The sequence below is a fragment of the Chiloscyllium plagiosum genome, chromosome 2 (genome assembly GCF_004010195.1).
Source record: "Chiloscyllium plagiosum isolate BGI_BamShark_2017 chromosome 2, ASM401019v2, whole genome shotgun sequence".
Classification (NCBI taxonomy): Eukaryota; Metazoa; Chordata; class Chondrichthyes; order Orectolobiformes; family Hemiscylliidae; genus Chiloscyllium; species Chiloscyllium plagiosum.
This window is the reverse complement of record NC_057711.1, coordinates 105708651-105852829: the sequence shown is the minus strand read 5'-3', so window position 1 is coordinate 105852829 and position 144179 is coordinate 105708651.

Genomic DNA, 144179 nt, shown 5'->3' with positions numbered 1-144179 from the left:
AAATGGTTTCTTCCCATGCCTGTCTAAAGATGGTAAATTTGGTAGACCTAAGAGGAGAGATATCAGATCTACTTTGACTTCCATCCTCAATACGCTCCCTATCTCTCCCGTCATGGTGCTCCAATAAACACGGAGCTTGTGGCATGTCCAGAAGCAATGGGTAAGAGTACCTACACTTATTTTACGTTTGGGGCACACTGAAGATGCCCCTTTTTAAAACTTTGCCAGATAGTCTGGTGCCAGATAAACCCTGTACAGAACTTTTAACTATGTAGCGCATGTCCTATTAGAGATTGAGATCTTTCAAGCATTCTCCCATATGTTCTCCCATGTTTCAGAAGAGATCTCCACTCCTAGCTCTTGCTGCCAGACCTCCCATAACCGGTTAATATCCTGCCAGGCCCTGTCACCCAGCAGGCAAATTATTTTCTCTGAAGAACTTATTCTGAAGAAGATTCACAATGGACTCAAACATTAACTCTGCTTTACTTGTTTTAAATTTGCTTTTGCTAGATTTGAAGACTTCTCCTACAGATTTCTGGTGAAATGTTTTTCTGTCCATCTTAATATTTGAACCCATACACTATATGTTACAATGAGACTCCACAAGAGTTCTCCTATGTTATTACCATTCTAAACAGGATAACCCAAACTAGAGAAGGGATAAACCATATCCCCTACTTTATTGAACCACCTCTCAATTGAATTAAATGAGGTTAGTATAGAAAGAAACATTCCCTGCTGGGTACCTTTCCCCAGGCAAGATTAATTTATGTTTTAAAGGAAGCTAATTTAACTTGACTTCTTCACTCAACAGAGTGAGATTAGGAATTACTAAATGAAAAAAAATTACAATACACACACACACTTTGAAAATGGAATCTAAAAAGAATAAAAGATCAGTATTTCTGTATCTCTATGAAGAGTAGACAGTAGAATATTGATGGCTGAACACTTGATACAAAATTTTTGGGTTTGCAGTTGATTTTATCCAATTCCTATTGGGAGACATTGGCCGGTAACACTTAGTGTGAGAAAGTCCTTCTTTTGTCCCATTTCCTTCTGACTGTCCTGAGATGAGTTGACTTCTAGCATTTTGAATTAGAGTGTCCTTTTATCTGCATTACAGGGGTGGCTAGTTGGTATTTATTCACAGCATACTCATGCTCTAACTCTATCTAGTGCACTTTTATCAACTACCAGTCCAGGGTTAAAATCAATTTCTAATCAGTTTTTTAAAATATTTGTGGGAGTGCAAAGCACATGTCTGCACAAGATGACTTTCTGAGGAGAATGGGGAGACAGTCCCTCATTTTCTCTTCCTATTATGTCTCTCATTTGATTTGAAGTTTCCTGACACTTGCCTGGATCTCAGAGGGCAAACTGAGAGATGGTGTGACATTCTAAGTGTCCGACACAGGACTTTGTCAGACAACACTGAATTTACATCTTCAGTCTAATTCTTTAGATGTAGCGGGCCTCATTGAAAAAATACATTGTGGAATTAAAAATTCTAAAATGTCGAGAGTACTTCAGGATTCAGATCAGCTGTCATAACTTTTACCAAGGCTGCACCCAGGATGAACTGGAGCATTTCATCGACTTTGCCCACAACTTCCACCCTGCCCTCAAAATCACTTGGTCCATCTTGGACACCTCTGACCCCTTCCCTGACCTCACCATTTCCATCTCCAATGGCAGTCTTCTGATGGACTTTTACTGAAAGCCCACAGACTCCCATAACTACCTGGACTACACTTCCTCCCACCCAGTATCCTAAAAGAACTCCATCCCATTTTCACAATTCCTCCATCTCCGCCTCATCTGCTCGGATGAGGAGACATTCCACTTGTGAGCAGCCCAGATGTCCACCTATTTCAAACAATGTGCTTTTCCTCCCTTTTTCATCCAGACAGTACTCCGCCACACCACCTCCATTCCCTGTTCCACTGCACTAACCCCCTCAATGCAATAAAGACAGTCACCTTTGTCCTCACCTACCACCCCACCAGTCTCAGCATCCAACTCATCGTCCATAAACACTTCCACCAACTCCAACCTAGAGTCCACCACCAAGAACATCTTCCCCTCACCACCCTTCTCTGCCTTCCACAAGGCCTGTTCCCTTCGACAGTCCTTGGTTTGCGCCACACTTCCCGCTCTGATCGTAACAATCTTTCACATTGGACTCTAGGCCTCAAATCTCTTTTCTTTACATGTCTGATTACTACAATTAAGAAATCTAGATGTGGGATTTATAATGCATATAGTAGTGTAGTCACAGGGTAAATCCTGTGAGTAGATCCTATGAGTCAATTATCTGTTTTATTCTTTTCACAATAGAATTCAGATGCCTGGAAGTTTCGACAGAAAGGTTAATTTACAAAGAGGGGAAGTGTCTTGCGAACATTTCTAATACATAATTTCTTTAGTAGCTTGATGTTCAGTTTTCTGAATTTTAGCTTAAAACAAAAGTTATTTTTAATCCACAAGTTGGATAACTAAAGTGATTAGTTCAACCAGGCCAAAATTTGTTTTAAAAAACTGCAAGTAACTTTAAAAACATTAAATGCAATAATGTTGAAATTTATTGTGAAGACATTCAAAAAGTTGATTTTGCACAATTTTTGTTAATCAATATTTCAGAAAAGGTACTCTTAAATCGTATTTTTGAGCTAATCTAAAATTGTGACTAAAATTTAAGTCTGCCATAAATTCATTTCTCAAGAATAAGGTTGTGTAGTATCTCCTGGTCAGTGTACCTTTGACAGACATATTCATAATGTATTCACTGAATCGTAACATTTGGCCTGAGGGTATAAATATCTCATGCTCCATTTTACTTCAGGTCACTTGAAGCATGATACTCTACTAGATGCATGCTAATTTGTTTTAACCTATAACTTGGTTTTGGCCTTGATTTTTATGAGCCTGATTAATGTAATGTTTGTAAATGACAGTTAGCTGTAATAAATGCCTGGTGAATATCGTGATATCCATGCCCAGCTTCTTATGTCACAAGAGATACCACAAGTAAGCTGCCTCAAATAAATCACCCTTTTGGGGGTAAAATCATTAATATATTGTTGATGCCAATTGTTTCACTAAGCAGGACACACTCAGCATGGGTTTGTCCCACCAAACCCATTTGTTCCACCTTCCAAATTAATCTCTGAGATCCAGGCACATTATGTCATCATGGTAATTCATGGACCTCCCTGTTATTCCAGCATGGTACTAACTGTCAATGGCTATCTATCCCCTTTATTGCCCCTTATTACTCCTTGCCCTCCCATGCGAATGTTGAGTTGTCACCTTTACAATTGTCATCCCCTCTGTATGCGAGCATGTTGCCTCCAATCACTAACAAATTTCCAGCTGCCCTCCTGTGGCAGTGGTCTTTGATAAACCTCCCTTTCAGTTTTTAGTGGCAAGAGCCCCTGTATATATTGTGACCCCCCACCCCCACCCCCCTCCCGTACTGACTTCAACAGAGAGTCCCAACTAATGAAGGACAGGGCCCCTGGCTGATCCTTGAGCAGCTCTTCAATTGACTTTACTAGTAGCACTGGAGCCAGTGGTCTGACCATGGCCCATTCCTCAGACTGTAGAAGTATGGATCCCCTGACCCTGATCTCCCAAGTGGCTGACTGACCATGTCCAATCCCCAGACTGATTGTCCATGAGTTACTGTAGTGTGTCTCCATTGACTTCTAAACCCAAATGGAAATAAGCATAGTCTGTCAAAACTAACTAATTTCATTAGACAATCTCCTCATTCTCGAGATCAGTTTAGTAAAGTCCTGGGGTGTGGTGCCAAACAAAGACACCTAGAGTTGCAGGTACACAGTGGAGTTGCAGGTAGACAGGTAATGAAGAAAGTGTTTATTATGCTTGCCTTCATTGAACAGTGTATTGAGTCCAAGAGATGGGACATCGCGGTGTGGCAGTGCATGATACTGGTGAGACTATTTTCAAAATATTGCATTCAATTCTGGTCTCCCTGCTAAAAGAAAGATGTTGTTAAATTTGGAAGGATTCAGAAGATTTACAAGAATGTTGCTAGGAATGGAGGGTGTCAGCTACAGGGAGAAGCCAAATAGGTTTTTTTTTCCTGGAGCATCGGAAACTGATAGAGGGGTGACCTAATAGAGGCTTATAAAACCATGAGGGGTATGGATAGGGTGAAAAGGTAAGGCCTTTTTCTCAGGGTAGGGAAGTCCAAAACTAGAGGGTATAGGTTTAAAGTGAGAGGGGAAAGATTTAAAAGGGACCAGAGGGGCAACATTTTCATGCAAAGTGTGGTGCGTGTATGGAACGAACTGACAAAGGAAGTGATGGAGGCTGATATACTTGCAACATTTAAAGGATGGGTTCATGAATAGGAAGGGTTTAGAGGGATATAGGTCAAATGCTGGCAAATGGATAATTTAGGATATCTGGCCGGCATGGACAAGGTGTACTGAAAGGTCTGTTTCAGTGTTGTGTAACTCTATGGCTCCATGACTCTATCTTCAAGTTTTCCTTTACTCCTTTCAAATCAATTATTCAAGAAAATTAAATTGCAGTCCAAGAACAGACCACTAAAGGACTCCATTTCTCACAACTGCCAATCAGCCATTTATGCAGAATCTTAGTGTTCTGCTAGCCATCCAGTCTTCTTTACATTTTAATATGATACCCTTGAACCAAGAACTTTTATTTTCTACAAAAACTTTCAATATGCCACATTACCACATGATTTTTGACTCTTTTATTCCACTGAAATGTCACCTTAAATATCTGCCATTATGTCTTTATTGATCTACATATAATCTATATATATTATATACACAGTTGCCTTTATTTAAGCATGTACTATTAGTCTTAGATCCATTATTTTCCATTTAAACTGGATGTAAAATGCATTCTTATTTTTCTTGCTGCTACCAAGGGATGTCTGTACCCTGAAAACATTAATTAATTTTGTCATATTACAGAATGCCAAGTTTAATATAACTTCCTGTTGGGTCAATTCCAGAACATACAGCTGTAAGGAATTACCTTGAAATCATTCTACAAACTCCTTATTTGAAACAAATTTGATATGTAGATTAAAATTATCCATAATTATTTGTGATCTTTTATCACAAGTACCAATATTTATACTTGTGTTCTTGCATTGTGATTACTATGAGGGACTTGTAAGTCATTCCCAGTAACAATGACTTCCCCTCTACTATTCGTCATTTTTATCCAAACTGATTCTACATCCAGATGTCCTGAGCCAGTGCCATCCTTGATTAACAGCTCTACATCTCCACCATTATCTGATTCTTCATGAAGAATCTCCAGATACCCTTAAATATTCAGGATGCAATCCTTGTCTCCATAATGTCTGTCAGATCATAGTTCGATCATTTTATCCAATGTGCAGTATGGATTTTCTTTATTTGTTATAAATGCCACATATATTCAGATCCAGGCCATATAACTTACTCTTTTTATTATGTTTCTAATATTGAACCTTGATTGTTGTTGTATTCCTAGAGTTTTCTCTCTCCCTCTGTCCCTTCCTGCCATTCGCCTCCCCAGATTTCCATATTTATACTTTTGTTCTTTTACCTTGTATCTTCTCTTTGATATATCACATCTTTCTATATTTAATTCTTTGTCACCACTATTTAATTTTAAAACCACTTTGCTTCCCAAGTTATGAAGTTTGCAAGTACACTGCCCAGTATGGATCAGGTGTAAACTGTCCTAATGTTACAGCTCCCTCTATCCCGAGTTGCACTGTCAGTGACCCACAAATTAAAACCCACATTTCCAACACCAGTCTTTCTTCCATGCATTAGTACGTGTAATTTTATATAGCCTATCCCAATTTGCAAATGGCTCAAGTAATAATTCTGTGATAAAAAATTTTGGGGTTCTACTTTATAAATTAATGCCCAGCTTTTCTTACTATACCAGTTCTTCTTCTCTACACTGACTCTTCCAGGTCTTAGGTCTGTCAATGTTGGTGGTCCCTTCAAAGATCTCCATTCTAATAATCCAATCCCTCACCCCCCAACTGAACCCCCACCCCTCCTCCCGCAACCATATTTTTTTCACCAACGGTGAGCAGTCGAAGTTTGAATTTTTAGAATTTAGATTTGAAATTATTGCCACGTGTACCTAGGCACAGTGAAAAGCTTTGTCTTGCAAGCAATACAGGCAGAACACATGGTTAAGTAGCATAGATAAGCAAATGATAGGTAAACAGCGGCAAAAACGAAAACATGGTACAGGTGAATGCTAAGAGTTTGTGAGTCCATTCAGAATTCTAACAAAACCAGCTGATGCATGTTTTCAGGCTTCTGTACTTTCTCCCTGATGGAAGAGGTTATAGAAAAACATTGCCAGGGTGGGATGGAAGTTTGAGAATGCTGGCAGCCTTTCCTCAACAGCGCACCTGGCAGATGGATTCTACAGACAGGATGCTGGCCTTTGTGATTGTCTGGGCCAAGCTCACCAATCTCTGTAACTGTCGCCGATCTTGAATGGTACAGATGCCATACCAGGTAGTGATATATCCGGACAGAATGCTCTCAATGGTGCACCTATAAAAGTTGGCAAGGATATGCACCATCATGCCAAATTTCCTCAGCTGCCTGAGGAAGAAAAGACATTGTCGGGCTTTTGTAAACAGTGCATCCACATGAAGAGTCCAAGAAAGCTTGTCATGGATGACCACTCCAAGGAGCTTGACACTGTCCACACACTCCACCTCTGTGTTGTTAGTGTGTAGGGAAGCATGAGTAACATCCCCCCCGAAAGTCAATGAGTTCCTTAGTTTTCCCAGCATTGAGAGCTAAGCTGTTTTCAGTGCACCATTTTTCCAGGTCTTCCACTTTCCGTCTGTAGTCTATTCCGTCGCCATCTGAGATTCAACTGACAATGGTGGTGTCATCAGCAAACTTGTAAATGGCATTAGTCTGTTATTTGGCGATGCAGTCATGGGTATACAGTGAGTACAGTAGGGGTCTGAGCATGCACCCTTGGGGGCTCCAGTATTGAGTGTTAGTGAGGATGAAATATTGTCCCAACCTTCACTGATTGTGGCCTGTGGGTCAGGAAACTGAGGATCCCGTTGCAGAGAGTTGGACTTAGTCCGAGATCACTAAGGTTAGTAATCAGTCTCAAAGGCATAATAGCATTGAAGGCTGAACTGTAGTCAATGAGTAGGATTCTTACGTAGCTGTTCTTGGTGGTAGGATGTTCTAGGGAGGAGTGAAGGGCAAGTGATATGGCATCTGACATGGATCTGTTGGTTCGATAGGCAAATTGGAGTGTGTCAAAAGTAGTGGGGAGGCTGGAGTTGATTAATGCCATGACCAGCCTTTCAAAGCACTTCATGACCACTGAAGTTAGGGCCACTGGGTGGTAGTCATTGAGACATGTTGCATGAGCCTTCTTAGGCACAGGGATGATGTTGACCCTCTTGAAACAGGCAGGGACAGTGGCCTGCTGCAGGGAGAGGTTGAAGGTATCCGAGAAGACATCTGCCAGTTGTTCCAATTTGTGGGATTGAATAGGTGACATAGCTGTTTGGACTCGTGGTCTTTGCTGAAGACAATGGTGTCAATCTGCCTCACTACTCCAATATTATTCCTTACTAACTCAACATTTTTTGGCCGTCTCTCTGCATAAATCGCTTCCTGTACAACTGTGATATGGTCAATTTGCTGATGTACCCTGAAGCCCCTGGTCTCATCTGAACAAGCTGAAAGACATGTACAGTTTTTCTAGTTAACATTCATTACAGAGTAAATGAAATCTTAAACCCAAAATTTCAGAATAAAATTAACATTTTAAACTCCCCACTCACCAAACTCTATGGTTACATTCACTTTGCTTATCTGCACTTACTTAATTCAGTACTGTATGTAGGATGAGAGTTAAATTTGAAGAATGCATGCTAATATTGTTTTGAATGATTGAGATGAATGTATATTCTAGCTCTTGTCTCTTGCTTGTAGGTCCCGTGGCAAATACCAGAATGCAATCTGGCATGGTGGCAAGATGACATTTACTGGGTAAATCTGAAACTGATATCAATTCTCTGTTAATGATCATCTTTCTTGTGATGTTAATCCAAATCCTTCACGCAGTTAGTCTCATTACCACCTCACATGCTGTACTCTCTGTTAATGACTATGTTGCTTCTTATATTAATCCAGTCCTTCAAATTGTCAGGTTCGTTAACTCCTCCCTGAATGTGTCCTATGCAAATAATTGAATTTCTACTGATGCTGACCTATAGTTAAATTAGTTATTCAGTAGTAACAATTTTGTTTTACACAAGTAATTGCTATGCTTGCAACAAAATAAAGTAGATGCCTGCCATGATTAGATAGAGGTTATGCCTTGAAAAAACAAACATTTGTGCCGTTTAATGGAACACTGACATATTTTGAGTGACTAAAAAGAAATCCAGAAAAATGGTGCAATTATGTCGTCTCACCCTAACATTGAGAGATATTTCCATGAGCTGCACTGTTCACAATGGACTGGAAGCTGATAATTAAGCTGCAATGACAATGCCAAGCTGCCTGAGTTATAAAAAAGCCATTTATGTTTTCAAATTGCCCATAATAAGTGAATGGAATGTAAGCCATCACTGTTGTATAAATAACAACAAACTTTAAAATTAAATATAGACCTTGCGTGGTTAAAGAAGACTTCTCAATATAATAGCTTTAATAGAAATTGGATGAATGCATGTGGACTGTTTATGTTGCAGGATGCTTTACAATGCATTTTACTGCACCCTGGGGCTACAAGTCTAAATTGCTATCACTAAAATGCAGTCACGAGTCATTAAATATCTTTTAGTGCTGTCTCCATATATAAGCATAGTCCAAATGCTATGACCTTTATCTTCGAAGAAATTAAGGTGTGCTTTGCTTACAATGATTTTGCATTTGAATATTTTCTTTCAAGCTACTATTAGCAAATATGTTTTTTTATTTGAAAATATAATTTAACCATACTAATTATTGCCTATCAAGTAGTTTGTGATTCATCCATACAGAACAGGAGGTTACAAGGTTGAATTCTTGCCAGTGACTCTGCATTACAACTGTGAATTTGAGAACACTTCACTAAGCCGATTATCAATTTGAATTTAAATGTCTGTTTTTCTTTGTGTAACAACCTAGGTTTTGTTTGCCTTGCGTGTTCCTAGGCAAGGGAGAAATAATATAAAAGAAAATCAGTGTGAGTTCTTTTGTGATTGGAGTGACCCCTGTTGAAAGTTTATTTGTCATGGTGTAGGCAGAAGGGAGACCATGGCTATGCTGAGTTTCAATGTCTAAGCTCTGTCTCGAGGAATGGCTGGTGGACCAGTATTGCACAGAGCTGCTAGAACCTGCTAGAGCAGTGAAGGCTAAAGGAAGATATAATAGACAGTGTTAAAAATCACGAAAGGTTTTTTGATGGAATAAATGAAGATAAATTGCTTTTAATGGAAGAAAGCCCAGCCAAAAAGTTACAAACAAAGAATTGCAGATGCTGGAAGTTTGAAACAAACATATAACTTGAACATGATTGATAAAGCGACCAGTAGTGAGGTAAGGTGCACTTCATTTGGTATAGTGAGTTGTTGTGATCTGAAATGCACAGAAAAAGAAAATAAATAAGGAGTTTCAACAGTAACTTTCAAAAATGCATTAATGGGCAAAGAATGCAAAAGAGCAGGAAAATAGGACTAATTGGATTTTATTTTCGAAAGTCCAATACAGGTACAATGAAATAAGCTTTTTCTGTGCTATGTAATTTTGAAATTTGCATCTTTGCACTGAATCCTGCCCTCAGAAAAGAAGAATGGAATTTGGAGAAAACAAAGTTGAAGCAGCACAATTCCTGCAGGGATTTTTCAACTACCAAGTGTCAATCTTTTGCAGCACATTCAGGTGCTGATAATCCTGCCATGGGTGTTTAAAGAAATAAGGGAGGCTATCAAATTAAAAGAGAAGGTACACAAAGTGGCAAAGACCAGCGGGAAACTAGAAGATTGGGAAAACTGGAAAGGTCAACAGAAAGTCACAAAAAAAGCTATAAAGAAAAGTAAGATAGATTATGTGAGTAAACTAACTCAGAATATAAGGACAGATAGCAAACGTTTCTATACATACAGAGGAACCCGATTATCTGAACGAGATGGGCGGGCACTGTTTCTTTCGGATAATTGATTATTTGGATAATCAATTTTAGCTTAACTTGGGGAAGCCATATTGATCTAACCTTGTGCTCTCCTGGAGAATTTGTTTAAATCTATAACTTTAATGAGGCTGCCATTTAAACGAACTAATCTTTGCAGTCTGCAAATTACAGGTTAAAACAAGAATAGCTAAACCCTTACTGTGAAATCCCAGTATTAAACAGTATTGAACAGCTTCTATAATCGCAAGACCATTTACAGTATCAGTTTCTGGAAACTCAGTCTCGCAATAGAAAGACAGAAGCCCCGCCTTGCACATGCGTTTATGTTCTCATAAATGAACGGCCTGGTAAAGTGCCAGGAATATTGAAAAACACTTACTTTTGCAAAGGTCTGTGTAACTAACCCTTACCTAAAAAATATCCAGTCACTGATGCTTGAGCTGCTTGTGTTTCTTTGTTTTTTTCCAGCATTTCCACATGTTCTTCAGTACAGGTGAATCGAATACACTTGCCTCTTTCATGTAACATTTTTGCAGAACCTTGAAATCTTCTACAGATAATCTGATACTTGGATAATCAAGGTTTGGATAATTGAGGTTCCTCTGTGTATGAAACAAAAAAAGAGTGCTTAAGATAAACATTCGTCCTTTACGGGATGAGAAGGGGAATTTAGTAATGGGATATGAGGAAATGATCGAGGTATTGAGCAGGTATTTTGTGTTGGTCTTCATAGCAGAGAACACTAATAAATTGACATGAAGACTAAGGTAGATGAGGAACTGGAAACAATCATTATTACAGAAGAGGTACTGTTGGGCAAGATAATGGAGCTAAAGGTGGACGAGTCTCCTGGCCCTGATGGAATGCACCCCAGAGTGCAAAAAGAGCTGGCAGGAGAAATAGCAAATACATTTGTGAAAATTTTCCAAAATTCCCTGGAGTCTGGAGCAGTTCCAGCAGATTGAAAAACAGCAAATGTGATGTCACTGCTTACAAAAAAGAGGTAGACAAAAGATGGGGAATTATAGACCAGTTAGCTTCACTTCTGTTGTGGGGAAAATGGTTGAATCTATTATCAAGGAAGAAATAGCAAGGCACCTTGATAGAAATTGTTCCATTGGGCAGATGTAGCAAGAGCTCATGAAGGGCAGGTCATACTAAACTAATCTACTGGAATTCTATGAAGTCATTACAATAATGGGGACACAGTTGATGTGGTGTATCTAGACTTCCAAAAGCATTTGACAAAGTGCCGCACAAAAGGCTGCTGCATAAGATAAAGATGCAAGCCATTACAGGTAATATATTAGCATGGAAAAAGGATTGGTTAACTACTAGAAAGCGAAGAGTGGGGATAAATGATTGCTTTCCTGGTTGGCGATCAGTGACTAGTGATGCACCTTAGGGATCAGTGTGAGAACTGCAATCATTCTCAACCTACATAGATTATTTGAAATTGGGGATCATGTGTAGTATGTCAACATTTGTAGATGACACTAAGATGCATGGCAGAGCAAAGTGTGCAGAGGACTGTGAAACTTTGTGGAGGAACATAGATAGTTTAAGTGAGTGGGCAAAGTCTGGCAGTGGAGTACAATATTAATAAATGTGAAGTCATCCATTTTGTTAGGAATAACAGCACAAATGACTATTATTTTACTGGTAGTAAATTGCAGCATGCCGCTGTGCAAAAGGACGTGTGTGCCCTTCTGCATGAATCACAGAAGTTTGGTCTCCAGGTACAATAGGTAATTAAGAAGGCAAATGGAATTTTGTCCTTCATTGCTAAAAGGATTAAGTTTAAAAGCAGGGAAGTTATGTTCCAGCTGTACAGGGTGCTGATGAGGCCATATCGTGGGTATTGTATGCAGTTTTGGTCTCTTTACTTAAGAAAGGATGTACTAGTACTAGAGGAAAGGCAGAAAAGTTTCAATAAGTTGATTCCGGAGTTGAGGGGGTTGGCTTATGAGGAGAAACTGAGTAGACTGGGATTATATTCATTGGAATTTAGAAAAATGAGGTAGGATATTATAGAAAGATATAAGTGACATCCTCAGTGCTTGGGAGCCTCCTGTGAAGCGCTTCTGTGTTGTTTCCTCCGGCATTTATAGTGGTTTGTCTCTGCCGCTTCCGGTTGTCAGTTTCAGCTGTCCGCTGCAATGGCCGGTATATTGGGTCCAGGTCGATGTGTTTGTTGATAGAATCTGTGGATGAGTGCCATGCCTCTAGGAATTCCCTGGCTGTTCTCTGTTTGGCCTGACCTATAATAGTAGTGTTGTCCCAGTCAAACTCATGTTGCCTGTCATCTGCGTGTGTGGCTACTAAAGATAGCTGGTCATGTCATTTCATGGCTAATTGGTGTTCATGGATACGGATAATTAGCTGTCTTCCTGTTTGTCCTATGTAGGGTTTTGTGCAGTCCTTGCACGGGATTTTGTACACTACGTTGGTTTTGCTCATGCTGGGTATCGGGTCCTTTGTCCTCGTGAGTTGTTGTCTGAGTGTGGCTGTTGGTTTGTGTGCTGTTATGAATCCTAGTGGTCGTAGTCGTCTGGCTGTCAGTTCAGAAATGTTCTTGATGTATGGTAACGTGGCTAGTCCTTTGGGTTGTGGCATGTCCTCATTCCGTTGTCTTTCCCTTAGGCATCCGTTGATGAAATTGCGGGGGCTATACGTTGTATAGGTGTTCTTCTTCCTCTTTTTGCAGTTCTGGTGTGCTGCAGTGTGTTGTGGCCATTTTGAACAGTGTCTTGATGCAACTTCTTTCGTGTGTGTTCGGGTGGTTTCTTTCGTAATTCAGGACTTGGTCTGTGTGTGTGGCTTTCCTGTATCCTTTTGTGGTGAATTCTCCATCCGGTGTTCTCTGTACCATCACATCTAGGAATGGGAGTTGGTTGTCCTTTTCTTCCTCTCTAGTGAATCTGATTCCTGTGAGTGTGGCGTTGATGATCCGGTGTGTGTTTTCTATTTCTGTGTTTTTAATGATCCATATATCTAACCCAGAGTTTGGGTTGAATTTGCGATAAGACTGTTTGTGCTAATCTTTGCATTACAGCTTCTGCTATGAGTCCAGAGATGGGTGAGCCCATGGGTATGCCATTGATTTGTTCATATATTTGGTTGTTGAATGTGAAGTCTGTTATGAGGCACAAGTCCAGTAGTTTGAGTATGCAGTCTTTGTTGATAGGTTCCCCGTCTTGTTGTCTGTTCTGTATGTCCAGCAGGTTGGCTTTTGATTCTCTGGCTAGGGTTTTGTCGATAGAGGTGAACAGTGCCGTTACATCGAATGAGACCATAGTTTCTTCCTTGTCTATGTGTATATTTCTGATGATGACGAAGAAGAAAGAGGAAGAAAAGGACAACCAACTCCCATTCCTAGACGTGATGGTACAGAGAACACCGAACGGAGAATTCACCACAAAGGTACACAGGAAAGCCACACACACAGACCAAGTCCTGAATTACGAAAGAAACCATCCGAAAACACACAAAAGAAGTTGCATCAAGACACTGTTCAAAAGGGCCACAAATCTTCTCACAAATTTTGAGAAAGATATAAAATTATGAAGGGAATGGATGAGATAGAAGTAGAGAGGATGTATCCTCTAGCGGGTGAAACTAGGACAAGAGGGCATAGCCTCAAAATTAGGGGGAACAGATTTAGGACTGAATTGAGAAGGAACATCTTCACCCAGAGGGTTATGAATCTGTGGAATTCCCTGCCCAGTGAAGTAGTTGAGGTTCCCTCATTCTGTTTTTAAAGCCAGGAGAAATTTTTTTTGAATAGTAAAAGAATTAAGGGTTTTGTTGAGAGGGTGGGTAAGTAGAGCTGAGGCCACAAAAAGATTAGCCATAATCTTATTGAATGGCGGAAGGGAGCTCGAAGGGCCAGATGGCCTACTCCTGCTCCTAGTTCTTATGTTCTCTGATGTTACTGAGATGGAGTTGACTGTTAAATTTGATAAGAAAGCATCCTAGAGTTGAAGTCTACAGTAGGACATTCCATTTGGAAGCTAATGAAAGGGCTAATCATCACTGAAAATACCTGTTAGCATTGATTAAGCATCTTGCATGGTATTTTGAAGTCTAACACTTGTGCTATCATTCTATTTTAAGAAAGACCAAGCTTTTGAGAGGAGAGAAGTTCTTGATATGTATTTAGTGCTACTTAAAGGAATACCCATCATTTATGGTAATTTACTCCTGGAACTAGGATGTGCATCTCTGAAGCTCAACGGCAGACTTTTTGTTGCACTTTGACAAGATTTTTTGAACCATCAAGTAAAATTTGATTCTACAAAGTATAAAGACATAGGAACAGAAATTAGGCCATTAAGCTCAGCGAGACTGCTCTGCCATTCAATCATGGCTGATCCCACTCTCCAGCTTTCTCCCCTTAACCTATGATCCCCTTGATACTCAAGAACCTATCTCAGTCTTAAATATACTCAATGACCTCACCTCCACAGTCTTCTGTGGCAATGAATTTAGTGGACACCTTCAAATCATCAGGAGAAAGTGAGTCCTGATGAAGGGCTTATGCCCGAAACATCGATTCTCGTGCTCCTCGAATGCTGCCTGACCTGCTGTGTTTTTCCAACATCACTCTTTTTGACTGTCACCATCAAATCATCAAGCAGACAACATTGCCTCTTTCCACTTGCAGTTACAGGACATCCACCTTCCTCCACATTTTGTCCACCAGAGCATCTAATGCCTTGACAAAGTACCTGTGTGTGTCCCTGAGCCATCCTATATTTAGATGCTATGGGCCAGATAGCTCACACCACACTATCAATGCAGATGGATGCAAAGAGCTCAAAAGTAGCACTCCATGAATATTGTTTCTGTTTTAAACCTGCAAGTATCTAGTTTAGCTCCTTCAGAGATTCATATTACTGTAATCAACAATTATGACCAATGTTGTGTGCTAAACCCAGTTTCTCCAACATTTTATTTGTTCAGCATCCTATTAAATGCATGTGTTTACCCTTTTGACAAAATAGCAACCTAAACTTGTGGGAACTAAGAAAAAATAACCTGAAAATTGAATGAAATACATGACCTCTATATAACAGTAACTCAATCAGACTAATGTTATGCATTTAATTTTAGTAATGTTTGCCTGAAATTTGAATGCAATGCATAGAAGCAGTTGTAGCAATGAAAAGTTTACTAACTGAAATGTATGACCAAGAAGTTGGCTGTCTTGCCTCACAGTGCACTGCACACAAACCTGTAGGTAGACTGACTGCTTTTCCTTCACCCTTGTCTTCCCATCTGGCTTAGAGTATAATATCTGTGCCATTGGAGTGCTTGAAATGTGTTGCTTCAGATAAAGATTTGTACGATTAAATATTTTGAGCCTTTACTTTTCCACCATAGAAAGACAATTGTAAAGGAAATGATTCATTTGCAGACAATCTATATTACTCATAAAGCCAATATTTATTACTGTGAGGGGAGATGCTGGCCTAGTGGTATTATTACTGGACTATTAACCCCAAGACCCAGATAATGTTCTGGGACCTGGATTCAAATTCCAGCATGGCAGATGGTGGAATTTGAATTCGGTAAATAACTGGAATTAAGAGTCTAATGGTGACCATGAATCCATTGTCAGGTTTTAGAAAAAACACATTGAGTTCACTAATGTCCTTCAGGGAAGGAAACTGCTGTTCTTACCTGGTCTGGCCTATATGTGACTCGAGAGCCACAGCAATGTGGTTGACTCTTAACTGCACTCTGGACAATTAGGGATGGGCAATAAATGCTGCCTGGCCAGTGATGCCCTTATTCCATAAATAAATAAAACTCAAACCTCAATCTCCTTCAGAAATGGGGTGACCACCTCCAGGGCAAAGATTACTGACAACTGACCGGAATGAAGTTTGTGTGTGTGTGTGTGTGAGACGTACTGAGATTGCACATGAGTTGAATCTCAAAACTGTGGCACAAGCAGTAATCCAGTTAGATTCAGTTCAGAACACACCTTCAAGGGCTGGACTATTCTGGAAAATCTAGAATGTTTGGTCAGTACATACACAAGCCTTCTTGAATACAACTGAAGTACTTGCAAGGCCATTTCAGAGAGTGTAGAAGTCAACTGTGTTGCTGTGAATTTGGAATCTCAAATAGGCCAGACCAGGTAATGTTGACATACCTCTATCATATATTGAATGATTAGCAATCCACTATCGATACCACCTTTCATTTTCCAGATGATCTTTCACTGACAAGGTTACGTTTCTCAGCTCTTCAATTCAAATGGAACTTATGCTTCCGGATCTCTACTGTTAGGCTCTGAATTACAGTAATTTAATGATCCGGCCGCCCTTGCTTCACTAGATTAAACATAGATTATTCTGTAAAAATCTAGAAGTCACCAACTGGAAGTGTCATGGATTACAAACAACTCAGAAGCTATCAAGGACAAAGCAGCCACTTAATAAAAGCCCTTCCTATCACACTGAACATTCACTTTCTCCACTATCAATGCACAATTGCAGAAGCATGTGAACTCACTCGCCAACTAGTGTTCCCTATCATTTTTTTATTGCTGCATAGGTCTCCAGGGGCTATGCATGGCAGTGACTTCCAAACTGGACATCAACACCATGAACGGTGTGCTGATGCTGATTGCCATGAGCAGAACACCGAGAGTGGCTGAACTCAGCTTGGGGAGAAGGTTGTCACCAAGTTCCCTTCAATAACATTTTCCAAACTCCCATTCTCTGGCTCCAAGAAAAATACTCCTGACTTGGAACTAAAACATCATTCATTCAGTGTTGCTGGGTTAAAAAAGACTTCAAGAAACTCCTCCTTAGCAGCACTGCACGTGTACCTATACCACATGGATTGCAGCAATTCAACATGGTGACTCAACATGATGAAGGATTTTTGCCCGAGATGTCGATTTCCCTGCTCCTTAGATGCTGCCTGACCTGTTGTGCTCTTGCAGCACCACACTCTTGGCTCTAATCTCCAGCAATGTTTTGGGCATAAGCCCTTCATCAGGAATGAGGCTCCTCATTCCTGATGAAGGGTCAAGATTAGAGTGGTGCTGGAAAAGCACAGCAGGTCAGGCATCATCCGAGGAGCAGGAAAGTTAACATTTCGGGAAGAAGCCCTTCATCAGGAAAGAGGCACATTCCTGATGAAGGGCTCTTTTCTGAAACGTCGACATTCCTGCTCCTCAGATGCTGCCTGACCTGCTGTGCTTTTCCAGCACCACTCTAATCTTGACTCTAATCTCCAGCATCTGCAGTAATCACTTTTGCTTATGCCTGAGACGTTGATTCTCCTGCTCCTCCGATGCTGCCTGACCTGCTGTGTTTTTCCAGCACCGCACCCTTGATTCTTACATTTTCATGGCAACTTTCAGTTTCAGAATATCCGAGAAACCCCTTACAGCCAATATAATACTGGACATTTGACACATAGTCCCTTCTTGAGTCACCAGAAATGATGTCCCATAGGCAGATTTTTCTAGATTTTACATTCCTGCTCTTCTATTGTATTTAACGATGAAACTATGCCCCTTATCTACCGCTAGCAGGATGGAATGCAAATAATTACTGAACTAAATTCCTAGATCTCGCTACCTCATTGTGGGAATGGCTTCGCCAGGCCGATGGCAGCAATTTAGAATTAAATTCCATCACCGATTTCTTAACAGCCCACTAAGAATGGGCAATAAATTGTGTCCTTGGTAGCAATGCAGAGAATGAATTAAAAAAAATATTTTCTGCTGGCTGATGCTTCTCCCATTGCTGTGCACTCGACATCATCATCTATCAAAAGATGTGGAAGCAATTAAACTGGAGAAGACCAACTTGTGTTACTTTTTTCTGATAGCCTCCAAACATAATATGGCCTAAGAACTATTTAATGAGGTTCAGTGATTTTTTTCAGAATGATATATTTCAATAAGCTATTTTTACCTTGCAGCAACAAAGACAATCCATTCAGTGTACCTGCTGTTCACAATTAGGTTGTGCTGAGATCTAGCTCCAACATTGAAATTTCAGGGTGATTTAAAACAAAATGCTGAAAACCATACCTATTTCAGTTTCTGCATAATGTCTTTGTGCCTTTAATAATGATGTCCATGATATCATTGCTGGAATTTTATAAATTCACAGAGGTACCGAAGGCATTAATGACCAAATAATAATTAAATCAGCAGTGTATAATTCTCAAAATGCTGGAAGTTTCTGAATTTTAATGGAAACCATTCCGATGCCAGAAAGCTACCCTGCAGGCCCTAATCCCATTGAGACAGTTAAAAGGAGGAACTGGGTCAGAAAGGTTCCCTGGTGCATTTCTATATTCTTCCCATCTCCATCAAAGATAACTTACCAACAAAAACAAAATTTTCCTTAGCACCAGCGTAGCTTCCCAGTCTCTGGATGTGGATCCCACTTGCTCCCGAGAGGTGGCCTTACCTTGCCAGAGGCTTCATGCTCCAACTAAGGCCACCAAGTCAAAAGGCCTGTACCACAGCAAAAAGTGCATTAATAAAATGCATATTTCCAGATGGGCTACCCAAACACACACACATACACACACAATCTGTGTTGCGCTCTATCTGCCCGCCTATCCTGTTGGTTCAGAACTGCCTCAGAACAGTCTCAGTGTGGTGACCGAAAGGCTGCAAAATGATTTAATAGAGTTAGTCAAAATCATGAAGGGTCTGGATACAGTATATTTGGTCCTCATTATCTATGAGGAATAGAGGCATGGACTTCCCACTGACAAGAAACAAAAACAGCTACAGGCAGTTCTTCTGTAACATGATGGTTAGGTTCTTTTGCGACCCCGTATTAGAGGAATATCGCACTTTAGAAACAGCACTTACAGTGTTAGAGATGTAATTGTGTTACAGCCAACACCCATTTTAAAAGTTTGTGCTTTAGAAACAGCACCCCCCAATTTGACAATCACAGCAAATTCACGGTAACAAAACATACATTACAGCAGAACAAACTGTACCACTGTTATGTACTTCTCCTATATGCCACGAAACTGGGTGATGCTTACTAAAACAGACTGGATGAAACAATAGAAAAAAATTGGGGTCCTATTCATTAGTATGCAGATCTGCGGGTAGCAAATCAACAGATAATGAGGATTGAGTTTCTGTCGGAAAAACTCATTTTGAAAGGATCAAAATGAGAGGGCAAATACATAAAGCATTTCATTAAATAAATAACAGCGACATGAGGAAAAATGTTCACTCGCAGGAATGGTTACATTCTGATTCATTATCTAATGCCTGAATGCCTTTTTATGCTGAAAAATGGCATTACGCTAAACATGACCTATGGTTTCAATGCAGGCTTTTGGGAAATTATGTGGCAATTTTAACCTGTCAAAATCCTATGGATCAATATTTGAAAATGATGAAACTTACTTAAATATAACATAGGAAGATGGAGCTATATATATTCTTTATTCTATATTGAATTCTCTACAATGTTCATTGGAACAGTAGGTACCTTCCACAAAGCAGAGTGCTGAATGCTAGAGATGATTGAATTGTGAGGGCCCGAGTCTATTTGTAACTTTCCAGCAGAATTCCAGTCCAACTAATGCTAATCAGTGGAAGGATGTATTTGGTAAAGATTCCAAAGTCCTGTCGTTGCAATTTTATCTTTATTATTGACAGGAAAATGAAGCACTGGGTTTCATTGATATGATCATTCATCGATTTCATCCTAGAAGGCCTACAGAAAAAGAGGGTAAACTTTGCCTGGCATTTGAGGGGCATCATTTATTAACAAGTTAAGCAGTATTCAAGGGCAAAGGTAAATGCCACAACTGCCTTTAGCAATGTGGACAGCAAGTGAGAGAAAGGATCAGAGATGCCACTAGTGCATTGAAAATAGCTACTGTTGGGCCAATGCATACACATTACACAACATATCCTCTGTGTAATATTATCTGATAAACCATTGCATGTTCAATATGCCTTTTTGTTATGTGACACCATATATTTAGAGTCATAGAGTTGTACAGCACAGAAACAGACCTATTGGTCAAACTCGTCTATGCCAACAAGATATCCTAAATAAATCTAGTCCCATTTGCTAGCATTTGGCCCATAACCCTCTAACTCTCCTATTCATATACCCATCCAGATGCCTTTTGACTAGTTATTATACTAGCCTACACCACTTCCTCTGGCAGCTCATTCCATGCACACACCACTCTCTTCATGAAAAAGTTCCCTTTTAAATCTTTCTCCTCTCACCTTAAAACTATGTCCTCTAGTTTTGGACTCTCCCACCCAGGAATAAGACCATGTCTATTTACCCTAACCATGCACCTCATGATTTTATAAACCTCTATAAGGTCACCCCTCAGCCTCCGACTTTCCAGGGAAAATAGTCCCGGCCTATTCAGCCTCTCTCTATAGGTCAAACCCTCCAACCCTGGCAACATCCTTGTAAATCTTTTCTGAACCACTTCAAGTTTTATAACATCCTTCCTGTAGCAGGGAGATGAGAATTTCAATCAGTATTCCAAAAGTGTTCCCCAGGACCTTACCATTAAGTCCCTGATCCATCTGATCAAGATTCCATTGTAGTCTGAGGTGACCTTTTTGCTGTTCACTACACTTTCAACTTTGATGTCATCTGCAAACTTAGTAACCATACCTTCTATGTTCACATCCAAGCCATTTATATAAATGACTGAAAGCAGTGGACCCAGCATCGTTCCTGTGGCATACCAATGGTCATAGATCTCCAGTACGAAAAGCAACCCTCCACCACCACCCTCTCTCTTCTACCTTCAAGCCAGTTCTGTATCCAAATGGCTAGTTCTCCCTGTATTCCATGTGATTGAATGTTGCTTGCTATCAACTTCTAGATGCATCCCTACAGGACTTTGAATCATCATCTGACGGTTACTGGATTCACAAATACCTATCCATAAGAGCTACAGAATGGCTACTAGAGCTGTAATAATATACTCCTCTGTTGAATGACCAAAGAATTGCATGAGAGAGGAGTGTAGTAACAGGTTGGATATAATAAGTACACAAAGCCAAATCCTCAAGTACCGTTCAGGTTACAACCAGATAAATCATTCAGTCAGCGATCATAGAAAGAAAATAATGAAGGACGGACTGCAGTTGCTCACGAGGACAGCTCAAATAGATTTTCTCAAAGGCGATTAGCGATGGACAATAAAAGACAGCCTTCCAGTGACACAGGCATCCAATGATTGAAGAAGCAACAAGTAAGTGATTTCTCCCACACAGAGCAAATTTTCATTTTGTTCATTGAGACAATATGAACTTTATCTGTTTAATCAGCATTTATTGTCTATTCCTAGTTGCCATTGAGAAGTTGGTAAGCTATCTTCTTGAAATATTGAGTTCAATTTGGCATTAGTACAACACACAATGCTGTGAGGTGGGGCAGGTTTGGAGGGAGTTCCATGATGTTGACCAGTAATACTGAAACAAAAAGTGATAAATTTCCAACTCAGCTGAGAAAGTGGCTTGGACACAAATTTGCAAGAGGTGGTTTTCCCATATGTCTGCTGCCATTGTCCTTCTACATAGTAGTGGTCATAGGTTTGGAAGATGTTTTCGAATAGTATTTGGTGGATTGCTGAAGTGCCTCTTGTAGATGGTATAAACTGCTGTTACTGAGTGTCAGTGCTGGGGGAAGTGAAGGATTGTAGATCTAATGGTAATCAAATGGGCTGCTTTATGCTGGTAAGTGTCAAATTCCTTGAGTGTGGCTGAAACTGCATTATCAGGCAAGTAACGTGTATTCCATCATATCTCCTACTTATGCTTTGTAGATGATGGACAGGATTTGGGGAGCCAGGAAATAAGTTACTTGCTTCAGGATTCCTAGCATCTGACTTGCTCTTGTAGCCACAACATTTACAATGCTAATGTATTTTAGTTTAAGGTCAATGGTAAGCCCTGAGATGTTGCTAGTGGGGGATTCAATAGTGGTACAGCCATTGACAGCCTGTGGTGATCATTAGATTCATTCTTGCTGCATTTGATCATCACCTGGTCCTTCTGTTGTGTGAATGTTACTTGCCACTTATCAGCTTCACTCAGGATAACGTCCAGATATTTTTGCATTTGGGCATAAACAGCTTCAGTATCTGTGGAGTCATGAATGATATTAAATATTGTGCAATCATCAGTGAATATCCCCACTTGTGATGGTGGGTAGGTCATGAATGAAGTAGTTAAAGATGGGTGACCCTAGGACACTGCTCTGAGGAACCCCTGCAGAGATATCTTGAAGCTGAAATGACTGATCTCAACAACCATAACCATCTTCCTTCATTGCAAATATGACACCAACCTATTGAGAGATTTGCCATGATTTCCACTAACTGTAGTTTTACTGGGGCTCCTTGATACCATGGCTTGTCAAATATAGCCTTTGTGTCAAGGGCAGTCCCTGTCACCTCACTTCTGGGATTCCTCTCTTCGTCTATTTGATCCAAGGCTGCAATAAGGTCAGGAGCTGATTGTCCCTGGTGGAACTCAAATTATGCATCAGTGATCACTTTATTGATGACAAAATGCTGCTTGATATCACTTTCCTGATGGTTAAGAGCGGTCTGATCAAGTGGGGATTGGCTGGGTATATTCTGCTTTCTGCGCAGAAGACATACACAGATATTTTCCAAATTGTCAAGTAGATGCCAATGGTACAGTTGTACTGGAATAACTTGGCTAGTGACATGACAAGTTCTGGAACACAAGCTTCCAGTATTTCTTGACATCACTTGGAGTGAAGTGAATTGACTGAAGACTCTAATCTGAAATGCTGGGTATCTCTGGAAGAAGCTGAGATGAACCACACACTCAGCATTTCTGGCTGAAGGTTGTTACAAAAGCGTCATCCTTATCTTTTACACTGAGGTCCTGGGCTTTCCCATCTTTGAGGTCAGGGATATAGGGATCCTCCAGTGAGTATTTGGCCACCAGCATTCACAATTGGATGTGGCAGTACTGCAGAGTAGATTTGCACAATTCTATCAATTACTTTCTGCTTATGTTATTTGGCAGGGAAATAGTGTGTTGTAATCTCACTTTTAAGTATGACATATGTTGCTTCTGATTTATCCTTCTGCACCTTTCATAAAACAAAAATCATCCCCTGACTTGTGATAAAGATAGATGCCACAAATGCCAGACCAGGAAGTTGCAGATGAGCTTGAGTACAATTGCTGCCTTGATAGCCCTTTGTGACATTGTCAAGTGTGGCACTGGAAAAGCACAGCAGGCCAGACAACATCTGAGGAGCAGAGAGTCGATGTTTTGGGCATCAGGAATGTGGAGGGGGGAGCAGGCTGAGAGATAAAGATAGGTGTGGGGATGGGAGGACGGTAGGTGGGAAGATGACAGGTGGATGCAGGTGGGGGAATGGATTGGTGGGAAGGAAGATGGAAAGATAGGACAGGTGCCGAGTTGAAGAGTTCCATCTGGGATGAGGTAGGGGGTGGGAGATTTGGAAACTGGTGAAGTCGATGGTGATGCTGTATGGTTGAGGAAGACAAGTTATGATCTGTTGGATGTTTGAAATCTCTTCAGCACACTGTGAATGTTGCACAACACAATGAATGGTATCCTCAATGTGAAGACTGAACTTCGTTTACACAAGAACTGTGTGGTGTTCACTGTTAGTGATACTGTCTTGGACAGATGCATCTGTAACTGGCAGATTGGTGACGATGAGGACAAGTATGTTTTTCTTCTAGTTGGTTCCTTCATCATCTGCCACAGACAGAGCCTAGCAGTTATGACTCTTGGACTTGACTAATTTCATCATAAGTGGCACTTGGTGATGGAAATTGAAATCCCCATCAAGAATAACTTAATTGTTCTTGCCACACTCAGCACTTCCTCCAAGTGATTTTCAACATGACTCATCTGCTAAAGGAGGAAATGGGTACAATAATAACAAATGTCATTTCATGGCATTAGCATGTGATTTACTCATGCAAAGACCGCATCTTTTTATTGTTTTCATTTTAATTGTGTGTTAAAATGGGACAAGTACTTTTTTTTTCAAAAGAAGGTAAATATTGTGAAATGTATTGCTGCACTTTTTAAAAGCACATTACCTGACACTCATTGTAAGTGCTTTTTATACAACTGTTTGTTCAACTAGCAGGGTAAAGTCTAGCAGCAGACAAACAGGAGCCAAGAGGTAGTGTATGAATGAAGACTCAGCTGACAAAAGTACCTGATTGAGCTGGGGAATGGTGATTCATGCTGACAAAGACCTTCCGCTTGGCAACATTGATGTGATTGGCTCCGAGGGAGCCAAACAACATGTGGGTGTGAATATTTGGGTCAGAGCCATCGGACCTCCAGAAAGGAAGAAGTTTCCCTTTCAGTACAGTTCAAAAGAAATACTCCTCAAACTGATAGAAAGTTCCTCCTTAGTTCTGGTTAGTTATGGCTCTTAACACATAATTCAGAGACATTATTAGCCAATAAACACAGAAACAAATTTCCAAGCACCTGAGAAATTAACTAGAGAAGGAGGATTGAGCAATAGCAAGTCCAGACAAACAACGTTTTTATTCATTAATGAAATTATGGTTGTTGCTGGCTCGGCCCAGCTTGTTCATCCCCAGTTGCCCAAAGAACAATTAGGTGTCAACAGCATTGCTTACATATGACTCCAGACAAAAAACAATCAGGAAAAGACAACAGTTTCCTTCCGTAAAGGATATTAATGAACCAGAAGGGTTTTTCTTGACAATTACTTTATGATCATCAATTGACTCTTAATTCAAGATTTTTTTTTAAATCTCAAATTCCAGCATTTGCTATTGGCAAACATGGATTTGGACCAAAATCCCTGGAACATTTATCTGTGTCTCTGGATTAATAGTCTGGTGATAATACTGCAATGACATTTCTTTCCCTCATGGGTTTATCTCAGTGAACGCTGTGATCAGATGCCAATGCACTTCCTTTCCAGTCTTCCCCTCTGCTCACACCACCCATGTTTTCTTATATCTGCTTGAGGATGGCTATATGTGTGTCTGTAGGGGGAGATTTATAAAGGGGTTAGCATTTTAACTCATAGAATTATATGTTAATAGTTCATAACTAAAACATATTTGAAATAATGGGTAACTGTTATCTAGTATAGGCACTTGGTCTGTACTTTTTGGATGCTTTTTGTCAACCTGGTTCTAAAAGGCAGGTATGATTAGATAGATTACTTTTAGATTAGATTAATTACAGTGTGGGAAGCAGGCCCTTCGGCCCAACAAGTCCACACCAACCCGCCGAAGCGGAACCCACCCAGACCCATTCTCTTACATTTACCCCTGCCCCTAACACTACGGGCAATTTAACATAGCCAATTCACCTAACCTGCACATTTTTGGACTGTGGGAGGAAACCGGAGCACCCGGAGGAAACCCACGGCAGATACGGAGAGAATGTACAATCTTCACACAGTCAGTCGCCTGAGGCGGGAAATTGGAGAATTTTGTGTACTTTTACAAAATCTTTAATATTCGTGATGATTTCAGGAATAATTAAACTTGATTTCCAGTGTGTACCTTAAAGATACATAACATCAACTCATATTTGCCTTGATACTGTGAGACCCCATAAGATGTAAAGGTTTCCAAGGGCAACTGTCTTCCAATTGTATAGCACTATGCTGCCACCCCTGGGATTGTGATGATGGTGTCTGGCAAATTCTCTGTAAGTTTACAATTCAGAATATGACTGTGCTAGGCTATTACTTTACTAATCTATGAGACAGCTGTCACACTTTTAGCACTAGCTTACCCTAGATGGTTGTAATCAGGATTCTGGGGGGTGGACGGAGTTGAGTTTGCCATTGCCATTTCTGTACCACAGACTGATGCCAGGTGGTCCATCCACTTTACTCCTTTGAAGCTTTTTAACAGTTTGATATAATTGACTGCCCATTTCAGAAGGCCATAGAGAGAACAACTTTGGTAAGGATGGTGGCAGGCCATCACCCTGAAAAACATAGTGAATCAGTTAGATTTTGAAGCTTCATGGTCATTATTAGACTTTTAGCTAGAGATTTTTAAAATTCCAATGCCACCGTTTGCCATTGTGAGAATGAAACCATGGTCCCCAGAACATCAGCTGCATCTCTTCTGTATTAGTCCAGTCACAATAGCACTGCATCGTTGTGTTCAATCTCCCAGCTTTCTTCTTTTCCAGTACACTAACTTACTCAGGAGCTGCATCTTTGATATTACTGTATAGTATATCATTTACACAGGTAATGAGTAATTACAGATTAGACAATCTTGGAAAGATTCTAATTTCTATTCTGCTTTACTTACTCTTAGTAAGTTCAAAAAAGTTCTACTTTGCCCCAATCATCTTCAGCTGCTTCATCAAAGATATTCTCCCAATATAAGTCCAGAAGTGGGTATGTTTGTCGATGATTGCAGAATGTTCAGCACCATTCATGACTTCTTAGACACTGAAGCAGACTAGATGAAACTCTGAGACCCCCTACAGTATGAAAACAGGGCATTCAGCTCAGCAAGTCCACACTGACCCTCCGAACAGCAACCCACCCAGACTCATTCCTCTACCCTACATTTATCCCTGACTAATGCACCTAACACTATGAACAATTTAGCATCGCCAATTCACCTGGCCTGCACATCTTTGGATAGTAGGAGGAAACCGGAAACCGTGAAGGAAACCCATTCAGACATGGAGAGAATGTGCAAACTCCACATGGACAGTCGCCCAAGGTGGGAATCGAACCTGGCTCCCTGACACTGTGAGGCAGCAGTGCTGACCACTGAGCCACCGTGCTGCCAATTGAGCCACCGTGCCACCCACAGACTCCCACTAGAGTCATAGAGTTGTACAGCAAGGAAACAGACCCTTCAGTCCAGCTATATATCCTAGATTAATCTAGTCTCGTTTATCAGCATTTGGCCCATATCCCTTGAAACCCTTCTTATTCATATACCCATCCAGATACCTTTTCAATGTTGCACTTGTACCAACTTCCACCACTTCCTCTGGCTGCTTGTTCCAAATACGCACCATTGTCCGTGCCCAAATGGAACAACACCTGGACAATATTCATGCTTGTGCTGAGAAGTGGCAAATAACAATTGCATTACATAAATATCATGACATTAAATGGTGTTACCATCACAAAATTCCCCAATTTCAATATGCTAGGCGCTACCATTGACCAGAGATCAAACTGGACAGGTCATACAAATACTGTGGCTATTTGAGTAGGTCAGGGACCAGAAATACTGTCGCAGATAACTCACTTCCTGAGACTCCAATCCTTTCCACTATCTATAAGGCACAAGTAAGGAATATGGTGGAATACTGGTTGAGTTCAGCTTCAACAACACTTGAGAAATTTGACATTATCCAGGATGTAGCAGCCCACTTGATGGGCACAATAGACAATAGATAATAGATGCAGGAGTAGGCCATTCGACCCTTTGAGCCAGCACCACCATTCATTATGATCATGGCTGATCATCCACATTCAGTATCCTGTTCCTGTCTTATCCCCATAAACCTTGATTTCACTATCTTTAAGAGCTCTATCCATGCCTTTCTTGAAAGTATCCAGAGACTTGGCCTCCACTGCCTTCTGGGGCAGAGCATTCCATATATCCACTATTCTGGGTGAAGAAATTTCTCCTCAATTCTATTCTAAATGGCCAACCCCTTATTTTAAACTGTGTCCTCTAGTTCTGGACTCACCCATCAGTGGAAACATGCTTCCTGCCTCCAGAGTATCCAATTCTTTAATAATCTTATACTTCTCAATCAGATTCCCCTCTCATCCTTCTAAACTCAAGTGTATACAAGCCCAGTTGCTCCAATCTTTCAATATATGATAGTCCCGCCATTCTGGGAATTGACCTCGTGAACCTACCCTGCACTCCCTCAATAGCCAGAATGTCCTTCCTCAAAACTGCACACGATACTCCAGATACATTGTCACCAGGGCCCTGGACAGCTGCAGAAGGACCTCTTTGCTGCTATGCTCAATTCCTCTTGTTATGAAGGCCAGCATGCCATTAGCTTTCTTCACTGCCTGCTGTACTTGCATGCTTGATTTCATTGACTGATGTACAAGAACACCCAGATCTCAACACCTCATCAACAAACATTCAAACACTCCATCAGCAAGAAAAAAAAGCACCAGTGTAAACTTTCCACAAGATACACGTGCAGAAATTTCACCGAAGGTCCTTAGACAGCACCTTCCAAACCCACAACACTACTATCTAAAAAGACAAGGGCTCCAGGTACATGGGACTGGCACCATGTGCAATTTCCTTGCAAAACCACTTACCACCCTGAATTGGGAATATATTGCCACACCTTCATTGAGTCAAAATCTTGGAATTCCCATCCTGAAGTATCTACCTACAGCATGCAGACTGCAGCAGTTGAAGAAGGTGACTTACCTTCATCTTCTCAAGGGCAACTAGGGATGACAAATAACTGCTGACCCACCCAGTGACATCCACGCCCCGCGAGTGAATTTAAAAAAAAGTGTACCACTTTCTTCATCTGATAACTGCATCAATCTAGATAAACCCACCTAAGACTCTAGATAGTGAGTTAATAACCAGTATATCAGCAGGTGATTGTGTCATGAGCACTGAGCAGGTGCTGGTGATAATGGAGATGCAGGAACCAGTAGGTTTGCAGACAGCTCAAGCTCTTCCTGTCTGCTGGGGTCTGGGGTACTAACTTCTTAAAGTCAGAGAATCCTACTGCAGAAACCCAAGCACAGAAATGCAGACTGTCACCCCTAGGTCAGTATAGAGAGAGTGCTGTTGGAAATGTTGCATCTTTGGGTGAGACATGACTCAGATAGCTCCGCTCTCTCAGATGGGATGTAAAGATTCTGTGACACTGTATTAAAGATTAAGTTAATCCTTACATCCTGAGCAATATGTATCCCAAAATTAACTTCAATCAAGAGAAATAAAATCTGGTTATTAACTCATTATTGTTTTTGGAAGCTTGCTGTGCACAGTTGGCTGCTATATTTTCTACGCTGCAATAGTCATTACTCAACAATGATGCAAAACATATTATTGCCTTGATTTTCATGGAGTTAGGGGGATTCCATGAATGAGTGAAGGTGGTATATGGAATCTCATTCTAAGATTCCCAACCCGTTCCTGGATCATCTGACAAAACTCTCTCTCCGCTATGAAAAGTCACATATTGGTCAGTTCTGCACTTTGGAAGATGCAAAAGTGTGCAGTTTGGGTTTTTCTGAACCCACATGATAATCTAGCCCTCTTTCTTTCAGTGATATTAGTGGCAAGACACACACTGGCCCAGAAACTAGAAGGAAAATGTCTCTTCTTTCCTTGAAAATAATGCCAATGGAGAGGGCTGATGGAACATTGTGTTCATATCCTTTTTGAAAAACATCACTTGGATTGAGCCAGAGGTACTGTTTAGGTATTCAGTTTACAGGAAATGATACTGATTTATGAATAGATCACAAGTGAAATGACAGCAAAATAAGAGATAACAATAACTACTACATAAGCAGTATGGTGGCTCAGTGGTCAGCACTGCTGTCTCACAGTGCCAGGGATCAGCATTCAATTCCACCCTTGGGCGACTGTGTGGAGTTTGCACATCCTCCCTGTGTCTGCATGGGTTTCCTCCGGGTGCTGCAGTTTCCTCCCATAATCCAAAGATTATGGGAGGTTAGGTGGATTGGCCATGCTAAATTGCCCATAGTGTTCAGGGATATGCAGGCTAAGTGGGTTATGGGTTTGGGTGGGATGCTCCTCAGAAGGTCGTTGTGGACCAGTTGAGCCAAATGGCCTGCTTCCACACTGATGGGATTCTATGATTCTAAGTATGCACCAAAGTATCATTTTTAATCTACAGTTAGAGGCAGAATCACTGGATCCCCCTTAAGCATTAGCCTCACCCCTGGTTTATATGGGAGGTCACAATAATTTTTACTTTAGACAAATAAAACTAATATATTGCTGTTCCTGGATTCATGTGAAGTTGCTGCAAGTACATAGCTGCATTTGTCTCCGATTAGGATTCTTTCAATAAAACAGGAAATAATTGTTTGTTTCAATAAGGACTTCATTCACTCACTTTTTACTTTTCCTACATGACCACTTTTCAGGGTCACTGGTGTGTAATGGCTAGTCATGCAGAATTCAGGTGATTTTAGTCTGTTTCCCACCCTTCTTTCCTGCCTCCCATCAACTATTCTGCACCAATCCTAGCAGAACTATCAGTTTCAAGCAAGTTAAAGACAGCATGAACTGGATGATGTCTCCACTTATATAATGCATTGTACACTATTACATTTTGCTATCTTTTGTTTGTACTGTTTTCAAGAATTAAAAAGTTCATCCTCTCCCTTATACCAAAAAATAGCATTTTGTTGGCTCAGTTTTAATTAATTATTATATCACGCATAAGTTGTTCGTAATAAAGAAAATTCAGGGCATGAGTTATTTTAAGATTTTCAAGGAAATTTTAGTTTCAAAACTTTTAAACTATACAGTGATTATTTAACTTTCATAATAGGCTGTGGATATTTTCACTTCATATTCCATTAACTGAATTTGCTCAGATCTTGAAAAACACTGCATTTAGCGAAGGTTGTGCCCAACTGCATATTCACCATTCATCATTTCCTTAATCATTTGGTTAGCTTTCTGACCCTTCCAAACTCACAAACCCTATCACATGATAGAATAAGCGGAGTAAATACATGGGAACACCATGACTTGTAAGCCCCCCTGCAAGCCACTCATTACCCTGACTTGGGATTTTATCATCATTCCTACAGTGTTGTTGGATCAAAATCCTGGCGTTCCCTCGCTAACAGCGCTGTGGCGCACTTACACTATGTGGGCTGCAGCAATTCAAGAAGGCAGCTCATCACCAGTGTCTCAATGATAATTAGGGATGGGCAATAAATGCTGACCTACTGGTGACATGCACATATCTCGTGAAAAAAATAAACATTAAAATACGCTGCCTTGCCACTTGTACCCCATGCTCCTTAAGGATTGACAATGAAAAAGGAACTTGGCAGTTATCAGGTATATGTCTTTAAATAACTTATTATGAAAGAATTATCTTAAATGACAAAAAATATGTGCTGGTTCCAAGCATGAGGTTAAAGCTGAATGACACTATGAGTTGTTGCTAAATAAAAAATTCAATTACAGCAGATAAACCACTTAAGTTACTTTCATTGAGTCAGGACATTTTTAAAAATTGAAGAGTTGGTTGTGTTTTTCACCAACAGCTCCATTAGATTGCTAATATGTATCTTTGCAATAATTTACTTCAATGGACATTCATTGCAATTGCATAGTTCCTGAGAGCTACGTATAATGCATATTGGGTGAGTGGCTATGAGGACTATACAAGGAGCATGGATGTGGTAATGGGAATATGACTGGGCACATAGAGAGTATGAAGAATCTGGTGGAACATAGAAAGAAATGGGGTGGGGGTGAGGGGTGCTGTGTACCAAGGAGAATGAGAGTGGATGAATATGGGAAGCTGGACTGTTGTCCTGATGGGATGCTTCTACCCAATCTGTCTTGGCACCCATACACCGCAGACATTGCCTCAGGTGTTGGGAAACCCGAACCCTTCCCATCCACACCTCTTGGAGCTGTAAATGTGATGGATACAGCTAGAGATGGCTGGAATTTTTGAAGCTGCGACAGGGCTGGAGTCTTGCTTCTGAAAGTTGAGCAGAAAATCAGGCTTCAATATAGATATGTTTGTTTGCTATGTATGTAAGTTATAAATTCTACCAAAGGCGCTTAGCTATTAGCCAAGTATTTGGTTCAGAAATGCCAAATGTTCTTATTATGTGGCTCCCAATATTTTTTAATAGGTTCTTCAGATCAATAAGGTTGCTTGACCCATATCCAGAGTTAAAAGCATCTGACATTCCTCCTCCCGTCATCTTTCTCCATTTTCTGTGGAATCTGTAAGTAGGTGGAATGTTTTTCACCAAAAATTATAAAACAAGTTATTCACTGAGAGTAGAAACACAGTCAAATGCAGTGGCACATCAGAAATTCTCAGTTATGCAAGCTTCTTTCTTCCTAAATTAACATAATACATTGAAGTTAGCTGAAAAATTACATAGAAATTGGCAAAAAAAGCAACAATCTTTAAAGTAGGGATGTTGATACCATTGCTGAAATGTCAATTCTCCTGCACCTTGGATGCTGCCTGACCTGCTGTGCTTTTCCAGCAACACATTTTTCAGCTCTGATCTCCAGCAACTGCAGTCCTCACTTTCTCCATGTTGATACCATTGCTAACCCACAGGATTGTAATAATTTGTCCAAACATTGAGGACACTGGTCTCTGGAATATTGGTACAAAGAGCATCTAGGAGAAAAATCATAGCAGCAATTTTAAAAAAAAATTCTTTGAACAATTGATTAATTGTGGTAGATGTGGTAGATTGGCTGCTTGATTAACAGCGTAGGATCAATAGGTTATTTATTTTACAAGTATTATAGCAAGACGATATGTAAACTGACGTGTTATACTGATACTGCTACCTCTGCATTGAGGGATGAGTGTGGAATGTCTTGGCCTCTGGGCTTCTGTACTTATACCATCCTTGAAGTTGCTTTTTCCTTATCTCTAAGTAATGTGATCCAATTCCAGATGTGCTGCAGTATTTGTTTACACATGTACATGGTAGATTATCAAATACAATTTCAGTGTCATGTCTGAGAACTCTTTCTACACATGCTACAAGACCATAAGATATAGGAGCAGAATTAGGCTATTCAGCCCATTTGATCATGGCTGATAGGTTTCCCGAACCCATTCATCTGCCTTCTCCCTGTAACCGTTGATCCCCTTACTCAGCAAGAACATATATACCTCTGTCTTAAATACAATCACTGGCTCGGTCTCCACAGCCCTCTGAGGCAGAGTTCCACAAATTCACCACCCTCTTGCTGAAGAAATTTCTCCTTATCTCAGTTCTAAAGTGTTTTCCTTTCAGTCTGATGCTGTGCTCCCAGATCCTATTCTTTCCTACTGATAAAAACATCTTCTCTGTATCCACTGTATTTAGTCTTGTCAGTATCTCTAAGTTTTAATTCTCTCATCCCCTCATCCTTCTAAACTACTCTGAGGAGAGACTCAGAGTCTTAAACCGGTCCTCATATGACAAGTCACCCATCCCCAGCATCATTCTTGTTAACCTCCTCTGGATCCTCCCCAATATCTTGCTTTAGATACAAGATCCAAAAGTGCTCACAATGTTCCAAGACCAGATCCTATATAGCCTCAGCAGTACATCTTTGCTCTTGTTTTCTAGCCTTCTTAAAATGAATGTTAACATTGTATTTCCCTTCTCAACTGCCAACAAACCTACATGTTACGTTTCGGAGAATCCTGAACTAGGACTCTCAAATCCCTATGTAATTCAGATTTCTGAAGCCTTTCTCCTCATTCCCATTCCTTTCATTGCTCATTCTAGACTGGTGTCTTCTTTCTTACTGATGCCACAGTCGTATTAACAGGTACACCATGATGATTTACTTGAATCTTAATACACAATACATAGGCTACAGCAGAATATAGAAAGACTGGAAGTGTGGGCGGAGAAACGGCAAATGGAATTTGTAATCATAGAATCCCTACAGTATGCAAGCAGGCCCATTGAATCCACACTGACCCTCTGAGGTGCATCTCCTCCATTCCTGTAACCTGCATTTCCTATGGCTAATCCACCCAGCCTGTCCATCTGGCCAATTTAGCACTGCCAGTCCACCTAACCTCCAAATCTTTGGACTTTAGGAGGAAACCAGAGTGCCTCTTGGAAACGCATGCAGATGCAGGGAGAATATGCAAACTCCACAGAGACAGTCATTTGAGGGTGGAATCAAACCCAAATCTCTGTCACTGTGAGGCAGCAAAGCTAACCACTGAGTCACTGTGCCACATTTACTCCAGACTAGTGTGAGGTGATGCATTTTGGAAGGTCTAATGCAGAAGGGAAGTATAGAGTAAATGGCAGAACCCTTAGAAACAGCTAACTAGATGGCCCCTTGTGTTAAAGTTTCACTAAAAATATTAATTACATTATTCAGTGAACAACACTGATGGCACTCTAAATCACAGTACTCTATCACTCATCATCATTGATGATTCCTTGTAGATGAGGATGACTCTCTTCCACTCTCAGGGTGAGTCCATGGGTGGCTATACAGACCCAATGTGGCTTCCGCAGACTCTGCTCTACATGGCAAGGTGTGAGTGAGGTGTTAGTGTTGCATCTTGCTCCTTATGCTGTTTTCGCCTGGTTTCCACTTTTTCCTGACGGCAAGCCTTAAAGTGCTCAACACCTTCGCAGGTGCTCGGCACCACTTTGGACAGGTTTGGGTCAGTGAGTCCCAGGTGCCAGTGAAATCTTGAGGGTATCCCTGAAATATTTCTTCTGTCTACCAGAAGCTTGCCTGCTGTTTCAGAGCTAAGAGTATAGAAGTCTTGTGTCAGTCATACAGATGAACTGTCCAGCCCATTGCAACCAATCAAGGGTGGTCAGTGCCTTGATGCTGGGAGTGTTGTCCTGGTCGAGGATGCTGGTGTTGCTGCGTCTTTTTTCCCAGTGGATTTCCAGGGTCTTGCACAGACAGAATTTGTGAAACTACTCCAGTGCCTTGAGGTGTCTGCTGCAAACAGTTCATGTCTCAGAAGCATGTAGAAGCGCAGAAACCATCACAGTTCTGTAAACCACGACTTGGTATTGGACCTGATGTTATTATCCTCGAACACCCTTTTCCTCAGGCAACCAAAGGTTGTGCTAGGACACTGGAGGCAGTGCTGGATCTCTTCATTAATAATTGCTTTGGTCAATGGGACACCTTCAATGTATTGGAACTGATTAATGTTCTCTAAGGCCCCCCTGTGGACCTTGATGATCAGTTATTTGCTCTGCAATGACAGGCCAGGTTGGTGGAGGACCTTCATCTTGCAGAGGATCAGAGGGAGCCCCTTGCTCTCATGTGTCTCTGTAAAAGTACTGACAATGGTCTGGAGTTCATCTTCTGAGTTTGTACATACACAAGCATACTCTACTGCTAGCCTAAATTCCAATACTCCAAACCTTATGGACATTAAAAAGGTTAACAGAAATTGAAGGTAATAAAAAAATGTACTATCTGACCACTACTCACCAATCAGGAGTCCTCCTGTCCAAAATTTCACTTTTGAACTAGTGATGTCATGGCGTGCAGCTCCCCAGTACTCCTCATGCAATGGATCATGGTTATGCTGCTCCTCAAAATTAGGCCCAAAATACCTCACACTGAAGTTTTCATCTTTTCTAATTTCAAACATTTACTTTATTTGTAAAATAAAGTTTCTGTATATTGTCACAAATGCAGTTTAGTTCAGTATAGTAGCATATCAAGTGAACAATCACTTGAGTTTTGCTCTACCCCAGGCATCTCTTACACACACAAGACTATATTTACATAGGCACTAGGAGGGTCTGATAACTGAACAGAGCCCCAATTAACTTCAGTAGGAAAACCTCAGATAGTAATATTTCCCCAGTGCACCTTGGCAGCAGCCGCCCCAAGCTTTGGTTCTCCCTCAGCACATTGTCCTGAACATTAATATGTGCCAGTCTGCAACACTCAGTTAGAGGCAAATCTTTGTTTTGGAAGACCAACAAGCTTCAGGCAGACCAAAGATATCTTTCACTGAGTTGAAGGACTCACTCAAGTTTTTACCTGTTCCTCTCTCCCTTGTTCCATTTCCTGGCTAGTGATCAAGGTATGGCTGTTATTCGAAACAAAGAATCATGGTGACTGTGCTAACCTCTCCCAGAATCCTCCTCTGTCCCTTCTCACCAGCACCTTTGGTGGATGCTCTTCCCCCTGTTGAGCACCAGGTTCTCCATGAGCCCCTTCTCAGTCGCAGTGACTAAGCCGACTTTGTCCAGAATTCTCCTTGGCCTCTTCTCATGGGTGCCCTCTCCAATGAACGTTTGCATTTTTCCAGTACCAGAGAAGGAAATTGCTGAAAATACAGTATCAATTAATATATTAAAACAAATCAACCGTATTGAGACTGTAATGCTGGATTTTTTTTTTATTTGTTGCCTATTCACTATACATGAGGTGAAAATTGGGTCCATGCAAGATAACTGTCAGAGGGATTGCAGGAAGTTCAATTGCGAATTGATTCTAGTGCAGTAATATCAAAAATAAATGAGATATCAAAACATATAGCAGAAATTTCAGTGGATATACTGGAGATTTAACACATGCCAAATGCAAAGATCAAAGAGAGAAGCTGCTACATGTTTCAAATCTGAAATTTGAGTAAATGCAACCCAGAGGGGAAAGGAAATCTCTGCACATTTTACGACTTCCATCGGGCAAAATAGATTTTTGATTGGTTCATCACCAACTTAAACTGAAAGCAGCAGTATTTTATGAGCATTTTGAAAGGACCTTTGAGAAATGGTAGTATGATGCATATTAATAATATCAGACTGAAGAAAGACCCTCTGATCTGTTGACCATGACACACAAAATGGAGATAACCTGCATATCACAACGCCCCAATTTATTGTGAAGACGCCAGTTTGACGAAGCTTATTAGTGAACAAGTCTTGGCATTTGAAGCAAAGTGGAAACCGTTACAATATAGATGCATGGAGTCAGACCTAACATACAGACTTACTGTAAAGTATCAAGATGCATCTGCGGGATATAGAGATGAATAAAGCTGAGCAACAATACACAGGAAACAAATAAGCATGCATGCAGCGAGATGCAATGATTGTGAGTGGAAGCAATAGTTGTTTATTTTATAATGAAAAGTACACTCAGTCACTCAGACAGTATTTCAGTTTTATGACTTCCATATAAGAAAAAGAAAGTTCATCAGCCATTCCTCACTTGGGTTTTCAGTAATACTCTGACTTTCGCTTTACCCTGGTCACCAACAACATTTCAATGTAATTTGCTTATTTGTTTATCTAATAGTAGCTTGATACACTTGAGAAAAGGATAGAGGTCTCAAAGGCGTGCACCTTTGAAGCAATCTGTTGCCCTGTCCATTCAAATTCACCACAAGCTTCAGGATAGGTTGTGGGAAAGCATCTTCAAAGCTTTGCTATCACTTCATACCCGGGTCCTGTGCTTAAATAAATGAGACTATAGTAGGATGAGGCAGGAGTTGGCTAAAGTAGACTGGAAGGAAAGACTTTATGGTGGGACAGTTGACAAACAGTGGAGGACTTTGAAAGCCACTTTTGATCGTGCTCAGCAAAAGTACATACCAGTGAAAAGAAAGGACTGAAGGAAAAGGGGTAATTTGTCATGGGTATCTTAGGAAATAAGGGAGGCTATCAAATTAAAAGGGCAGGTGTACAAAGTGGCAAAGACCAGCTGGAAACCTGAAGAATGACAAAGCTTTAAAGGTCAACAGAATGGCACAATAAAAGATATAGAGAAAAGTAAGATAGATTATGAGAGTAAACTAGCTCAGAATGTAAAGACAGATAGCAAAAGTTTCCATAAATATATAAATATGTACATATAAAACAGGATGAAAAGGGGAATGTAACAATGGGATATGAAGAAATGGCAAAGGCATTGAACAAGTATTTTGTGTTGGTCTTCACAGGGGAGAACATGAATAACATGCCAGTAATTGATGAGGAGACTAAGATGGGTGAGGACCTGGAAACAATCTTCATTATGGAAGAGTTGGTGTTTGCCAAGCTAATGGAGCTAAAGATAGACAAGTCTCCTGTCCCTGATGGAATGCGTGCCAGGGTGCTAAAAGAGATGGCAGGAGAAATAGCAAATACACTTGTGGTAATTTCTCCAAGATTTGTTGGACTCTGGGGCAGTTCCAGCAGATTGGAAAACAGCAATGTTATGCCACTGTTTACAAAAAGGAGGTGGACAGAAGGTGGGGAATTACAGACCAGTTAGCATAACTTCTGTTGCGAGGAAAATGTTGAATCTATCATCAAGGAATAAATCTAGATAGAAATTGTCCCAATGTGCAGATACAGCATGAGTTCACGAAGGGCAGGTCATGCTTAACTAATTTATTAGAAATCTATGAAGACATTATGAGCACGGTAGACAAGGGGACCCAGTAGATGTGGTGTATCTAGATTTCCAAAAGGCGTTCAACAATGTACTGCTCAAAAGGCTGCTGCATAAGATAAAGATGCATGACGTTACAGGTAATGTTTTAGCATTGATAGAGGATTGATTAACTTTCAGGAAGTAAAGAGTGGAGAAAATTAGTGATTTACTGATTGGCAGTCACAAGTGGTGTGCCTCAGGGACTAGTGATGGGACCGCAATTATTCACAATTTACATAGATGATTTGGAGGTGGGACAGCATGTAGTGTGCCAAAGTTTGTGGATGACACTAAGATAAATGGTAGAGCAAAGTGTGCAGAGGATAGTGAAACTTTGCAGATAGTTTAAGTGAGTGGGCAATGATCTGGCAGATGGAGTACAATGTTAATAATTATGATGTCATCAATTTTGGAGTAATAACAGTAAAAAGGACTATTATTTGAATGGTAAAAAAATACAGCATTCTGCTGTGTAAAGGGACCTGGATGTCCATGTGCCTGGATCACAGGAGTTTAGTCTGCAGGTCCAACAGGTAATTAAGAAGGCAATTGGAATGTTGTCTGCCATTGCTAAAGGGATTGAGTTTAAAAACAAGGTGGTTATTTTGCAGCTGTATAGTGTGCTGGTGAGACCACATCTGGAGTACTGCGTGCAGTTTTGGTCTCCTTACTTGAGAAAAGATTTACTGGCATTAGAGGGAATGCAGAGGAAGTTCACTAGGTTGATTCTGGAGTTGAGGTTGGCTTATGAGGAGACACTGAATAGACTAAGATTATATTAATTGGAATTTAGAAGAATTGGGGGGTCTTATAGGAACACATAAAATAATGAATGGAATAGATAATATAGAAGTAGAGAGGATTTGTTCACTGTTGGGTGAAACGAGGACAAGAGGGCGTAGACTCGAAGTTGGGGGAGCAGACGTAGGACCAAATTGAGAATGAACGTCCTCACCCAGTGAATCTATGGAATTCCCTGCCCAGTGAAGTAGTTGAGGCTTCCTCAGTAGATGCTTTTAAAGCTAAGATCCATAATTTTTTGAACATTAAAGGAATTAAGATATTATGGCGAGAGGGCAGGTAAGTGGAGTTAAGTCCATGAAAAGATCAGCCATGATCTTATTGAATGGCAGTGTGGGCTCGAAATGACAGATGCCTACTCCTGCTCCTCGTTCTTATGTTCATGATTCAAATTTGTGCCAAGTTTCCTGTAAGATAAAGTTTCTAGATGTTGTCTGCGAACTACAATATTATGCTGATTCTAATGTATTACGTGGACTGCAAGACACATTCATTTAATGCAGATTAGTAAATTAATCTCCCATTTACGTGTCACTCACGATGCCATAGATAGTACACTTGGCTCTGTGCCAGTGGATTTTGGGTTAAAATTCCACTTTGGAGGCCTGAGCACAAAAATCTAGACTAATATCCAACAATGGGACTGAGGGCATACTGCACTATTGGAAGTGCATCTTTCAAATTAACGTTTTTTCTCAAGACCACTCACCCCCTCCTCCCTCCCACCCCCACCCCCGTTTAATTTATAATGATTCCATAGCGTTATTTTAAAGAAGAGCAAAGGAACACGGAATGTAGTAGGTCATTCAGCCCATTGAGCCTGCCCCATCATTCAAAGGCTCATTGGCACTTCAATGCCTTTTACAGACTACCACCCAATAACTCTCTGCGTACTGGAATAAGACATATACAAATCTTTATTTTAAACATACTCAAAGACTGCTCTTTCAGTCCTCTCTGATAGAGAATTACAAAGATTCACTCATCTTAAAACCAGCTGTAGTTGCTGTTTGAAGTCCAGTTAGGCTTCAACTAGTAGGCAATTTTGCTTGGTTACATCATTGATCCCACTTACTAAATAGCCTCTCAGCATCTCATTAAGGCTAAAACTAAAGTCACAAGCCTCTGCCAATATTCTTAACCTAGTCAAAAATCCCGATTCAGATTCTCCTAGTTTTTGAATTGCTGAGTAAAACTGATAGCATCACAAAGTTAAGAGAGGCTTGGGGTTGTAATATTCCTGACCTAAACCCGTCATCTCTTGAAAGGTTTAGGATCTGGTGCCACGGGGAAAATTAGGCTTTTAATAACCGAAAAAGCTGCAGATCCACAAGCTGTCAGGAGAATTACTCATTGCTTTTCATCTGCCTCAATATCATTTGCCCAGAGAAAATAATGTATTCTTTCCACATGCTGGGCCCAGTCTTTAACAACAGGATCTAATGGGTCAAGGTTCCCAAATAACAGCATGATGTCAGAAATGCTTACCCCAACTCAAGATAACTTTGGTGAATGAATTTTTTCATGAGTGTGCTTTTCTGTCGTCGACACTGAAACAACTACACAGAGGCCAGTATCCAGCCACCATGTCACCCTTTATTTACATTGACAATGATCCAGCTCCCACGCAGTCAACTCTCAGAGTGAACAGGATGTCTGACACTCCTGCTCTTATATGTCAATTACTGATAACACCAGATAAAAACTCTCAGTCAGGGAACTGACCTGGCTGACTTAGTTATAATCACTGCAAGCATCCTGTGTTTTTTTAAAGCTTTCTGAAAATCTAACTATACCACGTCCATCGAATCTTCATTATCAATGTTGCTGGTAACATCTTCAATAAATTCCAATAAGTTCATCAAAGGTGATTGACCATTCATTAACCCCTGCTGACTATGCCCAACCAGATCATTCTCATTCAATTTCAGTTATCCCATCTTTTATAATAGATTTTAATATTTTTCCTGATGTAAGGCTAACAGTAAAGGAGTCCTCCCCAGTGCCCTGTGCAATATATATCCTTTATTTAACATCACTAAATTAAATCAAAATTCAATTTTTAAAAAATCAGGAATTAAGAATCTAATGATTAGCATGAGGCCATTTCCAATTGTCAGAAAAATAACATCTGGTTCACTGATGTCTTTTAGGGAAGGAAATTGCCGTCCTTACCTGGTATGTCCTATGTGTGACTCTAGATCAATAGAGATGTGATTGACTCTTAACCGCCCTCTTGGAATGAGCAATAAATGCTGGCCTAGCCAGTGATGCCCACATTCCATAAATAAATCTAAAAATAAAAGCAGATTATTTGTTTAGTATCATAAAATGGATTTTAGGAGCTTGTTGCGGGGAAATTAACTTCTCTGTTTCCTACATTACAGCATTGAATGCAGTTCAAGAATACTTCATTAGCAGCAAGACACTTTGTTATCGTCTGCACTTGTGATGGATGCTATAAATTAAAACCATAAAGATCTGTAATTGGCTTAAAGCTTGTTGATTGAATCATCCGACGTCATTAACCAAGGAAGTGAAAGGTGATGATACTTACTCACAACAGATTCCTCATTATAATATTGCAGACATTAATGCTGTCTAATTATCTTAATATAAATCAATGTGTTTCTGATTTCATGTTTGCAATCACTGATTAGATTGTGCCTTGTAAACCTGAGTCCTTACTTGGTTGAATCAGATCTGGTAGTTCCGATACTGATTACCAGTTTTCACAAAAGATCCTGAATGTAATTGTATGATCGACTAAAGCTTTAACTCCATTATGTGACATTTTACCAATCCATTTCTTGAGCTAAGTGCTTTCTTGTATGCACAAATGTGTTTGGTGGATGAGTGTTTAATAAAACAAACAGCAATTTCCTCTTTGTTAAGTATGTTGAGAGTGTTGTACTCCAATCTCATGGCTGACTTGGTTGACTCTCTCAGACTTTGTCACTCCTTTTTAATGGAGTATTTAAGGCAGTTTTGTCCATCAACACATTTTAATGTTTTAGGTGTTAAATGTTTCCATGAAATGCCAACAAATCAGAATGTGAAGTGCTTCCTAATTTTATGCAAAGTGCCAGGAACAATGCTGTTTGTTGCAGATTAATCAATATAGTGTCTCTTTAGAGGCACAGCCTCAATGTTAATTGATGGCTGTTTTCTAACATGCCACAAAAAAAAGGTTTCGCTGAATTACAATTGTTTCATTTAACACAAGCTGCAATTACACAGGAACCAATAAACAATTTTCTTTTGCTTTCTGCCCACAGGCTTATCTCGCTGAAGTGTAAAAACTACTCATGACAAATGGATCTGACATGGAAAGAACCGAACAACCTTGCAAGCAGTTCCATACAGCACAATCATTATTTGTTACCATGCCACACGAGTGACCTTATTTCTACCATTGACCAAATAGACAACAATTCCTTTGCTTGAAAACAGGAGCCAAGATTCTCTTGACATTAGCCATGGGTCTCATTAACATTGGATCACTGAGCTATGGAAACCTAAGACAGCTCATTGGAGAAGAAGGCTTTTGCCACGATTCACATCAATGACAAGTTCTTAAAAGGAATTGGGGAAAAGCAACAGGGAAGGATGTGACTGGGAAAGGAGAAAAAATTGATCAAGAATGAGCATCGTGGTGATCAGTATGGCTGGATATCAGTTGTTGATCACCAGTGGGGTAGGGTCCAAGAAATAGGGTGTAGCAATTTGGTGATATGAGGGATTTGCAGGAGCTCAAGTGTATCGGTACAGTGATTGACAATGACTGTGTGTTGAATGTGGAGCATGCAAGATAGAGGAAACATGCTCAAACCTAATGTTGAACATCATTCTTTACATTTTACATCCTCATTTCTGGAGAAAGTGAGGTCTGCAGATGCTGGAGATCAGAGCTGGAAATGTGCTGCTGGAAAAGCGCAGCAGGTCAGGCAGCATCCAGGGAACAGGAGAATCGACGTTTCGGGCATAAGCCCTTCTTCAGGCATATGACAATAAGCCTGAAGAAGGGCTTATGCCCGAAACATCGATTCTCTTGTTCCCTGGATGCTGCCTGACCTTCCATCCTCATTTCTACCTACATCTCTCCATTAGTGTTGCTGAAACTATTATCCAAATGTTTTAAAATCTTCTCTCGACTTTATTTTTCCAATGTTTTTCTTATCAGTTTGTAAAAGCTATGTCAACTTTTCCAGAATCATATCTTCCCTGAATGAATTCTTTGTCACTCTTTACCAACCACAAAACCTATCTTTCATTCAATCCATTGATTCTTAAATGCATGTGCACTTCAAAAAAATCTATTTCCATGACCATACTTCTTCAACTTGCTCAAACGTATCTCCTATCCTCTGAATCTGGCCTTTTGTGTACTCCCAACAACAGTTCATCACTAATTTGTGACAATAGGAGGTATATTTTGTCTGTTTTTTATGAAGAAAGGTTGAGACAGAGGTACACAGCTCTCTGCTAAAAGTCAATAAAGCAAATGGTTTGTGAGGCCTTGTTTTTTTTTCAAAGTTGGAACAATAAAACCAGAGTGAATGGATGGAGTCAAACTCCCACAGAACCAGGATTTTTAGTTTCAGTTTTCAACAGTTGCTGGAGTTTTGAAACTGGATATAGATGCTCTTATACCTCTCTCTGTTGCAGCTAAAAGCTGGGGTTTCTTCCAGCTACTAGAATTGCATGTAAGACAATCTATTTCACTGAATTTGCCTTTGCCAAAGATCTGTTTATAGGATGTTACTATATTGGAACAGTTAATTAATGGTAGTTTATATATGTATATACTTTTATGTCCGTGTGTGTGTGCATATATTATATATATAATTTTGTTAAACATTTCAATTGGTACAGTTAAGCTATTTTTAAACTGTTATCTCTGCATTAATAGTAGTATAAAAATAAAGTGCGCTTTGCTTAAGGTTGAGTGGTTTGACCAATCAAATTGCATCAGGAATGCAATGCTTTAGGATTGCCTTTGAAATAAGAAAAATGTAGGGTCTTGTCCACCTTCTCAATGTATGTTGAGAAGGTGTGATCTGGTCCATAGCAAACTCTCCCAGTATTGTTGGAGTATTCAATAACCACTGTCTGTAATCCAGAACTGCCTGTATAGCGCCTTCTTAAAATTATCCTTAAACAACATCAGTTTGCATTCATATAGCACTATTGATGTCATAAAACACCTCAAGGAACTTCATGGAAATGATATTTGACATTGAACCACAAAGGCCCTGTTAGGGCTGAACATAGAGGCTTGGCAAAAGACATTGGTTTTACAGAGGATCCTAAAGATGAACAGAGGAGTAGAATTCCAAAATTTAGGGCATTAGTTGTTCAGGACATGTTCACAAATGTGGAGTCATTAAAAACAGAGATACAGGGAGTTCGCTTGAAAAACAGCTACTTGTTCTTTCTAAAAATATGAATATTTTAGAATAATATAGATATATTTTAATGTGACTGGACGTCTGGGAGGGCAGGACTTTTATCCTCAAGGTGGGTAGTGGCATTTTGTATAAGCTCCAACTTAATTCTCCCACCTTGGGAGATATTGGGCCAGAAGGCATGATTTTCACTACTGACCCAGAAATATTTTCAAATACAGCCACAGCGGCTGCTCACCAGAGGAGGTTCATCTTAGTACTGTGGGACTTCATCCTAACTGCAATTAAAATAAAAAGAAATTTGTCTCATGTCATCATGAATTCAGTTTTTATCAATGCACTTTGTAAGGTTGCCCGGTAAAGCAAGATGCAGTTTAGCAGCTCACCTTCCAAATGATACACACACAGAATAATTTGTAATGTTATTGTCACTGTGCAATTTGTAGTGTGTGTGGTAAGTAATGCTTCTGACCAACAAATCCATGAATGACCATTCATTAAATTCATTGCTAATAGCTTTTGGAACATAGCAAGTGCCCTGTATGAGATTGCAGGGATATTATTAACTTTGACAACGATGTGAAGTAATTGAACCATTTGAGTTTTAATTGATAAACTCACTTCCATAGCGTGTTGGTCCAAGTTACTTATATCTTGTGAAGAATGAGAAGACCCTTAGACATAGGAGCATAAATTAGGTCATTCAGCACATCCAGTCTGATCCGCCATTTAATCATGGCTTTCAACCCCGTTTTCGCACTTTCTCCCTGTAACCTTTGACCCACTTGATAAGACCATAAGAAATTGGAGCAAAAGTTAGGCCATTCATCTCATTGATGTCAACATAAAGTCTTGGGCAGACAATCAGCTCAATCATGATGAATAATAAATAAGTTTGTTACATATTACTTAATAGTACAGTTTGTTAGATTACATCCAAGATAGATGAATTGCCTCTTGAGATATCAGGCTACACTTAAGAGTATGCATACCTTCTAGCAATTAGAACAATTTGAGACAATATCGATAACAAATACAGGACTTAAATAAATCTCTCAAAACTTTTGTTTGGCCCTGCCTGAATTAATCCTTTATATGCTGATGGGGGATGTTATTTCATGATTTCAGTTAACCCTTTCAGGTGCTAAATGTCTGATACAACACTACCAAGACAAGCTTTCATTCCAGGTTTTATTAATTGAATTTAACTTCCACCAGCTGTGTCTCCAGAGCATTTGTCTGAACCCCTGGATTACTTATCCAGTGACATTAGTACTGCATCATCTTCCCCCTCTCCATATTGCCCATTTAAGAGGCTCATGTGGCACTGGGATAGGAAGGTTATCCACAGGCCTTGATCAGAGTAGAGAAGGGAAGGCAGTGAGGTCCCCAAACATCATCTGCTCACCTGATTAAATGCCAATTTGCCACCAAATTTACGGAAGATGAAGCCTAAATTCTACCAAATGCAATATCACATTTGGTAGGGTGTGTCTTGAATTTTTTTACGATTTCTTTAAAAAAAAAAGACATTTATTTTTGATCAAACAACTAATGTATTTTCCTGTCATCAAGCATGGGTTGGCTTGCAACACTCATGCCATTTAATCAGTAGGTTATTGTTTCAAAGCCATTTGGCTACAGAATTGGCTTGAAGGTAAAAGATAGAGGATGGTGGTGGTGGGTTGCTTTTCAGACTGGAGGCCTGTGACCAGTGGAGTGCCACAAGAGTCAGTGCTTGGTCCACTATTTTTCATTTATATAAATGATTTGGATGTGAACAGAGGAGGGATAGTTAGTAAGTTTGCAAATGACACCAAAATTGGAGATGTAGTGGACAATGAGGAAGGTTACCTCAGAGTCCAGTTGGATTTTGATCAGATTGGCCAATGGACAAAGAAGTGGCAGATGGAGTTTAATTTAGATACATGTGGGGTACTGCATTTAGAAAGGCAAATCAGTGCAGGACTTATAGACTTAATGGCAAGGTCCTGTGGAGTGTTGCTGAACAAAAAGACCTTGAAGTACAGATTCATAGTTCCTTGAAAGTGGAGTCGCAGGTAGATAGGATAGCGAAAAGAGGGTTTGTTATGCCTTTCTTATTGGTCAGTGCATTGAGTATAGGAGTTGGGAGATCATGGTGTGGCTGTACAGGACACTGATGAGCCACTTTTGGAATATTGCATTAAACTCTGGTCTGCCTGCTAAATAAAAGATGTTGTGAAACTTGAAAGGGCTCAGAAAAGATTTACAAAGATGTTGCCAGGGTTGGAGGATTTGAGCTATAGGGAGAGGCTGAATAATCTAGGCTTATTTTCCATAGAATGTTGGAAGCTGAGTGGTGACCTTATAGACGTTTATAAAACCATGATGCGCATGGATAGGATAAATAGACAACGTATTTTCCATGGAGGAAAATGTAGGAGTCCTGAACTAGAGGGCATAGGTTTAAGGTGGGAGGGCAAAGATTTAAAAGGGATTTCAGGGGAGCCAACAGAGGAAGTGGTGGAGGCTTGTACAAATGCAACATTTGAAAGGCATCTAGATGGGTATATGAATAGGAAGGATTTAGAGAGATATGGGCAAATACTGGCAAATGGGACTAGATTAATTTAGGGTATCTGGATTTAGGCATGGATGAGTTGGACCAAAGAGTCTGTTCCCATGCTACACATCTCTATGACTATAACTCTCAGTCCCACCCTAAAATCTGAAATACAAAGCCTGGGAAATATAAAACCATGGAAGAGCTATATTGTGATGTGTGTCATCTTTCAGATGAAATTTTCAGCCAGGGCCTACTCCATTCACACAGGTAGATGTATAAGGTCCCAGTGTACTCCATTAAAGAACAGAAGGGGAATTTTCTTGGTCATATTTATCCCTTGACCAACATTTCTGACAATGGTGATTATTACGTTATTGTTTTTGCGTAACATTGTCTTCAGCCTTTCCTACAAGACAACAGTGAGTAGACTTCAAAACACTTTGGGATGTCCTCAGACCATAAAAGGGGCTCTAAGAAATGCAAATATTTCTTTTTCATGACTGCTTTAATTGCTGAGCAGGTGTGTTTGTCTTTGAAGATGATTGAACTGTATAAATAAACTGTATAAATAAAGGACCAAAACCAGGCATTTTTGGAAATGCTCAGCAGCTCTGGCAGGATCTGTGGAGAGAAATCAGAATGAATGTTTTTGACCAGTGATTTTCTTCTGAACTTGACTCAAAACATTAACTCTGATTTCGCTCCACAGATCCTACCAGACCTGCTGAGTTTTTCCAGCAGTTTCTGTTCTTGTTTCTGATTTCCAGCGTCCACAGTTATTTTGGCTTTTATCTGATATGAATAAGGGTCAAAGTACATTACTTGTTAACAACAATTTATCATTTGTGTTTTTGACAGTTCATAGAATAGAGAGGCATGGGAGAGGAATCACTATATCCTTCAGCGAAACATATTTGCTTGGTAATGATCACAACAGCAATATGCTCTCTGGACACTGATATAACCTCATGATGAAAAGGCAACATCTCTCTGTTAAGGCAGATGGTGGGGATACTGAGCCATGTTTGCAAGAGATTGGGTCCCTTAGCATATATAGATTTCACAGAACAGTTCAATAGATATTTTTAAAATCTGTCTTTTTCATTGCCAGAAAAAAAACTTCTTAATAGACTTGTTTAATTTTGACAATAAGCCTTAATTGTGTCCAAGAAGAGTAATGCTCATTAGTTGGATATGAATAATTAAACAATGTTTAATTGAGACATTCAAATAATGTGGCTGTCTAATGAATTTGTTGTGTTACCGTTTGAGATTTTCACTTTAGTATTGATAGCTTTAATCATGCTGCATCCTCTGAGGAAAATGTGCAGTTTGGAACGACTGGTTTTAAATTTCCTTTTAATCATTAAGATCCAGAACAAGAATACCTCAGTGAGAATGTATCACATGGTGTAGTGATAATATTTGAAAAAAAGGTTCCAGATAATTACATTAAGTAAGCAGCACAGAGACAGGCCATTCCTGTTCACCTGGTCCATGCCAGATTCCAAACATGTCTTGTGGCATTTATTTATAAAGTGTCCTTTATATCAGCAAGATTTTAAAGCATTGAAAATCGGGTGCCATGTGATTATTAGGCATACTACACATGCATAATATGTGAACGTATATTTAAAAAAAAGATTTGCAATGAAGCTTGAATGATTGGCTGAGGAGGCAATCCCAGTATAGTTCAGAGCTCAGTATCTTCACCTTTTATAATCCACAAATTTTATAAACACTATGAACTGCGTTTCCATCCACTTCTATCATGTTCCCTTTGTCTTGTAGGGGAAACTGTCCAAGCGATATGACTGATGTCTCCACAGAACCTTGACTGACTTGCCAGTAATGCGCTGATTGTTTGCACTTAATCAGCAGGATTGCCTCTTGCCCAGTCCCCAGATTACAAGGACATGGATCTCAGGATTCTGACAGAGCACAGCCAACCCCTTGGAATGGAATCAGATGAGTACTTTTATTGACTGTGACATTGCCTCCCTAACTGCTTGTAGCTTCCTTTTACCAGACTAAGTTCTGCACAGAGAGCTGGCAGATGCTGACATTGAAATAGCACAGTGCTGCACAATGTCCACTGCTCCCTCCTTGACTTTTCAGAACCTGTCTATCTCTCATTCGAAAGCACAAGAGCAAAGAAAGCTAAGAAAGCAATGCAAATCACAGAGACTGGCAGCTTTAACTGAGCACTAAAGCCTCTGTGCACCAAGAAAGCAATGAAAATCATACAAGAGCTGGAAGCCCATAGGCCAGTGCTGAAGTCAGTGAGACTACACTAAGAAAGTCATGCGAAGTAAACAGAGGTTGGAAACTTTCAAGTAAAGACAAAATAAGTGAGCACTAATAAAAGAAAATTCTAAGGAATGGAAAAAGTCACCTGAAAGTTAAATCAAAAAGTCAAAGATGGTATTTTTAGAAAATTACTTAATAATTACTTAATTAGTCAATAAAGAGATCACAAACAAATCGAATAGATATTTTAGATTGGTACTGACTAGAGAGAATACAAACAACATTCTGGGAATAACTATAATTAAGGATTTAAAAGAGAGGGAGGAACTCAAGAAAATTAAGTTGTTGGAACTGTGAAATTTCCAGTTAAACAGTTGGTTCATTACTTATAATTTTCCAAATCTTATTAGATTCCTTTAAATTGGAAAATAGCTGGCTTAACTCCTTTTAGGGAGGCAGAAAGCAGGAATCAGTGGCTCAGTTAGCTTAACATCTGTCATAGAAAGAATGTTCAATGCTATGTTTAACAATTATAACAGGACACTTGGATAAGTTCAAGGTAATCAAGCAGAGACAATATAGTTTTGTCAAAGGGAAATCATGTTTAACTAAATTATTAGAGTTTAGTTTTGAACTTGTAATTTGTACTGTGGATAAAAGGGAACCAATGGATTTATTGTACTGAGATTTCCAGATGACATTTGATAATGATGCCACAGCAAAGGTTATGGTAGAAAGTTCACTGTGTTGGAGTAAGATATTGGCATGGATAGAAGATTTTTCTTTTCACAGGAAGCAGAGAATAGGTATGAATGGGTCTTTGTCAGTTTGTCAGGAGAGATGTGCCACAGGGTCAGGCCTCAACCCTTTACAATTTGTAATATGGTCTATTGGACAAAGAACTGCCTTCCTCTCCACAACCACATACACTGGGTCTATGTGCATGAAGCAGGGAGTGAGTTTCCTTACATTTGGCCATGTGCTTGGTGATTAAGGTATGAAGGGAATGCAGTATCTGAAGTGGTATGCAGCTGAACTTTATAACACCAACTGCGTGAAGACTGGATGGACCTGCCTGTGGAAAACTGTTCTGCTTTTCTGGCTGTGCAATTCCCTGAAAAATTAGGGGGGATTGGACAAGAATGGTGGGTGGCACAGTGGCACAGTGGTTAGCACTGCTGCCTCACAGCGCCAGAGACCTGGGTTCAATTCCCGCCTCAGGCGACTGACTGTGTGGAGTTTGCACATTCTCCCCGTGTCTGTGTGGGTTTCCTCCGGGTGCTCCGGTTTCCTCCCACAGTCCAAAAATGTGCAGGTTAGGTGAATTGACCATGCTAAATTGCCCGTAGTGTTAGGGGCAGGGGGGAATGGGTCTGGGTGGGTTGCGCTTCGGCGGGTCGGTGTGGACTTGTTGGGCCGAAGGGCCTGTTTCCACACTGTAAGTAATCTAATCTAGACTTGAAAACCCAGTTGCATGTTCACAAAGGTGAAGAGAAGATAGTTGTGTGAGAAAAATCACTCCAACTCTTGCCAGCTTGGATGCCATGAATCTCACTTTAGCTGACATTGGGAAAATTCTACCCATTGATAGTTTCATACAGGAATATATATTTACGATTCTGCTAAGTGAAATGTTAATTCTTTAACTTTTGTTATTGTTAACCTTTGATATTTTTAGTATCATGCATGCCAATAAGTCATATGCCCAGAGGTTTTCTGTAGCACACCAGTCTGCTTTCCTCACCTATGAACACATGATTCATTCGAAGGAGGCATCTTTTATTTTTCCACTTACTATTTCATCCTGAAGCTGACCTTTACTGCAGCATTAGCCACTGAGTATCCACTGCCACCTCAGCCAAAAAGCATCTTGCATTTGTATAGCATTTTTCATGACCACTAAGTAGATCATAGCAATTTACAATGAAGTGCTTTACAAGCATAGTCACTATGGTAATGTAGAAAATGTGGCAGCTAATATTCATGCAGCAAGACCTCTCAAACTGCATTATGATGACCAGGGAATCTGTTTTAATTATGTTGATTGAGGGATAGCTTTCACGAAAACTGTACCATGGGTTCTTTTACAGCCAATTAGGCAGATAGGGACTCGGTTTAACTTATCAAATGAGAGATATCATCTGTGGCAGTGCAGCATTCTCTCAGTACTGCATGAGGTTGTCAGCCTGGAATTTTCTGTTCAGGTCCCAAGTGGGACATAAAGTCTGTGATTCAGAGGAGAGTTTTACAAAGTGCACTACGAATGACACTTATTAATCTGGTTCTTTAAATTGACACAATTCCCTACTTAACAAGCAATAGCATTATCATGTGAAGAAAAATCAGATGCAGAATGTCTTCAGAAAGTGGCTTCAAAGAATTGAAAAATGATGTTGTTACAACTGTACCACACAACCTTCCTGGAGTGATGCTGAATATAAGTGCATAAATAGGAGATTGTGTAAAAGGACTGCTGGGAGTTTCTCAAATTCTGTCCTGCTTTGATTTGAATATGCTTCAGTTTTTCAGGTATTAAGAGCAGGGCACTTCTGGACAACATTCATCCTTCAAACAGCAGATTTCTTGGTTATTATTATCTCATTGCGTTCCTTGGGAGTTTGCTGTGCACAAACTGGTTGTTGTGTTTCATATATTACAACAAGGACGACATTTCACTTTTTTGAGTGTAAAGTGCTTTGGGGTATCCCCAACTCATGAAAGTGTCCATCAAAATTCATGTCATGCTTTTATTTCTCTCTATCTATGCGATAATGATGCTTTCTTTGTGGGTACAGAAGAAGCATTAGTGTGCCCTGGCTACTAATGTTTTCTGTCCCATTGCGCATATCATCTTATTATGTTTTCTGGATCCTATAAACTAAAAATCATCACAGATAAATCTGGAATTAAGAGTCTAATGCTGACCATGAATCCATTATCAATTTTCAGGAAAAATCCATCTGGGTCACAAATGTTCTTTAGGGGAGAAAACTGCCATCCTTACCTGGCCTGGCCTACATGTGACTCCAGACCCACAGCAATGTGGTTGACTCTTAAGAAATATGGGAAATTAGGGATGAGTATTAAATGCTAGCCCAGCTAATGATGCCCACATTCCATGAATGAATGAAAAAAAACTTTCAATTCAAAATTGAGTGCAGTACTACTGCTTTCTATGCATCCGGTGGAGTGATAGACGGGTATTGACATGACTCGAGTGCATGAATAAAACATAACACTTTGATATGCATTCTCATAACAAAAAGTTCCAATTTTCATATGAATATTATGACACTATGACTTTCTAAACAAAAAGTCATGATTTTCCTGGAGGCGGTGAGTGAAGGGGAAAGGTTCAAGAACAGCTTCTTCCCTGTTGTTATTAGACTGCTGAATGGACGTCTCAAGTTTCAAATCTAATGTTGATCTTGCTTTTTGTACATCTTCGGTGCAGCTGTAACTTTGTATTCCTCACTCTGTTCAATCGCCCCATGATTTGTACATCCTTGTATTTTATGATCTGCCTGTATAGCACGCAAAACAAAACTTTTCTCTGTACTTAGATACATGTGACAATAATAAATCAAATTAAATAATTGGGATTTTTGCCCTGGCGAGAACTTGGCCTCTTCTGTCCACTTCTGCAGTTAAGATGGAGACATTGTGAAATTGTTGAATTGTTTTGGATTTAGCCCCTTAAGAAATGAATCAATGACTAATTAAGGGCCTCAACTCACAACCTCCCTGATCACCAACCTTGCTGGCAGGAGAGAGAATGGCTAGTTTCCTGACTGGAAAACAGGGAGATCTGCCTACCAATTCGAGGGAATGAGACTCCAATTGCCCTAATACAGTAGGGATTTGAGGGATAGATAGCAGATAAGGGGGTGACATCTGTAAGCTACCCCACTGACCTTGATTCTGATCCACCCAATGTTCCTCTGCTTATGGCCACTGCCACCTCATCAAAAAGAAAAAAAAAATGACTTACCTTCTCATCACTGAATCTCCCAAGGAATAGACCTTGACCAGCAACTTCTGTCTCCCAGGTTACCAATGTCAAGACTTGCAATAGAGTGAAAAACATATCTGCCCTTGCCTCTCAGCTCTTAAATGTGGATAATCCAATGAGTTACCTAGTCGGTGGGGGTGGCATTTTAGTCTTGATCGAACATATTCACACTACAGTTTAGAAACTAATCATAAAATCTCTCCCAATGTCTCTGTATCAATATAACCATTCCAACAGTAATATATATCATACCCAACCAAAACGGATTAACTTTTATAATTAAATTGAGCATTTTATTTACATTTTGCTTTGTATTCTTAACACAATGTTCATGATAATAATTAGCTAATAGCCTGTTGTGCCTCTGTCTTGTAGATTAACATTCTTTACTTTCAGTCATTGTGCAATGAACTGTCTCCTCATACACTACGTCTTCGAGTTTGTTGAAACTCCTCAAATCAATTTTGAATAACCAGTACTCAAGATCTTCTTACACCAGTTCTCATGGGTTTGCTGTGGTATTCTGACATATGTAGCATAGAAGAATTTATGCACTCGATAAAACAAACAAATACTTCAACTCTGTCTTGCCTTTGGAACTTGCCTCTCAAAGGTGCAAGTCAGGACTCAGTTTGATTCTATTTGATGTGTGCACCGTTCCAAAGAGCTGACGTTCTGTAACCTGCACAACACAATTACCAGCAGTTAGCTTGATCCCACCTTTCTGGTTCTCTTCATGGCTTCATGTAGATGATGGTCATGATACTTTAACTTACCTTACAGATTTGTAAATCATCAACTATACTAACTGCTTCTTTACACCCTCATTTTGTCTTACCTCCTTTCTGCCAGAACATGCCCTGCATCACTTTAAGGCTAAAACGTTGACACAAGAGTTTGTACTCGCTAAATTGTGCGCCGAATGTTGTCAACAATGTAATTTAAGCCTTAATGTCTGGTAGTAAATTCTGGCAAAAAACTCGCTGAAACCTTTTGCACTTGCAAGTACTGGTCTGATCTTTTCCAATGTTATAATAGAGTAATGGTTCTTCTTTGTTAGTGTTTTCATCTGTCTCCAGCTTATGGTTGTGACACTGTCTTTTCATATCCAATTAATTTAAGGTTTGTAGAGACCCAAAATAGCTGATCTAACAGCCTGTCATCTATAGTCTTGAATTTGAATTTTTTGTGAATTTTGTAATTATGATATGAAATTATCAACAGGCTGACCAGATTCCTGCCTTAAAATGTATATCAGTAGATTCATTGATTTTTGTTTGGCTGGAGATGTATCCTAAACCTTTTCCAAAAAAAATTCTCACATCTTCACTCAGCTCCCAACTATTAAACAAATGTAGCCCTTCTCCTTTTGCCCATGAAACTATACCACAGACCACATTGTCTATAGTAGTACCTTTTCGAAAACTATTAAAGGTCAGCTGTTTAACTTCACCTATACCTCTACAAGATCAGAAACCTCTCAATTCATTATACTCTGGAGCGAGACATTCATTGCTACACCAAACATCTTGTTTATTTTACATTTTTCTGACACTAATTTGTGTTGATTTGTGATCTATTACTGTATATTAATTAAATTTATAGTTTTTGGGCTTCTTACTCAAAGGAAATTGTTGTCACCATGTTATGTTTTCTGGTTCCCAGAAGGTGGTAATACTCATAATTCAGACTCAAATCCTGAAGCATATATCTCAGTGCTCTCCATTTCTCAGTGCTCTCCATTTCTCTGATGGACTGGAATGCTGACATATTGTTGCTTGACATTTGATTTCAATCAAGCCACAAAGTTTGTCACTCCAGATGTACATTATCATAAATGTTAATTCCTATTTCTTTACAAGAAGAAAAGCAATACAACCATGGTCTCCGATAACAAATTATTGCACAATTGGCTTGGTGGAGAAACACTTTAGGTTTTCAACAGCCTACATCCTTCCCCTAAGCATCCCCCCCCCCCCCCCACCCCACCACCCCCCTTCTCAGCTTGTGATCTAATCATATACACAACAGCTCACTGAAAATATTATACCAAGGCCTAGCTGCAAACTGATTCAGCTTTTCTGCAAATGTCACCAGTCAGATGGTAAGCTCACTCGAAAGTCAATGTCTATTTCAGACTGACTGTTTTAAAAGGCCAATGTCTTGGTGAGTGAACCAATGGATTCTTTTCTCTAGTATTGTAGAAAAAGAAATGCCAGTAATGTCTGGTCCAATTTTCAGACTCAACACGTAACTCTCACAAGGGTATTTCAAGTGAAGCTGTTGCAACTCCATCTAATGACCATAAACTTGCTCTACTATTCATGAAAACTCTGTTGTGTTATTTGTTGACCTCAAGCACTGTTTCAGATTGATTCTATTTACTGTAATTTAATGTGTCAGCATATCAATAACTGTCTAATAACTAATTTACTCTTTTTCATTTTCAGTCACTGTTCAACCTATCATTCGATTCACAAGGTCTCAGTAATGCTTTCATGGGTAATTGAATTTGTTTCAATTTGACCACAGTTTAGTTATTCATCTTTTCACTTACAGTACAATACCTGTCAGAGATAATTGTGGTATTGATGATTCATTTCACTTATCATTAAATACAATGATTATTTTATTGTTCACAATGCTCTGCAAAAGAATTATTTATTCTTGTTTTATGTTGTTTACTAATGACATAATTTTAACAGTTGGGTTTGTTCAACTGTTATTGTCCTTCACTTTTATTCAATACAATTAATCTGAATTTCTAATCAAAATTAGCATCTTCTGATTTTCATTATTTTGTTGAAACCAGCGTCATAGTCTCAAAGAATTATATGTGATTCACAAGGCCTCAGTAGGGACCATTCTGTGCACTGTGTTAATATTTGCTTTTAGAAGGTATAATCCCTCCTGCTTTTTTATCAGATGCTGTACATTTTTTGCCCGTTTAGTTACGATCCAGCTTTCTATGGATTGGAACCATTAAATCTGCTTCCATTACGATCTCAGCAATGCATTTCAGATCACTGTAAGTCTCATTGTGAAATAATTCTCCTGTTTTCCTCTTTGGCATTTTGCGCCAATTATGTTTGTAGTAGGTAAAATTACTCGAGAATCAAATTTAGTAGCAAGTCAAATCACAGTTTATTATGCAAAGGTTTTTGGGAGATGTGAGGTCACCCTAAGAGTTGAATTACAACAAGGCAATCTCCCTGATTGCAGAGATCAACAGCCCTTTATACCCTTAACGGCAGCAAAGCACACAGTTTCTGATAAAATTACGTAAACATTTCTCCAGACAAAATGTTATCTTCCTACAGGTGTCAGTCTGCTGATACTGTAGCCACTGGCTATTTCGAGCTTGTAGTTTGCTTGGTAATGGTCATACTTCAGCTTTTTCCTGCTCCTGCAACCTTTAGCAATCATTGGCATAAAAGCACAACCTGCACAAAATCTTTAGCATCCATTGGCACAAAACGTTAGTCAACTATCCCAGCATTCTTAAAATGTAGTCAACAATCTCAGCATTCTCTACTTCAGTACCTCTGGCTAATTCCGCTTTTTCTCGTGGAAATTGTTTCTTCCCATTTACTCCATCAGAATGAGCTTAAAACTTGATTTTTTTTTGAACAACGTCCCACAACGTCTTAAGACAGCCTGTGTGGTTATCTACTTCTGCCGTTCTGCAGACTTATATACCACAAATTTGAACAGTATGCTTTAAGAATTTGCTTCCATACATTTTAGTCAATTGTGTTTTACAAGTAATTTGGTCCAAAATTTTGCATCAGCAAAATACAAAAAAGGCACTCACTGTTGCTCTAAAAGAAAGCTGCCCAGAAAGATCTATCCACCCCTTTCCCACAGACTTACCTTTTGCCCAATGTCAGAATCAACCCAAAACCAAGTCAATGAGATCTTCAACTGCTCAGTATCAGTAATATCAAGCAAGGTTAGCAGACAATGACAATGCAGTATCCTCACAGACAGCATTGCAGGAAGCAAAACACACCAAATCCCTTCATTTTTAATTGTTAAAAGCTACAGATCACAAAATAAATGTTTGAGTCATACATATACCATTTAAGTAGAAAGCAAAAATAGCATTAACAAATTCAGTTTTCAGAAATATATGCCATTTCTCACCACAATAAAGAAAATTTGATTTTTCAATGTGTTAAGTTCCTCCTTGTGCATCAGTGAGGCTACTTAACTGCAATTGTAAACTTAGCTACATCTCATTAACTAAGGCGCAGCATTTTCAAGAATTTTTATAGAAAGACTCAATATATAAAGTGGAAATCTATGTCAATTCAATGATTTATAATTGATTGTAGTTTGGGATTCCTCAAGAGACTACCCTCTCTGTCTTACCCTTTCCCATTGGCTAAAATCTGAGATGTCTGAGTATGTACTAGTCTAGGATGTGAAGAAGAAAGTAATTTATTGCATATTATTTCATGTTTAGTTACCGTACATCTGAGAAATAATCATCTCTTGTAATACAGTCACAGCAAGTCAACCTGAGAGCAAATACATGTTACCATTTTAGCTACATGTTGTGAATAATATGAACAATCATATTATTCTGAAGCACTATGCACAGTTTGGTGAATATATGGAGAAAAATCCCTTAGCACCTCTCAGGAACAGTTCTTTGTTTACTGATGATTGGAGTTCTGCTGTGATTTTTTTAAAAAGGTAAAATCACCATAATCCCAGAGGACTGTAGGTCTGTACTCTCACTAGAGAAACATGACTGATGATGAGTTTAACTTGAGGCTCACTATGCCTCAGGTAAGACATGTAGTTGAGAAGTTGGGACCTTCACGATATCCTTTGTCAGTGCAAAAATGAATGTAAACAGTTGGTAACTGCATCACAAACAAACTGTCCAGCCAACTGAGCTAAATGACTCCCAAATATCTGATGTCTGGTTACCTTTTCAGGCCTCAACTTCTTATACAACACACCAGAGAAGCAAAAGATCACTGAAAACAATTTATGAATTTCCATATTTCACTGCACGTGTGGAGTTTAAAACTTGCTTCAGTCTTGGAGGTTTAATGACACCATAGTCCATCCTTGCATTTTTCTTGTATGTCAATTTTAATGGTAAAATATCTTCCACAATGATAATCAGTGCTTATGAATCCACATCTATGGAGTCAATTGGATAGATTTGTTTGTTAAAAAGTTTGCACTAATTGCCAAGTTAATTGCTAATTCAATTGGCAGCATGCTGGGGAGGCCACCACAAGCTTTATGACATGGACTTCTTGGGGTTACAGCAAGGGTGTGACAGACCTGCCTGATTAAGTGTCCCAGCACTAAAATCGTCATGGTGGGAGGGCACAAGATTCCACCCAACATTTCAATTGAATAGCTTTTCATCAGAATTCCATAAATTTAGATCTTTGTGCATTTCAGATTTGCAATATAATTCTGCATACTTCGTTTATTATAATGCATTCTGGGGTAAGTGGACTTCCAAAAGCTAGTAGACAAATTTCAAACACTTGAGTCAGACAAAGTTTATATTTCCTGAGCTTTTTAAAATAGGATTGTAAAGAGAAGAGCTAATTTTGACTTTGAATCTCAAGCATAAAATAGGCTGTTCATTTTATAACTAGTCTCATTTTCTTTTTATTCACTCCAAATGGAATATAAGGCGATCATTAGAAAAAATAAGTTATATGGCTATGTGTCTGTGTGAAAGAGAGTAAGAATACTTAGAAGATTACTGTTTGCATAAGTATTGTATCTCTTGTTTTGCATCCTATAAAATGCACATTAAACTGAGATAAAGTAAATCACCAATTGATTTGCTATCATTAGGGTTAGATTAACTGAATGTCGCAACAAATAAAAACCAATCAGAACTGGCTAACATGGCATCACTAAGTAGAAAGCTCTATCAAATCAAACTATAGTGTTGTAGGAAAGGAATGCTATCCATATGGTCTTGAAGAGGGCATTCAAGGAGACTCCAAAAAAAAGAGTATCAGCAAAAATGAGAAGGTGAAATTGGTGGCAGCACTGTCACTTGGAATGGAATGTAATCAGGTGGCAGGGGACTGGGGATGTTGGTGTAAGCGGTAAAAATTGGCAGGAAGTGATAAACTGGGATGGTACAACAAATTGATTTGGAGGTCCAAGTATAGAAATCATGAAAGATAGTGGAAATCACAAAAAATCTTATGGAATTTTGTTCCTTACCTTGATGGGACTTGAATGCAAAGGAGAAGATTTCTCTCTTGTGGTCAAATCCTGTCCAGAATACCCATTCTATTTTCAGTATCACCACCTCCAAGAAAAATTGTTCTTGATGCAAAGAAGATTCACCAAACTTAATGTATGATAATAGTTTTCATAAACATGACTTTTATTTCTTTGTGTATAGAAGATTGAGTGTTAATCTAATTAAATTGCTTAAAAGACTTCAAGTCAATAATAATTTTCTTTCATTTACTTATAGGATGTAGTTGCTGCTAGCTTAGGCTAACATTTATTGCCCATCTCTGATTGTCCTGGAGAAGATGGTGATGAGCTGCCTTTTTGAACCATTGCAGTCCTTGAGAGTAGGTACACCTGGAGTGATATTATCAAGAGAGTTCCAGGACTTCGACCTGACAACAATAAAGGAATAGTAATGAAGTTCAAAGTAAGGATTGAAAGGCAACTTACTTATATCAGTGACCCCATGTCCTTGTCCTTCTAGATGGTAGAGATCACGTGTACTGTGGAAGGAGCCTTGGTAAATTACTGTAATTAATTTTCAGTTGATACATCTGCTGCCACTGTGTCTTGCTCGTGAAGGGAGTGACTGTTAAATATGGAGAAGCTATTTCGTCTAGTTTGTGAACCTTGAATAAGGGGATATAAGTAAAATTGGGAAACATTTTTATGTCAAAGATGGTATGAATGTGGACTATATCCCTCTATCCCACAGATACTAGGTCAATTGAAATTTTTTACAATGAGATTGAGAAACTGTCTTTGGTAAGGGTATCATAAGAAAATAAACAAAGGCAGGAACGTGGAGTTTGGGTTTTGATCTGCTGTGAAGTCATAGACATTTACATGACAGAAAGGTTGTCATGCCAACAATAGTCAATAAAAATCTGACTGCATGCATCCCATTTTCCAGCTTTTAGCCCATTGCCATGGAGGCTATGGCATTGGAAATTATACTTTAAATATTTTGGAATGTTAGAAGAATTTTTGACACAACCCATTCTTCCAGTTATGAGTTCCAGGCTCCCACTACCCTCTCAGAGGACAAAATTCTCCTCAACTCTTCTCTTAGTCTTCTACCTTTTCCCTCAAGTCTATTTCTCCTGGTTATAAACACTTCTACTAATGGGAAAAGTGCCTTCTTGTTTAATCTTTGTATGTCCCTCATAATGTTATGCACTTCTATCAAGACCCCTCTCAAGCCTTTTTGCTCCAGGGAAAACAACCCTACTGAATCCAATCTTTCCTCATAGTTCAGACCTGCAGTCCAGGCAACATCTTGATAAATTTCCTCTGCATCCCTTTGAGTGCAATCACTTAGTTCTGACAAAATGGGGATCAGAACTGCATGCAACTGATTGAACTACTGAATGATGGCTTATATCTAATTGGAAATATGGACCACTGCTTCTATGGTTCTGACACAAACAACTGATGGAGGATCACTGGATCCAAAATGTTAACTCTGATTTCTCTCCACAGATGCTGCCAAACCTGCTGAGATTTTCCAGCAATTTCTATTTTTGCTTCAAATGCCCAACATCCACAGTTCTTTCATTTGTTTTCCCTTTCAATGGGTGACTATATGACCCAATTTCTACACTTCAAAAAAATTCCACCATACAGTTCAAAATCACATTAAAAAGAATCACTTCAGTAAGGAGTATAATGTAACAAATAGAAAATGCATCCTTTTCTATCTCAGCAGCCTCATTACTTTTCTCATTAACAATCTCCACTTTAGCAAAACAAGTCTTCCAACTGTAATGCTACAAGTTAAACTGCTCCAAACGCAAACTCTCAATGCATATAGAGGTGACTAATTATTTTCTGTAGGAAAAGTCAGCCTCATCAATACCACCTTGAGGTTAATTTAGTTTTTCTCCCATCTAAATGTTACTTCCTCTAAATTTAATTCTGTAATCCGTTGTAAGTGTAAATCCTCATGAAGGAAATCAGCTTAGGAGAAAGTGAATGTTGCTGCTTGAGAGCAAATGACATGGAAGCATCAGAACAGAAAATGTACTAAGTTTTGATTGGAGATGGTTGTCTTCCATTTGTGAGTGTAACTCAAACCATTACATTGCTGCTTTAATTGTCAATTTATTCAAATCTATCAAGGAAGTTCTCAGTCATCACATGTAGTTGGCACAAGCTATTGTGTGAAGCTCACTAAGGCTGTCTCTGCAAAGGTCATTTTATATATTAACTCATTGTCTTAAACGAATTGTATGCAAACTATTGTTTCTGCTTAGAATTTCTTTTAATTTAATGGCCAAAATCTCACAGCATTCTGAGTGATATGGACGTGCAGCGGAAACAGGCAAGTGGGGGCGGCACGGTGGCACAGTGGTTAGCACTGCTGCCTCACAGCGCCAGAGACTTGGGTTCAATTCCCGACTCAGGCGAGTGACTGTGTGGAGTTTGCACATTCTCCCCGTGTCTGCGTGGGTTTCCTCCAGGTGCTCCGGTTTCCTCCCATAGTCCAAAGATGTGCACGTCAGGTGAATTGGCCATGCTAAATTGCCCGTAGTGTTAGGTAAAGGTACGGGAATGGATGGGTTACGCTTCGGCGGGTCGGTGTGGACTTGTTGGGCCGAAAGGCCTGTTTCCACACTGTACGTAATCTAATCTAAAGTTCAATGAGCTCCAACTCAACGTCAAAATCATCTCATTCCATTATTCATGCTGTTCCTAAGTGGTATGGCAAGTTTCTCACTAAGCAGTGTGAGATGCCAATTGACAATTCGTATTGACTCTTAAACACCTTGTTACTGCCACAGCTCACTTCATTAATATTCAGATTGCCACCTTACTAAAAAAGTTTAAAATCAGGAAAATATGACAAGGAAACCAGAGTGGATATTTGGTGGATTCAGCGCACTACTTTCTCCAAACAACTTCTATATTCAACACCAGCCAACAATATCCCAGGGCATCATGCATGCACACCAACTGAATGCATTCTTCCTCCATGGACATTAGCATCTGGCACTATCCTGAGGCACTGTTGGAACCACTGACTAGCATTGAAGTGAACAACTAGTATTGAAAGCTTGAAGTGGGGTTGCTTTGCAAGCAGAGGCAGATGGCCAGCTCACCACCAGGTTACATGTCAGGGCTGCTCGTTTGCTGTCCTATGGCTTTCTCACTTAGCATCTACCTCATGCTCATAACCTTGCCATTCTTTGCCTTGCTTTGCCATGCCAGTTCTTGAAGCCCCTGGGGTTTATGGGATGGGAAGAGGAGAAGAGAATATGGATGTTTGATGGCTCACTTACATGTTCAGGCCGAGGCTAGAAGACACTAGCAGTGGAGTGCTCCCTGCCACCTTCCTTCATGCTGGATATTGAATGGGAAGAAAATAGCTGTGACTGCACTTGAAGTGAACAGGGTGAGTAACTTGACCTGTCAGAAGGGACTATGGCAGATGGGCCTCTTAAAGAAGATCAACAGCTACATCCTTGTACACAGCAGGAGCCAAACATTAGAGATGTTGAAAGAGGAGCAGCAGAGGTTTTATCCCAATCTCATGTGCAAACATTGATCCCCCTACCTGTAGCTGGTTCAGTAGAAGTTCAGTGCTGACCTCCATCTGTTGAGCATTATGGACTGTTGCTGGGTGTTGTGAAAATGCATTTAGTGACTACACACATAAAAGTTAACATCAGGACCATTTTTGGAGAAACTGTAAGTTACAAAAAACACCTTCTTGACCCATGCCCACTAAGCTGCCCTCCAAACATGCCTTCTCCTCTTCCTTCCCACTCCTCAGTGTACTCCCATGGTTCCACAGTTGGATTGGCTGAATCATGGAGTCTTTTTATCCCAGAGATTTGATAGGAGACCCCAAGGGCTCTTGTATCTGGATGGATCAGATGTTCCAAGGGTCTGCTTGCCAGAGGTAAGTCAAGACTCCTGGACTTGAACTTCCAAGGGTTGGAGGAACCAAGCAGAGTGGAGATGGAGAACGCATCATCTTCACAGGGTCTTGAGTGGAAGGTGCTGAGGTGCCAGGGTGTGATTCCACCTTCGGGTGGTCCCTACTGGAACACCTCTATCACTTTGCAAGGAGGGACCACTTGTACTGGTGTCAAGGGTCTCCCCCCTCTCCCATTGCCATGTCTCCTGGTTCTGAAGACCAAAGACTGGGATGATAGCATGCAAGATACTGAACATCTCTGTAGCAGTGGGATTTGAAGCCATGCACCTGGGCCAGACGTTGGAACATTACCACTACGCCACAACCAGTCAACAGATTACAAGTGCTGCCAGTCAGATGCTATGGTGACATATTAACCCATTTCTCTATGTCTTCAGACAGTTAATGTTGGTCTCTGGATTACCAGTCCAGCAAAATTATCTAATACATCAGATCATCAACTATAAAAGTGGATATTATCCATAAGTTATAGTTACTTTAATCAACCTTTGCTTAAGATGTTATCTATTCAGCCTGTTCAGATGTAGTATTACACAGCTCTGGAGCAGATGAGACTTAAGCTCTGGCCCATTGGTTCAAAGTTTCAAGACAATACCACTGCACCTCAAGAGCTCTAAGACTAGGAAGCATTTTAAATACATTTTAATTTATGCCAATTTGGCAATGCACTCAGTTTTCATATCTCCAATATTTTCTCTTCAAGTAATTGTCACCCTGTATCAAATTAGAACTCATTTCTCAGAAGGCTTGTCAATTTAAGATTTTAGTCTATAATATCATGATCCTTTTGATTGATTTGGAACTTAAACTAGGTCTTTATGACCCTTGCAGTTCAACTGATGTTGCTAATATTAAAGTGGCCATATTACACATCTTATTACCTACAATTTAATTCATTTCTATTTGTCGGCAAATTGATTCACTGATTTTACTGTGTAATGTTGATATAATTTGTTTATGAAGTTATGGCTTTATTGCTTCAAATTGATGGTATTAGATTTTCTTGTTTTACAGTTCAATAGGTGTGGTAAATTTCAATTTGATTTAATGAACTTGGAGTAGTTTAGTGCTACACTTAGCAGCACTGAGGCTAATTCAGCATCAGGTCCATTAACCATTTCATGCACTTTCTGACTATAACTACTCTGTGAATACGATCGCTTAGACCTGTAAGATATCACTCATAATTGCTTTGTTAACAGTAGTTGATTGTTTTGATTCATAGATCCTCGTGCTTAGAATCAATAAGGTATTGTTAGACACACTCGAAGAATCAGGCCACCAATTTTTCAAATAGTTATTTGTAGATGAGCCATTTCACAGAAATATCTGAAAGGATAGCTAACATCAAACTTGCATTGTAAACTGTTGAGTAGTGCTCTTAGTGTGACATTGTTACACTGTTCTAGTCAGACGAGGAAGAGCATAAGGAGGCTAATAAGGATTGTGAGCACCAGCATGGACCAGTTGAGCTGAATAGTCTGCTTTAATATTGTAAATTCCATGTAATATTAAACAAAAACAGAACATGTTAGGAACAGTTCACAGGTTAAAAACATCCTCAGAGAGAATAGATAACTTAGTATTCGAGATGTGAACCACTGTTTTTAATTAAAATTTAATGGAATTTTGGGGAAGCACAAAGCCAGAAAGCTTGTCATAGGTGCCACTAGTCCTCAGTCAATCAAAGGAGATAGCATTCGGTCAGTGCAGTAAGTCACATCTAGTCTCCAATATCAGTCCAAGGGCTTAGTCATGGTCATTCAGCCATTCAGTGTGGTCAGAGTCAGGATCCACTCCTTATAAGTGGTGAAGAGCTAAATATTGGGCAACCCACCACCAGTTGTGACTCTTCCTACCCTATTGTGGACTGCTTTTCTCTGTGAATGAGAGGAAAACATTTGAAAGTAAGAAGCATAGCTGTTATTTTAGAACAGCTGGAGAGGTGTGCTGAGGAAGTGAGTAGTCAGTGTCAGGTGGCAGGTGTTAAGCGGTTAAAAGCAAATGGGGAAGACATTGCAAGCAAATGTGAGGATGGTAAAGCATGGGTCTTGGTGGGAACAGTAATGAAGATACAGTGTGTGCAAACCATGACAGAAAACATGCATGTATGCTGGGGAACTGGAGAAGTTCATTGATCTTATTACTACACTCCTGGACATTTTCTCCGGACAGCTGACACTGCACTGACCTAGGTGGCAACCTTAGGCCAGGCTGGCATGGCCTGTTATCATGACGTCCTCTGCTGGTCCTTGGGAAATAGTAACTCCTATCCACAGTGAATCCAGTAAAACATGGCATCAATTTCCCTTGTGTGCCCAAGCAAATTTAGCAGGAATTATGCAAAACAGCTCCAGCCCAGGTACACAATGGCCTTTTAAAGATAACCCCAGCATCAGGAATATTGATCAATTCCAGGATTCATCAATAGTGGTGAGATTTTCTTGGAATGGCAAGTGGCAAAATAGTGCAGTAATTGTGAGAGTGGGGCAGGAGTTAAATGAGACAAATTTGGTAAGATTTGGCAAGAAAATTTGCTGGAACTCATGGAGAGAAACACTCCTTGAAACTTAACAAAACTGACACTTAGCCAAACAAAAACAAAAGATTCACCCCTTTGTTCCTCCTATAAATAAATAATGCATTCTATCCTAAGATAATTTTACTGGCTTGTAACCTTCATTATAGGACCTAGTCTGCAGCTGGTAAAACTGATTAAGTTCCTTCAGTGATCTAAAATTCTATATTAGTAAGTTTTATTGCTAAAAATGAGTCTGACTGGTTGGATGTGCATTCTTGGGGAGTAAAGATGGTAGACACATTAACATCCCCCCAAAGCTCTCATCTTGGTAAAGAATCTACGTTGAAAATGTGAAGTCTGTTTCTTTTTTCAAAATCCTGACATACCAGCTGAGTACTTTCAACATTTTCTATCTTTATCCTTAATATGATTCAGCAGCCCATCCAACAGGTGAAATGTGACAAGTATGAAATGAGGAGAGTTTAATTGGTTTAATGAAGTGTATATGATTGTACATTTGAAAATTCAATGCAGTCAGATTTTAAACATTGAAGGCAATCTTTCTACTTTAGGAAATTATTCCCAAAATGTGTTTGAGATTGCCTCAGTTAGGTTACACTTCAGGATTCTGCTGAAATTTATTTGCATAATCACATGCATAACTTTTTTTGCGAATAAATGCAACTGGACAGCTGGATAGAATAGTTATTTATTTCTTCTTCTCTGCCATCAACTGAATATTCCTTACCACATTTAACAATGGACTCTTGGTAATGTTCTATTAATGCAGCTGAAAATGGATTTATCTGCCTGGGTTAGCAATTTCAGTAAGGGTGAGAATAATAAAAGTGGACCATCATTTTTATTGTTCCATCATCTAGTTTTAATAATCGGGACCTTGCATAGACTAAAATGCTTTTCAGAGAGGGAAAGCACTAATTTATAATGGCAAAAGTGATCATTTGACCATGCTGAATATTCACAAATCCACCAATGAACAAACATCAGTCTGAATTGTCGCAGTGTAAAAGATTACACCTGACAACAGAACCTGCATTCAGGCTCAGGAGAGAACATTGATAAAATTTATTACTTTGCAAAAGGTTGACAAGCCCAGGGAATGCTGAAAATACTGTGTCATTTTATGTTTGCATTTTTGAAAATTGTGGACTGAGCTGGAGAAGAACTGTTTTACAATGAGTGTTTTAAAGAATTGCTGGATGCTTTAAAAAGCAAATAACTCAACACTTATGGCAAGCAGTACATAAATGGCTGTTTAAACAAACAATTGAAGTGGTTGCAGATGAATCGAACTCAATGGCTTCTGTCTACAAATGGAGCTGAGTGGCAACAATAAGTTGATTGGTCTATGCACTGCTGACCAGTTATCAAAAGCTTTTTGTCGGGCAACAACCATGCAATTAGTTCTTAGGTAAATGAACAGCTTTGGAATGGGAACAGGTTAGGGAGATGTTAGATCAGCACAGAAGTCGTCTCTCTATGTTCTCTGCCATCAAAGCCCATTTTAAACATGAAGAAAACTAGTTCATATCTCCTTTCACTGATTTAAGCTGTGACTTTTAATTGATTAGTCAGAGTTTTATTATAAGTAAACCAACAACTTTGTATCCCTTGCAAACCAGTAGAAGCACCAGAGAAAAACAACTGAGGAGCAACATTCTATCCAGCCAAAACTCTCATGGATCAACTCAGTCATTCATTCATAAGGACCACTGAACTGCCTTCCAGCTTTCCTCTGCCCAGAACTTATTGTCTGTGTGTGTGTGTGTGTAAGCTTCATTTGTAATGTAATATGCCAATGATACATAACTGTTTACTTCTATCTAGACTTTAATTATTTGTTAAAAAAAAGTAATTCATGTAAAGAAATCAGGCAGTGCTTCCTATTAACATCAGTCTGAAATCAGGTACATTTTCTGCATTTTGTTTACCTATTCTATCATCTTTAACTTTTGTGACAATTCCAGGAATACCAGGGCTTGATTTCCAGCACCGTACTCTAGTGAGTTGTGACAAAATATTACGCAGAGAAGGCAAACTGAAGATGTATCAAATGATTCATTGGTGATGGAAATAATCGAGTGACATGTGAGAGAGACAACTTTTTTTGACACCCTGAGACTTCCCATTTAGTAGCAATTGAGTTCATCGTATAGAACTTTATGTTGCTGTGCTATATAATCAGTGACTCTTAGATGTCCAAATGCTATATTGCACCTAAAGTGCACATATACAACAATGTTCATATGTCAATGTGAGTCAAATCAAACTCAGAAAACTCTGAACAAAGTCAATTGCAGAAAATACATTGAAGCACCTCAGTGAGTTACATGCACTGTTTGTCTTGTCTTTGCAGGTAAGTGCCAAGTTCCATACTCTCTGCAATATAGAAGCAAGTGTTTTAGCTCATCAAGTCTATTCCAGTTGTCTGCACAAACAACTTACCTAGTCCCACTCCTCCAAAACTTTGCCCAGTAGGTCTACAAATCTTATCTTTTTGGCTAACCAGCCAATTTCCTTTTGAAAACCATAATTGAATATGCCTCCACTGTACTTACAGGGAGTACATCCCAGAACCTGACCGCCTTCTTCACAAAAAATGTTTTCCCTCATTTTGCCACTTATTTATATCATCTTAGAGAACCAGTTTAAATAACTGCCCTTTGATTCTTGTTCCTACTGCTATTCAGAACAGTTTCTCCTTATCTGTTGTATCAAGAGTCTTTACGATTTTGAACACCTCAATCATATCTCTTCTCAACTTCCTCTTCTCGAAGTCCATCCTTCACCAACATATTCTTGTAATTGAAGACTTTCATCCCCAGATCCATGAGATTCAAAAATGATATGTTGTAATTCAGTTGATCAGCTAAATATCCTTTCTGATTTTTGACTTGGATCTCTGCGATCAAAATCGGAAACTTGCAACCTAGCAGGATCGTGTCCAGTAGTGTTACTCATTATCAGGACGAGCAATCCAAAGCAGTGAGGCCAAAAATGACAAAACCCACCATTCATGTTCTCAGTATCAAACCAAGTAATCTGCAGGGGTAACATTTTAACATGACCGCAGAGGTAAAAGGATGACGAGCTCGTAGGTAGAAACTTTAAAGACTGGCATTCTATTCTGATGATTATAGATTGTTTAAAATCAACCAGTTCAGAGATGTTATTACACACTTCTGGAGTAGGTGGGAATTTGAACCCAGACCTCCAGTTCCAGAGGTAAGGACACCATCACTATGACACAAGAGCACCTATTCTGATGATAATAGATGATTAATGATGATTGAATTCAAATGTGTAAGGTGCTGATAGGGTAGATATACAGGGCTGAATTTTACTGAAACTTAGCCAAATTTCAATTTTTTTTAAGTTTTAAGGAGGGTTTCACTCTGCGAGGTCCCAGTGAGCTTCCTCATGCTATTCTCCCAAGCTCATCTCATTACCTTGACATCCTACTCATTGTATCTCCCCTTTGCCTCAAGCAAAAGCACTCATTACTGCTGGGACCTCTTGAGATTCATGGCATGAGTGTTACTTTTAAGATCTAGCCATACATCACATCAGGTCTGTCACTCCAAAGCTGATCTAAATCCTACAGAGTGTTGCTGAACAAAGAGACCTTGGAGTGCAGGTTCACAGCTCCTTGAAAGTGGAGTCGCAAGTAGATAGGATAGTGAAGAAGGCGTTTGGTATGCTTTTCTTTATTAGTCAGTGTATTGAGTACAGGAGTTGGGAGATCATGTTGCGGTTGTACAGGACATTGGTTAGGCCACTGTTGGAATATTGCATGCAATTCTGGTTCTCCTTTCTATCAGAAAGGTGTTGTGAAACTTGTAAGGGTTCAGAAAAGATTTACAAGGATGTTGCCTGTGTTGGAGGATTTGAGCTATAAGGAGACGCTGAACAAGCTGGGCTGTTTTCTCTGGAGCATCGGAGGCTGAGGGGTGACCTTATACAATCATGAGGAGCATGGATAGGATAAATAGACAAATGTTTTTTCTCTGGGGTGGGCTAGTCCAGAACTAGAGGGCATAGGTTTAGAGAGAGAGGGGAAAGATATCAATGAGACCTAAGAGGCAACTTTTTCACACAGAGTGCAGCACGTGTATGGAATGAGCTGCCAGAGGATGTGGTGGAGGCTGGTACAAATGCAACATTTAAAAGGGTTCTGGTTGGGTATATGAATAGCAAGGGTTTGGTGGGATGTGGGCCAAGTGCTGGCAGGTGGGACTAGATTGGTTTGGGATATCTGGTCGGCATGGACAAGTTGGACCAAAGGATCTGTTTCCATGCTGTACATCTCTATGACTCTATGACTCTAAATCGCACTAGATATGTTAGACAGACAGAAATTGGACTCTGATTTGCTGGCAGGACAGAGTGATGGATGGACTGGTATAGAGGGGAATGGATCCTCTTCCCTCAAGACCAGTAAAGATGATCACAGCAGCATACCCTGGCAGCCTGATCTGAAGTTGCTGGGTCAGTGCTGTTTTTACAGTTTGGTAGAATACTCAGCAGTACTGCAAGAAGGTCAAAGAACTTCCCAGCTCTGCTAGGGCAAGCTACCACATATTTAGTCTATCTCTGCTACTGTGCCTACCTCCCACCAAGGCTCATTGCTCTATCACTGTCACTGTTACATGCAATAGCTTCCCTCACTCACTCTCACCCAACTAACCCACCCCGCCCACCCCAGATTTGCTAATTCTGTATGGCCTCTGCACTGCTTACTCACTTACTCAGGCCACATTAATACCTCTATCCCACTTGCATGAGCACTGACAGCTGTACCAGACATTTTTATCTCACTCAATCCCTCCTGCTGTTTCATTTCATGAAAAGAGGGCCTAAAATAGGGAAGAAAAAGCAAGGACCAATGGTAGGAGCTCAACATTCAACTTCTTATCCCCTCTGCAGGGACAAAGCTAACTATGATCATTCTAAGTAACCCTGAGACATTGGTGACTGCGGCCCATGATGGAGTTCCAGTGGAGCAAGTGGTGAGCTGGAGTTACTAGGTACCTGCTCTGACTCTCATGTGAGGAATTATCACTGTCCAGTTTCTATCAGTGAGTGGGGCAATGGGAAACAGTATTACAATGAGATAAGATTGACTAATATTGAGTAAGAATCTCCGTAAGACCATAAGACCATAAAACATAGGAGTGGAAGAAAGGCTATTCGGCCCAACGAGTCCACTCCGCCATTTGATCATGGCTGATGGGCATTTCAACTCCACTTTTCCGCACTCTCTTCATAGCCCTTAATTCCTTGCAAGGTCAAAATGTTGTCGATCTCTGCCTTGAAGATATTTGACGTCCTAGCCTCCACTGCGCTCCATGGCAATGAATTCCACAGGCCCACCACTCTCTGGCTGAAGAAATATCTTCTCACTTCCATTCTAAATTGACCCCCTCTACTTCTAAGGCTGTGCCCACGGGTCCTAGTGTCCCCGCCTAACAGAAACAACTTCCCAGCATCCACCCTTTCCACGCCATGTGTTATCTTGCAAGTTTTAATTAGATTTCCCCTCAACCTTCGAAACTCTTTGAATACAATCCCAGGATCCTCAGCTATTTATCGTATGTTAGGCCTACCATTCCGGGGATCATCCGTGTGGATCTCTGCTGGACACGGTCCAGTGCCAGTATGTCCTTCTTGAGGCGTGGTACCCAAAATTGGACACAATATTCTAAATGAGGCCTAACTAGAGCTTTATAAAGACTCAGAAGCACATCACTGCTTTCATATTCCAACTCTCTTGAGATAAATGACAACATTACATTCGCTTTCTTAATCACAGACTCAACCTTCAAGTTAACCTTTAGAGAATTCTGGACTAGCACTTCCAGATCCCTTTGTACTTGGGCTTTATGAATTTTCTCACTGTTTAGAAAACAGTCCATGCCTGTATTCTTTTTTCCGAAGAGGCATTTGCTCATGTTGAATTTCATCAGCCATTTCCTGGGCTACCCTCCTAAACTGTCTAAATCTTTCTGTAGCATCCCCACCTCCTCAGTACTACCCGCCGGTCAACCTAACTTCATATCATCTTACTCAGCAGCCTCCCGTAAGGCACCTTATCAAAGTCCTTTTGGAAGTATAGATAGATAACATCCACTGGGTTTCCTTGGTCTAACCTACTTGTTACTTCTTCAAAGAATTCTAACAGGTTTGTCAGGCATGACCTCCCCTTAATAATCCATGCTGACTTGTTCTAATCTGGCCCTGCACTTCCAAGAATTTAGAAATTTCATCCTTAACGATGGATTCTGGAATTTGACCAACAACCAAGGTTAGGCTAATCGGCCAATAATTTTCCCCCTGACTCCAGTGACTTTCGAAAGATCACAACCAATGCCTCTGCTATTTCCTCAGCCACCTCCCTCAGGACTCTGGGATGTATCCCATCAAGGCAGGAGATTTATCAATTTTTAGCCCTTTAGCTTTTCTAGCACTTTCTCTTTTGTAATGGATACCATACTCAACCCTGCCCCCTGACTCTCCTTAATTGTTAGGATATTACTCATGTCTTCCACTATGAAACTGATGCAAAGTACTTATTACGTTCTTCAGCTATTTCCTTATCTCCCAGCAAGAGCCTCCCTGCGTCACTTTGGAGTGGTCCAATGTCTACTTTTGCCTCTCATTTGTTCCTAATAACATTACTGGCTAACCTACCTTCATTTTGATCCTCTCCTTCCTTATTTCTCTCTTTTTTTATCCTCTGTTTGTTTTTGTAGCCTTTCCAATCTTCTGATTTCCCAGTGTTCTTGGCCACTTTATAGGCTTTCTCTTTTCCTTTGATACATTTCCTGACTTCCTTTGTCAGCCATGGCTGCTTAACTACCCCACCTTCCCCCACCCCCACCCTCCACCCCATTAACAATCTTTCTTTTCTTTGGGATGAATGTCTGTACTGTGTCCTCAATTGCAACCAGAAACTCCTACCATTGTTGCTGTATTCTCTTCATGGCTAGGCTCTGCTTCCAGTCGATTTTCGTCAGCTCCTCTCTCATGCCCCTGTAATTACTGTTATTTAACTGACACAATTACATCCGATTTTGCTTTCTCTCTTTCAAACTGCAGACTGATCAGGAGTTCTTCCAGCAACCAACGGTTCTCGTGGTCTTCCTTCCCAGCAGCCTTCACTTCTGACTTGGTTGGAAAGTGAGACGTTTTGCTCTTGACATCAGGAATCTCCTTACTGCTGATGGCATCTACTTTTTCCAACTTTCACGCCAAAGTCCACATCATTTAGTGGCTGGGAACAATTCACCCAGAGAAACTATTTCCTCTAGTTGGAGAATTCAGAACATGGGTTAACAATTTTAAAATTAGAGCTAGGCTCCTCAATGTTTTGAGTGGTCTGACCGAGTTCATAACAGACTGAGGGCTCTTTGCGGGATTTTAAACAGTGAGTGGTAGGTGCTAGTGTCTTTATTTCGGGTGTTGTTTGGTTGGGTGGACAAAGCTTGAGATAGTAATGGCCTTTTCAGTCACCAAAAGTTTTCTGGAAGTAGATGCAGTGACTTTGGAAGTTTTGCAAAAGGTGAATAAGACCAAGCTGCAGAAATTAGTAGACAAGCAGTGGTTGGAACTGCTTCCTTCTGTGAGAAAAAGAGAGATAATTACAGTAGCTCAACATTTAAACTTGGCAGAGAAACCATCAGAATCTATTGAGATGGCAAGAATTCAATTGCAAATGAAGCAGCTTGAGTTAGAGGCAAGAGATAAGGAAAGGGCAGCAGAAATGAAACAGTTTAAGTCACGATTAATAGCAGAAGAGAGGGAAAAAGAGAAAGCAGCAGAATAGACAGAAAAAGAGAGAGCAGCACAAGAGAAAGAAAAAGAGAAAGCTTTTAAACTTCAAAAACTGACAGTTAAAAAGGAGAATCAGCTTAAATAGCTGGAGATAAAGGCTGAAGATAACCTTAGTGAGGAAGTGGTGCAAACTCTTGTAGAAGAGCAGAGAGTTAAAACAGCAAGTTTGACAGCTGAAGTGGCTGATGATTATGAGCTGGTCCATAAAACATGGTTTGGCTTCCAGAATCAATTTCAGCCTATGAGGGATAGAAACTGGGACAAAGAGAAATCCTCATGTGGAAAGGGAAAGGTAGATCTCAATGAAGATCATAAGGATAACTTACCACAGGGTAAAAAAGAAACCCTTGAGGGGGACAACGAAGTTAAAAAGCTCCAGCATTTTTATTGTAAAAAAGCGGGCCACACAAAATCACAGTATTGGTGGGCTAGGAGAAAGCCAGATGTAGGAAAATCGGACAAGCCTGGGGGTTTTGTTGGACTAGCAACAAAAAGCACAAGGGAAGTTAGACAACTGCCTCAGAGTGTCCAAGATGATCAGAAGTTGGTTAAGCAGGAAGTGCCAGATCTACTTAAAAAATATACATGCAAGGATAAAGTTTATTCACATAGGCCAGGAGTAGCAGGTAAAGATGTTACAATATTAAGGGACAGAGGATCCTCTCAGCCTGTGATGCTGAAGGATGAGGAGATATGCACTCCTGAGGAGTAGGAAAATCGACGTTTCAGGTAAAAGCCCTTCCCAAAATGTTGATTTTTCTGCTCCTCGAATGCTATCTGACCTGCTGTGCTTTGCCAGCACCACTCTAATCTTGACTTTAATCTCCAGCATCTGTAGTACCCACCTCTGCCTATGCACTCCTGAGAGTCTATTGTTAGAAAAGGTACTGGTAACAGGAATTCATGATGAGATACAAATCACTCAATTATGTTAAGTGAGGCTAGAGAGTCCAGAGAAGAGTAGAGAAATTGTGGTAGAAGTACTGGACAAACTCTCAGCTCCAGGAATACAATTTGTCCTTGCAAATGATATAGCTGATTCCCACATAAGCATGCTGCCTACTCTAGTTGAAAAGCCAAAGGAGACACAGGCAATTGAAGAAATGAAGGATCTTTATTCAGGAATTTTCCCTGATTGTATGATTACAAGATCAGAGAGGCACAAGCTGAAACAGCAGAGATCAAAAAGCACAGATAAGGAAGCTGACCAAGCTTTATCCAAGACTCTTTAAAAATCAGATAAGTGGGACAGTGCAGGAGCAACTTGGTAAATATGCAAATATCTTTAGCTCTGCTATGCTTATTGAGTTACAGCAAAAAGATGAGAATTTAAAACATTTGTATCAAAAGGCATTTACAGATGAGGAGAATGAATGCCTCCCTGTGTGTTATTACTTAACAAATGATGTCTTAATGAGGAAATGCAGACCATCACATATTCAAACAGATGAGAAATGGACAGAGATTCACCACATTGTTTTAACAGTAGGGCACAGAAATGAGGTGCTGTGGGTGGCGCATGAGCTACCATTTAGACATCATTTTGGGATGTGGAAAACACAGGCTAAGATACAAAGACATTTTTATTGACCTGGACTACACAAGGATGTAGTTGAATCTTGCCAGATGTGTCACACACACCAACTAATCAGAAAACCACAGGCAGTAATAAAACCTGCACCTTTAATACCTTTTCCAGCATTTGATGAAACTTTCACAAGAGTTTTGATTGATTGCGTAGGTCCCCTACCGCAAACAAAAAGTGTGAATAAATATTTATTAACAATAATGGATGTGTCGACTAGATTTCCAGAGGCTATTCCATTACACAACATCACAGCTAAAAGGGTTGTCAAAGAATTACTTAAATTTTTCACCAGATATGGACTACCAATAGAGATCCAGCCAGATCAAGGATCAAGCTTCACATCCAAACTATTCAAGAAGGTTATGGATAGGTTGGGAATAAAGCAATTCAAATCTATTCTAAACCACCCAGAATCGCGGGGAGATCTAGAGAGATGGCATCAATCACTGAAGACCATGTTGAGGACTTTTGGTCAGGATTATCCAGATAATTGAGATAAGGGCGTTCCATTTGTACTTTTTGCAATCAGAGATGCACCAAATGAATCAACAAATTCAGTCCATTTGAAATTATTTTTGGGCATGAAATAAGAAGACTGTTAAATTGATTAAGGAGAAATTAATAAGTCAGAATTCAGAGACCATGCATTTGGACTGTGTGTCAAATTTTAGTGAACAATTGAATAGAGCTAGAGAGTTGGCTAGACAGCATTTGCAAGTATCACAGCATACAATGAAACAGGAAGTGGATAAGAAATCCCAAATTTGCCATTTTGCAATTGGGGATAAGGTATTGGTGTTACTTCCAGTAGTAGGCACGCCTTTAAAAGCAATATTTAGTGGACCTTATCAAATCGAGAGAAAGGTTTGAGGTGAGTGAGGTGAACTACTTGATAAGGACTCCACACAGAAAGAAATCTCACAGAGTGTGTCATGTGAATCTGTTCAAAAGGTAATTTGAGAGGGAAGGAAAGCAAGAGGAGAAGGTGTTATTAATTACAGCACAGAAAGAAGAACCAAGTTCAGAGGATTCCTCAAATCGAATTGGACAATGAGGAAGTTGTCAAAAGTTGGGAAAAATTATTGAGTTACCTTCCACAAGAAAACCTAAATGACCTGAAAGAGTTATTTCTATCACAAGGGGAGATATGCAGAAATAAACTTGGAAGTACTAACCTAATTGTGCATGATGTAGATATAGGAGATGTTGTTCCGAGTTGAGCAACATCCTTATAGGTATAACCCTCTAAAGATGGCACTGGTTCAGAAGGGGGTAGAGCACATGCTCCAAGATGGCATAACCAAAGTGAGTTACAGTGACTGGAGCTCACCCATAGTCATGGTGCCAAAGCCAGATGGTACCCAGATGGTTATATGTGGAATATTGCAAAGTCAATGTCATTACAAAGACTGATGCATTTCCAATTCCATGGTTGGAGGATTGTGTCAATAAAGTAGGACAAGCAACTTACATTTCTAAGTTGGACTTGCTCAGAGGCTACTGCCAAGCACCTCTGTCAGAGAGAGCAAAGGCAATTTCGGCTTTCGTAATGCCAAATAGACAATATCAGTTCAAAGTCATACCATTTGGTATGAAAAACCCTTCAGCTACATTTCAGAGACCACTAATACAGTCACTGCTGGGTTACCCAATTGTATTGTTTGCATTGATGACATGGTGATTTTTAGTCACTTATGGAAGGAACATTTACAGCACTTATCAGACTTGTTCGATCACCTTTGGAAGGCAGGCTTGGTGGTAAACCTTGCTAAAAGTTAATTTGCTAAAGCTCAAGTCACCTTCCTGGGCCATACTTTTGGACATGGACAAATGGCAAAATGGGATGCGAAAACAAAAGTAATTGGGATATTTCCCACACCATCAGTGAAAAAAACAGCACTATGGTTCCTGAGGTTGAATGGATTTTACCGGAGGTTTATGCCAAACGTTAGCAGTGTGTCTGCTCCACTTACCAAAGTGTTAAAAAAGGGCAAGAGGTTTCAGTGTACAGAGGACTGTTAAAAGGCATTTGACAGCTTAAAAACTGTGTTAACCACTGCCCCGGTATTAGCCACATTGGATTAAAGGGCATTGAGAGGCCTTTTTATATATATGCAAACAGATGAGACTTCAGGCCAAAGTGGTCATGTTTTAGAAGTGACGTGCATAATGAAAGGGGAGTGGTCAGCTCCCTAGCTAAGCAGTTCAGTCTAGAACTAATTAGGAGTTTAGCTGTGTGAAACAGGCTCTCTCTCTCTCTCTGCCCTTCTAACTTCAATCTGTAAGCTTCTGTTCCATTTTTTAACTGTGTTTTAAGGGGGTTTGCTTATTGGGACTGTTGTGTACATGCAGAACAGCAAAATCAAGTCTAGTCTGGGTGATAGACTGAGTTCCGTAGGGGTTCTTTATTCAGTTCTTTGTTTTTCATTGTGTAATTTTGTGAATAAATTTTTGTCTGTTTTAAAACCTGGTCATCAACCTAGCTAACTTACTCCGGGTAATTCTCACTGTACACTTACCGAAACACATTGCAAAGTTATGGTCTGGGTTGCCTGCTCAAGAATGTTTTGAGTGGTCTGGCCTATAACACTATGAAATTCTATGAAACAATGCCGCAGTGAAGAATGTTAACGTGTAACATCAATAGGCTCTCAACGGCTTCTTTTTATATCTTCAAGTATGTTTATTAGCATTAGCAGTATTTCACATTTCTAGTCACTATGCTATTTAGAAAACTTTGTGAACTCACATTCCAGTTCAAATCAGTCTTTGCTGCTCAATTCTTCAATTTTTGATGACATTATCTTGATGGAATAAAGCATTCCATATAATGAGCTTCGTTACATTATGTAATCATTTTTAACAAGATCATAACATAGAGATGTCGAGCTATCAGTTCAGATTACAACATTATTTTTAATTGCAAGCTTTTTTTTATTAATATTGCTTATGTCGTGGGAGACGGTAGCGCATGTCACTGGAATAGTAATTTAAGGACACAGGCTAATCCAATCAAGATAGGCCCGGGAATTTAATTCGAATTCATTAAAACTGGAATTGAAAGCTAGTCTCAATGGTAGTAACTATGAAACTATCCTCAATTTATGTAAAAAACCATGTGGGTTCATTAATGCCCTTTAGGGAATACATCTGCTGCCCTTACCCTTAACATGAGCCTTACTGGCTATACCAGCCTTTGCTGCCCTCATAGGAAAATTGAGTATGAGCAACAAATGATGGTCTAGCCAATAAAATTTCCTCTAAGGCACTCAGAGGGTCTATGCTCACTCACTGGCATGCAGACACTGATTGCGATTCCAGAAGCCATTGTGCAGACCTTGGAGAATATCTGGAAAGGTCAGAGGGAATGTAGCTTCTTAGTAACACCCAAAATCCATGAAGGAATATTAAAAGAAAGCTTCTTTCATTCACCACTATTCAAGTGCCTCGAGAGGAAAAAGTGGACAAATGTTTTCCACTGGATAACAATAAGCAATGAAATAATTGACAAAATAAAATGCGAGGAGAGAAATAAGGATAATTTACTTTAATACAGTGAGTTGTTATTGTACTGCCCAAAAAGAATGTGGAAGCATTCTCAACAGCAACTTGCAAAATGAATTTTTTTACAGAAAAGAGATTTACTTGGATAGCTTTCCCAAATAGGTCCTATTTTAACTGTTGAATAGTTTCCTTCTTTGCTGTGGACTTATTGGATTTATGCCTTAGAGAATTCTGAAGTATCAGATCAGACTCAAAATATTTCTCTCCCTACAGATGCTGCCAAACCTGCAGAGTCTCTCCAGCCCTTTTCTGATTTTATTTCCGATTCCTTACATGTGCAATAGTTTGCTTTCATTTTTCTTTCCTTAACAAGGCATTATCATCTCAAAATTAGCTTCCTAATATTCTGCATCAACATCTTTCTGTTAGTCTGTTGCAGTGAATTGTGTGATATATTTCCAGTTTTACAAACATGTTATCCAAGTCATTCATAAGAAGGGAGTATCAAGGACAATTCTGTTCTTTTTCTTATCAACAGCATTTTTCCATAACTTTTGTGGTAGTTGAGAACAAAAATTAGATGAAATTTGTCACACTTCATAACTCAGAAATACTGAGCTCCATTATGGGACCCTCATCAGTGTCATTTAAACATGAAAACATACAAATTAGGAGCAGGACAAGACCATTCAACTCCTAGAACTTATTTGTCCAGTCAACTCCACGTTCCCATCCTAGCCCTGACAAATTGTAAGTTTGTAGACTTCAGACTAGAACTGATGTCTGCAAACTTTTTCAAGACAAAGATTTGAACATCATCTAAATGACTCAGTATTGTATTTGGCACTGCTTTTATTCATTAATCCGTATCATATTAGCCTGTTTTAAAAATCCATTACATTTTCCTCTTTTTCACTTTAAAATCTGTTGAAGTAAGGGGGAAACCAAGATGGCAGTGATCTAGGAGGATCATGTTACACAGCCCCACACCGCAGCACAAGCAGGACGAACTTCTAACCTGCCCAACCCGGACCATCGCAATATCCTGGGACTCTGAAAAAGTCGTGGAGTCCCAGGAAATCGTTGAAAATTAACCTCCCTGGTTTTCACTGCCCATGGATGTCAAAGAAGGAGGGAAGAGCGTCCAAAGCCGGGCCCGCAGCCCAGCCTGCAGGATCCTCAGACTGGATGATGTACCAGGCCTGGTGAAGGAGCTTGCAAAATCTGGTGAGATGTTTGGCAAGCAGATAGAGGAGAAGTTGGCCCCAATCTCTATCATGCTGCAGAAGCATGAACAGCAGCTGGGATACCTGGGAAAAAGGACAGATGAGGTTGAACACAGAGTCACAGTGGTGGAAAATGATACCGGTTCCTCCAAGGATAGGATCCAAGCACTAGAGATGCAAGTCTATAATTTGCGAGACCAAGTGGATGATCTCGAGAACTGAGGCAAGAGAAAAAATATTCGGATCGTTGGTCTGCTGGAGGGTAAGGTAGGTGAGCTGAAGGAATTTATTGAGGACTGGTTGCCAAAATTCCTTAACTTGGAGGCTGGAATGAGAGGCTTGAAGATCGAGAGGGCTCACTGGGTTACAGCAGGGAGGTCAGGTCTGGGTCAACGTCCTTGTCTTCATCATTATAGTGCTAAGGAGAGAATCGTGGAAGCTTCCAGAATCCAGGGGAAGGATCTGAAGGCCCTAATTTACGAGAGCTTTACGATAATGTTCTTCCAGGACGTTTCAGCGGCAGTGAGCAAAAAAGAAAATCCTACGACGGTGTCAAGAGAAGACTGAGGGAGCCTGGGATCCAGTACTCTCTGAGGTATCCGGTGGTGCTTCAGATCACCCTAAATGGATCCGTACAACTCTTTGATACGTCGGAGAAGGCAAGAGACTTTGTGGACAAATTAACTTAATCTGAACAATTTAGTATATACAAATGGTAGTGTTGTTTGAGTAGGTCTTTGTTTTTTTTTCTTTAAAAAACAGAGGAAGTCTGGTTTAATCTGATTTAAACTATATTTGGCAGCAGTTGAGATGTGTACTTTCAATTTCTAAGTTATACCAAAAGATGGGTGGGGTATTTATTCCTTTTTAAAAAAAATGTCTTTATTCATATTGCTATTTCATGGTGTATTTTTTTCTCTGCTTGTGTTTGTGGTGCAGCTCTAGCTAGGAGGAGGGACAATGGTTGGGTTGGCTAGATACCTACTTACGGGCAGTTTATACCCAGCTCAAGTATTTACATGCCCAGGCTTCAGTCTTGGCAGCGGGATGGGAAATTGGGTTTTGGGATGGGTAGTTGTTCCTCTGTTCAGCGCTGTTGGCACTTTATATGTCGATTTGGTTTTTTTTTGGGTTTTGTTGCTTTTAATCTTTGATAGTTTTGTAGGTTTGTTAACTGTAGTGGTTTTAGTTTATGTAGATTTTATGTTCAATAGATCTTGTGACAATAAGGCTCTGCAATTTGTGGTTTGAGTTCCTCCTCTCTGGAATTTAAATGTTACAGCAGAAGATTATGACTAATGCCTTGATTAAATGGTGTACATGGAACATTGAGAGGAGTCATTTACCAAGCAAGAGAAAGAAGATACTTTTGAGTCTTAGAAAGGAGAAGGTGGATATTGTTTTGATACAGGAGACACACTTGGATGATAGGGAGCATTTGAAACTATAGCAGAATGGTTTTAATCGGGTTTACTTTTCATCTTTTAATACCAGAAGTAGGGGAGTGGCTATATTGGTTTGGAGGAAACTCCCATTTATGTTACTAGAGTCAGTTAAAGATACACATGGGAGGTTTGAAATTCTCAAAGTCCTGACAAACAGGGGAGAATATGATGTTTTAAATGTTTGTTGCCCTCCAGCTCATCCCCTCAATTTTTTCGTAGATGCATTCCCTAAACTGATCAGTCTTGAATCCTGGTGCATCATTATAGGGGGAAATTTAACTGTCTCATAGATACTACAGTAGACAGGTTGCCCAAAAGCTACCTGACACCCTTTGTGGTTCTATTAGGGAGTCAGGGTTGGTGGACGTCTGGAGGCATTTCCACCCTACAGGCAGGGATTTTATGTTTTTTTCCAATCCGCACAGATGTCCCACCAGGATTGATTGTTTTCTGACCCCCGTGGCAACCCTGGACTTGGTAGCATCTTGTACGATTGGTAATATTACCATGTCTGATCACGCTCCAGCGTACCTGTTGGTTAAGATTAAGGACGTTATAGTGGGTCCGAGGCACTGGTGAATGGATCCTTTTCTGAGGATCCCTTTCAAACTAATAAGTTTGTGGAGTACTTCTCTCAGGAATTTCAACCATTCCTAGACATTAACTCAGGTTCGGTTAGTAGCTTATCCGTCCTTTGGGAAACTGCCAAAGCCTATGCCAGGGGGTTAGTTATTTCCTATTCTGCCAGTAGGAAGTGGCAGGAGGGTGAGCAGCAATGTCTCCTCGAAGCACTGTTGAAGGCAGCCAAGAAGACTTACTTTGACACATTGGTCAAGCTACAGAAGATGCTGCGGTCTACATTGAATTCCGTGCTCATGCAGACAGCAAAGAACGAGCTTACTTTTACAAAGCAGAGGTTGTATGAGCATGGTGACAGTTCAGGCAAATACTTAGCATATCTTGTCAGGAAAAGGAGTCCCCCACAAGCCATTATGGCGATTAGGGAAGGGTCTGGGAACCAAAATGTGACTCCAAAAAGATTAATGTGGCATTCCAAAGATTTTACTCTAAGTTGTACCATTCTGAGGTTTGTGAGGAGGGGTGGGCCAAAACTGAGTCCTTTTTCAAGAATCTGAAGCTCCCAGGCTTGACCCCCAAACAAGTCTTTTCTCAATGTTTCCGTATCAGAGCAAGAGGTGCAAGAGGCTGTGAAGCAGCTTCAGAGTGGAAAGGTGCCCAGTCCTGATGGACTTCCCAATGAATTTTATAAGGAATTTATAAACATATTGTCAGGCCCGATGCTAAACATGTTCAATGACTCATACAGGCATGATTGTCTCTCACCATCTCTGAGAGAGGCCAATATTTTGCTTATTCTTAAAAAAGGAAAGATCCTGGAGGACTGTACTTCATACATGCCTATTTCACTCCTAAATGTGGACTTTAAAATCCCCTCTAAGACTCGCACTAGAGACTGTGTTACCTTCTATTGCTAAAGAGGACTAGATAGGCTTCATAAAGGGTCGTAGATCCTCCAATAATGTTAGGAGGTTGCTTAACGTAATTCAAGCATGTCAACAACAGTCAATATAGGGATTGGTGATTTCTCTAGATGCAGAGAAGGCATTTGACCGAGTTGAGTGGCCGTACCGTTTTTATACTCTGGAGCAGTTTGACTTGGGTGAAGTCTTTACAAGATGGGTAAAGGTTCTCTACAGTGACCCTCTTGCTGCGGTCATCACCAATGGGCTACGATCAAGTACTTTTTAAATTGTTGCAGCAGCCAGCAGGGCTGTCCTCTTTCGCCACTGCTTTTTACGTTGGTGATTGAAACATTGGTAGAGGCCATTTGTATGGATCTTAATATAATCTTAAGACCTTCAAAGATGGGAGGCACTTCTGGTCTCATGATTGGGTCGGATAGCGCTGATGAAGCTGAATATTCTCCCCCGTTTGTTGTACCCTATACGGATGCTTCCCCTGATTTTCAATAAGCAAATATTCAGGAGATTGAACGCTGGTTCAGCCATTTTATTTGGCATCATAAGCAACCCCTCATGAGATTAGCTAAACTGCAACTGCCTCACACATTGGGGGGATTGGACCTTCCAGACATTGAAAACTACCCACTAAGCTCGCTTTTATCTTACGTGAGTGATTGGGCTTGTGGGGACCTTCTTTCAATATGGTTAGGTACCGAAAACTCTCAGGCAAGGTGCCCCCTTATTAGCTTGCTGTTTTTGGACAAAATGAGGACAGTTAAGGAATATTACCATAACCCAATAGTTATCAATGCTATTAAAGCATGGAGGGCAATTCGGCAGAGGGAAGGCAATATTGGCAAAACATGTTCTCTTACACCTAGAGTAGGTATGCTGGATTTTCAACTGGGGATGCTAGATTCAGGATTCAACCATAACCCAATAGTTATCAATGCTGTTAAAGCATGGAGGGCAATTTGGCAGAGGGAAGGCAATATTGGCAAAACATGTTCTCTTACACCTAGAGTAGGTATGCTGGATTTTCAACTGGGGATGCTAGATTCAGGATTCAATTGGTGGGGAGTGTGGGGGTGGGGGAGGGGCGGATTCAGTGTTAACAGTACACTTTCTGATAACATTTTATAGAATCAATTGGGAGGTGACCCCTCAGATGAGTTCAGTTGACTCTACAGGATGTAGGAGAGAGAGCTAGGCGTTGAGGTCTCAGAGGCATGGGAAGGTATTTGGGAAAATGCAGGAAAGATATCAATTTGCAATAGGGCCCATGCTTCACTGTTGAAGATTCTCCACAGGGTCCACTTGTCAAAATTTAAACCAGGGGTATCTTCAACATGTCCCAAATGCAAGGTTGGTATATACATTCTTACCCATTGTCTCTGGTTCTGTGGTAGGCTTCAAACATACTGGAGCGCTGTGGCGGGTGCAATGGAAGGGATTTTGGGTGTAGGGTTGGAGACGAACCCGATCTCTCTTTTTCTTGGCCTGCCCAGTGTGTTCCCTGTAGATGCGCATAAGAAAAAACTTTTCGACATCCTCACTTCCTTCGCAAGAAAGAATATCTTGCTAAGTTGGGTATCTGAGGATCTCCTGGGCTTGTCAGGTTGGCGGAAGATTGTTGTAGAGCATTTCCCCTTGGATTTTCTCACAAGTATGGTACACCACGTAACTGAGAATTTCTTTAAGACATGGCAGCCGTTTTTGGAATACCTGGACACATATTTATCTGCCACACTAACAAGGGCTTTTATATAGTTGTAACGATTGTGTTTTACGAGTCCAATATCCAGGGAGGAACAACTGCAAAATTATGATTGTTTTGTTTGGTTGAGTTGAGTTATAACTATGTATTAGTTTGTTGTTGGTTATTATTTATTTAGTCAAATAGTTAGTTAGGGTTTTTTTAATATATATTTTTCTATATACATTTATACTTTCGTACGTAAGGGCAGGTTTTGTTTTTTTATCAACTTTTTTGTGTTCTTTCTTTGTATTGTATTGAATTGCATTGTTTTGTATTTGTTGTAATATTTAAAAAGATCTATTTTTCAATAAAAATATATTTTTAAAAGAAATCTGTTGAAGTACAATATCAGGAATGATAATCTCGTGTTCTTCACCCAATTGTTCCTTCTTTAGATGTTTTCTAACCAATCTGTTCAGAGGCATTATTACACAGCACGGGAGCAGGAGGCTTTGAGCCTCAGCCTCCTGGGTCAAAGGTTGGACCCTACCACTGTACCATAAAAGTCCTTACTTACTTATTCTTCACTTTTTTTTTTCTCTTTACTTTATATCTGGAACTGCTCTTGAGGACAAGTGAATGCTTTTATTCTGTCTCTAAAATTGCCTGTGATATTTTTTCACCTATTATCCATCACATTGACCGACAAAGGCTCCCAAACTCATGATTTCTCAAATTTCAATATATGTTTTTGTATTGAGATCACTTAATGGTCTTGCTCTTCCTAGTCTGTGGAATGCTACCAAATTGCTGACATATGTACATTACATTTGTTCCTTCAGTTACACTTTCCATTCTCGGGAATTCTTTCCCTATCCCAGTCCAAACTCTGTCTAATTCTCTTTCTTTAAGAGAATTCTTTAAAATCCCTCTTACTAATACTATTTATGGCTCTGTGTCCAGTATGTAAAGTATTTCTTGGGATATTTCCTTTGTCAGAATATGATATAAATAACTTGCGATTATTTATTATTATCTCTTACAACCACCCTCCAATTTTCAACAAACTGAAATACTTCAATACTTTATTTGATCAAACAACCCAAAGTCATGAAATCCCTACAGTGTAGAAGCAGGCCATTTGACCCATCAAGTCTACACTGACCTCTGAGGAGCATCCAATCCAGACTGACCCCTCTACCTTATGCTGTAACCTTGCAGATCCCACAGCCAATCTATCTCGCCTGCACATCCATGGACACTATAGCATGGTCAATCCTCATAATCTGCACATCTTTGGACTATGGGAAGAAACCCACACAGAGAGAATGCGCAAATTCCACACAAACAGTTGTCTGAGGGTGGGCTTGAACCCATGTCCCTGGCACTGTGAGGCAACAGTACTAACCACTGAGCCACCATGCCACCCTCAATTAAGTCCTATCTTTCCTTAGCTGAAATTATAATTCATAGTCGCTCCAGAATTTTCCATCAGCAATGGTTTGGTTATTACTATATTGAGAGTGTATTGCTTGGAAAGCACAACAGGTAAGGCAGAATCTGAGGAGCAGAAGAATCGACGATTTGAGCATAAGCCCCTCATCAGGAATGAGGTTTGTGTGCTGGAGCAGAGAGATAAATGGGAGGGGGCTGAGGGTGGGGGAAGAAAGCTGAGAAAGTGATAGGTAGATGAAAGTGAGGGAGAAGTTAACAGGTCAGGGGGGAGTGATGGACAGGTCAGAAGGGCGGTGCCGAGTTGGAGACTTGGGATTGGGATAATGTGGGAGGAGGAGAAATGAGGAGGCTGTTGAAATCCACATTTTTCCCATGTGGTTGCAGGGTCTCAAGGCGGAATATGACGTGTTCTTCCTACAGGCATAGGGTGTTAACGGTTTGGCGGTGGAGGAGGCCCAGGGCCTGCATGTGTTTGACAGAATGGGAGGGGGAATTGAAGTGTTCAGCCACAGGGTGGTGGAGTTGGTGGGTGCGGGTGTCCCAGAGATGTTCTCTGAAATGATCCGCAAGAAAGCGTCCTGTCTCCCCGATGTAGAGGAGACCACACCGGGTACAACGGTCCCCTTCCAATGTACCCACCTCCTTGGCACCGGGACTTTATGATTGCTGTTTTCAGATCAGCAGCTTCTTCTAGATAATTTAACAAATTAGAGCATATCTACCAATCCTTTCTTATTCAATATTAGAATCTTGTGAACTCTTACTGTCTTTGAGAAAGTTTGGTTATCCTTCTTTGATCCTGCAGTACTCTCTCTCTCTCTCTCTCTCTTTCTCTCTCTCTCTCTCTGTGTCTGCCTGTCTTTACTCACTGCTGAAATATTATGTGAGCAGCCATACGGCATGTTCTATGCTTCATTCACAACTCCTGTCTGCCCTTCTAACACATGTAGTTCAATCAGACCAATTTTTCTTGTCAAATGTTAAAAAAAATCTTTTCAAACTTCTACCTATTTTTGCACAATGCTTACATAAATTGCTAAGGATAATAGGTAAAACTCCTATCCTCCTGTCATTTGTACTGCAAAATGTTACTCTCATATAATTTACATAAATCTCTCTGATCATTTTAATTCAAAATGCACAGTTGACAACTAAAGATGCAGATAGCTATTTTGCTCAGCTTCTGTTCTGTCTGAAATTCTAAAAAATCAGATAAATTCCATTTTTCCATTTTGCTCAACCATTAGCACTTACAACCAATGTTGTTTAAATCTTATCTGTCAGATTTTCCATGATTGCTTTGGTGGTAACTTTGTTATCATCCTCAATCTGTGATCCTCCAAGTTTATTTCTATCCAACATGATCTCACTACTGTTGGAAGGGTGCTTGTGTTCACCATTTCTTTGAGAAAGTTAATTCCTCCAATTCTTCTGGCATGCCTGATGTTCTACTGATGTATCCATTCAAGGGCCCTACTTGGCTACAGAAGAGGCTATTTAAACTTATAAAGTATTTCACTGTTTTCTGGCCAACCTACGTCCAATGAGACAATATCATAAAATACATTATTTATTGCCTTGGGGTTTGCGAGATTTTACTCTGTACAAATTGAGGTTGCTACAGTGCAGTGAATATCCCATGGGCACTTTGCAAATGTTGAAGTGATGCATTTGGAGATTTAAAATAGATTTCAGGAAACAAGAGGTGGTACAGTGCAGTGGTACATAGTTAGTATTGACAGATAGAAGGATGTTGCCAAAAATGCTCATTTCCTCAGTTGTGCCCATTTTATTTACAGAGGTAAAGGATTAACCTTTAGTCAATCTTAACAAGAAGAGGATCTTGTCTGAAGAAGATATAATTGATAACAAGTTATATTAACTAGCTAGACATTGTTACTAATACTATGAGGAGATCTGTACATATAGAGCTTCCTTCCTTCCAAGCTGGTATTACATTATCAGATTGGATGGAGCTTAATGCAATGTCATCATTAGCACTTTAAAAGGCACTTCCTTCTGCAAATTACCTAATTGAATATAAAATGCTATGCAATATCCTGGACATGTAAGAGATGCAAAATAAATACAAGAGGATATAAAATACAGATTCACAGTACACATGGGAGTTCCCCAGCTGAACAAATCACAGTTAGCAGAATTTGTGCTCATATAGAAATTTGGACTACACAGATCCATTCATCATATTCATTGTTCACTCATCAACAACGCCAATACAACAATGAGATAGACGTAGCACTAGTGTTATTTAAAGGCCAGACATCCATCTTACAGGAACACAGACATGATGTACATTAAACTCTGCAACTGCAAGGCCTTCAGCTCTCGTCGGTTGGTTGGTTGATCAATCGGTCGGTCTGCCCACCCGTCCATCTCTCTCCTGCTTCTTCCTTATGGTTAAACATCTGTTCAAAATATCACCTCTTGTTTCCTGAAATCTATTTTAAATCTCCAAATGCATCACTTCAACATCTGCAAAGTGCCCATGGGATATTCACTGCACTTAGGGGGCCTCAAAAATGCAGATTTTTCACTTTGATTAGTTGCATTTCAGTCTACCTTATTCTCTTGATTCCTCTCTTCTTGATCACAATGCTATTATGCTCTCACACTGATAGTTTTACATGGTTGAGAAGATGGGACCTTTAAAATAACCTCAGCTGGTGTAGCAACTGAACCCACACTGTTTGTTAGTTTCACTGTATTACAAGCTAGCTAACCCACCAACTGCACTGACTGGCCCCCTTTACCCTTATGTCCTCAGGTTGACAGGCCTGAAGTTGATTTTGTTACCAATGCTCACTAATTGCTATCAGCTCATTTTCTATTGACTCAAACAATGCCCGTATTTTATTCATGTGAAACAAACATTTTAGATTGCTCTTCCAAAACATCTACAATAAATTTCCATGTCTGTTAATTCATATCCTTTGACATGAAAACCTCCTGTAAATGTTGTTGTAATTGTTGCAACTTCCATGAAGTTCCAGACCAATGCTTTCAATGCTTTCGGAAATGGTAGGCTGCCAAACCTATTGTATATTTTTTTAGAAAATTGCTCAACTGGTTTATTTCAGATTTAACACTTCCCTTCAGTAGCACTTTACTTTGGGCTATATAGCTAACAATGATACCGTGTGTGTAGCATTGGATGTCTGCCTCAGAGTAATTACAAGCAGAAAATCTAATCATGGCTTTCATATAATGTCGGAAGCAACTGCTGAGATTAGATTACAAGCATTAAAATTTCAGCCCGGAACCTGTTCTGATTTATTACAAATTCCCAATGCAGTTTTATTCAGGAAGCTTAATTTCATTACTTGTTGGCAAATGTTTATGCTGGGAACAGCTGGATGTGGGCTCCCTATTTTTGGTCTATGGTGGCATTTATGTAAGAGGATTAATGACACTGACATATTACTGCAATTGTATGGAAAAATAATTTGCAACGTTTTCCCACTTCAGTGTATATATAATAAAGTAATAAGAAATACATTAATAAGAATATATTACCAATGTAGAATAGTTTATTGCTGTTACATATCAAGATATTACTATCAAATGTAAATGGATATGTGGTAGTACTTATAAAATGTGGAAGTATGATATTACCGTTTTCATCAGATAAGTACAATCAATAAGAGTGAAGAAAGATTCAGCTTCGATATTTATTTTAAGCAATTGAAATTTTTTAACCAAGTCTTCAGCTTCAAAGTTCACATGAAGCTGGGGAGAAGACAAGTTTTAGAAGTGTGGGATTGAAATTTCATGAACAGACCTGATTAACATTTCTGAAGTATATTTCTCAGTCACAGCCAATCTAGCCTGTGACATTAGATGTGGCCTGAGAGCAATGTACTGATAAGGAGGGATTGTGTGTGTATTTTCCAGAAGTAACTATTTTTGTTTACTTGGAGATATCAGGGTGTTATTTGTGTCTTGAACTTGAGCAAAATCCTGACTTGCAGGTTGCAATACTCAGTCCAATGTATCTTTTTGCAGACCATTAGTGTGTCCAGTTTATTTGTGACTGTTGAGATATAAGACCGATGTGCTCTTAAGGACGGGTATCTTAAAGTGCTGCAAATCATCACCACCATGACAGAATGTGATGCATCTTTCTCATGACATTTACACACAGTCTACAAGCAGTAGCAGAGATTAGGTGTACTATATTTCATTTCCCAGTTAATTCTATGCATGTATATGCTTGTCTTAAAATAAAGCATGCACAGTATTGATTCACCAATCCTTATCACGTGATTGGTGCACTTACATTGAAGAGAAGAACATAATGTAGTGCGTGTAGCATGATGTGGAAGATTTGGCCAAGAAATATAAAAGCCTCAAGGCTTTAGTGCTGCAGAGAAAAATAACGGAAAATAATGTGAAGGAGAAACAGATTTTAGAGGTCAGCTTCGAGCTCTGTCAGAACTATACACTCTGAGCTTTCCTTCTGGGGTCATACCTCAGTCTGACCAGCTGCGAGCAGGTTCCAGAGATCTTCATCAATATGCATCCACGTGCTGCAATGTTTAAGCAGGAATAGAAATTAAGCAGCTGGCACTGGAAAGTCTAATTCTAAGCAGAATTTACAGACAGGAGAGAATCTATTACAACTGCTGTATTCAATCCCTACAGGAGGTCTGAGGATGTTAAAACATTGAACGCTAGGCTGGGGAAAAGAATTCATCTAACAGCAGATCTTAACAGCCAGTGGAAGCCTATTAAAAAAATAAATCTTCACTGCTTAATTAATGGTTTGAAGCCTGCAATTTATTTCCTCAACTCAATTTTCAAATTTGTGGACAGAGCTTAAACTTAACCTGAAAACAAAACTCAGAAAGATCTCAAAAGCACTATCAATGCAATCAAGCAGTACCCGAAGGCAGCTAAGGCAATGGCCAGTAACTGCTTTAACTCAGAGCTAAATTAACGTTAGAAGAGCTGTCAAAACAACCTGAATAGCTGTTTTTAGTTCCAGAAAAAATATACCATCCTTTAAAAAGCTAAAAGATGACCACAAAATTTCCAACACTCAGCTAGAAGGCAACACACCCATTTGTGTTTCTTTCAATCTCTCAATGTGTCAAGCTTCATTTTCCACACATCAATATTTCCAAAACACATAAATAAGTCATACAAATTAGAATTGTTATGGACAATGAAGGCTTTCACACACGGAACACATCAAGTCTGTTTGATGACCATCTTAAAAATCCAGAAAGACACAGTTAACAGTCAAAGATTGATTTCAAGTGAAACTCAACTTCCCAATACACTGTCTGAAATTCATGTCCTTTAGGCAACAATTGATAGAGACTACTGAAGACAAGAGGTGTTATTGCGACTTCATGACAACACAGCTAGCAACAGAATACTTCTGATAGCATTAACCTAAATTGAAGCATTACAAAAAGAGCTCTTACACCAATCCAAATATTACACCAGGGAAGTGCTGCTATAAAGTGACAGCAAATACAAAGCTGTACTAATGGGAGACAGAGTCTACAGGCTATGTGTAATTCAAGCTCCATTGGCATGATAACCTGTACAGTTAGTGATCAAGCGTGCCTTCTACATATACCCAGAAAATGCCCAAATTTTAACACTGCATGCAAAGGACAAAGCACCACTAGACATTGCGTGTACAAGTTCAGAAAGCAAAGGCTGGAATAAATGATCCAATATCACAAGAAGCCACACCCAAACATCAGACAGTCACAGCATACCAAACAAACAGGAATGTGAAACAAACAGAATCAAAACAAGACCAATGAAATATCTAGCCAAATTCTATAGTCAGTGATAAGATTGACCAGACCAATACACAAATTGAGCTGGCATTCAACACAGTGAATATCAAAGAATCTATTGGCACTGTGATACAAACAGAAGCCATTGCTGCTCTCCAGATTATAAACCCACACATATGGGGTGAATATAATGCACATGCAAAACTGGATGCCAGTGTAAATGCAAATATTTTTCCACTTCACACTTTGAAACATATGCAACCTAGAAGTGGCAAGAGATTATTCAACCAATTTCTTTCAAATTGAATACATGCAACAGCTCAGAGAGACTGTACTTAGGATTCTTAACATTCAAGTTTCATTGCAACAACTTGTGTTGGTTAGCCCTGATATATTAAGACACATAGGTCCACTATGTGCACATTCTTACTTGTGCACAAGATCACATCTATTGTCACCATCCATGTTATGATCAAGACCATCTATGACAAGGACTCTAGGTAATGAGAAGTACCACTTCCAAGATGGAGAAGGAGGAGAAGGAGGCAACATTTGGACTCCTCAGCCCAAGGCTTGGTCCATCATGATATAAAAAACTTAGTTTGGAGCAGCATGAAGTGGGCTGGAGGCCTGGAGAGGCTGAGAGCTAGAGTGAAGTGGGCTGGAGGCCTGGAGTGGCTGAAAGCCAGAGTGAAGTGCGCTGGAGGCCTGGAGTGGCTGAGAGTCGGAGTGAAGTGGACTGGAGGCCTGGAGCAGCTGAAAGTCGGAGTGAAGTGGGCTGGAGCAGCTGAAAGTCGGAGTGAAGTGGGCTGGAGGCCTGGAACAGCTGAGAATCAGAGTGAAGTGGGCTGGAGGCATTGGGACAGCTGAGAGCTGGAGTGAAGTGGGCTGGAAGCCTGGAGCAGTTGAGGGCCGGAGTGAAGTGGGCTGGAGGCATTGGGGCAGCTGAGAGCCAGAGTGAAGTGGGCTGAAGGTATTGGGGCAGCTGAGAGCCAGAGTGAAGTGGGCTGGAAGCCTGGAGCAGTTGAGGGCCGGAGTGAAGTGGGTTTGAGGCATTGGAGCAGAGCAGGGCCAGTTGTTGGACTGGTGTTCCGGCACCAGTCAGGCTTTTGTCTTTCATTCCTGATGAAGGGCTTTTGCCCGAAACATCGATTTTCCTGCTCCTCGGATGCTGCTTGACCTGCTGTGCTTTTCCAGCACCACTCTAATCTTGACTCATCTTTGCTCAGAACCACATCAAGCCAATCACAAACATTAAGTGCATGATTATGTGGCAAATCAGTGCCAAATAAGAACAATGTTACAACCAGAAACACTGAGCATTCCCATTGCAGATAAAACATAATATAAGATGCAACACAAATAAAGCAACCTCAGCCAGCATTCTGAAAATATACTGTGACCTGCAGTAAAGATCACCACTATGAATTAGGAGCATGTGAATTAGAAGCAGGAATAAACTTCACAGTCTCTCGAGGTGTTCCACCATTCAATAAGATGGCAGCTGATCTAATGACTTCATATTCCGGCCCACCCCTGAAAACCTCCCACCTGAATGCTTATTAAAAATCTATCTCTACCTTAAAAATTACTCAAAGATTCTGTCTCTACCACCTTTTGGAGAAAGGCAATCTCAATGACACTCAACCCTCAAAAAAAATCTCTGCTTTAAAATGAATGACTTTCCTTTAAACAATGACTCCTAGTTCTAGATTCTCCCACTAGAATAGGCATATTGCCACACTCACCCTGTTAAGTATCCTGCCAACTTGCTTGTCTTGATAGATAACTAAATTTCTGATTAATTTCAGAGGCATGAGTATAAAACTCAACGTTCATTTTCCAGCAGATTTCTTGCCATTGTTTTATGGTGGGGAGTCGAAATAAAGCATTTCCTCAATTCACAGCAATTTGGGAGCTCATCTTCATTCTTTTTTCACTCTCACTAATGACTCATTAATAACTTTAGCAGCATGCAACTTTGCACAAAGCTGACAAAAGCAATTATTTTAGACTTACATTTTAGCCACAGTGAAATATTCATTTCAGTGTTGTGGCACGGAAGATTTGTGACTCCCAATACTTACTGCTACTTATTGTAGCTATAACTCATATTGTGATTTTTATAATGTTATATATAGTAGCAAACTGGCCTATACTGGTCACATTACAAATTTATTTGGCGTCACGCTCAGTTCTTTCATAGCATTAAATATTTAATGGATTATGGCATAAACTTCTATTCCATTACTATTACTTTTAAACAATGCTGATGCACTTGGGAGGGATGCATGGTTACATGTACATGTATCTATGTTGTATGCTGGTAATGCTAGATATGCACACACACAAGGTAGGGATATAGAATATAGGAACAAGTTGGTCAGAGAATCAGGGGAACAGAATCTGGGCTCCCTAGCCACATCCTACAGCTGGGCATTCAGTCAGGTCACTGACAGCTACAACAGCAGTTCAGTCAAAGTTGGAAATGGGCTGATTGATCTAAGAGGGCTTGGAGTGTCCAGGGTAATGGTGAAATCAAGGCAGCAATGGGGGCTAGGACCTGGAGTGGGACTGGAGTTCGAGGTGGGATGGGAGCCCTTCATCAGTCCTTCCTGATGAAGAGCTCTGGCCTGAAACATTGATTTTCCTGCTCCTTGGATTCTGTCTGGCCTGCTGTGCTTTTCCAGCAATGCACACTCAACTGATTTATCTAAGAGATGATGTGGAATGGTCAATCAAATTAGGGATCTTCCTTGATGGGGTTGCAGATGCAGATTTATGAGGAATCTTCAAAAAGGAACAGGATAAGTTGTTGAAGGAGAAAAACTCAAAGGATATTACAGAAGGGTGGAACACGGACCTAATTAAATTGCTGGATTACTATTCAATAAACCTGACATAACCTTGGTGGATCAAATGTCCTTCAGTACACATAAAGATACAAAGGCAAATTTATACTCAAATATATGCATGCAGAAAGCTCCTCATACATATGGATATATACAAGTGTACTCACCAATGCACATATATTCAAATATATAGACCACTACACATGTATGCATACTTATACCCACATCTACACATGAAAACATTCTCATGTACATACACAGAACACACACACATATACACAGAGACATATGCACACATCTATTCATATGCTTGTACAGATATATACACATAAATGCACACAAATACACACAGCAATTCATACTTACAGATACCCATATATACATATAAAGACAAACATACACAGATACACCATTACATACACACTCACTCAAATGTAAGCCTTCAAATACAAACACACACACACCAATGAAAACAAAAATTCACGCACACGCACAAACACACACACACACACATATTTTTCTACCATAAGATCATTTCCAAATATGCCCCCCACAGTATTATTTTAAATATTCAAAGCCTAATTGGGCCAGGGATGAACTCAGAGTCCAATGTCTGATACTGGGCACAATGCCTGGAGACACAAACTGGCTCTGGAGTGCAATGCTCAAAGACAGATTGCAGCCCAGACCTCATTCAAAGCTACCTTCTAGATTAGCACAATCATCAAAACAGATAACTTTATGGTGGATAGAGGTGGCCAAACACTTACTCATCATGTACTAGACCAGCTCTACTCTCGTGATGGTAAACACCCATTTGTCTCTAAACGCTAATTAAGGAAAATCATAAATGGGTCCTTGCAGAGCACTTGATGGATGGACAGTAATGTGCTCCATGTTGTTCACTGCTTTGAAAGTTTCCTGTTGGCCCTCTCCAGTTTGTTTACAAGTTCTACAATGAACCTAATGGACATTAAATTATATGGAAGTGGGTGTTCTACCTCCGACCTCTGGTTTCAAAATTTTAACATATTCAGAAACAGTGAAGACCAACACACAATCTCTAAGCTGTTCCATGCAGATGTTTACACATCCTACACATGAAGCACAACTATAGATATTTTTAATCAATCTGCTCAGACATATTATTTCACACTTCTGGATCAGGTGGGAATTAAACATGGGACTTCGCATAAGAGCCCTTCTGCACAATTTACCTTTGGGATTATTGGTCATTCCATAAGGTAACAGCAACTAACTTCAGCAGTCAGCCATTTAGCCAATCAAATTCATTCTCTCCGATCTGATTGTGGCCTGAACAGCACTTTCCTGCCTGTCCCCCTTGATACATTCCTGATGAAGAGCTTATGCCCGAATCGTAAATTCTCTTGCTTCTCGGATGCTTACTGACCTGCTGTGCTTTTCGAGCACCATACTCTTGACTCTGATCTCCAACATCTGCAGTCCTCACTTTCTCCCCTTGATACCTTATCAATCAAATATTTGTGAAACTGTCTTGAACATATTTAATGATTCAGCCTCTGCTGCTTTCTATGGGAGTATATTCCAAAGACTAATGACTCTTTAAGACAAGAAATTCCTCTTCATCTCCGCCATAAAGGGGAGTAGGCTGCTCTTTGAATCACTCTACCTAATTCTGGATTGCATCATGACCGGAGCATTTTCTCAGTAGCTACCCTCTCACATCCCCTCAGAATATTTCACGATTCTAAGATTTTCATTCTTCTAAACTTTAAAATGTCCCCAGAAGACAACTGCTTAATTTCTGAAATTGGCCTACTCAACCTTCTCTTAACTTGTCCAACATAAGCATATTCTTCCTCAAGTAAGAATGTAAAGTAGGTGACGTCTCATCCATTCCTTGTTTAGTGTAGCGAGACTTCCTTGTTATATATTCCATCCTCTTTATAAAAGAGGATAACATGCACAAGGACACCCACATCTAACCATCAACACATTGGAAGGAAATTGTCAAAATTTTCTTTGGGAGATTTGGTACAAATGGTTCATATGCAGCTATCGATTCTAAAATCACAAACCACCATATAGTGCTGGATTCAGTAAGTAGACCCCAGTCAATGAATTGTTATTTGCTGTGATCAACATTGTGCCAACTTCCATTATGGGGCTAGAAAAATCAACTTAAACAGATCTGACTCTTCCATTTCCAGACACTAATGGTCATTAATTTAATGCCTTGAGCTTTCAGACTTTTTCACAACCAAGAATAACATTTCAGCAAACATTTTGTCTGAACCCCAGCAGAAGGCCTTGTGGATATTGATGTGCATGTCTGGTAACCTGCAAAGAATATTTGTGCTCTAGCAGGAAATGTGGCCTCAACATTAACCCATGCCCTTCCAATCACCATAATGATGGGTGGGTTGAGTTTATGGCAGAGGAATGGGGAGGGGTGGGTCCTACTCTCTGTATCCCAAGCATGACTGTAAGCTACCACCACTTTCATGCAAGAGAGTATTGTAGCATACAAGCCTGTTTTGTTTGAGAGATAGGGCACTTTGCTGACATTCTTAAATCAGGCTCCCCTGAGTATAACTAGGAACTGGATTTAAAATGTAACTGCTACCATTCAGGTTTCCCTGGGTTCAGAACAGGAGCAAAGCAATCTAGATGATGATATTTTTTTCCAATAGGAACAGGTTGCACACCCACCACTCAGCCTCTCAAAGAAATCCCTGCTGTTCCTCTTAACAATCACAGCCTCTATCCCTCAACCTTGGCTCTAATCACTGACCCTCACCTGCCCCCACACCCAGGATATTCACCCCTCATCAGCACTCATCACTAACTGTGATTCGAATCTTCCTATCTAATTTGTATTCCCTAAAGCAGCCCTGATTTGCAACCTATCTACCTCCCAATCACCAGGAACACTCCTGGTCTGTAATCTCGTCCTGCTCACACAGTTATCCAATAATCTTCAAGCCTGCTAATTTGAATTCCTTCCTACTGTTCCTGAGAAATTTTGAAATAGTCAAACTTTTGCCTAATAATTGAGTGCATCCAGTTATACTCCAAAACTGCTATTATGAACATACAAACATAAAGGTTAGGAGCCAGATTAGGCCACTGGCACAAGAGCCTGGTCCACTATCATTCACTATGATCAGACTGACATTGACATCACATTGACATTCTGACTTGCATTGTGGCTTCACATTTGACTGGATACTCTTGGTATGGGGTCAATAATCACCCTGTTTAAATTGCCCTCCATTTCAATGTTGCCTGTTCTAATGTGTCCTTTCATGCAATTCTTTCTTATTAACCCCTGTCTTCTGTTCACTACGCTCAACATTTTAGGATCAGTAGAAACATGGAGAGCTCTAGTCAGGGGTATTCAGAGAATGTGACTCGTGCAACTGAAAGCACAGCTACTTTTGGAGAAGTTATAAAAATCGGAAATTCACAAGAGACCAGAAGTGGAGAAGTACTGAGGCTTCAGGTCGAGAGGAAGTCACAGAAATGGGAAGGGAAAAGCCAGGGAGAGATTTCTTCCTTTAAACAAAACAACATAAGGAGGAGAGCTGTAAAAAATTCAAGATAAACTGAAGACAATTTTCCCACAAAGAGACGTCAACACCCACTCATTCTTTGTCAACTAAGTTTTAAATCACTTAGCTAAAGTAACTGTTATCTTGGTAAGTATTAGATGTATAACCTTGTCAAACATCTGTATAACCGAAGTAAATTATATCCTGAATATCCATCATCAACTATTTCTGTTGTCTCACACTGAAAATTTCAATAGCTTTGTAGCACATGATCCATTACTCTTTGCACATTGTTGGCTTTCCTTTATGGTAACTGTGAGTTTCAGAGGAAACTTCTCTGCATCTTTTTTGAGGTTGTCATATCAGAGATATAACACCATGGATATGTGAATTAGCTGATTTATATTTTTAGTTCTTTAATTTTTCAAAAAATAGTTAATCTACAACATTTTGATTTGGTCTGTGACTCATTTTGCCAAGTGCAACATGTGTTGTTTTATATTGCTCTGATCAGACGGGTGAAGTATATCTTTTCACTGTTGTAACATGCAGACTACACTTTGACACCAAGATGGCAGCAGTAGGGTAGGAAGTCTTTGATTAGATTACTTACAGTGTGGAAACAGGCCCTTCCGCCCAACAAGTCCACACTGACCCACCGAAGCATAACTCACCCAGACCCATTCCCCTACATTCACCCCTTCACCTAACACTATGGGCAATTTGGCATGGCCAATCCACCTAACCTGCACATTTTTGGATTGCGGAAGGAAACCGGAGCACCCGGAGGAAACCCACGCAGTTACGGGGAGAATGTGCAAACTCCACACAGAATCGCCTGAGGCTGGAATTGAACCCGGGTCTCTGGCGCTGTGAGGCAGCAGTGCTAACTACTGTGCCACCGTGCCACCCACAGCTTTGGGTCCTGTCCTGTGTGCTTTTGATCACCAGGTCTGCTGTATCTATTTTTAAATTATTTTCAAACATCAAAATTCATCTTACATTCTTTTAGCAGCTTTGGGGAAAGAAGAAGGTTTTGAAATGCTGCAGCAGCAGAGAATGCAGTGTGACTCCGACCATTCCCTATGGTCATTGCAGCCACATCCTGGTGGATCCTATGAGATGGTGGGCTGCTTCAACAACAAGGTGAACCTGGATCCGGGATTCCTTACGCTGGCTTCTGCACTATCTTTGGCAGCATGATGAGTCTGGCCTTTCCTGGGGTTCCTTGCAGTGGTTTCAGACTTAGTTTGGTTTTGGTCTGAGATTCCTTGTAAAGCTTTCAGTGGCTTCTTTAGCATCATGGCGGGTCTGGCCCAGAATTCCAATGGTCTGGGATTTCTTGCAGTGGCTTTAATAGCAAGTTTCCTTGATCTTGAGTCTTGGAGCCATGATTTGAATAAGATGGACTTTGTCTTAATTTTCTCCTTTTAAAAATATATATAATTTATTATTAATATGGCTCCAGAATATTCTGACTTAACACTTTTCACTGTTTGCCTTTGGTTAAAAAGTACAGGTGACAATAAAATGCTATTTTATTTTATTCTATTGAGCAGTGTGAGATCTTTCATGGGGAAATTGCTTTAAACAGGCAATAGCACAGTACAGGCTGAAGTCTATAATCATAACACTTTGGGGTATAAATCCTGGTCACAAGCAACACCATGTCTTTGGTTATTTCAGATACAAGATAGTCAGCTTTGTGAAGCAGAAATAATCACAAACACCTACAGGCTACAGTTCACAAACATAATCCTAGACCGCATAAGGTTACACAAGGGTGTAGAACTAACTTCATTGCACCTTGCGCTGTAGGTATTTGCCAACATGGTCTCATATGCGATGCTACCTTTAATAGAAAGTGTGGGGTACAAAGACTCAAAATATCAGCAATCTTACCTCAGTTACAATCACCCACTAACAGTAACGGAGCATTACTCCATAACAATTAAGGCCTCTAGGTTAAAATATTTAAGTCAAAGTTCCATATAACACCAGTCATGGACCTCCTTGCCCAAGTCCTCCATGTCCACTGTTTGGAAGACTATGCATAACAGTCATTTGTGTGTAATATGAATGTTTGCATTCTTAAAGGTATATTCAGTATTAGATATTGCTCACATGGTTTCATTGGAAGTGTAACCAATGGATCCAGCCACAACACAGGTTATCTTTGCTGTCATTGCGATGCTACCTATCTGTTGTTCATTGACTGTCAAATTGTTGTCGCTCAAAAGTCAAGCAGTCACTCTCAGTTCCCAGAACAAATGTAGTTTGATTTTTTGCTTGTTTTTAATTAACTTTTGCTGTTACTAAAATAAAAATTAATGATTTGAAAGCTTTCCACAGTGTGTTGGTCCCACAGCAAACAATGAGAAGATATAATGCTACACTGAAAATGAAGGAAAGTACAATACTCCCTTAGAAAGGGTTCTAAGGTGGTATGGGACAAAGGATATGTAACCTGTGTGGCTTGATGGTACTGGAGCTGAGAATCACACGAGGACCCAGCAGCATTAGATTCTTCAGCATGACTAATCAGAAGATATCATAGAGGCATTGCATACAGTTATATATGCATACATACATACTTCAGGAATGGAAGTTGTAAGATTTTCACTTGCTCAAATACTGCATCCAAGCACATTATGTTCAGACAATCCTGTAGAATCTTCCATGGTTGGTAATACTTCAATATACATGGAAAGGTGCTCCCTTCAATGAGGTGTTATACTAGATACTTGGACATAGTACATAGAGTCATAGAGTCATAGAGATGTACAGCATGGAAACAGACCCTTCGGTCCAACCCGTCCATGCCAACCAAATATCCCAATCCAATCTAGTCCCACCTGCCAGCACCCGGCCCATATCCCTCCAAACCCTTCCTATACATATACCCAACCAAATGCCTCTTTAATGTTGCAATTGTACCAGCCTCCACCACATCTTCTGGCAGCTCATTCCATACACATACCACCCTCTGCATGAAAAAGTTGCCCCTTAGGTCTCTTTTATATCTTTCCCCCTCAGGAGACCAGAATTGCATGCAATATTCCAACAGTGGCCTAACCAATGTCCTGTACAGCCGCAACATGACCTCCCAACGTCTGTACTCAATACTCTGACCAATAAAGGAAAGCATACCAAACGCCTTCTTCACTATCCTATCTACCTGTGACTCCACTTTCAAGGAGCTATGAACCTGCACTCTAAGGTCTCTTTGTTCAGCAACACTCCCTAGGACCTTACCATTAAGTGTATAAGTCCTGCTAAGATTTGCTTTCACAAGCTGCAGCACCTCGCATTTATCTGAATTAAACTCTATCTGCCACTTCTCAGTCCATTGGCCCATCTGGTCCAGATCCTCTTGTAATCTGAGGAAACCCTCTTCGCTGTCCACTACACCTCCAATTTTGGTGTCATCTGCAAACTTGCTAACTGTATCTCTTATGCTCGCATCCAAATCATTTATGTAAATGAATGTAGGTAGAGGATTGGCAATTGCCTGTAAAATAGCAAGTTGGGAAAAGGGTGGCATTTTCAGGTTGGCAATGTGTAATCAGTGGTGCGTCACAGAGTTGAGTGCTGGGACCACAATTATTCACAATAGATATTAATAATTTGCATGAAGAAAGTGAATGTATTATAAACATGTTTTCAGACAACACAAAAATAGGTGGGAACACAAGTGTAAGGCAGGGACAAAGAGTCTACAGAAGGGTATAGACAGGTTACGTGAGTGGGCAAAAACTTGGCAGATGGAATATAATGTTCAGAAATGAGTGATTATGCACTTTTGCAGGAAGAATAAAGGAGCTGAATATTATTTAAGTGGATATACAATAAAGAACTGGAAATGCTGGAAATCTGAAACAAAAACAGAAATTTCTACAGAAAATCAGTCGATTTGGCTGCATATGTGGAGAGAAAAAAAGCATAGTTAACATTTTGACCTTACTGCAGAACTGAAAGTAGCTAGGAAAATGCAGTATATATGCTGAGGTTGTGCTGGAGAAGTGGGTAGAGTCAATGATTGAACAGGTGAAATTGGAGCCCAGAGAGCGAGACAGACAGAACAATGATTAGGCATACAAAGAGGCAGATGATCATATACCAGATAGAAAGAAAAGCTGATAATGAGGACCATAAGTAGGTGAAAATGGGTTGGCTATGCTGAAAGCACCTCATCTGATGACAAGGCTTGAGGTTTGGGAGTGAGTAAAGGATACAGATTGAGATGTTTAGGTTCTAAAGTTATTGAACTTGATATTGAGTCCTAAAGGCTACAGGGTCCCTAGGTAAAAAATGTGATGCTCTCATTCTTCAGACTTGACTGAGCCTTGCTGGAGCACTGCAGCAAGCTTGAGACAGAGATGTTGGCCAGGGACCATGGTGGTGTGTTTAAGTGGCTGGAAACTCGAAGCTCAGGGTCATTTTTACAGAAAGAATGTATGTGTTTCACTAAGTGTTCACCTAGTCTGTGCTTCGTCTCACCAGTATAGAGGAGATTACAGTGTGAGCAGCGAATACAGAAGACCAGATTATGTGAAGTACAGGTAAATCACTGTTTCACCTGGAGGATGTATCTTAGTCTTTGAAGAGTGAGGACGGAGCGTATAAATGGGCAGGCATTATGCTTTCTTTGAACACATGGGATGGTGGGGAGGCAGCTGTGGAGAGGAGGAGGAGTTCACCTCATCCTGGAGGGAATGGTCCCTCTGAAATTCTAACAAGAGAGAGCAGGACTGGTGTATTTGTCTAGTGGTGGCATTCTATTGGAGATGGCAGAAGTGGCAACTTAAGATCCTTTGGGTATGTGTGCTGGTTGGATGGAGAGTGAGGACCATGGAGACCTCATAGTGTCATAGGGTGGGGACAGGAGAAGGGATGAGGGCACAATTGCTGGAAATGGGTCGGACATGGTCGAGGGCACCGTCAACTATGGAAGTGGGGAATCCTCAGTTGAATGAAAAAGGTGAGGCCTCTCTTCAGAAAGGCATGGTGGCACAGTGGTTAGCACTGCTGCCTCACAGTGCCAGAGACCCGAGTTCAATTCCCGCCTCAGGCAACTGTCTGTGTGGAGTTTGCACATTCTCCCCGTTTCTACGTGGGTTTCCTCCGGGTGCTCCAATTTCCTCCCACAGTCCAAAAATGTGCAGCTTAGGTGAATTGGCCATGCTTAGTTGCCTGAAGTGCTAGGTGAAGGGGTAAATGTAGGGGAATGGGTCTGGGTGAGTTGCTCTTCGGAGGGTCGGTATGGACTTGGGCTGAAGGGCCTGTTTCCACACTGTAAGTAATCTAATCAAAGTGGCATAGTTAAATCATATGTAACTGATGGAGAAACTGGAAGAATGAAATGTAGTCCTTACAGGTAGCAGAGTGAGAAGATGTGTAGGCCAGGTAACTGTGGGAGTCAGTGAGTTTGTTGTGGATATCAGTCCTCAGCCTATCCTCAGAAATGGAAACAGAATTGTTGAGGAAGGTAAGTGAGGAGTCAGAGATGGACAGAGCGAAGGTGTAGACAGGGTAGAAATTGGAAGCAAAATTGATAAAATTTCCCAGTCCATTCTGGACAGGGAAACAGCTCCAATATTGTCATTGATGTACTAGAGAAAGAGTTTTGGGGATCGACCCAAGCAGGATTGAAACAGAGATTGTTCCCTGTATCCCACAAAGAGACAGACATAACTGGGGCCCATGTAGGTACCCTTGGCCACACATTTGATCTGAAGGAAGTGAGATGTGTTAATGGAGAAGTTGCTCAAAATGAGGATGAATTTGGTCAGGCAGAGGAGGGTGGTGGTGGATGGGGATAGTTCAGTCCATCGTTTCAGGAAGAAGCAGAGAGGCCTAAAATCATCTTGTTAGGAGATAGACATGCAAAGGGATTGCACATCCATGGTAGAGAACAGGTGGCTCGTGCCCATGAACTGGCTATTGTGAAACTGATATAAGGCATCAGGAGAATTGTGGTTAGAAATGGGAAGGAACTGGACAAGGGGAGAAATAAAATCAAGTCAAGGAACACAAGAAAAGTTCCATGGGGCAGGAACAGACAGAAACAATGAGTCAGCCTGGTAGTCCTGTTTGTAGCGTTGTCTATACTTTGGACATGTCAACCAGTTCAGGTATTAAAAATAATTCAGTCAAGTGCTCTTTTTGGTGAAGTAGGCTAAAGGGCACAGATTTTCGACTGTGGTTCATCTTCATTAACAAAATATGTTTTTACTAAAAGAAATGTGTATTTCCCAAATTCCCATAACTTTTAGTCTCTATCTAGCTCTATTCATCAGCGAAAGGATATTAATCATGTGTGTTTGAGCTGGGCATTGGAATCTCCATTCTATCCAAAGCCTCTTCTTGAGAGGTGGATATTGCATGTCATTGTGGATTGTCTCCTGGATCTTCTCGGGTTGTTGCACAGTCTTCTGCTGCAGTTCTTCACTGAAGGGGTGGCATCCAGGTTGGTGTTTTTATTCCCCTCACCCTGAACATTCCAGAATGTGCTGTGGTCTTTGGCCAATAGGGTCATGAGCCTGGGTTCAAAGCATCTAATAGGGTCGTGCCAATGCCCTTCACTGTTGCTATTCTGGGAAGGTGTAAAGTACTCATCCTTAGACACTGGCTGGAAGGCAAGGTGTCGGGGAGTCTGATTGGTACTTCTCTAATATGCAACCCTTGGGCTGGTTCTAACTTCATTCCTCTAAATCATTGAAATCTCTTTGATCTTGGTTTTCGCTGCTCTATGCAACCAATAGCTGCTGGCTGCTGTTTAGCTTGGTTAATTTTCTGTCAGGTTTGATTTCTCCAACTGTGGTGAAAATGTGTTGCTGGAAAAGCGCAGCAGGTCAGGCAGCATCCAGGGAACAGGAGAATCGACGTTTCGGGCATAAGCCCTTCTTCAGGCTTATGCCCAAAACGTCGATTCTCCTGTTCCCTGGATGCTGCCTGACCTGCTGCGCTTTTCCAGCAACACATTTTCAGCTCTGATCTCCAGCATCTGCAGTCCTCACTTTCTCCTTCTCCAACTGTGGGTCAATTTATCATGCCCAATTTTGGGCCCATAGTCACTTGATCACAGTCCCTTCTGTTGATCCTTTGAAGTGTCTAGTGAAAATGGGATCACAGACTCAGGCCAAGCTCTCAAGCAGGCATGTATCAAGTCTCAGATGGGCACCTTAACTCACTGAGAATCTGTGTTCCTCATTGTACATAGATAACAAAACCATGTACACTAACTATCTTCCTTGCTGAAAGAACCTTTGACAAGAATTCATCTTCTCAGGTAGTATGGGCTGAGGTTAGAAACAGGGAGCAGAGGCTACACTCTGGGACCTTTTTATAGGCCTCTGCAGATTTTCAGGGATGTGGAGGAGAGGATCGGCAAAACAATTCTGGGTAGGAGTGAAAAGGACAGGGTGGTCATGATGGGAGACTTTAACTTACCCAACATTGACTAGAAATGATATAACTTTAGTATGTCAGATGGATCAGTTTTTGTCCAATGTGTGCAGGAGGGTTTCCTGACAGTATGTTGAAGGGGCAACAAAAAGGGAGGCCACACTGGATCTGGTGCTTGTTAATGAACCAGGCCAGGTGTTTGATTAAGTGGTAGGTGAGCACTTTGGAGAGAGTGACCATAATTCGGTTACGTTTAGTGATGGTAATGGATAGGTACATGCCACAGGGCAAGAGTTATCGGTGGACCAAGGGCAATTATAATGCGATTAGGCAAGACTTAAGATGCATAGCATGGAGTAGCAAAATGCAGGGAAAGGGGACAATTGAAATATCGAGCCTGGTTTAAGGAACAGATATTGTGTGTCCTTGATAGCTATGTCCTTGTCAGGCAGGGAGGAAGTGAAATGGTAAGGGAACCATGGTTTACTATGGAAATTGCATCTATTGTTAAGTGGAAGAAAGAGGCTTATGTGACGATGAGACGAGATGGTTCAGTTGAGGCGATGGAGAGTTACAGATTAGGTAGGAAGGATTTAAAGAGAGAGTTAAGAAGAGCAAAGAGAGGACATGAGCAGTCTTTAGCAGGTAGAATAAAGGTGAACCCTAAAGCTTTCTATCGGTATGTGAGGAATAGAAGGATGACTAGGGTAGGAATAGGGTCAGTCAAAGACAGAAGTGGGAAGTTGTGTGTGGACCCTGTGGAGATTGGAGAGGTGCTAAATGAATATTTCTCATCAGTTTTCACTCAGGAAAAGGAGAATATTGTAGAGGAGAAGAATGAGCTATTAGATATTAGACTAGAAAGGATTGATGTTAGTAAGGAAGAGGTACTATCAATTCAAGAAGGAGTGAAAGTAGACAAGTCCTCTGGGCCAGTTGGGATTTAGTGTTGAGAGTGTGTTGCTGGAAAAGCACAACAGGTCAGGCAGCATCCGAGGAGCAGGAAAATCAATGTTTCGGGCCAGAGCCCTTCATCAAGAATCCTGAAATGTCAATTTTCCTGCTCCTTAAATGCTCTCAGCTCTGGTCTCTAGCATCTACAGACCTCACTGACTCCTGAATAGGATTTATCAGAGGATTTTCTGGGAAGCTAGGGAAGAGATGTTGGAGCCTATGGCTTTGATCTTTGAGTCATCATTGTCTACAGGTTTAGTACCCGATGACTGGAGGTTTGCAAATGTTGTGACTTGTTCAAGAAGGGCAGTAGAGATGATCCAGGTAATTATAGACCAGTGAGCCTTATGCCTGTTGTAGGAAAAGTTTTGGAAAGAATTATAAGAGATAGGACTTATAAGCGTCTAACAAGCAACAATTTGATTGAAGATAGTCAACATAGTTTCATCAAGGACAGGTCATGTCTCACAAACCTCACTGAATTTTTTGATAAAGTGACCAAGCATGTAGATGAGTGTAGGGCAATTGCTGTGGTATACATGGACTTCAGTAAAGCCTTTGATAAGGTTCCATATGGTAGACTGTTGGAGAAAATGAAGAGGCATGGGATTATGGATTATTTAGCTGTGTGGATTAGAAACCGGCTTTCTGTAAGAAGGCAGCGAGTGGTGGTTGATGGAAAATATTCAGCATGGAGTCTGGTTACTAGTGGTGTGCCTCAATGATCTGTTTTGGGGTCACAGCTGTTTGTCATTTTTAGAACTGACTTAGACGCAGGTACAGGTGGATGGGTTAGTAAATTTGCAGATGCCATGAAAGTCAGTGGATTCGTGGACAGTGTGGAAGAATGTTACAGGTTGAAGAGGGGCTTGGATAAACTGCAGAATTGGTCTGAGAGGTGGAAAATGGAGTTCAATGCAGATGAATTTGAGGTGATTCACTTTGGGAAGAATAACAGGAAGGCAGAATACTGGGTCAATGGAAAGATGCTTGGTAGTGTGGATATGCAGAGAGATCTTGGAGTCCATGTATGTAGATTTCTGAAAGTTGCCACCCAGGTTGATAGTGCTGTTAAAAAGGCATACAATGTGTTAGGTTTTACTGGTAGAAGGATTGAGTTCTGGAGCCGTGATGTCATGCTGCAACCGTACAAAATGCTAGTGCAGCTGCATTTGGAATATTATGTGCGGTTCTGGTCGCCCCATTACAGGAAGGATGTGGAAGCATTGGAAAAGATGCAGAGGAGATTTACCAGGATGTTGCCTGGTCTGGAGGGAAGGTCATATGAGGAAAGGCTGAGAGACTTGGGTCTGTTCTCATTGGAAAGAAGAAGGTTAAGAAGGGATTTGATAGAGACATACAAGGTGATCAGAGGATTAGATAGGGTAGACAGTGAAAGTCATTTTCCTAGGAAGATGACGTCAGCTTGTACGAGGGGGCACAGCTACAAATTGAGGGGGTGATAGATTTAAAACAGATGTCAGAGGCAGGTTCTTTACTCAGAGAGTGGTAAGGGTGTGGAATGCCCTGCATGCCAACTCAGCCACATTAGGGAGATTTAAACAATCCTTCAATATGCACATGGATGATGATGGGATAGTGTAGGGGGATGGGTTTAGCTTAGTTCACAGGTCGGCGCAACATTGAGGGTTGAAGGGCCTATTTTGCGCTGTATTGTTCTATGTTCCATGTTCTATGTTCTTGCACACCTCAACAAGCTTAATAGGATGATATACAAATAGCTTAATACATAAATTGAAAAATAGACATGATTCATATTCACAGGCTCCAAAGCCTCTTTGATTAGCAAAATTGAGAAAGTAAAATTCAGAATAGACATAAACCTTTCGCGATGCAGTTCATCCACTGTAAGAGTATAGTTAGTTTCTGGATGAATACTTTTTTTCCAGCAGATGAACTTAACTGTGAGGATGGTGAGGTAGATCAAAGTAAACAGGATGAATAATACAGCTAGGTTAGGATAAGAGACATAGTCATTGGTATATGTTTGAGCCCCAGTTCCAGAAGTCATCTTGCCAATTAGTATTTTGGATTTTTCTGGATACCCTTTTGAATTTGTTGTGGCTACTGAATAAGAGTACAATCAGTTCTTCTATAACACGATGGTTTTGTTCTTGTGCAACCCACATTATAGAAAAATTGCACTCCAGACGCAATGCTTAACGTGTTGGCATTGTAATCACATTAGAGTAAACGCACGTTTTAAAAGTTCACGCTGTAGAAACAGCATCCCCAACCTGTCAATCACATCACAGCGAATCAATGTTTATTAAAACGCGTTATAACAGAATGACCTGTAGTTAAATCTTTATATGTGCATTTACCAATTGTTCCTGGGAGTTGCTGTAATTTCCCTGGCTAATGTCTTACTTATCCAAAAAATCCATTAAAGTTTCATCCTGCAGTCTAGGCCCATTAATTTCTTGTAAGACCACAGAGACCATCAGTAGTTTCTGGATGAGTTCCTTCTTCCAGTTGACAAATTTAACCAGAAGGATAGTGAGGCAGATCAAACTAAACAGATAAACAACCCGGAACACCACAGTCAACTTTCACCTGCCACTGGTGGGACAAATCACATAAAACTGAGATAAGCACTCTTGGCTAATTCTGATGATTGTATCATGGCAATCTAGTGGACGATGTAGACCAACAGGCTGTATGCTGTCATCCTGAAGAAAGTATTAAGGTGCCATCTGTTATTATCATGATATCATATCTAACCAAGTTTAGATGCCAACCTACCCTTCTCCACCTGTGGAGATATCTTTCTAATTTTGTCTTGGCCCCCACTGAGCCAAACTCCTCCCAAAAATTGCATTTATCAAATTCTCTCAATTCCCCTTTTGTCAATCAATTGTGTGTGTCAGCCCTCACCAGAAGCCTGACATTTGTTAATCCAAAATGGTAGAGTTTGAAGTAGGTCAGTACATTAGCACCGTCAAAGGTCCAGATGATTAAAATTTAAGAACAGCCAAAAGATAAAATGGCCTTTTATTTGAATAAGATGAAGATGAAAGGACAAGAAATTGGAAAGGATGAAGATGGCCCAAAGATGAAAATGATAATGATGGCTGTCTAATATACTGTATGGTGTTGTAGCCCTGTATGACCAAGATGGTAGATTCAGGCTATTGTGTTAGCAATGGTTATTGGCACTATTCTTCTATGGCCAGGCTGGATTAGTGGGACACCACGGTTTGGGTGTAATGGAGGGTATATATGTTTATGTATAATGGCCTGTCTGTGTCTGTGTCTGTGTATCTCACCCCTGCCTAGGTGGGAAGACTCTGGCACCCAAGGACTTGCTTCTCTACCAAATCTCAGTGGGAATGACTGCCTTCAAAAAGGGGTTATCTCTGGACTAGAGCACCCCATAGGACACTTTCTTGGGTGGACTATCTCTAACTATCCCTGTCCCTTCAGGGCTGCTGTGTGCCAAAGCCTGCCTCTTGTGGGTGGAATTAGTAATGCCCAGCTGTGGTTCAGTTCCTGAGGTTGAAGAGGGACAATGTCCAGGGCTGGTCTAGGATCCTGATCTGGATGAGTAATTGGACTTGCTGCTGAATCAGGATTGGGAATTTGGATCAGTGACTGGTCTGGAATCTGAATCAGGTTAGCTTTGGGTCAACATACACTTCCACCAGTTTCCCGAGAAGCATGTGCAGTTGGTGGCTGTTGCTTTGGGCTCTGTATATCTTTAACTAATTAACGTGATACCATCCAGTTTTCTTATATCTGGTAATATTCTGTACACAGATGGGCTGGTCTTGTCTACCCCTGACTGAGGATCTGAATATCTGAGATTCTCTTGGCTGGAAAACTTGCATTATTGGCTACCCTATTTCATGCACTTCAGGGTTCACCTTCCCATCAAATTATGCCTTACTCGGCCTTCTCACTGTTATAGGGAAAATCACCACCCTTGGAGTCAGAGTCAGGGTTCAATGACAGAGTTTATTGCACAAGGAAATATCGGACCTGCAGGAAAGAAAGACAACAACAACATAGTGGTCAGCTGCGATTCTTCTCTCAACCCGGAGCACATGTTAAGATACTTTCATACATTTTGTGATACAAAGGTCAGTGATGAGATTATTGGATTTGTAACATGATTTGTTTATGTCAATCATGGCAGAATTGTTGATAGTTTTGATATAGTCATTGTCAGTTCCAGCACAGCCTTTGTCAATTTCAGGGCAGTTGTTGTTAGTTTCAGTGCAGACCTTGTCAGTTTCAATGTCTGCAGGTGGTCCATTGCTCTGGTAATGGGCGCTAATCGCTCTTCCTGAAAAGGAAGATTACTGCTGCCCTTGCTATTAGCACTTTGTATTGAGTCGGTATCAAGCTGTTAGCATTTCTATCAATGACTGAACCCAGACACTTCAGCGAGCAGTATATGTTATTAATGTGTATTCTTTCCCCCATCCACCTTAAACTAATCAACTGGGTTGTGAGTGCATTGTGCTGGCATCCTGGTGGCCCCAGACAGTGTCTGATTTACTCTGCTGTTTCTCTCCATATTGTGGTCCGGTGTTCATCTTATGTGTCAAGTGGCCGACTGATGGCTCAGCAGCCATTTCATATGTCTGTGTGCCTAGTGTCATCCTGCCCCATGTCATCTCCCATTTCATCACCAACTCATCAGTCCCCTGACCCTGTATTCAACTTTCTTGCCTCTGACTATGTGGGTCTCTGACCCTGCACTAATTCTGGCTGTTTATCTTCCTCATGTTATAAGCATTTGGTTTATGGCCCAATCACTGGTTGGAAACCTTTACACTCTTCCACCCACTTGAATCCTGTCTGTCATGTGGTCCAGGAGTTGTCTTAATTTAGGCTCAAGCTGAATGTCTGAGATTTATAGATCAGCGAAGTTTAACATTGGAGGTTATATAAATGTTTCTAATCAAAGATCAGCCAGGAAAGCTAATGTTGTCTGTGCTTTGGTGCTAGTACTTTGACCAATTTATTTATTAAAAAGAAATACCCAAGTGTTCTTTTCTAGCCAAAGGGACATAGAACTTGGTTTGCAATTCAACTTGATTTTATTAACAAAATATTCCTTACTAAAAACACCATGTGAGCATTTCCTAAATTTCCAAATTATTTCCTCTCTATCTAGCTCTATCCATTTGAGAGAGGATATTACCCACAATGATTCATGTGTTTGAGCTGGGCAGTTGGAATTTTCTTCCTCTTTGATGAAGAGCTGGCTCTCTTCTATGAAGGTAGGTCTTGCAGGTCAGGGTGGATCTTCTCCTGGGTCTTCTTGAGTTGTTGCAGGTCTTGGTGGTGGCTTCCAGATGTGCCTATTTATCCTCCTTGCCCTGAACCTTCTAAAACTTTCCGTGGCCTTTGGCCAACCGGGTCATAAGCTGGGTTCAAAGCATCCAATGGGGTCATGCCAAAGCCTTTCACCATTGCCATGTGGAAAGATGTAAAGTGAACATCCTCAGGCACAGGCTGGAAGTAGAGGTGACAGAATGTTTAATACACAACCCTTGGAATATTGTAAGCAGCTCTTTCTCACCCTTTAGTGACCTCTTTTAGCTTAGCTTTCACTATTCTCTGTAGCCAATGGCTTTTGAATGCTGTTCAATTTAATTTGGCTAATTGTCTGTCAGGCCCACTTTCTCTGGTTGTGAGTCAATTTAGGATGTCCAATTGTGCACCTATAGTTGCTTGACCAAGGATGATGTTGTGAAGAATGTGAAAGTAGACTGTATGGGGTTGGACAACTGAGAGATTAGAGGCAGTGGGGGGGATTGGGTGGAAGTTCCCACATAAGATTAAATTAGTGGTCATTGTCGATTTAATGGACTTATATTCAATGATGGGTTCTTGGGGAGATAGGTGGTGCTGTCTGAGAGCTGACACTCACCCTCTACAATGTGGAGGTCAGCATGCCACATAACAATAGCACCACCTCTGTCAGGACAATGATTACACAGTCAGGTATGGATCTGATAGCACAAGGTGCAGTCACTTCAGAGGAGGATAGATTCAAATGGGTGAGGGAGGCAGAGTAATTAACATGACTGATGCCATGTCCACTGTTCACAATGAACAGGTTGAATGCAGGTAAAAGGTCAAAGAGAAGCGTCCAGGTGAAGGGATCAGTGTGACGGAGAGAGGACACTTGTCCAAAGAAATGGGCACTGAGGCAAAGGCCAAGGGAGAAGAGTTCAACGACATTTCATGACCAAAATTCATTGTGGTGGGGGTGCAGAGCGATAAAATTAAGACTTTTGCTGAGTTCAGAATGTTCAATAGAGAGCAGAAGGTCAAAAAGGATAATAAATACCTAACAGGAGGTGGGGCTAGGGGAAAGGATGGAGACAGAGGAATGGGGAGGGCTGAAGGTTCCAGAGTACATTGGTACCTCTGCGTTCTGCACCTTGTGTTCATTAATGTCTGAAATGAAGAGAAAACATTTATTGTTGGAATGTCAAATGAGCCAGAGAATTATGTGAGGGAGGGAGTGCTGGAATGGATTGGGGAAGACTGTCTGAGCTGGATTGAGAATGAATTATGGTGCTACAGTGAGAAAACCAGACTCAAGGGTTTCTGATACAGTCCCTGGAGAAGATGGGAAATCTCCTCTATCGATTGGCATCAAGGAAGAGACCTCCAGATAAACTCTTAGAAGACAATGGTAGAAGATATCTGTCAGGATAAATACCATAGTGCAGTCCCAAGGTCCTGGACAGAGTACAAGCTTCATCAACAAGTGGTCAAAGTCAACAAATTCACCTTCAGATGCTAGATTCTTAAAAACTTCACATTGTTCTATTTTTCTCACATACTGATAAGCTTTATTTTAAAAGCCACATAGTTCATGTTCATGATTTCACCTCACTCTCTTAACACTGATCCAAGCTTCTGATCTACATCTTTCAGGTGCACATGAAAGCCACAACACCCAAATACCTTAGACTATACTTAGAAGAATGAACTTCATGAATGTTATGAGAAGTTAGTTGCTAACTTTTTAATTGGACAGCCTACTTGACAGGCTGAAGGATTTTTGATTCAGTTGGGCTGAAACATATAACTGCAGGGAGACCGGGTGAATGAGAGAGGGTGATGGAGGAGAGGAGGGGGGAAATCAGGAAACTCAAATCACAGAGCAGGAATATGGTATGGCAGTGGTGATTAGAAAGTTCTGATAGTTAATGTTGTGGTTGGATGATGGTCTAAGAAGGAATGTAATTGCTTGGGAGTGGGACAAATAGTGGTTGAGCGATGGGGCTGTGCAATATTTGTCACACTGTACATAGTGGTCAATGGAAGCAGATACCAGCTAGAGCACTAATAGTGGTTGAGGGAGCAGCAAGGCCGAGGAATAGATCACCTGTTAACTTCCTAAGTTTAGATAAGGTACTGTTGTTACTACTAACCCGCAAGCAACACCACAACAATGACTGTCCCCGAAATTTAGCCCTTTTATCAACTCTTGAGTTTTCTAAGGCACAGGCAAGACAGCTTCTGATATTTGAAAATAGAAGATGCAGCCTCATTACAATGACCATTCAACTTCTTCTTTCTTTTGTCCGAATTTCACATTGCTGAATCACCAATTATTGTGGGCCATTGAATTAAAACCTTTGCTGTTTTGTCCAGTGATATTTCTCCTGTTGATCTATGTGAAAGTACAGAAGTAAAATTGGAGCTATTCCCGTAACTGTGACAAATAATGCCTAAACTGGTGTGACAGCAGTCACCTTAACACTCAAGTCATTGCTCAAAGGGAAATTTAGCAACTGGCTAAAGCATCCCGCTAAGACAATCTTGTAAAATTTGTTGCTGGAACCTGCCTTGGGAAAGATTGCTGTTACATGGATTTCTGAGGCATACCGACTTCATGATTGATTTAGTTTGTGTTTGACCTTTCAAATGTGAAGGATCACATATTAAAATCCAGGCTATTCTGTTACCATTCTCCAGATATAAATTAGACAATTTCGTTTCAATTTAAGCAGTTGGCAGCTTGAGAATTTCACTGAAATCACAGTCTCATCAGAATGAATAAAACAGCTTGAAAATCTCAGAAAAAGTGTTAGGAGACAATTTTGAAAACAATCATCAAAATTGGTATTCTCAAAAGGCAGAGAAACGTTGTGTGCTTTTGAAACTCCATTTGAAAAGATTATCCTGGTTCTCTTTTTTACCGACCTGAAATGGATAAAAAGAGTCTGCTCACTCTCAATATATCTTTCACATGTTCAATAATTTTAATTATTGTTTAATTTAAAATTTGAAATCATGTATGTTACCTCATTACTTTCAAGACTGAATTGAAGGTCCATGGAGTCATGATTTCATTGTCTAAATGCGGTGATAAATGGAGTTTTCATGTTTGTTTATATGGAAGTGTGGTCAAGTGACCCATGACCTTCAGGATTGTTACATAAATATTGATATTGTTTCATGAGCATGGACAAGTCTCAAAATGTGGAAGCCAAGTTCAAACCAAGCCCATCCTAGTAATTTGCAAACAGCAGAGCCGGAGCAGACAGTATTCGTGCAAACAAATCTTGGACAGTCAATTTCCTGTTGAAACCAGAAAGGCCAGGAACTACCTGGCCATGTGCTAATGGCTACGTTGCTTCAGGACAAATTGTCGTTTAGATGTCCGGTAAGATGTTACACGGACTTTGAAGAAGGTTGCATCCAAAATGTTTAACTTCTCCACCTCCTGATGCTGCTTGGCTTGCTGTGTTCTTCCAGCCTCCTGTTTGTCCACTTTGGATTCCAGCATCTGCAGTTTTTTTTTGTCTCTAACACAGACCTTGTGGGCACCCAGCTCAGTAAGAGACCAGAGGCATAGCGTAACAAGGCCAGCACTTGACACTGAAGATTCAAATCCATTTTCTTCAATCAACAATTGTGGAAAGTAGTCACCTCATTCGATCATCCTGCCCCTGGCTGATGCTAGTGCTTGACATAGACCACAACATCTTTGAGAAGGACACAAAATGGGAGACAAAAGAGCCAATCTGTAATCCCAGCTCGCTCTGCTTTTGTGCATTCTTCAATGCATCTCCAGGGTGACCACTTCAGTGAGACGACCCAAAGAATAGAACCAGTCTTAGATTAGAGGGGAACCCAAATCAATGGCTAAAGATCCTGAAACATCAACAAACCCTTGAAGATTGAGGAACAGCCTGTCCCAGTCTTATTGAATGCATATTGCCAGTCCTTTCAAATAAACAGTTCAAATACAGTGGTAGAACAGAGAGAATCCTCAGTAGTGTCAGTGAGAATTAGATAACCAGTGTAGAGTAGAGACTGTTTACTGAGAAATTTAAGACTGAAGAGGCCCGTGCAGAGATTGATAGGATATGATAGGGTTTAATTAAAGTACAATAGTAGAGTCTGATAAATATGGTTTTTACTTGATAAAGTGTTCAATAAGGTTGTGTTGCACCTTCCCTGACTGGTGTCCCCTTTTATCTATCGCATCACATAATGTCTCTGAGTTAATAAGTGTGACAGAAAACTGGTCAAGCATTGTCAGGTACATGTATCCACCTTTCATTTTACAACACAAGCACTGGTGTTCTCAAATCATTTATGATTGAGAGTAATCTGTGGGAAAAAAAAGATTATGGAGACAAAATATTTCTGACTAGGGACCTTTTTTAAAAATTCATTTGGTGAAATGGACTTTAGTGGCTGAGACAGAATGTCTTTCCATTCTAGTTTCCCTTGAGAAGATGATGTTGAATTGCTGTCTGAAACAGTTCATTTGTTGTAGGTTCATACTAAATGCCGCCAGGAAGGGGATTCCAGGACTTTGACCCAATGACACTGAAGGAATGGCAACATATTTGCAAGTCTGGATAGCGAGTGGCTTGCTGAGGGAATTATATGTGGTGGTGTTCCCATCTATCTGCTACGCTTGACATTCTAGAAGGTAGTGATCATGGGTTTGGAAGGTGCTGTCTAATGTGCCTTGGTGAATTCCTGCATTGCATCCTGTAGATGGCACATGCTGCTCCTCCTGTACTTCATTGGTGGAGGGAGTGAATATTTTGTGGATGTGGTGCCAATCAAACAAGCTGCTTTGTCTTGGATTGTGTCAGGCTTCTTATGTGCTGTTTCAGCAGCACTCATCCAGGCAAATGCATTTGGGGGGTGGGGACGGTGTTGTTCCATTACACTTCTGACTTGTTCTTTGTAGAAGTCATGATTTGGAGGTGCTGGTGTTGGACTTCACCTAATAAAGGAAAAGTTCTCCGAAAGTTCGTGATTTCAAATCAACCTTTGGACAATAAATTGATGTTATGTGATTTCTGACTTTATAGATAGTGGATAGGGTTTGCAGGGGCAGGAGGTGAGTTCCTTGCTGCAGGATACCTAGATTCTGACCTGCTTTTTTCATCATAATATTTATATGGCTAGTCCTATTTAGTTTCTGATTAATAGTACCTCCAAGAATATTGGGAGATTCAATGCTGGTAATTCTATTAAATGTCAAGGGACGATCATTAGATTCTCTGTTGTTGTTGCAAATGATAATTAACTGATATTTGTGTAGCACAAATGTTACTTGCCACTTGTCGGCCCAATGTCCAGATCTCAATATCGACTACTTCAGTATCTGAGGAATTGTGAATGGTGCTAGATATTGTGCAATCATCAGAAATCATTCACATTTCTGAACTTATGATTGAGGGAAGGTAATAGGTGAAGCAGCTGAATCTATCGGAGTCCAGGGCACTATCTGAGGGGTTCCTGGAGCAATGCCCTGCAGTTGAGATGATTGTCCTGACAACTGCGATCATTTTCCTTTGAGCTGGGTATAACTCCAACCAATGGTGAGTCTCCAGCAGATTCTCTTTGGCTCTAACCATTTGAGGCACCTTGATAATAGTGTTTCTCACAATACTTTCATGGTATCCTTGTTTGTTAAATGAGGTATGCTCTGTTATTTAATATTTACTTAGGACCTGTTCCAAAGATTAGATCAAATCATTCTTCAGCAACTCTATCCAGGGTCTCTATTATGTTTTCCCGGCAACATTTCTTATGAGCTATCCTTATTGAAGCAGCAGTCTTCTTCCCAGAATTTCCTGTCATCATGGATACTATATCATTGTTTTCCTTGGGGATCCAATCTTCACTGCACTGGATGATGTGTGCAATGATGAAAAAATAGGGAATATCACATGAAACGCATAAAGGTGGATAAATCCCCAGGACCTAATCAAATGAACCCTAGAATTCTGTGGGAGGCGAGGGAAGTGATTACTGAGCCTTTTACTGAAATATTTGTATCATTGATAGTCAAAGGTGAGATGCCGGAAGACTAGACATTGGATAATGTAGTGCCACTGTTGAAGAAAGATGGTAAGTCCAAGCCAGGGAACTATACACCAGTGAGCCTGACATCGGTGGTGGTCAATTTGTTGGCGGAAATCCTGAGGGACAGGATGTATGTGTTTTTGGAAAGGCAAGGACTGATTAGGGAGGTCAACATGACTTTGTGCATGGGAAATTATGTCTCACACACTTGATTGAGTTTTTTGAAGAAGGAACAAAGAGGATTGATGAGGGCAGAGCGGTGGATGTGTTCTATATGGACTTCAGAAAGGCATTTGACAAGGTTCCCCATGGGAGACTGATTAGCAAGGTTAGAGCTCATGGAATACAGGGAGAACTAGCCATTTGGATACAGAACTGGCTCAAAAGTAGAAGACAGAGGGAAGTGGTGGAGTGTTGTTTTTCAGACTGGACACCACGTGACCAGTGGAGTGCCACAAGGATCGGTGCTAGGTCCACTACTTTTTGTCATTTATATAAATGATTTGGATGTGAGCATAAGAGGTATAGTTATTAAGTTTGCAGATGACACCAAAATTGGAGGTGTAGTGGACAGCGAAGAGGGTTACCTCAGATTCCAACAGGATCTTGATCAGATGGGCCAATGGGCTGAGAAGTGGCAGATGGAGTTTAATTCAGATAAATACACAGTGCTGTATTTTGGGGAAGCAAATCTTAGCAGAACTTATACACTTAATGGTAAGGTCCTAGGGAGTGTTGCTGAACAAACAGACCTTGGAGTGCAGGTTCACAGCTCCTTGAAAGTGGAGTCGCAGGTAGATAGGATAGTGAAAAAGGTGTTTGGTATGCTTTCCTTTATTGGTCAGAGTATTGAGTACAGGAGTTGGGAGGTTATGTTGCGGCTGTACAGGACATTGGTTAGGCCACTGTTGGAATATTGCTTTCAATTCTGGTCTCCTTCCTATTTGAAAGATGTTGCGAAATTTGAAGGGATTCAGAAAAAAGGGTTGGAGGATTTGAGCTACGGGGAAAGGCTGAACAGGTGGGACTGTTTTCCCTGGAGAGACGGAGGCTGAGGGACGACCTTATAGAGGTTTACAAAATCAAGAGAGGCATTGATAAGGTAAATAGACAAAGTATTTTCCCTGGGGTGGAGGAGTCCAGAACTAGAGGGCATAGGTTTAGGGTGAGAGGGGTAAGACATAAAAGAAACCTAAGGGGCAATTTTTCACACAGAGGGTGATACGTGAATGGAATGAGCTGCCAGAGGAAGTAGTGGAGGCTGGTACAATTGCAATATTTAAAAGGCATTTGGATGGGTATATGAATAGTAAGAGTTTGGAGTGATATGGGCCAGGTGTTGGCAGGTGGGACTAGATTGGGTTGGGATACCTGGTCGGCATGGATGGGTTGGACCGAAGGGTCTCTTTCCCTGCTGTACATCTCTATGACTCTATGGCTACGACATGAAGTCAGCAGTGAGGAGTTTCTCAATGTCATGAGCAAAATGTCCCATTTTCTAAACCAGTGTTGAAATATGAAACAGGATTCTCACCAGTGAGGGGAGAGAGGTCAATTTGTATGCATTAACACCCTTATTATTGTGACATCTCACCTCACTGATATGCAGGTTCTAATTTTTTGTAATGCCAGGCGCCAACATTAGAGGGCGACTCTGTGCACTTACATCCCTCTGTTGGCAAGGTGGGATGCAATTGCTCCTTTATCTCATATATCTGGAGCAATTGACAGAAACCATGCAACATTCCTGATGATGGGCATTTGCCCGACACGTTGATTTTCCTGCTCTTCGGATGCTGCCTGACCTGCTGTGCTTTTCCAGCACAACTCTAATCTAGATTCTGATTTCCAGCATCTGCAGTCCTCACTTTTTCCTTGTAGTTGACTTGACAGGAAGAATGGCTAGACTTTTAAGGTGACACTGGCACCAGGAATCCAGTGTGGTCCCAGCAATGATCAATACTTCAAACTGTGGTGAGTGGAGAATACAATAAACAGGGCACCAAATGGTTTGGTGCATAGATAATGAGGTGAGTTTGGGAGTATTGCATAAGAAAACCCCGGGGCAGAAGCATTCCAAAACATTTGCCAAACTTAGCTGATGATGGCCTGGGAAGAAGATTGGGGGCTGCTGAGCTAGCAGTGGAGGTTGAAGGCAATCATTTTAGCATTCCTGATGCAGAGATGGAGGCAATTGTACCTTGGTCAATATCAGAGAAGTGGGTCTCCCAACACAGAGGCAGTAGAGGGTTGAGATAGAGATTGTGATGTTGAATGGTGTACCACCAGTAAAACTGAACCTGATGTAATGTCAGGTTTGACCTGTATGAGTAAAGTTGACAAATTTTGCATTCTTGTTTTTCATTTTTTCATGGAATGTGGGCATTACAGTCTGTGGCAAAATGTTGTCCATCCCTGAGGGCAACTCCTTCCTGTGATTGCGGAAACAGTGACTGCATCCTCTCAGGTTCACCAAAGGAGACTCTGGTTTGACTGAATTATCTGGGGCTGTAGTGATGGTGATGTGTGAAACAACTATTTTGAATTTAAAGTACCTTTTCTCTGCTGACAGTAAGGGATGCGAAAATAATTTCGCAGATAATCAACTTTAGTTCCTTGCGAATATGGCTTCACAGTAATTCAAAAATGTCCCTGATTTTATGTTGGTTTATATAAAGGTTGGCAATTAGATTCAAGATAGCTGCATATTTATAAAAAGCCAAAGTTTTTTTTGAGTATAGGCTGAACAGCCTTGAAAAGAGTTTGGGCTGAGGGATGCGGTTGAGCCAAAGTACCAGAAGCCTTTTTCTGAAAATGACAAAGATGAGAATATGTCAGAATGGTATGCACTCCACACTCAACCAGGAGGCAATTGAAGCTTTCAATGGCTGGTGTATACAAGAAATTCCTTATTTTTCGACTAAAATGTTGTGTCTTCATGTGCATGAATATTCACTAAAAAAAGATATACTTTATGATTTTCCATGATTTTCAGGGGTGGCATGGTGGTTCAATGGTTGACACTACTGCCTCATGGCACCAGGGATCCAAGTTTGATTCCACCCTTAGGAAGTTTGCACATTCTCCACATGGGTTTCCTTTGGGTGCTCCGGTTTCCATCCCAGTCTAAAGATATGTAGATTAGGTGGATTGGCCAGGCTAAAATTGCCCATGGTGCCTCGGGATGTGCAGGCTTGGTGAATTAGCTCTGGGAAATGCAGGGTTACAAAGATGGTGTGGGTCTGGATAGATAGCTTTGCAGAGGGTCGATATGGACTTGATGGGCTGAACAGCGTCCCTCTACACTGTGAGGATTCTATGATTTGAGTCTCTTAATGTTTTGTATTCTTATTCTATTCAAGTTATTTTCAGCTACCATTCTGCAGCCTGATGTAGCTCGTTTTCCACTTTCTAATTAATAAACCTTAATATTCTTGAAATTGATCAAAGCTTTCCAGCATACACTGTGTATAGACTGAAAGTGAACATAGAGATTAGGAAAGCCATTGAGCAAAAGGAAATTGGAAAGCTAAATGACCAGGTCAAGAGGTCACCAAAACCAAGATAAGGGAGCATTGATAAGGCATGACACACCAAAGTCAATTAGTTTATGTATGTTCCAGGATGGAAAACAAAACTTGCAAAATGGAATGAAGGCCAAGAAATAAGAATTGTGGTAGACACCAAAATGCTTCAGTGCAGCAGACATTGGTTGTGTGTTACAGCCAAAGTCATAGAGTCATAGAGATGTACAGCACTGAAACATGCCGAGCGGATATCCCAAATTAATGTACTTCCATTTAGCCCATATCCCGCTAAAAGGGTGTGTGTTGAATAGAACAGCTTGTGAGGTCTTTAAGAATCTGGTATTTGAAGGTGAAGTTGTTGATTTTGACCACTCTTATGAGGCATTTCCTGTGGTATTTACCCTGACAGATATCTTCGACCATTGTTTTCTGAGAGTTTATCCAGACTCTCTTCCGAGCTGCTAATCAATAAAGGACATCTCCCCAGTTCTCCACACAGCCCACTGGGACTGTGTCAGAAACCCTTGAGACTTGTTTTCTCACTGTTGCACCATAATCGATTCTCATTTGAGTTCATCCAGTCTTCCTCAATCTGTTCCAGCACTTGCTCCATCCAGGATGTCACTGACTGTTGAGAAGTGAATATAGACATTAATTGCTGGAAACCTGGCATAAAGTTGAATTCTCTTTTACATCATGCAGCCAGCCATCACACCATTTAGCATTTGACTCTGCACATGGAATCATGGAAATGTACAGCACAGATGCAGAACCTTTGGTCCAACTCGTCCATGCCGACCAGATATTCTTAATTAATCTTTGGCCCATTTCTAAGCCCTTCCTACTCATGTACCCATTCAGGTACCTTTTAAATGTTGCAATTATACCAGCCTCCATCAATTCCTCTGACAGCTCATTTCATACATACCAACTTTCGCATGAAAATGTTTCCCCTTAGGTCCCTTTTAAATCTTTCACCTCTCACCTTAAACCTATGCACTCTGGTTTTAGATTCCTTGCCCTGGGAAAATAAAACCTTGATTATTCACCCTATCCATATCCCTCATGATTTTACAAACTTCTATAAAGTCACCCCTTACCCTCTGACGTTCCAGTGGAAATAGCCCCAGCATATTCAGCTGCTCCCTATAGCTCAAACCCTCTAACCCTGGCAACATCCTTGTAAATATTTTCTGAACTCTTTCAAGTTTCACAATATCCTTCCTATAGGAAGGAGACCAGAAATGCACATAATATTCCAAATGTGGCCTGACCATGCCCATGACATCCCAACTCCTATAATCAATGCTCTGACCAATAAAGGAAAATATACTGAAAGCCTTCTTCACTATCCTATCTACCTGCAACTCTACTTTCAAGGAACTATGACCCTGCACTCCAAGGTCTCTTTGTTCAACCACACTCTTCAGGACCACGCCATTAATTATATAAATCCTGCCTGATTTGCCTTTCCAAAACGCAGTCCCTCACTTTTATCTAAATTAAACTCTATCTGCCATTTCTCGGCCTATTGGCTCATCTGATCCAGATCTGTTGTACTCTGAAGTGACCTTCTTCGCTTTCAACTACACCTCCAATTTTGGTGTCATCTGCAAATTTAATAACCATGCCTCCTATATTCACATCCCAATCAGTTTTCTCCATGATTAAGTGGACTCAGCACCAAACCGAGTGGCACACCACTGGTCACAGGCCTCCAGTCAAAAAAGTAAACTTCCAACACCACACTCTGTCTCCTAACTTGAAGCAATGTTGTAACCAAATGACTAGTTCTCGCTTTATTTCATGTGATCTAACTTTGCTAAACAATCTACCATGAGGAACCTTGTCGAACGCCTTGCTGACGTCTATATAGATAACATCTACCTCTCTGCTTTCATCAATCTTCTTCATCACGTCTCTTCAAAAAAGCCAATCAAGTTAGTGAGACACAATTTCGCACTCGCAAAGCCATGTTGACTATCCATAATCAGTCCTTACCTTTCTAAATATATGTAAGTTCTGTTCTTCAACATCCCCTCCAACAACGTATCCACCACTGATGTCAGGCTCACCGGCCTATAATTCTCTGGCCTTTCCTTACCACCTTTTTTAAATAATAACCAAATCCAATTGTATAAGAATGGGACATTTTCTCTCAAAGATTAAAGGATTCCCAAGCTGCTCAAGACACAGCCAGCTGCATAGATGACCTGGAGGGCTGGAGATGGTCACTTCTGGCCTGGGTAATGGGTCAATTTTATCTTCGGGGGGGTCTATCTGCATGCATAGCCCAGACAACTGAATATGACATTCCAGATCTAGAAGCTTGTTGTACGTCTTGTCTTGTGATCTTGTCATTTAATGTAACATTGTAGAACTGTTTAACAAACAAAACCTCTGTCATTAGGCAATGGACATTTGCTCAGTCATGCATAAAGCTCACTCTGGTTTAAATCTGAGCAGACTTGTAATTGCTGGGTCACCATCCCTTTGTTGCGATAGAAACCATGGGTCAGATCGTTTCAACATTCTCATCTCATGCTCAAATAATAAGTACGCTTGGGAAATCCTGACTTATTCACCTCCATTATCAGAACACATGAGTACAAATAAGTATAACTTTATGCAGCAGAAGCAAATAACCACCCGGGCAAAATAATTCAGCTTTTTGCAAAATAAATCTCTACTTTTAATGAAAGCAATTTAAATGTTCAAAGGAAGAGAAAGTACAAGAGTTACTAAACTAATGAGAAAAGGCAAACAGAAATGGAACTGTGATAATGAAAGTTATATGACAAATAATGTGTGGCCTGAAAGGAATGCATTAAGTCAATGATTGGATATCAATATTATCATTGCAATGAGGTGGAATGATTCAATGGGTGAACATACATTGTCTGGAAACACTGTCTCAGGATTAAAGGATGTAGTATAGTCATATATATTAGTCCTTGTATTACAGCACACTAATAAGCAATAAGAAAGTAAAGGGCACACGCAGAACGTTTTTTTATTTGTTCAGTGCTGCGAAGTCCAGAATTTATTGCCATCCCTAGTTATCCTTGAGAAGATGGCAATGAATTGCTGCCTTCAACCACTCGATGGAGTAGACACCTGCATTGCTGTTAAGTGGGAAGCTCAAGATTTGAACAAAGTGACAGTGAAGTAAAGTAGTTCCCAGTCAACATGTGTGGTTTAGACAGTATCATGCTGGTGACAGAGTTCCTCTGCATCAGTTACCCTTATTCTTCCAATTGCTGCTGAAGAGGTCTAGCAAGGTAAAATGGTACACACTGCTGCCACTGCATTGTCGATGGTGGAGGGGATGAATGTTTAAGATGGTGGATGGGCAGTTGATCAAGGAGATTGCTTTGTCCTGGGTGCTATTGAGCATCAGTCAACCAGTGGTGATCATTCCTTCACTCTCCAGACATGTGTCTTTGTAGGTGCTGGACAGACATTAGGGAGTCCAGAGAAACCACCCATTCATGTCATTTGCCTGTTTTTCCAGCTTTTTTGGATGTTTTTAATATTTATTAAGTTCTTGCAGTTCACTTTCTTGTCAATGGTAACTCCAAGGATATTGATAGTTGGGAGGTTCGGTGATGGTAATGCCATTAAATATCAAGGAGCGATGCTGAGATTCTCTCTTGCTGGAGATGGCTATTTTCTAGCATTTGAGTAACATGAATGTTCCTTGCCACAAATCATCCAGGTTTTTCTGCATTTGGACACAAACAATTTTAGTACCCGAGGAGTCATGAATAATGCTGAACATTGCATAACCATAAATTCCCCATCGCCCTCCAACCAAACCCCACATAAGCTCCTAACCAACTTCCAAAACAACATTAAAATTCCAATTTCTACATTGAATCAGAATCAAGCTGTCTTCCACACTGGATAATGCAGGGACTTTGTGCCTCTTTAATGAGCTTATTTTATTTTTAGATACATGTCTATGGATAGCCTTGTTACTATTCTGGATCTATTTCCCAAGACAAGAAAAAAATTTAAACTAAAAGACATATTACTGTAAGTGCAACATCTGTGATCCACCAAGGTATAAAGAGTACAATTGTTTTTCAGGACGTGGGTGATTTATCATAAGACCTTGAAATTTTAGATGAGTTTTAAAAATATTTAATTGGTGTGGTACTGGAGTCACTTCTAGTCTGGGCTAAGTAGCTGGAGGTCAGTTTCTCTCGCAGATATTAGTTTGGAGATTCTACAGACATATCATTAAGTTTCAACTTTAATTCTGCCATTGTTGAATTTAACTTCTGATAGTGATGGATAACAGGGATGCCATGACTCCTTTACAATTCCACATGCTTAACAGAACCAATTTGACTAGGAGTGTTTATGTGGAGGGTGTGTGCCTGGCTCTAAGGTAATTCTAATTCTACAGACTCACATGGAGAATGTTATCAGCTTTATAATCAGCCCGGTGTTCCTCTGTTCATTAGCTTTGTTAGCTTAATGATATGTAAGCAATTCGACAATTTTCAGGCGATGCACTAAATCACCAGGAGTTACGTACTGCCCACTGGGCAATAAGTTGGCAATTACAAAATTAATGAATTAAGAATAAACAAAGTAATCTCATCTCCTTGCTGTTGTCGGCCTGGCCCCATGTGGCGATGCCTCTCTGATTATCTACTAGGAGGATAAGATACTAAAGGGATGAGTTTATCCTCTCCTCTGTTAGGCAAAATTAGTGTGGGTGGAAACCAAGGGCGACAAGGCAGGGCTCCTGTTGGATTCTCAACTCATTCATGACCTCCATGGTACCCCTAAATATGTATTTAATTGGCTTTGGGAACAGGAATGCCCACTTCCCTCGGAGAAGCAGTTCAAAGGGAAAAATCAATTTTTAGAAAAAAGAACAGTAATACTTAGAAATGAAGGTACTGATCATACTGGAGCTTCTTTTTGAAGAGTACAAGACAAGTCAGACCAGCATGCATTATTCCCTAGTTTTACTATTGTTTTTTTTTAGTTCAGGTAGAGGCCTAACTTATAGAACCATAGAGTCATAAAAATCTACAACACAGAAATAGAGCCTATAGCCCTGGTCAAAACAATCTTTTGACCATCTGCACTGGTCAAAAGCAACCAGTTAATTATTCTAATCTCATTTTCTAGCACTTGGCCCATAGCCTTGTATACCTTGGAATCACTAGTGCACATCAAAGTACTTCTTAATTGTGGCTCTGCCTCTGCCAACTTTACTGGCAGCAAGTTCCAGATTCTAACCACCCACTGGGTGAAAAAGATTTTCCTGTCATCTCCTAGAAACTTTATGCCCCTTAACTTAAAGCTATGCCCCTAGTCATTGATTCCTCCAACAAGGGGAAACATGTCTTCCTGTCTACCCTATCTATGTCCCTCATAATTTTATACATCTCAATCATGTATCCTCTCAATCTCCTCTGCTCCAGGGAAAACAGCTCCAGTCTGTCCAATCTCTCTTTATAACTGAAACTTTCCAGGCTCTATCCTGGTAAATCTCCTCTGCACATGTGGAATCCAGAACTGATCACAATGATCTCGCTGTGGCTTAACCAACGTTTCATGCAGTTCCACTAAAACAGTCCCTGTTCTTAAGCTCTATGCCACAGCCAATAAAGGCTAGAATCCCATATGCCCTGTTAACCACTTTATCCACTTATCCTGATGTCTCAAGGGACAGTCTACATGTACACCAAACTCCCACAGATCCTCAGTGCTTTCCAGGATTCTATTGCTCATCATGCATTCCCTTGCCTTGTTCATATGTCAGTGGGGGAGGTGAATTTCAATCTTAGGCTCACTATGATCTAAATTGCATGGCCCACCAACCAAATATGGCACTGGCAAGAATTCAGACCATATTTAAATCAGGAACTATCCACCCATTCCTAAGCATACTTGAATTGACGGAAATAATTTCCATGGGTTTGTAGTAAGGCTGTAACCTAGTGACCCCACACCAATGCACCTCGATGCCCCAAATCCTTTTGATAATTGCCCTCCATAAATTATGCCTGTGGACTTCTGGTCAGAATTAAAGTAAACTCTACATAAAAAAAAGCAAAACAAGATGTGGAGAAACTCAGTCAGTCTTTCATCGTCTGTGGACATAGAGTCATAGAGATGTACAGCACGGAAACAGATCCTTCGGTCCAACCTGTCCACGCCGACCAGATATCCCAACCCAATATAGTCCTACCTGCCAGCACCCAGCCCATATCCCTCCAAACCCTTCGTATTCATATACTCATCCAAATGCTTTTTAAATATTGCAATTGTATCAGCCTCCACCACTTCGTCTCGCAGCTCATTCTATACACATTCCACCCTCTGCATGAAAAAGTTGCCCCTTAGGTCTCTTTTATATCTTTCCCCACTCACCCTAAACCTATGCCCTTTAGTTCTGGACTCCCCCACCCCAGGTAAAAAGACTTTGTCTTGCCTGATATAACTCTTTGGAAGAAAGAGGAGCACATGTAGGCCATTGATCCCTGGAGCTTGATTTTCCAGTTGGCAAGGTAATAGCTGATCTCACCAGGCCTGAACTGCCCTGACTGCTCCTCACAAGCCTTGACTCTTTTGTCAATCAAAAATCTGTCTCATTCACCCTTGAATTTATTTGATGATCTGGCTCCACTGCTCACTGGGTAGCGGTTTCCAAATACTAATGACCCACAGAGAAATGAATTTCTCCCGATCTTGTTTTTAAATGGGAATGAATCAGACTTTTTTGTTCAGCACTTGGGTGCAAAGAAAGTCTATTTGCATCATGAGCGGACAGAGTTCCTTTCACCCCACACGGCCCTAGAATTCCTGCAGGCTGCCCTTTTCTGAGCTACTGGGTAGTATCAGAATTTAGGAGATTTTACTTGGGCAGGAACATCTCAGAAGACTTCAAAAGACAATGGTCAAATTAGTCTCCTTATAGGAGAGGATCAGATTGCCATTTTGTAAATTTTTTCAGATCCGAGGACCGGGCATTCCCAATTAGTTTGCTGATGTCTTGCTTTCCTTCACAGCCATCTGGCATCTGCCTGAGTTTCAATCAAATTAATACAGGCATTGGTGAGAAATATTGAAAGGTGCTGAAGCTGCCTTGATTCTGATTATTTTAGTATGATCAGAAACATGGGTTTGGAATATTGCAAATGTTACATTTGGAGCTGAAGAATTTTCTAATTCCTTTGCTTCTAAAAGTTTATTCCAGAATCACAGATTAGTTACAGCACAGCAAGGGGTTTTCAGGCCATTGTGTGTGCACCAGCTCTCCAAATAAGAAATTTGTTTAGAGCCATCGTGCCACTTTCTCCCTGTAACCCTGATTATTTTTGCTTTTTAGATAACAGTCCAAAGGCGTTTCGAATGCTTTGATTCATGATGCCTCACCACTCAAGCAGTACATTGTTTCATTGTGTAAAAAATTTCAACTCATGTCCCTTTTGGCTTTTTCTCCTAATTACAATTACAGTAATATGTGCCCTCTCATGCTCAATCTTTTCCCAAGTATGAAACCTTCCCTCTATCTAGTCTGCTCAGACCCCTCATGGCTTTGAACACTTTTATAAAATCTTAAACAATCAGAAAGATGAGTGTTTCATACTATTGATGCTATTATAATTGTGAACAGTATTTGCAACTGGCTTTTCAAGATTACTGAGCTTATTATATAGCACTTTCAAGTACAAATGTACAGTGTAGTCACTCAGTGGTTAGATGCCTGTGCTTCAGCATCCATTGAGCTCTCTCTCTCAGACAAACGAAGTGGGGGTTTCCTGACCACTGTAGTTGACAGGGCCTTCAACCACATCTGCCCTATCACCCATGTTTCCACTCTTTCCCCTTCTAATCACTTACAACAGCATAATCGGGCCCCCCTTGTTCTCACTTTCCATCCCACTAGCCTCCACCTTCAAAGGATCATTCTCTGCCATTTCAGATAACTCCAGCAGAATGCCATCACCAAACACAGCTTCCCCTCACTCCCCCATTGGAATTTCACAGGGATTGTTGCCTCTGGGACAGCCTAGTCCATTCCTCAACCACCAATACCACTCCCCCTTCCCATGGCACCTTCCCATGTAACTTCAGAAGATGCAACCTCCACCTCTTCACCTCCTCCCAAGGGCCTAAACAGTCTTTCCAGGTGAAGCAGCATTTCACCTATACCTCCTCCAACCTTGTGTATTTTATTTGCTGCACCTAATGTGGCCTACTCTGCATTGGAGAAACCAAACGTAGACTGTCTGACTGCTTTGCAGACATCTCCACTCTGAGCGCAAGCATGACCCCGACCTTAACACAGCATCCTGTTCACACGCCCACTTGTCTGTCTTGGACATGCTGCAATGCTCCAGCTAATCAGAGCGAAAACCAGAGAAGCAACATCTCATCTTCAAACTTAGCCCTTTAAAACCTTCTGAGCTCAATATTGAATTTAACACCTTCAAATTGTGAACCATTTCCTTCCCTTTCTTTTAGCTTTGCTTGTTGCATTCTTTGTCACTATGTCTGCTCTGCCCTACCCCCACTCCAGTGGGACCATCTGATTGTTTCCAGTCTGGCAGTTAGGCACACTGTTTTCCTGCCATTCTCACATTCAATTCAGTTAATCTGAACTATCAGGACCTTTACTCTCCCAGCACTCAAACCCCACCCACCCACTATTGCATAAATGCTGCCCCCTGCATACTTCACTTCAGCTCTGATAAAGAGTCATCTAAATTCAAAACGTTAGCTTGCTTTCTCTCCATGGTTACTGCCTGACACGCTGTGATCTCCAGCATTTTTTTTGTTTTCAGTAGGTGAAGATGATAATCAGCCACTGTGTATTCCCATTAAAAGTAAAATGAATAACTGGAAGTTGAGATTCTAGAACCACACGCAGATGGCTTGTAATCTGCATTGCAAGCTGGTTTAGTTAAATTCTATTTAGCCTTCCAATTCCCAAAGGTTTCAGTCTCTGAATAGATGATATTTTCATTGAACACGCTGGAACCGAGAATCTGAGCAGCCACTAATTGGGAAGCAAATCCTCCGTAAACTTTGCATACAACTTTACATGATCTCTAGCAAATGTCAGATTAAACCAATTGATTTGGTTTTGAGAACTACAGCTTTGATTACCCTCACAAATGCCTTTTTAATTCAAATTAATGCAAAGACATTGCCACAAATAAATCTGATGATGAGGTAGATAGAGACAAGAAATCCATGCTGTCCAGGTTCTGCAAAAAAAGACAGCAACAGAAATAAAGCATTTATCAGTTTTCCAACTGAAAGAAAGCAATGACAGTAGTAAAATAAAAAGAGAAATGAATCATTATTTCCAAGGAATGATTGTCATTCAGTCAATTTTAGTCTTCTGCAAATAACTTACAGTATCTCTTTGAACCTTTCTTACTTTTTATTTGGCTGTGATTATTTCTACCTTTCTTCTTTTACATTATTAATCTTTCTAGTTTATTGATTCTATTATTAATCATGGATGTATCCTTGGCCCCTTGATAGAATAATTGAAATGATACTTTAATGACAATTTTGTATATGTTGAGTACTCAGACACCAACAGTCTCATTTCTTTTTTCATTCACCTGTTGGACATGTACGTTGCTGCCTGGCCAGCATTTGTTGTTATCTCTAGCTGCCCTTACACTGAGTGGCAGTGGGGAGTTGGGAGTCATCCATATTGCTGTGGGTCTAGTAAGCCAAACTAGGATGATGATGTCAGATTTCCTTCCCTAGAGGACGTTAATGAGCCAGATTTTTTTGATAATGGTTTCATGGTGGTCAATAGATTATTAAAAAATTGAATCTAAATCCCACCATCTGCTATGCAGGTGAACCTGGATCTCTAGAATGTTAGCTGAGTTTCTGAATTAACCATAAGACCATTATCTCCCCACATACTATTGTGACTCTAAGAGGAGAAAAAGCAAAAAAGAATCTGTATTCTTTAACTAAAGCATTTACAAGACTTCCTGAGAGACAGACATTAGTTACTATCTGATAAGATAAATGCAGAGATGCAGTCTCAGAGCATAAGACCATTGAAACATTGAGAGGAACCTTATAGGGGCCTGAACGATGTGAATTGGATTTCAGATAAAATCATGAGAGAAATCTGGACAGGCCTATCTTGGGAGCAATTCACTGTATCTTTTTATGCATTTGACAAGTGTGTCAGGGTTTGGGGGGCCAGGGAAACATTTGGAGGCAAAGTTCTAGGTGGTGGGTCTCCCCATGGAGAGAGAGAAATGGACAATCACAGGCAATTGGGATAGTGCAAGGTAAAAGGGGACATGCAGGCTATGTAAGGGTACCTGTCCAGGCCGAAACCTGTGCTAAATTAAAAATCACACAACACTAGGTTATAGTCCAACAGATTCAATTGGAAACACTAGCTTTCGGAGCACCACTCCTTCATCAGGTGGCTGTCAACCACCTGATGGAGGAGCAGTGCTCTGAAAGCTACTATGCTTCCAATTAAACCTATTGGACTATAACCTCGTATTGGGTGATTTTTAACTTTGTACACCTCAGTCCAACACTGGCATCTCCAAACCATAACCGTGCGCTAACATTGTACATCATGTTTTTTTCCTTCCTAGTCAGCACTTGCCATTCTCTAGATATGGAATTCAATTGGAAAATGATTTAGATAATGGTCAGGGTGGACGAAGGGAGTGTCAATTTGCTAGGCAAAAATGCTGATCCATATCTGTTGGGTGCTGGGAGACTGTCGGGGCATGTACGTGAAGCAGACACTTTCAATCTGCAGCTACACTACGTTTTTATTCATTTCATCATCCATTTGCATCCATCATTCCAACAAAAGTCTTGTGCCTCAGCTGCTGGAAGGATATTGGTCACAGTGACTACCTAACTTAGAAGGCAGATGTAGGAGGACCAGGGTCAATGGAAAGCCCAGGAGCAGGAGCAGGGCACGGCAAAGGACAAGGTATACCCAACTCAGAGAAAGATTGCAGTGCCCACTAGGATATAACAGCTCCACATGTGGACCACAACTTTTTGCCCCTAATCCCATTTCCATGGTTGACAACACTATTGTGCATCTCCTAGCCGGTGTAAAGTGCATTTACATTCACTTAGCCTGTCCAGGTCCAACTGAAGATTTCTTGCATTCTTCTCTCAACTCACTTAGCTTTGAGTCAACAGCAAGTTTGGAAATGTTGCAATTGGTCCCCACATCTAAATCATTTATACTGATTGTGAATAATTATGGCTCTAGCACTGATCCTTGTAGCACGCTGCTAATAATAGCCTCCCATCCTGACATTTACTCCCCCGTCTGCCCTCTATGTGTGCAAAAGACTTCTGAAAGGCCAAATATACTATGGCCACTGTTTTTTTTAATCTAGGCTGTAATGTATATTGTCAAGAAACATAGCCAGGAGGTAGAAGGTGATGTCATTCAGAGTCCCAGGATAATGGTTTAGGACATGAGTTTGAATCCCACCATGACATACCATAAAATCTGAATTCAATAAAATAAAATCTATGGAGGACAAGCTAGCATAAGAAGAGGAGAGGTTGAGTAGGTTAGGATTATTTTCATTAGAATGACAGAGGTTGAGGGGGGGCCTGATTGAGGCTTACAAAATCATGAGTGATGTAGACAGGGTGGATAGCAAGAAACCTTTTCCCAGAGTGGGGGACTCAATTATTAGAGGTCAAAGGCATAGGGAGTAAAGGGATACGGAGCCTTAGAAAACAGGGAGCAGGTTTAGATAGAGGATTTGGATCAGCCCAGGCTTGAAGGGCTGAAGGGCCTGTTCCTTTGCTGTAATTTTCTTTGAACTATATAATGGCAACCACGTAGTCACTGCCAGTTATCAATGTGCCATCTGTACCTGGTCTGGCCTACATGACTCCAGATCCCACAGTAATGTGATTGAATTTTAATTGCCCTTGGGACAATTATGGACAACATAGAGCTGACTTGCCATGAATGAATAAAACACTCCAAAGAGCTATAAAATATGACTTCCCAGGCCCATAGCAGAGATATTTAGATCATTTGAAGCCACGGGTCAGGGACCAGAAGATTGGAAGTGGTTAATGTAGTTTTGTTTAAGAAAGGCTGTAAGGAGAAGCCTGGGAACTAAAAACCAGTAAGTCTGACATCAGTGGTGGGTAAGCTGGTGGAGAGGAATTTTGAGAGGAATGTACTGATTAGCAATAGTCAATGTGGATTTGAGCATGGGAAATCATGGCTCACTAACTTGATTGAGTCTTTTGAAGATGTGACCAAATTGATAGATGAGGGCAAAGCAGTAGATGTTGTCTACATATGGACTTTAGTAAGGCATTTGACAAAGTTCTACATGGTAGATTGGTTAGTCAAGTTAGATCACATGGGATTCAGAATGAACTTGCCAATTGGTTACAAAATCAGATTTACAGTAGGAGACAGAGGGTGGTGGTGGAGGATGTTTTTTTGGACTGGATGCCTGTTACTAATGGTATTCCGCAGAGATCCACTGTTATTTGTCATTTATATAAACAATATGGATGAGAATAAAAGAAGCATGATTACTAAGTGTGCAGATGACACCAAAATCGGTGGTAAAATAGACAGTGAGGAAGGTTATCAAAGATTACAAACGGATCTTGATTGAATGAGCCAAAGGTGAGTCATTGAAGGTGGATTTTACTTTAAATAAATACGAGATCTAGCATTTTGGTAAGACAAACAAGAGGAGGATGTACACAGTTAATGATAGGGGCCTGGGAAGTGTTGTCGAACAGAGAGACCTGGAAGTTCAGGCATAAAGTTCATTGAAAGTTGCATCACAGGTAGACAGGGTGGTAAAAAAGGCATTTGACATGCTTTCCTTCATTGCTCAGACCATTGTGTATAGGCATTGGGACATCGTGTTATGTTTGTACATGACATTGGTGATGTCATTTTTAGACTACTGTGTGCAGTTCTGGTCACCCTGATATAAGAATGATATCATTAAATTGGAGAGGGTCAGAAAAGATTTACAAGGATGTTATTGGGACTGGTGAGTTTGAGTAATATGAAGAGGATGAACAGAATCTCCACAGTGTGGAAACAGACCATTTGGCCTAACAAGTCCACACCGACCTTTCAAAGAGTACCCCACCTGGACCCATTCCCCTACCTTATTAATCTACATTTCCACCTAACCTATACATCCCTGAACACTATGGGCAATTTAGCATGGCCAATTACCTAACCAGCACATCTTTGGATAGTGGGAGAAACCCACGCAAACACTTGGAGACTGTGCTAACTCCACAGACACAGTTGCTCGAGGCTGATAATTGAACCCAGGTCCCTGGCGCTGTGAGGCAGCAGTGCTAACCACTGAGCCACCATGCCACCCAGGCTGCCGAATAGGCTGGGACTTCTTTTACAAGAGCGTCGGCAGTTGAGAAGTGACCTTATAGAGATTTATAAAATCATGAGGGCCATAGATAAGGTAAATAGCAAAGGTCTTTTCCTTTGAGTAGAGGATTTCAAAAAGCGAAAGCAAAATTTTAAGGTGAGAAGAGAAAGATTTAAAACTGATCTAAAGGGCAACTTTTACACACAGAGGTTTGTATGTGGAATGAATGGCCAGAGGAAGTAATAGATGCATGTATGTTTACAACAGTTGAAAGACATTTTGACAGGTATATGAATAGAAAGGGCTCAGAGCGATATGGACCAAATGCAGGCAAATGGGACTATTCATTTTGGAAACCTTGTTGGCATGGACAGTTAAGTCCAAAGGGTCTATTTGTATCCTAAATGACTCTATGACCCTGTAACTCTAAATCCATGTTGACTTCTACCATTATTGTCTATTGTCCATTTACCACATTTTTTATAGTAGATTCTAACATTTTTCTAACTAGAGATATCAAAGTAACAGATTTCCAAATCTCCTTCCCCTCTGCACTGCTTTTAAAGAATATAGAACTTTTAAATTAATTCATGTAGTGTAGGTCTTGCTAGCTGGGTCAACACTTATTACCCATTCCTAATTGCTCTTGAGAATGTGGTGCTGAGGGTCTACCTTGAATCATTACAGTCCTTGTCCTGTAGCTAGACCCAAATAACATTAGTGAGGGAGCTCCACAAAGACAATGAAGGGTTACATTGCTATCGAATGGTCTGCAGGAACATTCCAGAATCTGTTAATTTGGAACGTTAATCATCAGTGCATCTGTAGCTATAGTGACTGCCTTCTATGTTTTAGGTATTAGTTCTCATAGGCCAAGGAATTTCTGAATTTTCAATTCAAATTTTTTTTGGACTGCCTCGTTATTAACATTCATTTCTTTCAGTTCCTCAGTGTCACGATCCGCTTTGTTGTCTGATATTTCTGGGAAATCTTCTCTTTTTCCTTCAAGGCAAACCTTGAGTAACTTTGCATTCTCATTCCCATTCGCTGTTCTCCACAGAAATTCTCCAATCTCTACCCAGAATGTAACCAGACTTGACCTAATTGCTTCCTTTTTAAAGAAGCTTTTAAATTCCACCTCAATAATTAATTATTATATATTTTCTCTCATTGCATACTTTTGCTGGTTCTAAATTAATCCCGATCCCCAAGGTTACCACTTTCCCAGACATTCGCCAAAATCTGTAAAATAAAACTCCCACCTGTGTTTGCTGCTCCTTGCTGTTCCTTAGTTTCACTGAAACTGATCTCACAACTTGATCCTTGATCTAAGATCCTTTCTCTAATGTACTTATTTTGCCCTTTATTAGGAGTACCATGCCATCTCCTTTGCCATTTTGCTTATCCTTCCTAAATGTCAAAAGTCTTTGAATATTACAGTCACCATGCAGTTATGTTTCTATAATGGTAATTAAATCATAATATTGACCACAATCTGTCCCTTAACATAATTAATTTTGTGATTTCTGCATTGATTCAGATTGAGTGCCTTTTATTTTAACATTATTCTGGACTCTGATCCACTTTGATACGTCCCTTTGCTTCATATGTGCCCTACTTTCTCATCCTACCTTTTCTCCTTATTACAGTTCTGCTTCCCACCAATCTCAGCTTCCTTGCAATGTGGCCATTGATTTGCCGAACTACTATTAATCTTCCTCACAACAATAGTAAATATCTTGCTTATTGCTGCAGGTATTTCCCAAGCATTTACTATGTGGCTGACTGTTTCTTTGGCTTCCTGCCTTTCACAGCATTAACTGTAAGCCCTACAGTATAGTCCACATCCACTGCCAATGATGTTGCAACACCAGGGTTGATGCTTGGGTTTTCTCAACTCATGAGAATCTGCAATTATATTAATGAAAACTAACAACTTTTATTGACTACTTATCCTATGTACAAGAAAGACTTGAGCAGGGCATTGTTAGAACCTTCCACACTCAAGTTCCTGCTTCACATGATATGGCATTACTGCATTTTAGTTTTTAGTTTATATGTAGTACTCCCATACATTACTAGCATACCTTAACATTGGAACCATTCAGGAGGAAAATATAGCAGCACCACTTCACATAAAGGAAGGTAGAAATCTGGAACTCATATCCATAAAATGTGGTAGACCAGTTTGAACCTATGCCAACTGTGAGAGGGAATTGTTTTGTCAAAGTTTGAATGGTCAAAGGCAGCTAAATGGTATTGTGATGCAAATCTATTGGACAAATTGAAACAGGTTTGAGGGTCGACTGATGTATTCCTATCCCTACATTCCTAGATAGAGATTGGAGATGGAGACCGTTGCACATAGCTGGGTGTTTGCTTATATGATTTCATGAGTTGGGTCATCATCAGTGCATTTCATCTAAGAGCCTAAGAAATGTCATGAGGATTAGATAGTTTCAGTTCAAAGAGAAAAGTCATATCAGAAAACATAATGTTCACTGTCAGCAATGGTTACTGTCAACTCATTTACATTTCTTTCGAATCAGTTTTATTAAGTTCAAACACAGATTTCTAAACATTTTCACAATATTTATGGCCTCGCATCTAATATGCATTGTTGACTTTCATCTAGTTTGATTAGAGAAATTGAACATGTTTTATATTATGGCAGTGCTAATAACATTATTTTGCACCAAAGTGTCTGTTCTTGCATTATATCTACCTCAAGGAAACCCTACTCCAATCACAATCTCCCTCCATTCACTACTGCTGTTCTCTGCAAAAGCGGACACTGCACACCTCAAATTCTGCTGTTCCCCACACAAAAATCACCCAATATACCTCAGGAAAGTCTAGCACCATTCCCTTTTATATGCACAAGCTATCTCCAATCACCATCATTCCCTCACCATCTACATTCCCCCCATTCCCATTCTGATCATTGTCATTACTTCACCTCAGTCACTAGTACTACCACACTAATCACCACAAGGCACCAATAACCAGCACTATCCTACAATCACCATCACAATTCCCTCCCACAGTCACCATCATTGTCTCCCATCACCATTTACTGTTCTCTCCTCTTGAACACTGTCACCTGTTAACCTGATCACTCCATCCCATTCTGCCCCCTTCATTGCTTGCTTACTTGAGATCTGCAGTTGTCTTCTTCAATTGTCCTTCAACTTCCAGCTCTCTGTAACCATACCCAGCTCACCAGCTCAATGTGAACGTAGCCAAACTCAGGTGAACACCAGGCTTCATCATTCAGACACAGGGATGGTTCACTGCAGTCACTGCAGCTGCTGACATTTCATGTTTACACAGTAAAGAATGGAAATATATTAAAGAGAATGAAATTCAACAACTGTGTCAATGCTCAAAGTTTTTTTTTAACCAACTTTGATGCCATTTTTCATCTCATTATTAGGCAATTGGTGTCGCTCATGGTGCAGGTTAGCAAAGATCATGAAACTCCTTCACGAAATGGCAAACTACACAGCACCTCATTTGAATTACAATGATTGCACAAAATGGACCTACATCACTGCAAGGCTTTTCTTTTCTGGGATCATGCAAAGTTATTTTGGTTTAGAAGTGTTGCCTCTAGTTGCTTGTGCAAAACAATGTAATAGTACATAACCATGCCAAGTTAAACACTCATCAATCTTGTAACATTTAAGAAATACTTAGATGTGCACTTGTGATGCCAAGCCAAAAAAAAGGTTATGTACCAAGTCCTGGAGACTGAGATTGGAAAAGTTAGATGGCTGAATTTGGATGTGATGGGTTGAAGGGCCTTTTTCTGTGCTATAGATCTTTATGACTCAAACCTATGCTGCTCCATTTATGGCATTATCATAAAATAGACTTCATAATTCCTCACTGATCTCTAGGGATATCAATGGGGTCACTGAATTTGGTAGGAATGACTGTATCTTGAAGTTTGGACCATAAAATGATGATAATATTAAATAACTTCCATGAAAACTGTTCACTATGGACAATTAGTTGCCCATGCTGAATTCTCAGTGCTTTCAATGTCAAGCTGCAATTCTGATTTGATAGATGTGAAGCTGGAAGAGCACAGTAGGTCAGACAACATCCGAGGAGCAGGAAAGTCAACCTTTAGGACCAAAACCCTTCATTAGGACTGGGACGGGGAAGGAGGCCAGAAGTATATATAGGGATGGAGAGGGGTGGGGCTGGGGGGAAGAGTAGGTGGGATGGTGATAGGTGGATGCAAGTAAGGTGTTGTGATTGGTCAATAGAAAGGGTGGAGCAGTTAGGTGAGTAGGAAGGTGGATAGGTTTTGACAGTTCAGGGGGAGAGGAGAAAGGGTTGGCCTGGACATGGGATAAGGTTGGAGGTGAAGGGGCTTTGAAGCTGGTGAAGTCAATATTGAGGCCATTGGGCTGTAAGCTCCCCAGGTGAAATATCAGATGTTGTTCCTCCAGTTTTCCTTTGGCCTCACTCTGACAATGGAGGAGACCAAGGATGGACATGTCACCAGAGGAGGGTGGGGTGGGAAGGATGGGAATGAAAATGGATGGTAACAAGAAGGTCAGGTTAATTGATGCATGCAGAGCGCAGATGGTCCGTGAACCTATCCCTGAATCTGCGTTTGGTCTCCCTGACATTGTGGAGATCACATCAGGAGCAATAGATGCAACAGACCAGATTAGATTAAGTGTAGGTGAATCTCTGTCAGATTGGGAAGGATTGTTTAGGGCCTTGGACAGTGGTAGGAGGGGAGGTGTGGGAGCAGAGAAAGGTACCCACCGTGGTGGAGAAGTTAGTGGAAAGTGTAGAGTTGAGGAAGGAGGTGCAGAGTGTACATTCCCTGCGGAAAGCAGACAGGGTGTGATAGGAAATATCTTTTTGGTGGTGGGGTCTGACTGTAGGTGGCAGAAGTGTCAGAGTATGATGCGTTGGATTCAGAGGTTAGTGGGATGGTATGTAAGGATTAATGGGACTCTATCCTTATTGTTCTTGGGGGGGAGGAGTTTGAGGAAAGATGTGCGGGAGATGGAGGAGGCATCCCATATCCATCTAAAACCTTCCTATTCATATACCTATCCAGATACTATTTAAATGCTGTAGTCATTGAAGATATCCTTAACTACTGAGGAGGGGAAACTACAGTTCCTAAATTAAGAAGATATCTGGGATGTCCTGGAGTGGAATGCCCCAGCCTGGGAGCAGATGTGGCAGAGACAGAGGAATTGGGAGCATGGAATAACATTTCTGTAGGAGGGTGGGTGAGAAGAGGTGTAGTTGAGGTGGTTGTGGGAATGAGTGGGTTTGAAGTTCTGGCTACTATTGACCTGGTAGTACAACACCATTTTCTACTATCATTCAGCCTGATTCATTTCCCTGCACACATTGTTACTTTCTTAATCACAGCCCTTGCCACACCTAATGATTAGTGTCTTGCATCATGGTTTCTCATCAGCCTCAATATCTTCTTCTAATATCATAACCACAGTCATAAATCTGGTGGTGGGAGCTGATGAATGGTCATATCCCAAGAAGCAATAAATTCTCACGAGAGCGAGAGAAGAAAGATTTTAATTAAAATAGCACCTTTCACATCCTCAAGATGTCTGAAATAACATTTCAGTCAGTGAAGTGTTAAATTTAAAATGCAGTCACTGTGTAATTTAGAATAAGCGCCAGCCAATTTGTACACAGAAAATTCCACATTCCGTATTCCAAAATGGGATTATCACCTCATTATCTGTTTTAGTGATGTTGGCAGTGGTCATCTTTGAGTGGTGGTACTGGATGTACATTTCCACTTCAGATGGCAAACAGAGTCTTGGTTTATTGTCCAAAAAGTGATACTGCTGATAGAAGTGTGGAGTTGCAGATAGACAGGGTGGTAAAGAAAGCATTTGGCACACTTGCCTTCATTGATCATAAAATTGAGTATAGGAGTTGGAAAGTCATGTTTCATTTGTGAGGCCAATTTTGGAAATTGCTTAGAATTCTGGTTGCCCTGCTATAGGAAGGATGTTGTTCAACGTGAAAGGACACAGAAAAGATTTACAAACGTGTTGCTGGGACTGCAAGGTTTGAGTCATAGGGAGAGGCTTAACAGGCTGCAGCTTTTTTCCCTGGAGTGGTGGTGACTGAGGGTTGACCTTATAGAGGTTTATGAAATCATGAGGCATCTATATAGAGTAAATAGCCAAGGTCTTTTACCAAGGGGGGGGGGGGGGGGGGGAGTCCAAAACTGGAGGACATAAGTTAAAGGTGAGAGGGCAAAGATTTAAAAGGGACCTGAAGGGTAACTTTCTCATGCAGAGGGTGGTGTGTGTCTGGAACAAGCCGCCATAGAAAGTGCTGGAGACTGGTATGACTACAGCAGTTAAATAATATCTGGATAGGTATATGAATAGGAAGGTTTTAGATGGATATGGGCCAAATGCTGGCAAATAGGACTGGTCAGATTGGGATGCCTGGTCAGCACAGTTGAGTTGGACTGAAGTATCTGTTTGCATGTTGCATGACTGTATGACACTCTCAGTGCACTCCCTCAGTACTGCACTGGGGTGTCAGCCTAGAATTTTTGTTTGATAATCCATAATAGGAGTAAATGATGCATTACAAGGACATAGCATATATTGATTTCAGAATCAATAGTGTCATTACTTACACTATAATGAGCTAGAACACAATTAGACCGTATAGGTGCTCTGATTATGTGTATTTAAAGCACAAAAATAGATCATTCAGGTCAAGAGCTCCATGCCAGCATTTATTCTTCGCTAGCTTCCTTTTCATTTACCTCAAAGAACACATATTTTGATAACAGAGCTGTTCAAAATTTTGACATTGGATGGGGGTGAGTCACATTCCAATTTTTCTCTGACTTAGGAGACTGGTAAGCACATTTCAGAAATATAAGTTCTATCACAAGAGGAAACATGAATTTCATTAAAAAGTTCCTAAAGATTAAATACATATTTTTTTAAAAAAGTCATTAAAATGTGCCAAGCAACAGAGCTATCTAAGAAAACTTATTTTTGGCTTTAGAGATAAAAGGCTGAGTCAGAGAGATACAGACTAGGCTTCAGATCCTAACGACCAGGGATAGGGATAGGGACTGTGGCAGAGCTAATTAATTAATACTGACCTTGATTCACTTCTAGTGGGTACATGATGAGCCGGGTTTGTTGGAATTCAGGTGGCAGTATGGGTCAAAAGTGACTGGCCATTCAGCTTGAATTTTTCTCTTGTACTAGCCACTTTATGTGTAGCTTTTTACAGGGGTGGGGGGAAGAAGGGCAGGAGGGAAGAGTGGGTCGGTGTTTGGATCAGTCCCACTTACCCTATCACCTAAACACAACCAATAAGTCACTCAGCACCCCCAAATATTCACAGACCCACCGAGCCATGCACTCACTTACCCATTCATCCATCCACTCCTTGCCTATGGCCCACCTGACTCTCACTGATGAATTTATCGCTTAGGGGAGAAAACTGCCATTCTTACCTGGTCTGGACTACATGTGACTCCAGACTCACACAATGTGGTTGACTCTTAACGGCCCATTGGACCATTAAGAATGTGCAATAAATGCTGCCCAGCCTGTGTTACCTTTATCGCATGAATGAATTCTTTAAAATGAGCAAAGATATGAGAGAAACAGCCTCCGATTGGAGAAGCAGCACTCTTCCACCTCTTTTTGCAGGATTTCTCTGTTTTTATGAATTTAATGACTTGGTGGGCCAGGTAGGGCCCTTCAGCAGATCACCTTGTGGCTTGATTCTATACCCTTCTTCTTCATGTGGCCATCTAGTTTCTTCTTAAATGCAGCTGTATTCTTTACCCCAGCTTCATTATTTATGTTTGACTGAAGATCCTGAATTCCCGTTTAAATTAATTGATGACGATCTTCAATTTATAATATCTAGTTCTCATTCTGCCTAAAGTGAAAACATTTTCTTTTGTCTATAATAGCAACATTTTTCATAATATTATCAGGTTATGCCTCACATTTCTTTTCTAGAGAAAACAGCTCCATCCCATACAATCTTTTCTGATGGTGTAACTTCTCATTTCTGTTCTTTCCGACAAATACTTTTTGCACCTTCTCCAACATTTCATTAATTTCACATATGATGCAATTCATTTCATACGATTAATTTGATTTAAACCTGTTAGCTGACACACTCCTCCAATCCCTGCCAACCTAATTAAGAGCCTCTGCTCTGAAATAATTTAATATTCCTTTCTCATACGCAGTCAATTGTTTTTAGTGATGGTCCACTTAACTAACACTGTGACCTTTGCACTGAAAGTGATTTCAATTTGGCCTTTAGGCATTTTCTCCTCTCAGTAATTGACTTACATTTACTCCAGGTCTGGCAACATAGAGTCACAGAGTCATAGAGATGTATAGCATGTAAACAGAACCTTCAGTCCAACTCGTCCATGCCAACCAGATATCCCAACCCAATCTAGTCCCACCTACCAGCACCCGGCCCATATCCCTCCAAACCCTTCCTATTTATATACCCATCCAGATGTCTTTTAAATGTTGCAATTGTACCAGCCTCCACCCTTCCTCTGGCAGTCTATGCCACACACACACCACCATCAGCTTGAAACGTTGCCCCTTAGATCCCTTTTATATTTTTCCTCTCTCACCCTAAACCTATGCCCTCCAGGTCTCCATCACTCCAGGGAAAAGACCTTGTCTGTTTACCCTATCCATGCCTCTCATGATTTTATCAACCTCTAAAGGTCATCCCTCAGCCTCAGACACTCCAGGCAAAACATCCCTAGCCTATTCAATCTCTCCCTATAGCTCAAATCCTCCAATCCAGGCAACATCCTGGTAAATCTTTGTGGAACCCTTTCAAGCTTCACAACATCCTTCTGATAGGAAGGAGACCAGAATTGCACACAATATTCCAAAAGTGGCCTAATCAATGTCCTGTACAGCTGCAACATGACCTAGTTTTAATATTCGCATCCATGTTTTTAAATTCCTCCATGGCCTACCTCTCCCGGTCTTCTTCCAATCCTACAATCCTCT